This window comes from Mytilus edulis, chromosome 1 (assembly GCF_963676685.1).
Source record: "Mytilus edulis chromosome 1, xbMytEdul2.2, whole genome shotgun sequence".
In the NCBI taxonomy this organism is placed as follows: Eukaryota; Metazoa; Mollusca; class Bivalvia; order Mytilida; family Mytilidae; genus Mytilus; species Mytilus edulis.
In genome coordinates this window covers 125639725-125759735 of record NC_092344.1, presented here as the reverse complement: position 1 = coordinate 125759735, position 120011 = coordinate 125639725, and the positions used below count along the sequence as shown (strand labels likewise).

The 120011-nt window shown below is 33.6% G+C and overlaps 3 protein-coding genes across 3 annotated transcripts; 1 reads left to right on the top strand and 2 right to left on the bottom strand.

Moving 5' to 3' along the window:
• The first annotated feature begins 7313 nt into the window (after positions 1-7313).
• On the top strand, positions 7314-9653 carry LOC139509788 (coiled-coil domain-containing protein 150-like). The gene is made up of 3 exons (XM_071296256.1): positions 7314-7374; positions 7759-7957; positions 8897-9653. The coding sequence occupies exons 1-3, from the start codon at positions 7314-7316 to the stop codon at positions 9651-9653; spliced, it is 1017 nt and encodes a 338-aa protein (XP_071152357.1).
• A 19124-nt stretch (positions 9654-28777) lies between these two features.
• On the bottom strand, positions 28778-108657 carry LOC139506051 (QRFP-like peptide receptor). Its single transcript, XM_071295338.1, has 4 exons — positions 108000-108657; positions 52497-52592; positions 32805-33517; positions 28778-29622 (listed from the first exon to the last, which is right to left on the bottom strand). The coding sequence occupies exons 1-4, from the start codon at positions 108310-108312 to the stop codon at positions 29323-29325; spliced, it is 1422 nt and encodes a 473-aa protein (XP_071151439.1). The 5' UTR covers positions 108313-108657; the 3' UTR covers positions 28778-29322.
• A 934-nt stretch (positions 108658-109591) lies between these two features.
• On the bottom strand, positions 109592-113446 carry LOC139509644 (probable serine/threonine-protein kinase clkA). Its single transcript, XM_071296235.1, has 3 exons — positions 112580-113446; positions 110345-111280; positions 109592-109633 (listed from the first exon to the last, which is right to left on the bottom strand). Exons 1-3 carry the CDS (start codon positions 113444-113446, stop codon positions 109592-109594), a joined length of 1845 nt encoding a protein of 614 aa, XP_071152336.1.
• Positions 113447-120011: the final 6565 nt, after the last annotated feature.

Here is a 120011-nt window from a genome sequence, read left to right as displayed (position 1 = left end):
GGGTTTATTGATATGTTCAGGAAGGCCATCTATAGAAACATCATGCATATCAGGTGAATTATAGCGACGATGTCCATGGCTCCTCGGTCGACAAAGAGACTTTTTGAATAAATCCATTACATTCACTGAACTACTGGGCTACTCAAGTTACAGTATCTATTTTATCATTACATCCATAAGGTGTTGCAGTACCTAATTAAGAATCAGTCAGTAATTACAAAGATTGGGCCTTTCTCCTTTATCGATAGGATGTAAAACAAACTAAAATCCAGCCAAGGAAGAAAAGTTTTGCATCAGTTAAGACAGTCTTACAATTTGTATAACATTAAATTTCAATCAAACAATATCCATATTTCTGAAACTAACATCCCACAAAAACGGTATTGATCCATTGGTGTGTAATAGAATTAACAAAACCAATATTTCAGGACAAATTGCATATTTCATTGATGATCAAAGCAAACATATTTGAAAATTAAGAACCTAATACAAACACAGTGATGATTTCAGATACGTTACAAAGTGTGAGTAGATACTGCCCCACTAATGGACAACAGATAGTGGATTTACAATAATACAGGAACAAGTCTGCTATTTAGGAGGGTTAACCGTATTGGACCAACATTTTGAATTTTGAGTCCCCAATGCTCTTCAGCTCAATACCTGGTTGGTTTTCGAAGTATTTTGATCTGAGTGTCACTGATGCGTCTTATTTAGACGAATCGCGCGTTGTTGACTTGAGTTATTGACTTCCGTGTTGAATTGAGTTATCATTGATATGTTCATAATCATAAATTAACTAACAACAAAACTTTGAAGTACTAAGGCTTTTCTACCCCAGGAATATATTACCTTAGCTGTCCTAAATGCTCTTTAACTTCGTAATTCATTTGGCTTTTTTAACATTTTTTTATTCGAGCGTCACTGATAAGTCTTTTGTAGACGAAACGCGCGTCTGGCGTTAATATAAAGTTTCATTCCTGGTTGCTATGATAAGTTTATTTGGTGTATCAAATTATAAGCCTGGTACCTTTTATAACTGTTTTCTATTAAATTGTTATGAAACTAAAGCCCTTAACGTTACCTGTTGATTGCGTAAGACCTTCGTACAACCATTGTGACCAACTACCCATTACATTAATAAAATTTGTATGAAACTTACTTATTAATCAGAGCGAAGTAATATCCACAACCTGGACTATAATTTATAAATATAGAGCAAAACATGATGGACAAAGAAGATTACCCACGACAAAATAATACAAAAGCGAAGAGTTGGCTGCTAAATTACAATTTCAGTTGTACATTAAGCCTAGCAGCTATGGGAGATTAAAAAAAAATATGTGCAGTTTACAATAGAAAATAGTGATGGAAGAATAAATTGTTTCAACTATCACTAACACCATTAAAATCGCATGACATGCAAATGAATGCTGCTCAATTATCATTGCCCAGTGGGCTGTAATTGATGCACTCTGTTAGCGACATGAAGGAATTCAATAATTCAGTTTTAAAAGTTTCTGATAACTTTTGGTACATCGTAGAAGATAACGTCAACTTACACGTTCAATGTTATAATGCAACACTGAAGAAAGGAAGTCGATTTGGAACGTTTTGTTTGAAAATTCGAATCTATGTGATATGTTTCTGGCGAATCAGTAAAATATACCAAAGACTTTTTGGGACATATGAATCAAACAGTTTTACAATGAAGGACAACCGATACATATATTTTGAAATTTCCTACCAAGAGCTCAGCGATTCGTGTTCATAGTAACCCGATATATAGATAGACAATTGCAAAAAAAAAAAAAACAACATTGAACCCCGCCCGGTCTCCTTCCAAGATTTGATTAAGTTTGCAGTGTAAAATCTTTGGTGTTCCTTATAGTGTCGATATATAAGAAAGGAATTTCAAAGCTAGCTATCGACGCATGTTTAGTTCATCAATTTCATCGAAATTAGCATATTCCTAGACAGAAGTAATGCAGTTGTTTTCCCCTTCTTTGCGTAAGGTTGTCATTTTGTCTAATTTTTATGGACCTCCTTCATTTTGAGTTTGAATTGAAGTTTGGTATTTTGTTGATACCTTTCAAAATTAAAAGTGAAAGATGTGATTCGAAATAATTAACTTACATAATTGACGCGAAGAAAAACCCGAAATAATTTTTTAATGATAAAACGAGAAAAGAGAAAAAATACATAATATGTTATGTAGATTTGGCGATAATGAACTCTATTGTTATTTGTTATTTGTATGGATTTGTATGGAGAGTTGTCTCATTGGCACTCACACCACATCTTCCTATATCTATCTATTGGAATATTATTGGGCGTAGTTTTTTTTTCTTTTTCATATGACAATAAGTTGTAATAAAACAGAGTTATTCACCTTTTGACAGCCTTCCTTATTCTCACTGACTTCACAAAAAGTTTAAAAAAAGGCAGTAGTGTACTTATGTTGAAATCTAGAATTTCAATAATATCAATTGAAAACTGTGGAAATGTAACGAATCAAATCAAGGATAAACCGGCTGCTTTTAAAAGGGACTACAGTAGTCGATGTTCAAGTTAATATAACGAATCAAATCAAGGATAAACCGGCTGCTTTTAAAAGGGACTACAGTAGTCGATGTTCAAGTTAATATAACGAATCAAATCAAGGATAAACCGGATGCTTTTAAAAGAGACTAAAGATAAACCGGATGCTTTTAAATGGGGCTAAGGATAAACGGATGCTTTTAAAAGGGACTAAAGATAAACCGGATGCCTTTAAAAGAGACTAAAGATAAACCGGATGCTTTTATAAGGGACTAAGGATAAACCGGCTGCTTTTAAAAGGGACTAAGGATAAACCGGATTTACAGGGACTACAGTAGTCGATATTTAAGTTAATATATCAAATAAGAACATTCAGGATAAACAAAACAAAACCTTGGGAATCATATGTAATAAAAACAACATAAAAACAGGTGCGTCGAAATTGAATTGTCACTTTCTTTCATCACTGAAAATGCGAACCCATACTTTGATAAAATGTCGCAAAAGAATAAAATTCAACTTGTGAAATATGACATTAAAGCCCTCAAATGTAAGTTTACGAATGACGTGATATAACATAACGAATGACGTGATATAACAAATATATTTATAATTTGTAGTTTTTGTACTATTTTATACTATGAAATAATAGTCATGGATTATTTCCTTTTACGATTTGCGCGTTTTTAGGAAATCAGTTGTATTTAATTTATATGTCGATATTCAGACATAGTGAATTCTTTTTGAATGTAGTAATATTGATAAAGTTTAATTGAAAACTTTCATGTACTTGCGAGAAGTAATTTTAAAGATGCAAGGTTGTAATTACGATGGAACTGATTAACGTTATATTTAAATGTCGGTCACAGCGATCGCTTTATTAAAGTACATGTGACATGTGATGTACATTTCATTTCAGAATTGAATGAATGAACATTCAATAGTATATGTGTATCTACTCTTTATAGTAACACCATTACATTATAATTAAAAATTGTTTAAACTGTATAAAATCTGTCTGTGATATTTTTTCCAGGAGTAATCATACTCCATTGATAGTTTTGTCTGTGATATTATATGTGTATATTATATTCTATGTCACATAAACTATCATTTATGTTTATGATTTTGTTATTTCAGAATTTCAGAATTTTATTTCTCTAGTAATAAATAAAGGCAACAGTAGTATAACGCTGTTCGAAATTCATAAATCGATTGAGAAAAAACAAACAAATCCGGGTTACAAACTAAAACTAAGGGAAACGCATCAAATATAAGAGAACTACGGCACAACAGAGACATAACATTAAAATGTAACACACACAGACACGAACTATAATTTACCAATGGCTATTTTCCTGACTTAGTACAGGACATTTTAAGAAGAAAAAATGGGTTAACCTGGTGTTGTGGATAGCCAAACCTCCCGGTTTCATGTCGATGTTAAATATAACATTAAAGAGGTACGAAAGATACCCGAGGGACAGTCAAACTCATAAATCGAAAGTGAACTGACAACGCCATGGCTTAAAAATGACAACATAACATGACAGGACTACTATACAAATAAATGGAAGAATATATAGGAAATAAAAACACACACACAATAACTATCAAAAGGTACGCGCACTTCGTGTACACAAGACAAATATGTGACGCACAGATAAAAAAAATCGAAGACAAAACAAGTACAAAGTTGATGAGCACTGAAGACCAAAAGTTCCAAAAAGTTGTGCTTAATACGGCTATGGTTTTCTGCCTGGTATAAGAATTTTTAACCATCCGAACTCTAGAAAGTCTCTTGTTATTTATACCGGTAGAGACCCTTTAACATTTCTAAAAAAAAAATCATCGGAAGGTACCAAGGCCTTGTTGATCAATATTCCGTATCAACTTCATAAATTATACACGATGTTCTTAAAGTATATATTCTGTTGTTTTCATCTTAATAGCGTGGTACTCTTTTGCTTCATGCATATTATTTTTAGTCTTTTTCTGATATCCATGTGACGTGATTCTGTACTTGTACATCCTTTCATTGTGTTATTGTTATATGATTATGTTTTTTTTATCTTGTCTTTATTTTTGCTTATATTCTTTGTCTGTATGTCTTTAGTGTTGCTTTGATATATATGAAGTTGCTCTTTACTAATACATCCCGTCATAGTTTTATTGTTTTATAATCATTTTGCATTCTTGTTTATATTTTGCTAATGTACTTTGTCGCTATGCCTTTTTGTGTTTTTGTTTATACATGTGAAGTGTCTCTGTACTTATAAATCCCGTCATTGTGTTATTGTGCTATTGTAATTTTGTATTTTTGTCTTTCACTTTTGCTAATATGCTTTGTATATATGTCTTTTGAGCTTCTTTGTTACATATGTGTTTGCTTTTGTAGTGATTAAAATTATAGCACAAAGTTTACCTATAATGTCCGATTGTTTTGTTCAGACATTGTTGTCAATATGATGGAATTTGATACGACAGTAATGTAATTCAAGTGAGAAGTTTAGCTAGCTATAAAACGAGGTTCAATCCACCATTGTCTTCATAGGAAAATGCCTGTACCACGTTAGGAATATAAACGTTGTTATCCATGGTTGATGTGTTCAGTTATTTGATTAGGGACTTTCTCTCGAATGTTTAGTATTTTTTGTGATTTTACTTTTGTATGTTCCACCTCAATACAGCCATGTGTTAGTGGTTTAGATGCCTGTCTGTGTAGTCCCATTCATTTGGCACAATTTTTTTGATTTTTTGGTTCACAATGCTCTTCAACTTCGGACTTGCTTGGCATTAAAACTAGTTTTATCAGAGCGTCACTTTTGAGTCTTATGTAGGCGAAAAGCGCGTCGTGTTAACATTTTGTTAACCGTGATCGTAAATCTAGAAATGCATGATTTTTTTTATTAGTTGCTTTAAACAAGCTGTCAGCTAACTCCGAGTACTCTCAGGTCTGTACCTAGTGTCTTTCTGGTGTTTGGATGTACAAGAACCCAGCCACGTCCACTTATATTTTTGTTCATCTGATGAGTTAAGCTTTTTTCAACTGATTTTATAGTTCATTCTTATGTTGTACTGTTAAACCACTGCCCCAAGTTCCAATGCGCTACTTTCAATTATTGAAAATAACATGACTTTATAGTCCTGGACAACACGGTTACTTGACTCCTTGTTGCCAACATGTTTTTACTTCCTACTTTCCTGTCCAGTTATTCTAGCATACAAATCTTTGGAGGTCGGTGATACGGTTCTGACATCACTTAAAACCAGATTTCACCAACTCTAAAGACCAATAAAATCTGCTCTTCAGTATCTGTAGAGGTTATGGTTCTCGAATATACCGGCATTGAGAATCACTCAAAACACATTTGTTATCAAATGACGAATATTTTATAGCTGACTTTGCGGTATGGGCTTTGCTCATTGTTGAAGGCCGCACGGTGACCGATAGCTGTTAATCTATGTGTCATGTTGGTCTTTTGTGGAGAGTTGTCTCATTGGCAATCATAACACATCTTCTTTTTTTTTTATATTTAGCTGCTAAAATTGATTTCGTCTTAAATTGTCGTTTAAAAAACTATTACTAAGTGAAGGTTCCAACTCGGGAAATGTGGATTATATGGGATTCTAGATATTTATCCTGTTAATTGACATGTAGCAGCTCACGTATCAAATAATTTATTCATCCTTGGCTTCCAATGGCGTACAAAATCGAAAGCTCAAATAAAGGCAACAGAAGTGTATCGCTGTTCGATATCATAAATCGATTGAGAAAAAAACAAATCCCGGTTACAAACTAAAACTGAGGAAAACGCATCAAATATAAGAGAAGAACTATGATACAACAGAAACACAGCTCTAAAATGCAATACACAAAGAAAAAAAACTATATTAAAACAATGGCCATTTTGCTAACTTGATGCAGGACATTTTAAGAAAAAATACCCAAACCTTCCGCTCTTATGGCATAATATAACATTAAAATGGCAACATTACATGACAGGAATACAATACAAATAAATTGGAGAACATACCGGACGGCGAAACAATAGCTATCAAATTATACCAGGCTTACATATTTCAGAAACTCGAGATCATTTTGGTCTTATGCAGATATACCCCGAATCTATTTTGTTTTTTTAAAAGGAAAATGGTTATCAAAGGTACCATGATTGTAATTTAATACGTAAGACGCGCGTTTCATCTACACTCACTCATCAGTGACGCTCAGATAAAAAATGTTCGAAAGCCAAAACAAGTACAAAGTTGATGAGCAGTGAGGACAAAAAGTTCCAAAAAGTTGTGCCAAATACGACTAAGGTTATATGCCTTGGTTAGGAAATCCTTAGTATTTAGAATAATTTATACTTTTGAAAACAGTAAATTTATAAAAAAAAAATGTCTATAAAAGATATATATTTTAACACCGAAGTGGTGATTCTCGTTAACTGAATGTCACTTCTCCTGGCCTGATAAGTGTTTTGTTGTTAACAAACATTTAAATGTTGGAACGCATTGACAAAACTAGTCTTGTTTTAAGGGGTACTCTTATATAGGAGAACAGTGTAGTTAGATTTTTACACCTGTTTCCAATTGTGATTGATTATGTGTCATGGAAAGTATTCAAAATTTATGCATTGTCTCTGCGTCTGAAAGATTTGGCTCTTACTGTAAATATTTAAAACGTTTGAAACAAGCAATTAACCCAGTTGTACACCTAATCATTTCAAATGTGTTACATGTTATATTTTTTCAACCTTTTGCTCGCGATGTTACGCTACCTTAATGATTTCTTTAAAATGTTACAGAAAAACCAAAAAGAATATTCAAGTAAAACATGCCATACCGTATCATACGTTGCATACGAATTTTTATTAAAGTTTGAAAATATTTCTTAGTTTTTTTTTACATTTGACTGCGATGTTGATCACATTATCCTTAACTTAAAATTAAGCACGTTTTAGATAAAACTAAGTGTAACTGTGTTAAGGTGAAGACAACTAGGTTTGCATTACATATTTAAAACAGTAGACCTGTACATACAATAAAACGCTCACCCACTTTCAATCAAACGAAAACGTTCACGAAAACTGATATCAACAAAATGTTGGATTTTATTTAAATGACAACAAATGTACTACATAAAGATACATCAATATTTTCAATTAAACATTGGCGTCCCCATATGAACTAACTGTAACCCTCTGCTTGTAGAGTGTCTCATCATTCAAGAGCCTCTGAAGCATAAACAAATAGAAACTGACATTATCAGTCAAGACTTTATTCAAGAGCTTCTAAAGCATAATCAAATAGAAGCTGACATTACCAGTCGAGACTTCATTCAAGAGCTTCTGAAGCATAAACAAATAGAAACTGACATTACCAGTCAAGACTTCATTCAAGAGCTTCTAAAGTATAAACAAATAGGCCTGACATTACCAGTCAAGACTTTATTCAAGAGCTTCTAAAGCATAATCAAATAGAAGCTGACATTACCAGTCGAGACTTCATTCAAGAGCTTCTGAAGCATAAACAAATAGAAGCTGACATTATCAGTCAAGACTTTATTCAAGAGCTTCTAAAGCATAAAAAATAGAAGCTCACATTATCAGTCAAGACTTCATTCAAGAGCTTCTAAAGCATTAACAAATAGAAGCTCACATTATCAGTCAAGACTTCATTCAAGAGCTTCTAAAGCATTAACAAATAGAAGCTCACATTATCAGTCAAGACTTCATTCAAGAGCTTCTAAAGCATAAAAAATAGAAGCTCACATTATCAGTCAAGACTTCATTCAAGAGCTTCTAAAGCATTAACAAATAGAAACTGACATTATCAGTCAAGACTTTATTCAAGAGCTTTTAAAGAATAAACAAATAGAAGCTGACATTACCAGTCAAGACTTCATTCAAGAGCTTCTAAAGCATAAACAAATAGAAGCTCACATTATCAGTCAAGACTTCATTCAAGAGCTTCTAAAGCATTAACAAATAGAAGCTGACATTATCAGTCAAGACTTCATTCAAGAGCTTCTAAAGCATAAACAAATAGAAGCTGACATTATCAGTCAAGACTTTATTCAAGAGCTTTTAAAGCATAAACAAATAGAAGTTGACATTATCAGTTAAGACTTCATTCAAGAGCTTCTAAAGCATAATCAAATAGAAGCTGACATTATCAGTCAAGACTTCATTAAAGAGCTTCTAAAGCATTAACAAATAGAAGCTGACATTACCAGTCAAGATTTCATTCAAGAGCTTCTAAAGTATAAAGAAATAGAAACTGACATTATCAATCAAGACTTAATTTAAGAGTTTTTAAAGCATTAACAAATAGAAGCTGACATTACCAGTCAAGACTTCATTCAAGAGCTTCTAAAGCATAATCAAATAGAAGCTGACATTATCAGTCAAGACTTCATTAAAGAGCTTCTAAAGCATAAACAAATAGAAGCTGTCATTATCAGTCAAGACTTCATTAAAGAGCTTCTAAAGCATAAACAAATAGAAGCTGTCATTAACAGTCAAGACTTCATTCAAGAGCTTCTAAAGCATAAACAAATAGAAGCTGACATTACCAGTCAAGACTTCGTTCAAGAGCTTCTAAAGCATAAACAAATAGAAGCTGCCATTACCAGTCAAGACTTCAATCAAGAGCTTCTAACGAATAAACAAATAGAAGCTGTCATTAACAGTCAAGACTTCATTCAAGAGCTTCTAAAGCATAAACAAATAGAAGCTGTCATTACCAGTCAAGACTTTATTAAAGAGCTTCTAAAGCATAAACAAATAGAAACTGACATTACCAGTCAAGACTTTATTCAAGAGCTTCTAAAGCATAAACAAATAGAAACTGACATTACCAGTCAAGACTTCGTTCAAGAGCTTCTAAAGCATAAACAAATAGAAGCTGTCATTAACAGTCAAGACTTCATTCAAGAGCTTCTAAAGCATAAACAAATAGAAGCTGACATTATCAGTCAAGACTTCATTCAAGAGCTTCTAAAGCATAAACAAATAGAAGCTCTCATTAACAGTCAAGACTTCATTCAAGAGCTTCTAAAGCATAAACAAATAGAAGCTGACATTATCAGTCAAGACTTCATTTAAGAGCTTCTAAAGAATAAACAAATAGAAGCTGACATTATCAGTCAAGACTTCATTCAAGAGCTTCTAAAGCATAATCAAATAGAAGCTGACATTATCAGTCAAGACTTCATTTAAGAGCTTCTAAAACATTAACAAATAGAAGCTGACATTATCAGTCAAGACTTCATTCAAGAGCTTCTAAAGCATAATCAAATAGAAGCTGACATTATCAGTCAAGACTTCATTTAAGAGCTTCTAAAGCATTAACAAATAGAAACTGACATTACCAGTCAAGACTTCATTTAAGAGCTTCTAAAGCATAAACAAATAGAAGCTGACATTATCAGTCAAGACTTTATTCAAGAGCTTCTAAAGCATAAACAAATAGAAGCTGACATTATCAGTCAAGACTTCATTCAAGAGCTTCTAAAGCATAATCAAATAGAAGCTGACATTATCAGTCAAGACTTCATTTAAGAGCTTCTAAAACATTAACAAATAGAAGCTGACATTATCAGTCAAGACTTCATTCAAGAGCTTCTAAAGCATAATCAAATAGAAGCTGACATTATCAGTCAAGACTTCATTTAACAGCTTCTAAAGCATTAACAAATAGAAACTGACATTACCAGTCAAGACTTCATTCAAGAGCTTCTAAAGCATAAACAAATAGAAGCTGACATTACCAGTCAAAACTTCATTCAAGAACTTCTAAAGCATAAACAAATAGAAGCTGCCATTATCATTCAAGACTTCATTCAAGAGCTTCTAAAGCATAAACAAATAGAAACTGACATTAACAGTCAAGACTTTATTCAAGAGCTTCTAAAGCATTAACAAATAGAAACTGACATTACCAGTTAAGACTTCATTCAAGAACGTCTAAAGCATAAACAAATAGAAGCTGCCATTATCAGTCAAGAATTCATTCAAGAGCTTCTAAAGCATAAACAAATAGAAACTGACATTAACAGTCAAGACTTTATTCAAGAGCTGCTAAAGCATTAACAAATAGAAACTGAAATTACCAGTCAAGACTTCATTCAAGAACTTCTAAAGCATAAACAAATAGAAACTGACATTAACAGTCAAGACTTCATTCAAGAGCTTCTAAAGCATTAACAAATAGAAACTGACATTAACAGTCAAGACTTCATTCAAGAGCTTCTAAAGCATAAACAAATAGAAGCTGACATTATCAGTCAAGACTTCATTCAAGAGCTTCTAAAACATAAACAAACAGAAACTGACATTACCAGTCAAGACTTCATTCAAGAGCTTCTAAAGCATTAACAAATAGAGACTAACATTATCAGTCAACTACAATGTCCGCTATATAAAAAATATATTTTCAATGTATAAATGAAATTAGAGAACTATATGGACTGCATATACCTCAATTAACTTGACATAAATGGATCAACAGAAGTAGTTAAAGTCTGCATCATATCTAGACTTTCATCTAGAAATTAATTAAGAGGTCGGGTTCAAAATAAAGTTGCTGAGAAATGATTTTAATTTCCAATTATGAACTTTGATTTTTCTGTAGCAAATTTTACGATTCCTACTTTCATTGCTGCTAATTATATAACAAGGAAGCCATTGAAAAAATAGTCCAAAGTAGAAAAGCTGACACCACCGCTTCAAAAGCTTTATGGGCACTGCAGTGATTTAGTTATACCAGATTACCCTTCCGTGGTATCTATTCGTTTTGCTCATTTCTTGATTCCTTGCGTGTTATTTTGTCTTCATCGCTTTTATGTCTGGCCTGATTTTATTTAAATCATATTTCCGATTCCTGTCTTGGTATTTTCTTTTAGTGTACTATTCATTCGAAGATCGACCTAAATCATTCTGGTCTTTCTACCGGATTTCTTCAGCTATGACAAAATAAACCCTTAATGCAGATTGATTTTGATGTGGATCCTGGTATTATTGTGAATGTTTACAATCTAAACAAAACCACAACTGTGTTAGTGCGAAATATATATGGGAATTTGTAATCCTATAACTCTTTTACGAATTCAGCAAAAATATTCTTTTTTTTTGGTCATTTTTCTCGTACAATTACGTTTCTTCTTTTTGACTTTTTTGAACTCAAAATAATTTAGAATAAATCGGAATTGAATAGAATCAAGTTTTATCAAACTTATAAATTAATGGCAAAATCCTGTAATAATATCCGGAATAATGGCTTTAAGACTATACCTTATATAGTATATACTTCCGATGATTGTTTCATCGAGGTGATTTGCGGAATTGATTATAAAAATTAAATCCTATAAACACCAAACGTCCTGCACAACTTAACTACCTGGTAACCATACAAACTGTCGATACGTTGACTACAGTAGATTATCAAAGGATTGTAGAGATGTAAGACATATATCATTCTCATCAGAACCATAGGCAGAACATTGAATAGGTCATCAGGACCATAGGCAGAACATTGTATAGCTGCGAGAAAGATCAGACTGTCATTAAGTAGCTGCCCAAAATCACCAGTCACAAACTAAAGTCTGACATAAAGTTTATAGACAACAAAAGTACAAATAAGTTTAAAGAAATTTATAATATTATTATCAGGTCAAATAAAGAGCTTCCAGTAGGTTTTTGCTCATGGAAAAACCAACTATCAGGTGAAAATGTTATATATTTCATTAAGAAAAATTTATCTTTCACCTTTCTTTTTTTAAAAGATAATAGATTAAAAATGTTTAGATGGAAATTACTGCATAATATTTTAGCTATTAACCATAATTTGTATCGCTGGAAGGTAGTTAATAGTGAAAACTGTGAACTATGTTCTAAATCTGATAGCTATAATCATTTTTTCTTTGAATGCACATGGGTAAAAAATTATTGGACATTTCTACACAAAATATTTATGTATCTTAATATTGGGCAACATGTTTTTTGTCTACAAAATCTTGTAGTAGGGTACAAAATTGAAGATGTGGATTATCATGTACTTAATCATATTATAACAATTGTTTGCTTTGTGATTTATAAATGTTTTTATTTATCCGAAAAGAGAACCAAATATGTGAATATGATGTCAGTCCTAAAAAACGAAATTGATACACAAATTTTATATCATCCGGAAAATTCCTTTTTGAGAAAATTTCAAAGAAAAATTTTAGAAAATTGATTCTTTGGCTGTCATATTTATAGTTGATTGACCTACATTTTTGAGAATCACAAAAATGTCATTGAAATAAAAAGAAGACAAATTTCTAACGAAATTGCTTTTTACTTTTTTTGTTTGATTATCATATATAGTATATCATTCAATGTTTAGCGTACTTGAAAGATAAGACACTATCTAAAAACTACCATAATTCAATTATACTGACCTCTTAATCCGATCGAAACCATGCTCTTTCACTTTCGATTAATCCAAAACTAAAAGCTAAACAAAAGACGGTCAAAGTTCCGTTTTTCTTTTCATTGTGAAGTAAAGTACATGTTGTAGACAGCTATTACTCTGTTAATTGTAACTAACACGCAATACTACATGTATGTAAAATTATAAAAAGTTTACCAATAAAATCCCCTGGTTTTATTGGTAATTAACCATACAGGGCAGAACCTTAATGCCATTGTTGTAACATTAAGGAGATTTGTTAACAACTATTATATTAAAATAAAGTATCTGAAGTTGTAAAAAAAAAAAAAAAAAAAAAAAAAAAAAAAAAAAAAAAAAAAAAAAAACAAAAGTACAAATAAAAATGAAACAAGAGAAAACAAAATAATTGAGCAACATTGTTCCAATTAATCCAGGTTCTAATTCCATACACTTTACCAAAGTTTATAATCTTCTAGCAAACAATTTGATGAGGTAGAGAACATTTTAAATTTTAATTACGCTGTTTTTGGTTTAAGACATTATGGTCGCTTAACTATGGTGCATCACGCAATGCAAGATGTCACCAACCTTTATTATCATTGGACGAAATTAAAAATAGATCACAAAAAGTACAAAAAAGATATATGAATAAACGGACAACTTTACGGACATAAAATCAAACTTTTTGACTGCAGCGATATGAAGACTTCATATGAGAGTTATTTACCCTTCCGTATTTGATATATAATATATTAAGGTATAACATGTACCATAAGTGATAGAGACCATTGGTATTTTTAGTTGAGGTTCTTAGTCGACTAACAAGAAAAAAAGGTCAAGGTCAAAGATCAAGGTCATTATCTAAATTTTGATTTTTTTATCGTTAATTATTAAAGAATTATCTAAATGCTAAGTTGCGACATGTCCTGAATGACATTTGTTTAACTAACCTCTGATTGATACCGCTGGTTAAATAAACTACATTAAAATATTTTATTTTCGAAAGTCTGATTATCAAAAGAGAACGAAAAATCGTCTCTTTTGTCGTAATCTTTATAAGGAGTTTCATGTGTAAATATTAGTGTTGTCAAATTGTACACTTTTGCCTAACCGGTTACTCGTATAATCGTTCGACCGGTTAAACGGTAGTTTTAGTTGATGTGCTAAGGCCTTATCAATAGAACCCTACACATAGATATATGAAGATGAGGTCAATATGACTACCTTCCATCCAAGTCATACATTTACATTTTTATAATGCAAAGCATTGAAGTTAGTCCTTTTGTATTATAAGGCTGGTCTGTAAAGATTCCTGTCCAAGTTCATTACCAAATACACGGTCTCAACTATGGCGTTTGTACTAACTTCAGATTGAAAAAAAAAAAAAAAAAAAAAGGTCTTGATTTCGTAGAATTGAATATGTCTGAAACCGATGATTCTTCCATTTTGTCTTGTTGTCTCCGAAAATAATGTAAAGTGTTTCAATTAAAATTGATTAATCCTATTTTTCGTACCATCAATTATTTATAGATTAAATTCACCTTTGTTTGCTTTTTACAGTTTTTGAGTTAGCATTTAGTTTAAAATATGACAAAGACTTGCACGACAGAGATTGCACATTCAGATGTAGGTCTACACAATATAAGATAAAAAATGAAAAAAAGAAGTAAATCATAAAATGTTATCGTGTTACTGATTAGAAATTACTGTTAAAAACATGTAACTAATTATGTTTCCTTAAGATCTTGCCCCGAGCTGAGAGACAAGTTCTAATTAATTTTATATTTTTGGATTATCAATAGCAATCAATATACTGTACAATTGATCAGTCAAAATAATTACCACGACGACAATTTTTAAAGAAAATACATCTATTTAATGATTTCAATATAAATTTATATCAATTCTATAAATATTAAAAAAAAAAGTCCGGTTAACCGGTTAGCGTTTTTGGTATTCGGTCATTCGAACGGTTAAAATTCAAATCTATCAATCGAAATGAATTAACCATTAAAAATGCTTAATTTATCTATAAAATCCTAATATTTTAAACTCCAAAAAAACTCATTTTACTATTTTTTTTATGCTTTGTTACAAGTTCTTTGAAAGTAGTTGAAAGCACTGAAAGATAAGTTGGAGAACACTTACTAAAAAACGAAACGACTTTTTGTGTAGTTAAAGCAACAATGGTAAGGACCTTCAAATGTTCAGATGTGGTAGTGGTTTGATTGATAAATATATGATAATCTGTGGTTCCAAAGGGCCTGCGTATGAAAGAATTCGTAATTTCATTCTTTAGAACATCTGCTTGGTAATATCGTCGTAGAACCGCCTAGCGGCTAAGGACAGCTCAACTATTGTGAACTGATGTTAACGTAGCTATTCTTCCCAAACCTGATAAATCTATTTAATTTAAAGTCCATGTGACTGTCATCTTTCTTAAAGCGTCCTCTGATAAAGCATCCTCTGATGAATAAGCCAGTCGAGATTGATTACATTGTAATTAACTAAAATGGCCAGTCTGCCGCATTAATACATTTAACCTTTACAGGGAGAAATTACACTTTATTTTTTCCTCGAGCTTTTCTCTTCCATTTCCATCTTTAGATTAAGAATCTATAACGTGGGATAAAAATGTCACGTTATCTGTATCTCGTGTGTCGTTATTTTCTTCTTATTAATTTTTTTTGAAGAAGAAATCTCTCTTCAGGAATAAAATGTGTATTTTGAATTAATTCGTGTATAAAGAAAAATAAAAAATCGGAATGCAGAAAATGTCGGGTGATTTTCGAATATTACATGGCTTTATATCTCCCTTGGCCTAAATACCATGAGGCCATAAATCATTATTTGGCGTCTGTTGACGTCCGATAACCGTCTGTATTCCTTTTCAAGGAACTTCTCCTCTGAAACAACTGAGGCTAATCAATCAAACGTGGTTTGATTGATATTCGGTCAACATATATAGCCGCCATGGTTATTAAAGATAGAATTTAAAAGTAGAAATGCAAAAGTTGTCTTAAATCTTGGAAATCACAATAGAGAAAATATGACTGAGCTCAAGTAATATGACTAAGTAATCAAACTGTCAAGGTCAATCTACAGCTTAAGTAATCAAACTGTCAAGGTCAATCTACAGCTTAAGTAATCAAACTGTCAAGGTCAATCTACAGCTTAAGTAATCAAACTGTCAAGGTCAATCTACCTGAGCTTAAGTAATCAAACTGTCAAGGTCAATCTACTTCATTTGTTCACTTAATTTATCAAGGAGTTATGTATGTCTTATACAAACTTTAACCACAGATTAAACCTAAATGTTGACGATGCTGACACCGACGACGAAATCTACAATCATTTTGTCTCGCGTACGCATAACTAATTTCGCAGGTTCGAAAATAATTAATATGTGTAGCAGTCTGCAAATAGATGTCAGTATGTATATGGATGGACTTGTAGAATTCTTTCCGCCATAACATGTATTCGCCATGGACAGTGACCACCCCCAATATACAAACATCCACTATCTCATATGTTATCGTCATAGAGTCTCCATTCCTCAGGTTTTTGACAAAATCAACATATCAAGAATCATTATGGATCACTGATGAAAAGTAAAACATCAATTGCGAAAGATTTAAGTCACGGAAGCTTCACTGTCATTAATCATATACGAAAACGTCTGATTAGAAATACTTGAGGTGATTCTACTTTCAATTTTGATACGATAAGTGAAGATCAGGACAGATTCACGCCTACAGTTCATCCCACCTTTGCTGGACGGATTGATAATAACATTGAATTAAATCTTCTAAGTAAAGACTTTTATATGACAGGATAGATACAAAAGTATATTGCGACATGTAGATATGACAAAGGGAAAAAGAAACTCACCAATTTGACATCTAAACCAAGTAAACAATACAAAACATTAGCAGACATCTGGAAGACTGTTAAAACTTCTGTCCACTCGGACTTAGCAGACATCTGGAAGACTGTTAAAACTTCTGTCCACTCGGACTTTGCAAAACAACACACAGGTGGTCGATGGTTGAGTGGTCTGGCGCGTCGGGCATAGTGCAAGGTGATTTTGTGCCACAAAATATCAGTACCACGAGTTCGCATCCAGGCGAGGTTACAGACGTACTTATATGTATATACAAGTCTAAATTGAAAACAACGTTAAAAGCTATAATTGCGTTGGATAAAAACATCAATTTTTATACGTGTGTATGTAAAACAAATTGTAGAGGGGTCTAAATACAGCTCAAACAACATATTTCAAAAGACAAAAAAGTGATAAGTATATTTTAACAAAACGCATTGGATTAATAGGTCGAACAACTGATATTATTAAACGCTGCTGACTGACATTGACGATTGCCAAATAAATTGATCACGAGATGTAACATGTATTCTTATTATTAAATGAATACCAAACAGAAAACAATAAATTTACAGGAAGATGGTATTTCGCAAACATTTGGTGCAATAATTTGTGCACCATATCCGGATTTCGACAATAAATGTGTCTGTAGTGATGTAAGGGATCGAAACGATAATTGGAAGGCCGTATAATGTATCTTATTTAAGGGTAGACTCTGGAATTTTAAAGAGTCAATTATAGGATGAACTGATAAAATAAACCCGAAGGAAAATATTATACAAGCCCAAAAAAAAAAATATTATGAACTAGTCTTAATTAAAAACAACGTTCAAACCTATGATGGGTTTGATAAAACCGCAATTTTCATACGTGTGCATCTAAAACATATTTCTTGGTAGAGGGGTCTAAATACAGCACAAACAGCATATTTCAAATGACCAAATAAGTGAAAAGTATATTTAAAAAAACCCGCATAAACGCATTTGAGTTACAGGTCGAACAACTGGTGTTCTTAAAACCTGCTGACTGCCATTGACGATTGCCAAATAAATTGATCACGAGATGTAACATGTATTCTTATTATTAAATGAATACCAAACAGAAAACAATAAATTTACAGGAAGATGGTATTTCGCAAACATTTGGTGCAATAATTTGTGCACCATATCCGGATTTCGACAATAAATGTGTCTGTAGTGATGTAAGGGATCGAAACGATATTTGGAAGGCCGTATAATGTATCTTATTTAAGGGTAGACTCTGGAATTTTAAAGAGTCAATTATAGGATGAACTGATAAAATAAACCCGAATGAAAATATTATACAAGCCCAAAAAAAATTATTATGAACTAGTCTTAATTAAAAACAACGTCCAAACCTATGATGGGTTTGATAAAACCGCAATTTTCATACGTGTGCATCTAAAACATATTTCTTGGTAGAGGGGTCTAAATACAGCACAAACAGCATATTTCAAATGACCAAATAAGTGAAAAGTATATTTAAAAAAACCCGCATAAACGCATTTGAGTTACAGGTCGAACAAATGGTGTTCTTAAAACCTGCTGACTGCCATTGACGATTGCCAAATAAATTGATCACGAGATTTAACATGGATTCTTATTATTTAATAATTACCAATCAGAAAACAATAAACTTGCTGAGAAGATAGTATACCGCAAACATCATGTGAAAAAATGTGTACACCATAGTTCACCAATGTATGTCTCTTCAGTGATATTACACGGCCGACACTCGGCTAACCGAGAGATTGGTCGGTTAATCTATATTGAGTATGCGACTGTATCGGCGGTGGGTCTGTTAATCGGGTTGGCTAAAGTCTGTTAATCAGGTGTTATCGAGAAAATCATTTAACGTTCAGTATTTTTCATTGTATAACTTTCTAAATATATTTTCATCATAAAAAGTATTCTTGTTTAACAAAACAATTCAATGTACTGAATTCAGTGGTGTATTTATTATTTTTCTAGCTTCGATGTACGATTTATAAAATGAAAAGGCGGGTTACTCATCAATAAATTTATACACATTTTACACACATAAAATGTACACAAAATGACACATTGGTTAAATTTACTTGCATTCAGTATTTTGAACATGGAAAAAAGAAAGGCATTATGTTTGTTAACAATATTGATATCATTGTGTGAAAAATCTACACGAAAATCTGTATTTTGGTGACATAAATCAATCTTTATTTAAAACCTGGTCTGTTAATGGGTCGGATGTATAAAACCCGGTCTGTTAATTGGTCTGTTAAGAGTTATGAATAGCAATAAAAGTATAATGTTATTGCTATATGGGGTGTTATCGAATCAAATCAGTAACCTCAAGACGAGCGGCTAAAATATACGAAAACAACACATGAGCAATGAAACATAACATATACGGAAACAACACATGAAATTGAAAATTGATAAAAATGGTTTCAAAAAGTGTAATACTAAAGTAATATTAATTTCATTCAAGAATGATCGCATATATCATGTTGATTCTGTTTAATTGTCACGAATGATACCAATTTGTCATCTACATTGGTAACCAGTATATAAATCAGAGATAAACGTCGTAATGTAACTAATAGTACGGTGACCAAATAAGGAAAAGTCGCTTATTTAAGGAGTTTAATCGTCATTCGGACTATACGGCTGTAAATCACAGTATTGGTAGTTCAAAGGTTACACTTTACATTTTGACTTGTCGTCGAAAAATCGTACGGTGCAATTTTTGTAAAATGGGCTTTGAAGTTCGTTCCCTTACTTTAAAGAAAAAATACTTTCAAAAGATTTTTGGCCTACATTCTAAAAGAACATTCGGGATATGCTTTTTGTTATTATATACATTGTTGTAACACATTATTTTAACAATTTCAAACAAAGTTTAGCAAAATTAATCCGTTATTGAGGAGTTTTTGTAAAAATTGAATACTACGAATATTTTGCATTTAATAGAGTACGTTTCAATTCATTTTCATCATTTATTTTTACCCAAAATGTAAAATAAACAACATTTATATGATATTTCAAACCTTTATTGAACAACACTTTCAAAATCATTTATCTCAGAAGCATTATTTCAACTTGTGCATTGAAACCAAATATACACTACAAATTGAAGATACAGGTTTTCCACTTGAAATTCGACTTGTAAAAAAAATTGAACCGGACCGATACTATTATTTTAATCTATAAATTATATTTTGTATCACAACGATTTTTCATTGCTAACATTTGTTCAATTCGATTTTTTTTTTGGATAGTTTATGGTCCCATTTCGTGTTGGTTATCGTGTTTTTTATGTCTTTTTAAAAGATTTCATATTTTCGTATGTTTATTTGATATGGGTTTTTTTCTTTTTATACATTTCAAAAATTAAGAACCAAGTCTGAATTTGGACATATAGTTATCTGGAAAATGTTTGAACTAGGAAGTCCTTTACGATTAGTCAAAAAAGGCAACACATGGCTTTTAATTTTGAAAACTGTATCGTATGACAGAGAATAAGTACTGAATCAGTCACCTCCTTTACTGTAAAGAGTAAATGTTGCTTCTTAAGTTCTGTTGAAAGTCTAAATGATGGAATCTGCCAGCAATGTGTTGTAGAGTATGGGTCGTTTGTTGAACCTGATTTGGTGAACCAATTCAATTCTGATGCCTCGTGTGCATTTTCCCTACCTTCCTTTGGCCCATCACTCACAACTTACACCAGTTTGAGAGGTGGTATGGCATTGCTTAAATGTATTGATGATAACAAAAAAGCAAAAGAAATGGTGACCTTGCAGGCGACTATTATAAAAATATGACCCAATGCTTTTCTCTAGCGCACACTGTAGCAGACATATTTTTACCGCTACGACATGAAAAGCTCAATAAAGTTGTCTGTTGAAAAGGAAGGCATCACAAAGAGTACACCTTCAACCAAAGTGTATCAGATTATTGAAGGGAGAAGGATACTGCTGGAAGAATTTTCTTTCTGTTAAAGAAAACTAACAGGCTCTCCCTAATTTCTTTGGTAGTTTTTCTTTTTTTTAAACTATGACAAATCCCCTATGATTCCACCTTATAGTGAGCTTTACTCAGCTGGAACGTTTGTAAATCCGAAATTGTCGAAGTTATTTCAGACAATAATGTTAATGACTGTTGTAACTTGCTTAGCACTCTCCAAGGGCCAATACTCGCATGATAATTAGTGCCGTATACTTTGACATGAAGTTAACAGAAAAGGGAAAGAGCGACAGAATAATCCTAAGGACCTCTGATACGGGTGTGATTGTTCTCTGTGTTCACTACTGCCAGCAAATGACACATGCATGCGAGTTGTAGGCGCAGTTGGATGTGTACGGATTGCTAGTTTAGTCTTACATGAATGATTTATTAGTTGTTGGTGGCTTTGAACTAGCTGTCAGATAACTGCGAGTACTCTCAGATTTGTTCCTAGTGTCTTTTTGCTGTTTGGATGTACAAGTAACCGGCTACGTCCAATTGTATTTTTGTCCATCTGATGAGTTAAGCCTTTTTCAACTGATTTTTATAGTTCGTTCATATATTGTCCTGTTATACCACTGTCCCAGGTTAGGGGGAAGGGTTGGGATCCCGCTAATATGTTTAACCCCGCCACATTATTTATGTATGTTCCTGCCCCAAGTCAGGCGCCTGTAATTCAATGGTTGTCGTTTGTTTATGTGTTACATATTTGTTTTTCGTTCATTTTTTTTATATAAATGAGGCCGTTAGTTTTCTCGTTTGAATTGTTTTTACAAAAGACTTGAAAGGACACACACGACTATTGTAGTTACAAAGTTTTGGAAGTACTGACGAAGATGAAGCCCTTGTTTGTGTAAGAATTTAGTTTCGAAGATGTATGATCTGAGGAATGATCTCTTTAAATCAAGCTTGCCACCAGTAAAAAAGTATGTTTAGTCAGGTTACCTCTCTGTGAAGCGGAAATTTTGACCGCATAAAACATTGCTAAACCCCCTGTTCCGTCACCTTTAGAATACGGTTGGCGAAAATTAATTATTTCATTACACCCCGTTTATTTTAAAGGGCATAATTCCAGCAGAACTCTTGCAGGATCTTTTGTGTTCATGTTAGGGAAAATCTTCATGTGAAAAGTGTTTGTTCACAACAAAACCTTACATGTACGGATCTTTGCTCCTTTCAAGGGTAAGAATTATGTAGAAATTCCTTGACAGATGAATCAGAAGATATTCCTGGATGAAATCTGTTTTCTGATCATTTTGATTGGATTTTTTAATGTTCTTCGAGCTAATTAGTGGTTTTTGGTTGCAATGAATTACATGCATGAGCTTTTTCAAAATAAACATTCAGGGTAGAAGGCTTTACTTGAAACAACATTTATCTTTTATTGCTGAGGTTGAATGTCACCCGGTTAGGTAACTACTGTAACTTTAACGGAATTTGTATTGATCTTGTATAATAGAACAAGTGTTGAAAAACGCCAATTTTCAGAATTAACCGATTACTAAGTAATATGTTCCTTTTTTTTTTTTTTACATTTTCGAGATAATTCATTTTCAATTGATTTGAAATTTAACACAAAATGCTGCTGATATCTTTCAATTGTTAAGATACAGAAAGAAAAAAACAGTATGTTGATCTTTGACCTTAATTTATGCAAAACTGTTACCACATTTCTTTTTGACGACATCGATATTCCAAAAGTACTAATTTTTCCGAATCCAATGATATATTATATAGCCATATAGTATGTTTGACGATTAAATTTTAAAAATATTGGGTCTGGTCACCGCACTATTAACATCAGTGAGTAAAATATATTGGGATGACAAAATATGAAAAATAAAGAAAGAATAATGAGTAAGATAAATAAAATGTAGAACAAATGACATAACAATTTAAAGAATACAGAAATAAACAATACCCCCAATACGGACCCTCATGGTTTACACGAGAATCTGGATGGAAACGCAGAATATAGAATAATATATAAGGACAGTAGAGAGTGATACATTGCTAAAAACGAGTGAAAAATAATACTTGTTTAAGAATAAACACATGAAACACCGATGGCTGTTGAAACAGTAACGGATTGCGATGTACTTGTATTCGTGACAAATTCTAGAAAAGAGGGACGAAAGATACCAAAGGGACAGTCAAACTCAGAAATCTAAAATAAACTGACAACGCCATGAAGTTTACATGCGAACAACTATGGTGGCAGGTTAATGCCATTTTGCGTTTTAGCGCTTTAGCGTTTTCGACTTACATATTCTATATGGCGAAAACGCGAAATTGCGAAGTCGAAAACGCGAAAACGCGAAACCGATTTCTCGTTTGCGACTTCGCATTTTCGCGTTTTCGACTTCGCGATTTCGCCTTTTCGCGATTTCGCGTTTTCGCCCTATAGAATATGAAAGGCGAAATCGCGAAAACGCGAAATGAACTTCACCGGCGACCATAGATAACTGTAGTTCTCCTCTGGACTTATGTAGAAAGGAACTAAACGGAATAAAATGAATTGAAACTTAAAATAACCAAATGTAGCTGCATTCGCTCCTTTCCGTTTACTTCTTTAGAGTGATTTGTAAACAACATATGATTAAGTAATAGAAGAAAAGAACCAATTGGATGATGCTGAAGAATTAGGGTTTAACGTCCAGTGACAAATATCATGTTCATATGTGAACGAGAACACGTTATATGTACCCTGTGTTGTATTAGAAAGACACTTTCAGTCGGAATTGAGAACGTGCTACTTCGAACAGACACAAAAATTAAGGCTGATTGAAAACGTCAATAAAAAATTCATGCATATTCCAGAGGCCAATCCATATCACGCTTTAATGAAGTGACACACCCTTCAATAAAATGCAAAGAAAGTCTAAATAAAAATGCTCTTTCTAGGATACTGTGGCACCGTATTGTCATTTTTGTTTACTCAGGAACATCTCATTCTTAAATTTTTCAAGGGGAAAATATAAAGGTAGCAAAATTATTATCGTGGCTAAATAACTCTTAACTGACACAATTTCAATTGTCCAACCCATTAACAGACTTTATTCCCATAATTTTCACTAAAACGTGGTATTATTCACGTTATTTTACAATTATGAAACATTTACTGATGTCAATTTATTTTTTATAACCACAGTACTATTTTTTGTCCTTAAACGATATCTAAATTTGTTTGTTTCGCCTTTTATTAAAAAAATTGCTATGCGTATAAGCATAAATACTACATACTTGCGCGACGCCTTTTAGTTTTACTGAAAACTGCGCAGACTAAGAAATGTTTTCACAAGTGCAAAATGTTCTATGATAGATATCATTTTGTCAGACACTTTTCTTTTTTTGATTTGGTTCTTATAACATGCCAAAAATCTGTATATTTAATAGAGTTTAACATTAAATTAAGCGTTTTACTCTTAACAGACGTATAACCAACCCGATTAACAGACCAATCGCCCATATTGCCGCATACTCAATATAGATTAACCGACCAATCTCTCGGTTAGCCGAGTGTCGGCCGTGTATTAGGGATCGAAACGATATTTGGAAGGCCATATAAATTACCACAATTTAGGGTAGAATATTGAGTTTGCACTTTGTAAATACAGCTGCTTCTCAAACCACGCCTCTTTTGGGGAGACTTCGAATATTCATAGAAAATTAATTTTGTTTATGTTCCAGACCGTATGAGTATTTGGACCATACGCGTACGGTCTGGACCGTATGCGTACTTTTTCAAAATACTCATACGGTCGGACCGTACGCGTACGGTCTGTAATATTAAGAAGTTGGTCAAGTTTACTAGATACAAATACATATAACAGATCAACATAACTTATTAATTAAATCTGTTAATCTCTTGTATTGAGTATTTCGATCAGTAATACATTAATTGAATTATGAAAATTATTCTCACTGAAATTGATGATATCGGAAGTAAGCATAATAAATTGTTTTAGAATATTTAGCAACTTTACAGAAAAGTGCAAATGCAAAGGAACATGCATGCATGAACTGCAAATAAAAATTGTAATAATAACAATTTGTAAAACTAAAAATAAAGATTGCGATAATAGTTCGTTTTAATTTAACCCATATGATCCAATAACATGTATGGTCAGCTCGTACTGGACCATACGCGTATACTCATACGGTCCGACCGTACGCGTATGGTCGGACCGTACGAGTATACGTATACGGTCCGGACCGTACGCGTACGGTCCAAATACTCTTATGGTCTGGAACATTTACATACTGGTTCCCAGTTATGCTCTCTGTGTTCCATCTCATAGAGACATAACTTGGGAATGTTACCAGTAAATAAACATGTGCATATTGTTTACATTGAAATCTGTGGTAACCCTTCATTCGAGGTAGGGGTAGTTAAGAAAATTAGTGTTAGTTTAAACTCTGAAAAGTTCCGGTCATATAAACGTTGAAAATATGCCGCAAAGCCCTATATTTTGACCTTTGAACAAAATTGTAGTGCATATGAACTTTCAATTCTAGGATAAGATTTTTTTCAAAACTTTATAGTAAAAGTGGTACAGTTTTAGCCGTAAAAGGAGTTCCTATGGGAAATTGCATTGTCAATATTTACAGAAATGCAACCTTGAATGTTTTAGAATCAAAATAAGATGAACGGATCATACGAATCCGAAGGAAAATATTATACAAGCCCAAACGAAATATAATGAACAAGTCTTAATTGAAAACAACGTTCAAAACTTTGATTGCGATAGATAAATAATTGTTATTTGGATGGAGAATGTCTCATTGGAACTCAAACCACATCTTCCTATATCTAAAAACCGCAATTTTTATACGTGTGCATGCAAAACAAATGTCTTGGTAGAGGGTCGAAATACAGCACAAACAACATATTCCAATACACGAAAAAAGTGATAAGTACATTTTAACGAAAATCATTTGATAAACAGGTCGAACAACTGGTGGTCATAAACCCTGCTGACTGACATTGACGATGGTCTAATAAAAGGATCACGAGATGTAACATGGATTCTTATTATTTACTTGATACCAAATAGAAAACAATAAATTTGCAAGATGGTATACCGCAAACATGAGGTTAACAAATGTGTACACCATATTTCGACAATTAATGTCACTTCAGTGATGTTAGGGATCGAAACAGTTTTTGGAAGACCATATAATTTACCTCCATTTAGGATAGACTCTTGAATTTTGAAGAGTCAAAATAGGATAAACGGATCATACAAACCCGAAGGTAAAATGAAACAAGCCCACCGAAAAAATATAAACAAGACCTAATTGAAAAGAACGTTCAAACCTGTGATTTTTTTCCCGAGGTAAATAATGTTAAAAGCGTTTTCATTGAAAAAAATAGGATAAAACTAAATAGTTTCCAAAATAATTGTATGTTCGGAATGTCTACTAACTATATCGGCACAGTGGCGGATGCAGGAATTTTCGAAAGGGGGGGTGCTAGCCCAGGGCAAAGGGGGGGGGGTGCAGGGGGGGTGCAAAACATATGTCCCGATTCAAATGCATTGATCGGCCAAAATAAAGGGGGGGTGCGGACCCCCGGAACCCCCCCCTCTGGATCCGCCACTGCGGCATAATTTGACTTGTTAGTAGATCTTGCCTTGCTGATCATTATTGTGATTTAAAGTTTGTATTTATCTATTATATGTTTTATCATATAAGACAAAGCACAAAAAATGGTTAAGATTGTCATCATAGGACAATTATTCTAATACGGAGTCGACTCACTGACGATTTCGACAATGCAGACTTAATTGTAGACGTGTCTTAATGATCATTTATGCATTATCAAATCTCTCGAACATGAAATAAATAGTAAAATTTGTCATTTAAGAGCAATAACTCCTACAGGAGACATCTGACAGTTTTGACATATGCATACAATTTGTAGAGCTAAAAATCAGCCCTCTATCAGACTTTCTCTATTTATAATGGTTTTCAAAAAAATAGACAAAACTTAAATAAAATTGAGAATGGAAATGGAGAATGTGTCAAAGAGACAACAACCCGACCAAATAAAAAACAACAGCAGAGGGTCACCAACAGGTCTTCAATGTAGCGAGAAATTCCCGCACCCGGAGGCGTCCTTCAGTTGGCCCCTAAACAAATATATACTAGTCCAGTGATAATGAACGCCATACTAATTTCCAAATTGTATACAAGAAACTAAAATTAAAATAATACAAGACTAACAAAGGCCAGAGGCTCCTGACTTGGGACAGGCGCAAAAATGCGGTTTTTTGCATTTTTTCTCTATGTTATATGTTTAGCCATAACGGCCACCTTGTTTAGAAAACTGGTCTCGGCCACATTTAAAAAAAAAAGATACCACAATTATGATTATGGCCAAATTGTAGCTTAGGTTAAAACGATGGACAACGGACGTCAAGTGATGAGAAAAGCTCACTTAGCGTGTTGGTCTAGGTGGGCTACAAATAAACCTTGAACCTGTGTCAATGTAGATACATGTAGATACAGTTCTTGTCCATTCCTTTTTTGATGTGTTTTGTTATTTGATTTTGCCATGTGATTATGGACTTTCCGATTAGATTTTCCTCTAAGTTCAGTATTTTTGTGATTTAACTTTTTATCAAGCTTCTATTGGTTTGGTTGCTGATTGATTGTGTAGCTGTCTTTGAGATATTCCTAAGCCATTTGTTATGACATTTTTATATAAATTGAAGATTCCCTGTTTATTTATATTTGACTTTTTTCATGTTTTATTTATTACCGCATGACAAAAATCATTAATAATACAGAGTCATGATTACAATAAAAAGTTTGGAATATTCCCATAACACGAGTGATACGTTATATGTATAAGTGATTTGTGAACAGATATATCATGTTAAGGAGGGGTATTTGCGAAAAATACCAGTCGAGAGAATGTTAAATTTCACGAGCCGTAAGGCGAGGGAAATTCATTCTCAAGACTGGTATTTTTCGCAAATACCCCTCAATAACATGATATATCTGTTTAATTACACCGAATGTTAATGTACTAAAACGCATTGATGATCGTGACGTTACAAGCGTCCAGTCGGATAGAGTATTTTTTGGCTAATTACACCTTATATTAGAATGCCAGCTTTTGATTGGCTGATAGCCAGTGTATTTTTCGCATATTCTAACATTTCTTCCTCATTTCAAACGAATCTGACTGTTTTTCACCACTGCCGGTGAATATGCCTCAAATACCATGGTATTTGCCATTTTGGATATTCCTTTTTTACCCTCTCGAGCATTTTCCCGCCAATTTTTCGGATATGACGTTACATAAAGACAGCGCGAACGCGTATAAGTACATGTATAGTTCCCGCGGTATATTTTATGATAGTACTTGTCCTCAAATAAATATTTCCTTTTCCTAGTACAGAGAGTTTTAATTAAAATTCATTCGGTGTAATTAAACAGATATATCATGTTATGGAGGGGTATTTGCAAAAAATACAAGTCTTGGGACAAAATTTCCCTTGCCTAGCGGCTCGGGAAATTTAAGTCCCTCGACTTGTATTTTTCGCAAATACCCCTCCATAACATGATATATCTGTTCAAAATACCACGGCAGAGAGGGTAAAAAGGGCATATCCTTTTAGCAAATACCCCGGCGGCGTTAAAAATGAACGATATTCATTTGATAACAGAAAATTGGTGAAAAATACACTGGCTATTAACCAATCAAAACCCCGGATTCTTACATAAGGTGTAATTATTAGTTTAACGTAACAACTCTCAATTAATGTCCGTATAAAAAAATCCTGAATAACACGAGTGATGTATCGAATGGCATGTTAGTTTATCGTAACAACTCTGATATAATGTCAAAAAAATTATGTCCTGTATCATTTACATCATTGAAATGAAAACATAAACATTTTATATTAATATTTAATATGTATAAAACAACAAAAGCATAAGGCATAACATCCAATTAAATAATGATTGAGCAAATGTAATTCACGATACCCTTTCTTTAACCTTGACATTGTAATGAGGCATATCATAATACACATGGGTATCCACCCCTTAACCTTGACATTGTAATGAGGCATATCAAAATAAACAAGATTACACTTCCCTTAATTTAAGTTTGCCATTGTGATGAGGCGAACAAGGTTAATCGTAACAAAACAACTTTTTTATATGGAAACTTCATGGAATCATTTACAGAAAATAGTAGATTCTAACAAAGAGGGAAAAAAATCCGAACAATTTTAAATAATTTTATACAAAACATTCCTTCCATGACATGAAAACATGTTTAAAAAATGTATAAGTATTATATGTAGTTGTGAAATTTGTAAAGAATACCAAAATTATTTGTTGTATTGTATAGTTCTTATTACCTAAGTTTGTTTGGCTAGTGTAAGAAAAATAGAAATACTCCCCTCTTTTTAAATCTCTAGATCACTTTTAGGCTCAAAATAAATCCGACCTTGATCTCGACTGACTTGAATAGGCTTTCGATTCTTCTTTGATTATTGAAGGAATTTCAAGTTTCCGTGGTAAGTTATATTTCTCTATGTCAAGAGGAGTGAAATTGTTTCGCAATAATAACTTTCCCTTCAAAGTTTCCGGCATTTCTTGGTTTCCTTTGTCGTCCATGCGTCCCAGTGTACTTGAAGTCGAGGACGAGGCACGTCGTTGTGAACTCAATGATTTGATAGAACCTCTTCTATTTGAATTGTTAGGTGTTCCTCTGTTAAGAGTCATGTACGGCTACAAAAGAAATAAATATACCACTTTAATTATGTGAAGTTCTCTTGTTTTAAAGGAGATGAGACAACAGCACAAAATAAAAATTCGTCCAAAGTTAATCATTCGATGTTCAACCAAATAGATTATGGACGTGCACTATGTTACAAGAACGTACCCGAATAAATATAGCACACACGTATACAAACTTGCAAATCAACATAAAATGTCCGAAACAGATGAATGAAATGCCATGATACAAAAATTGAAGGATCAAAGATGTCGTAACTAAAATCTATTTCTTTTGTCATCACGAATGTGACCTGCCAAATTACACTATTTAGCGGGTTTGCTATAACATGAGCAACACGGCGGGTGCCACATGTGGAGCAGGATTTGTTTGCCCTTCCGGAGCACCTGAGATCAACCCCAGTTTTGGTGGGCTTAGTGTTGCTTATTCTTTAGTGTTCTATGTTTCTTCTTTTGTGCTATTATTTGTCTCTTTGGTTTTTTATTTTTTAGCCATGGCGTTGTCAGTTTATTTTTCGATCTATGAGTTTGACTGTCCCTCTGGTATCTATGAGTTTGACTGTCCCTCAGGTATCTATGAGTTTGACTGTCCCTCTAGCATCTATGAGTTTGACTGTCCCTCTAGTATCTTTTGCCTCCCTTTATAAAAGTTTTTTTTTTTAATTTCGAATAAGCAGATGCGGATTATTTGAATAATCATATATATCTCAAACGATTTGCATGTCCAAAATGTGAACTCGCTCTGCGCCGTGGTATATAGTACGATGTATAAAAATATGCCGCTTTCGAAAATCTTGGATCCGCCCCTTGAATGTCATGAGATATAAAATCAAAACTTTGAGAAACAGGTAAATTGATGTAAGTTGAAAAAATAGTTGAATGACAGAACTGAAAGTAACGGTCATTCAAAGCTCGATCGATTAAAATTATCCAATGATTAGTATACATTTTTGAGCATCCCGGATAAAAATCGCATATGAAATCTATTGTTTTGGTAAATGAAATTCGACTCATAACATATACAGGACTGGACATATCGTTGCTTAGTATATGATGAGTTCATTCAGATAACGATTTTATTAATTTTTAGTTATCTATCTTACATTTTTGGTAATTCACAAATCATGTTTTATGTTAATGAAAACACCAGGAATAACAATGAATAACGTAAAGAAACAATATTGTTGAAAGTTGCGTAGGGTTTCATTCAATAGTTTTGATTAATGGGAGACATTAACCGTTTATCAATTTTCTATTATTCTCCAGATTTTCATGTCCGTCTGGTATTGATCTACCTAAAAAGGTTATATATTCTAAGACATATATTGTTAATGGCACACGGATACTATTTCCATACTGGTAAATAATCATATTGATAAGATCTTTTAGATAAAGGCATCAGTAGTACACCAGTGTTCAAAAGTCATTAATCGATAGAGAAAAAAACAAATCCGGGTTGCAAACTTAAACCAAGAGAAACACATCAACTAAACGAGGCGGAAAAGGAACATCAGGAACACTGAAGTGCAACAAAAACAAACACAAACAAAAATAGAAACGAACTATTGGATAACAAAGGCCATATTCCTGACTTAGTACAAGACATTTAAAGAAAACCTGGTTTAACGGCTACTCAAACCTCCCGCTTTATAACAATGTTAAAACATATTTCTTAAAAGACAACACTAAGTGGATAAAATACAGCACAAACACAGGCGGAAACATTCATCACAGAGAAACGCACAAACAAATAATATAATTGTCTACACAACATTCACACCACAGAACAACAACGACACACAGTGATGCGCACCCAGAACCACGAAGGTATAAACTATGATAAACCGATTAATACGTGGTCTGTTCCATATCGACCCGAAAATTATCTCTCAAGCTATCAGACAATCGAACAAATTATTTTGCTAATATGGGATTCCATACATTTATTTTGAGCAATTTCATTTTTTACTCTTTGGCACGGCATTTTGTCGGCATTTTTTATTGAGAAAATGATTTTTAAAAAGAAGGAAAAGTAAAAGAAAGGGAACAGGTTGGTGTATGACGATCATGCAAGCTCTTACCAACAGTTACTTGAAAAGGTTCAGATGCATTCACTGCGTATTAAAAAACACAGATTAATGAATTTGTTTACAAAGTCAATAAATAAGCAACTGTTTGTTGACCGTGAGTACATTTTAAGAACTTTAAAAGTTTTCCCCAACTAACATTATGAAACCTATACACAATACTTGTTACCACAATACTCAAATCAAGTACAAATTTGGGTAGTGTCACTTTTATCGTTCTTCAGTTATGTCCCTTTATAATGTTGTATGAAAGCGGGGGCATCATCTGCGTCCATGGGGACACATTCTCAATTTATTAGGCCGCTAGTTTTCTCGTTAGAATTTCACATTTATAGCTGACTATGCGGTATGTGCTTGCTCATTATTAAAGGCCGTACGGTGACCTATAGTTGTTAATTTCTGTGTCATTTAGTGTCTTGTGGAAAGTTGTATCATTGGCAATGAGACATTCATACAACATCTTTTTTATATAAACACGCAAAAATGGCAAAATATCGCCATTAAAGGGCAATAACTTTAATAAGGAGTTCCCTGACAATTTCGTTCCTTTTTACTTATTTCTAGATCTTGTATTGTTGATCATTTTTGATATTTGAAGCTTCTGTTTCAAAGATTTTTAAGATAATTGGCAAAAGTTTTAAAAAAAAAATTTAGAATTCCCAATTAAAGTGTAAAAACGTCTAAAAGTTGTCTGACAGTTTCGATGTTATCATCACCATTTTTTTCTAACCATGTCGGCCATGCTGGTTGGTCATCGGACAAAATTTTAAAACTAATATCCACATGATAATTGTGGCAAAGGTAAATTAATTTTGAACTAGTTGTTTGGAGAAGATTTTTGTGAAAGTTAACGAACGGTGGACGCAACGCAACGTTTAGTTGGACTGGCTTGGTGAGCTAATTATGGAATTGATTTACAAAATTATAAGTTAGTGTTCTCAACTGCTTGATACAATTGGACACAAGGCAATAAGGAATACGCAGAGAGCCGGGGTCCTGTGGTGAAGTATGTCGATTACCGATTTCAACCCAGTGCGCGAACCACTATAAAAATGTTGATAAAGATGATAATACTAGGAAATATCTTACCGCTTCGTATACTCCTGCTGTTGCCCTCTTCTTGACGTGTCCTGAGAAACATCGGAATACATAATGACGGAATGTTTTATGGAGAAAGCAATATACAATTGGATTTGTTACACAGTGCATATGGCCTATCAAAAGTGTGTAGCTCAGTATGTCAATATCGCTTACGTCAGACCGGAAGTCTAAATAAGTACTGACTATAAAATATGGCGTCCAACACATAATGAATACAACTGCTATAGCAATACACAATTTAGCTAATCTCCGTCGATTTAGAGTAAGATTTCGTATACTTCTTTCGCGTTCGCTACTTGTTTGTCCACTCCTTCGAGTAATTGGCCTTTCTGCACTTAATTTCCTGTCTGGAACCCATAACTTCTTTCCCATCAAGAAATATGCCACAAGAAGCGTAGAACTTGGAATAATAAAGATCAGAACCAATAAAATTATATCATAAATCTGTCGGTGCAAATTATTCTCCCAGTTTTCTGAGCAAAACGTTACAAAATCACCGGGTATTATTTCGGTTGTGACCGTAGACCTTACAAACAGCATAGGTATAGCCAATAAAAGGGAAATAATCCATATAACCACTACGACAATTCGGACATATTTTGTCGTCCTAATGTGTCTGTATTTAACCGGATGTCGTATTGCCAGACATCTATCTAAACTCATACTCGTAATTGTTAATATGCTGGCTGTTATGGCTACTCCTGAAAATTAAACATAATAATTCAAATGATAGAGTAATGACAAAGTCAACTATTTTTTTTGTTACAAATGCGGATCAATTCCAGACAGTTATGTAACTACGTTAGTTTTAACGAAACGGTGAACAAATGTCCATATCTGGCTGAAAAGGGGACGTTTATAGTTATAGGACAAAAATACACTTGAAGCATAAGACAATATTTTTAATTTTAATAAAGGCTTGACTGTAATCCATCATAAATTGATCGTTTGCGCAACACGTTAACGAAAACTTCATTGTAACTCAGCCCTTTATCCTTGGTTACTATGAGACCCGTTGTTGTTACCAGGGTGCTCTTCGAGGTCCGACAAAAACAAGTAAACATACACTGAACGAATAAGTTTAAACTATGACACAATATAAATACAATATTTACAAGAAAAGATGTTGATCAATGTCATAATTAAGAAATAATTCTTTCATGCCATGCTCTATGCTCATTTTAACATGGGTAGGCATTATATTTGTTAATATCTTAATACTGAGCGTTAGCGAGGTATTAAATGTTTACAAATATAATGCCAACCCATGTTAAAATGAGCATAGAGCATGGCATAATAGAATTATTTCGATTCTAATAGGAATATTTTGAATTTTTTTTCTTCGAAGCGGACCTATAGTAGACGCTCGAAATGTCGCCATTTTGATTTCATGAACAAAAACGTTATAGAAAAATCAACAGTTTATCAATACAAAAGAACAGAAACATTTAAACTTACTTTTAGAATGTTTTTATTTAATTTCCTAGCGAGCAACACTAACAAAAATGTCCATTTTGATCTCTGGTGTTGTTCAAAATTCATCTGACGTTGCAATTTCAATTGTGACGTCAATCACGTGCAGCCCATGTTCTATTCGAATTAGAACATGGCTTTGTACCCAAAGCTAAAGAAGAACGTCATATTAGAATGGTAATTTTGACCTGGGACAAAATAGTGTTAAATAAAGTAACGTACACAAGTAAATCTAAATATGATAAATTTTTTGTTAGCAGTACGGAAATATGTTTTACAAAATAAACAAATTTGTTGTGCTCAATACGAGTACAGAAGTGAAAAATTATCGTCATACTAAATACTTATCGAAGATTGTACGGACGTAGTAAGACGATAAATAATAAAAATAAGAACACCTTGAGTATCAAATTATAAAATATATGGATATAAAAAAAAATCCTTAAAATGCAGAAAAGAGCTGCAAGGATTATACTTGATGCACCAATACTAACACCTAGTATAAATTTATTTAAAGAGCTAAAGTGGTTGAATTTCAAATCTCGAATTTCATATCATAAACTTATTCTTGTACATAAAATTCTAAACGATAAAGCACCTGATTACTTAAAGGAACTCTGTTGTCCAATTGTTAACCTACATAGTAGAAATCTAAGGTCATCTGCAAATAATAATTTAGCTGTTGTACGACCGAACACAAATTCAATGAAGAAATCTTTTGCATATAGCTCATCTATACTTTGGAATAAACTACCAAATGAAATAAAATGTTGTGAAAACCTGGACACTTTTAAACAAAAATGTGTTGATTTCTTGTCTATAAATGATTTATAACAACTTACTCAAATATTCTAATGATTTGAATGTTATGTATATATATATCAATGAATTTATTTTTCTCTTGTTCTACAGACAGTTTAAAGTTAGTATGAATAGTGCATTTACATAATATGTTAGAAACTGTAAGCTTTGTAATATTTGTACTGTTTGTTCTTTGTGAGGGCCTCAAGGTAGATTAGCGAAAGCTAATTGAGTCACCCTCTGTAAATAAAGTCATTACTTACTTACTTACTTATAAGCCTGATACCTTTGATAACTATCGAATAACAGAAATGCAATTACAAATAGACCATTTTCATATTGCCGACTTTTGACTGCGAGTTTTACAATTGTTCTACAGGTCTTTGGTGAGACATCCTGATACTCGGTCAATAACGAGCTAGCAGAAGAAGTAAAATCAAATATATAATTGATGCACTTCGCGGGGAAAGTTTACTGTTTTCCGAAGATTAAGTCATGTATAGAACGCATTAAACAATTGCATTATACAGTTAACTTTCCCTCAAAATTGTACAGATTAAAATCTTGAATTAACTTATTTAAGGTGCTCTTGCTTGACCGAAAAACAGGAGTCAAAAGTCGATTATTTGAAAGTGGACTAAACCAAATTAACAAGAAAGTACGAGTTGAGAGTACAGTTACTGAAAGCTAATTAAAAGCCAAAAGCAATAAATAATAATTAAAAGTGCATTCACACGATACGATTTCCCCATTCGATTTTCATTCGATTTTCACCAGGCACCTGCTTTCGACTAAAATCGTAGCGTGTGAACACTAAATCTGAAGTCGAATGTCAAGTCAGCCGAACAGGAAGTCGAATATCAAGTCAGCCGAACAGGAAGTCGAATGTCAAGTCAGCCAAACAGGAAGTCGAATGTCAAGTCAGCCAAACACGATAGGTGTCGAATGTCAAGTCAGCCAAACAGGAAGTCGTAGGTCAAGTCAGCCAAACAGGAAGTCGAATGTCAAGTCAGCCAAACAGGAAGTCGAATGTCAAGTCAGCCAAACAGGAAGTCGAATGTCAAGTCAGCCAAACACGATAGGTGTCGAATGTCAAGTCAGCCAAACAGGAAGTCGAATGTCAAGTCAGCCAAACAGGAAGTCGAACGTCAAGTCAGCCAAACAGGAAGTCGAATGTCAAGTCAGCCAAACACGATATAGGTGCACTGCCTCTGTTAGATGGAAAGGGAAAATTATTTAGAAACAAAGATTTTCACTCAATCAGGCAAAGTTGGCCATACCTCAAGTTGGAAATTCTTTCATATATATATTTAAACCATCTGGATCTTTTACTTCAGCAGTTAATCAGTTATCTTAAAAGGCTATCAACGCTATATTTTGTAGTAGAAAATTAGTATTATCTGAAAAGACTAATTTACTACCACATTTAAAGATTTTTTGTTCATGTGTTAAGCCTATTTTATTATATAGCAGTGAAGTTTGGGCTACTGTTAGTTTGGTGAAACAGAATACTACCATCGAGTCAAACTATGAAAACTGTAATATGTCTTATGGATTTTTTAAATAAAACAAAAGTGTTGTTGTGCAAACTTGGGTTTAAGCATGTTTGGGAAAATCAAAATACTATGTCAAAGAAAAAAAAACTTTTTTCAGTTCAAAAGAAATTAGAGTAGGAATTGATAAAATCATGAAACAAGCTTTTTTTGTGACTTATATAAAGATAGTCATGGTAATAAACTAAGAACGTATCGCAAAGTTAAAAATAATATCGAAAAGTGATGTTTCTAAAATGGTAAAAATTAGAATTAGTAATAGCAAATTACTAAAAGAAGTTGGTAGATATACTAGAACGCCTTTAGAACAGAGCATTTGTCCACTTTGCAAGGATTGAACTGTAAATTGAAGATAAATTCCATTTCCCTCATTAAATGTAAAGCGTTAGAATTTAATAGAAATATACCCTTTTGTAATTTAAGTAATATAGTTCGATCTTTTGTTTATATGTCTGAAGAAGATAAATTTGATTTCATTTTATAAAGTAATGATACTGACATTAGTACAGTGTGTGTAGCTGGAATAAGCGATATGTATTATTCGAACATTCATTTTTAAAAAAGAAAAACATAATGTTGTTAAGAACTGTTGTAGTGTTAAAGCTTATTGTAATAGCTTGAATTAATAATATAATAGAAATAACACCTCCACGCAATGTCGATATAAAATATGTGTTTCTTATCATTGAGAAATTATATCTCTGTATATTTGTTTTTTGTTTATTTTGTCTAGCTTTATATTTATATTTTGTAAATGTCAGGTTGTATCATAACTGTATTGGAATTTACACCGTCAATAAAATTATTTGATTTGATTTGATTTATATATATAAAGCTGAGGAGATGAGGTATGATTGCCAATATGAACACCCACCAAAGTTCAAATAAAGTGAATGTCAGCAATTATAGCCTCTATACGGCCTTTAAAAATGAGAAAAAAACAATACCGTTTTGGTCTTAATAACGTTCCCACGTATGTTGACATCATTGGTGTTCAAATGTTTTGATTTGAGTATCGCTGATGATGGTTAATCTAGAACACACATCGGACGAGACAAATTTATCAATTTTTTTTTAATCAGTAAAAGAGAGAATAAATATTAACTTTTGAAACGTCCCTCTTTTAGCAAAGAAAGAATGCCTTGTCCGCACCAACATGCGTAAATAAAATAGATCAAAAATCAATTAGCCTATGATCGAAAAGAATGTCGTTCAAGGCGAATCTGGCAATTATCATTTCTTATCTTCTATCCTCTAGAAAAGCTTACTTACAATAATGGCTATTACATTCATTTTGAAACTAAACGAAGAAGTATGACTATACATGTAGGTCTCGTGTATAATATTAGATTATACAGGTACACACCCGTGATATCGCTGGTCCGTGACTGAATTAAAGTATATAACTATGCCTAAGCCTTAGTTTAGTAATTGGTATTGTCATCTGATAAATTCATGTCGATTATAAGATACACAGTTTTCTCTGCTTTCAAATCTTTCTGTTTGAACCCGTCGACCTGGAACTTATCAATTATTGGAAATATTAATTATTTGGAAAACAAAAGGTCCAGGCTATCCAGGAATGGGGTATTTTTTAATCAACAGCATTGTCCTATATTAGTTATCTTAGAAAGTCTTGCTGATTGCTGAATAAAGCTACAATAGGGAACAATTTGACAATGATTGAATTTAGTAGTGTCAGCCCTTTGATTATGATCCGTGTATATAGCAAAATCCTAAATACACCGTTTGGTGGTGCGCTTGTCAAATGCGGAACGTACAGATACATGTAAGGTAATAGCTAACAGGTGAATATACTATTGGTATCGGTATCGGATTAGACCCGGAACTTGTAAATTATTGGCAATATTAATTATGTGGAAAACAAAAGGGTCTGGAGTGGTGTAATTTTTAATCTACACCATTGTCCTATATTAGTTATATATAGAGTTGAATTCTTTGATTTGTCGTGTTTTACCCGATGACTGCTGACAAATTGGACCTCGTAATTTTAGTATTATAGATATAAAGCACGCGTTTTATAATGTTATTAAATTTGAATCAACAAACAGCTACATTTTTATTGACATTTAACACATCTGAATGCGTAAGAGGTAATTATAAAACATTATATATAATTTATACATTATATACACCACGCATTTTCAAGAAATGTGATTAACTACATCGGTTCTCATTTGATTGACATTTGCTTCCATGGATTAAGTCTCTAGGGGATCATTTGTTATAACACATCAGCATGTTTTTATTTTAAACTTTTGTTTTCTCAAAAGTCCGTACACGTGTATATGTCAATGAGAATTCTATCAATTTTTGAGAATTAAAAGTCTCGATTTCAATTCTTCAGTATGAATCAAAATATGATATACTTTACGAAAAAAACTCAATGAAATAGAAAATAGAAATATATTTTAACTGAGGGACGTAACTGTACATGCTATTGAAACCCGAAAGTTTTTAAACGTTTTTATTCTTCATTTTGGTTTAAACACTAGTTTTATTCAATTGATTTGTTTCATTTTTATCATGTCGGGGCCTTTTTTATCCGATCATACGGGATGAGTTTTTCTGATTGAAGGCCATTGGTTGCCTATGATTGCTTATATCCACTTGATTTGACACCTTGTGAATAGTGGTCTCAATGGCAATCATACCACATCTCCTTATTTTTTTAAGAATGAAATTATAATAACATCTTTAAAAAATTCCTATCAACAAAAAAGGAAGTCCTTTGATACAAAATTTAACAAACACAAATATTGTCACAATTGTACAAATCTGGCATCAATGAACAACTTGTCAAGTGTGTGGTTGTTAGAACATAGACTCTTATAACTTGTCAAGTGTGTGGTTGTTAGAACATAGACTCTTAAATAACTTGTCAAGTGTGTCGTTGTTAGAACATAGACTCTTAAATAACTTGTCAAGTGTGTGGTTGTTAGAACATAGACTCTTAAATAACTTGTCAAGTGTGTGGTTGTTAGAACATAGACTCTTAAATAACTTGTCAAGTGTGTGGTTGTTAGAACATAGACCCTTTAATAACTTGTCAAGTGTGTGGTTGTTAGAACATAGACTCTTAAATAACTTGTCAAGTGTGTGGTTGTTAGAACATAGACTCTTAAATAACTTGTCAAGTGGGTGGTTGTTAGAACATAGACTCTTAAATAACTTGTCAAGTGTGTGGTTGTTAGAACATAGACCCTTTAATAACTTGTCAAGTGTGTGGTTGTTAGAACATAGACTCTCAAATAACTTGTCAAGTGTGTGGTTGTTAGAACATAGACTCTTAAATAACTTGTCAAGTGTGTGGTTGTTAAAACATAGACTCTTAAATAACTTGTCAAGTGTGTGGTTGTTAGAACATAGACTCTTAAATAACTTGTCAAGTGTGTGGTTGTTAGAACATAGACTCTTAAATAACTTGTCAAGTGTGTGGTTGTTAGAACATATACCCTTTAATAACTTGTCAAGTGTGTGGTTGTTAGAACATAGATTCTTAAATAACTTGTCAAGTGTGTGGTTGTTAGAACATAGACCCTTTAATAACTTGTCAAGTGTGTGGTTGTTAGAACATAGACTCTTAAATAACTTGTCAAGTGTGTGGTGGTTGTTAGAACATAGACTCTTAAATAACTTGTCAAGTGTGTGGTTGTTAGAACATAGACTCTTAAATAACTTGTCAAGTGTGTGGTTGTTAGAACATAGACTCTTAAATAACTTGTCAAGTGTGTGGTTGTTAGAACATAGACCCTTTAATAACTTGTCAAGTGTGTGGTTGTTAGAACATAGACTCTTAAATAACTTGTCAAGTGTGTGGTTGTTAGAACATAGACTCTTAAATAACTTGTCAAGTGTGTGGTTGTTAGAACATAGACTCTTAAATAACTTGTCAAGTGTGTGGTTGTTAGAACATAGACCCTTTAATAACTTGTCAAGTGTGTGGTTGTTAGAACATAGACTCTTAAATAACTTGTCAAGTGTGTGGTTGTTAGAACATAGACTCTTAAATAACTTGTCAAGTGTGTGGTTGTTAGAACATAGACTCTTAAATAACTTGTCAAGTGTGTGGCTGATAGAACATAGAGTCTTTAATAACTTGTCAAGTGTATGGTTGTTAGAACATAGACTCTTAAATAACTTGTCAAGTGTGTGGTTGTTAGAACATAGACTCTGAAATAACTTGTCAAGTGTGTGGTTGTTAGAACATAGACTCTTAAATAACTTGTCAAGTGTGTGGTTGTTAGAACATAGACTCTTAAATAACTTGTCAAGTGTGTGGTTGTTAGAACATAGACTCTTAAATAACTTGTCAAGTGTGTGGTTGTTAGAACATAGACTCTTAAATAATTTGTCAAGTGTGTGGTTGTTAGAACATAGACTCTTAAATAACTTGTCAAGTGTGTGGTTGTTAGAACATAGACTCTTAAATAACTTGTCAAGTGTGTGGTTGTTAGAACATATACCCTTTAATAACTTGTCAAGTGTGTGGTTGTTAGAACATAGATTCTTAAATAACTTGTCAAGTGTGTGGTTGTTAGAACATAGACCCTTTAATAACTTGTCAAGTGTGTGGTTGTTAGAACATAGACTCTTAAATAACTTGTCAAGTGTGTGGTGGTTGTTAGAACATAGACTCTTAAATAACTTGTCAAGTGTGTGGTTGTTAGAACATAGACTCTTAAATAACTTGTCAAGTGTGTGGTTGTTAGAACATAGACTCTTAAATAACTTGTCAAGTGTGTGGTTGTTAGAACATAGACTCTTAAATAACTTGTCAAGTGTGTCGTTGTTAGAACATAGACTCTTAAATAATTTGTCAAGTGTGTGGTTGTTAGAACATAAACTCTTAAATAACTTGTCAAGTGTGTGGTTGTTAGAACATAGACTCTTAAATAACTTGTCAAGTGTGTGGTTGTTAGAAAATAGACTCTTAAATAACTTGTCAAGTGTGTGGTTGTTAGAAAATAGACTCTTTAATATTCAAAAGAGAAGGTATGGTATGATCTTGGAATGTGTCACTCGATTATCTCTCTCGGCGATATGGAAGGAGAACGGTACGGTACGATATGTGAAAGTCGCACTCGATTTCTCCTATCGGCGACATGGAAGGAGAACAGTACGGTACGATATGTGAAAGTGGCACTCAATATCTCCTGTCGGCGATACGAAAGGAGAACGGTACGGTACGATATGTGAAAGTGGCACTCGATTTCTCCTATCGGCGACACGGATGGAGAACAGTACGGTACGATATGTGAAAGTGGCACTCGATTTCTCCTCTCGACGATACGAAAGGAGAACGGTACGGTACGATATGTGAAAGTGGCACTCGATTTCACCTCTCGGCGATATGAAAAGAGAACGGTACGGTACGATATGTGAAAGTGGCACTCGATATCTCTCTCCGCGATATGGAAGGAGAAGAATCAACTCATAATTCGTTGTATGTTCTCACTGCTCGACCATATGAAGTTAAAGTTGGTAAGGGGCATCGAACGATATCCACGGAACTCGTCGTGCTCCTTAAATATTGTTAAATAACCAAAGAAATATTCGTCTAAGATTACCAATTTGTATAGTGTTACAGAAAATAACAATCAGGAAAGTTTGAAAAGTATATTAAACATTTTAACAAACGCTTAACACCGTAAATTTAATATATCCAACCAGTCAAGAAAACCAAAACAAACAACATGGCTGAAATCAACTCATATTCCGATGCGGTTTCACAACCAGCATATCATAAACATACCAACTTTTACCCGATACATGAAGGTCTTGAGGAACTGAGGTCAGTAAAACCGGTCTTCATTTTAGAAACAGATTTATTTGGCAATACAGAACTCCAACAAAAAGACTTCTTACAACATGAAGAAGTTTACAAAAGTATCGGTTCAGAGGTACCCAGATTCCAAATGAAAGGGTTACAAAGAGTCAAGGGAATGTGGCGTATTTATCTTGCACAAGAACTAGCAAGAGATCACCTCCTTACAAGAGGTGTATCTATACGTAACAAACTTTTAACAGTATACGATAAAAACCCAAGAATCCCTGTAGCTGAACAACGCCCAGAATACCTCCGAATACGTGTGTCCAACATTCCATTATCAGCTGAGGACGGTATGATCTTCTCGTTCTTTCAATCTAATGGCGTAGTCGTTACAAGCTATTTCAGAGAGAGAGTGAGAATAAATGGCGAAATGACCGACTGCCAATCTGGAGACAGAATCTTTTTTGTCGAACCATTGGAAGGCACACTACCCAGATTCACAAGGATAAGCAAGTACAATGCCAAAATATATTACAAAGGCCAAATCTACATAAATGCACATATTACTTGTCAAAAATGCCTGAAAAAGGGACACAAACAGGACAAATGCCAAAACGATTGGGTTTGTAATGAATGTGGAAAAGAAGGGCATAAAGCAAAAGAATGCCAAACTCCTAGTAAACCAGCACCACATAATGACACTCCTAGTAAAACAGCATCAGACAATGAAGCTAATAAAACAGATGACCAGTCTGATTCTAGTGAAAGTGAAAGTGGGGAAGAGACTGACATTGGTGATCATGTTGATCACAGTGAAACCCCACCTTCACAGTCCATATTGCTACCTACAGAAGCAATAACAGCAACAACAACAGCTATCAGTAAAGTCGTTACAGAAATTGATCCTGATTCACAGGAGAAAAAAACAAGAAAAAAGAAAAACAAAGACAAAACAAAAAACAAGCCAAAAGTTGAATCAAAAGGACCAATAGACAAATTCATTGTAAACCCTGAATCAACAACACCAGTACAAAAACAGGGGAAAAGACCAGCAACAACCCCTACAGATGAATATCACAAAAGACAAACTGATTCCAGTAAATCATCAAAGACATAGGTACAAGAACAGTTACCATATACCATTTCCTTTCAAAATATATTATCCATACAACAATACCTAAGTCAATGGACATAATAATTTGTACTTGTACAAATATCTGTATATACTCCTATTTTATATATATTCATAAAAAACAATTAAAAAAATATGTGGCAGTGTATGATACAATAACATTAGATTGTATATACTCTGCACAAAACAAAATAAAACAATAAACTCTATATATAGATTGTTGTCAATATAATATGTATAGATCAATGAAACTAATTCTTTTTTTTTCATATGAAACAACTAGTATAGTTATATATATATATGTAATAATTTGTGCTTCAATGTACCACAATATCAATATGTGCGCTATGTCATATAATCATGTAAACAGAAAAGCAATAGCACTCTACTATATTTATATAGATATGCAAATTAATTCCATCGCCATTTCCACACACCTGTATACAAAATGTAAACAAATCAGTTTGACCTATTTATACCTGTTTTTATATGCAGATAATTATCCTTTTTTAGTTGTAGCCTCAAAAGTTTTCATTCATGTATTATGTCTTCATTCTTTTAATTATTTGCATCAGAATCTCCGTGTTCTGCTAAATATCTGTATAATTAAAGTCAAGCCCCTTAAACAAAATAGTTGTAATATTATCTGTACTGTTATCACAAGCATACGAAAGTATTTGATAATATTCTCCCGTTATTTTTGCTACTTGGTTATTAATGTCTTTATTTCTGAAAAGTGTTTTAAAAATATACAATTAACGAAAAATAAATTCAATACTCACCAATTCAGAAAGATATATATTACATCCATCACATTTATATATTTCTATGTACGGTATATTAGTCTATTAAAGTTAATCCTCGTGCGAATTAATCGTTTTACATGTGAAGGTCAATATATTTTACCAGCTAACAATTCTAAATATAGAAATAGGTGGAAACCTATTAAAGTCGGTCAATATGAAATTAAATGTATGTGTGTACATGTAATTATATTTCGTCTAGCAACTCACACATGTACAGTCAAAGCTAAAACTGTCACTAGAGATGCACATATGATTGTATTTTTATCTCTAAATTCTGTATATATTTGTATGTATATTATGCTTTTTATATTTGAAATACATGTATCAAATACTTTTTTAAAAACAAAATCAAGATGTCACTTAATCCATTGCATATATGTTCTTTAAATTGTCAGGGGTTAGGAAAATATGAAAAAAGAATTAGACTAAAAGAATGGATAAAACAACAAAAATGCAACATAATATTTTTACAAGAAACACATTTTTCGAACAATTTAATAGATAAAGAATTTACGGGCGATTTATATCATAGTTTTGGAAGCACACAATCAAGAGGTGTTTCGATTTATATCAACCAAAAAATTAAGTATGAAATCATAGATAAATATGTAGATCAACACGGAAGAATTGTTTTAATCAACATAGAAATCGACAAAAATATATTTACTTTTGTAAACCTTTATGCCCCAAACACAAGTAAAGATAGAAATATATTCTTTAAAAAAGCTTTAAGTGTCATTGAAAAATATAGTCTTGGTATAATTATCATAGGCGGTGATATGAATGAAACGCTTAATATAAAAGATAGAAAAAGTAATAGAAAAGATCAACAAAAAATAAAAAATAAGACAAATGGGCTAAAAACTCTGATAAAAAAACTAAAAGTTATAGATATATGGAGAGCTATAAATCCAAATAAAACGCAATATACCTGGAAAAGAAAAAATAATGAAGTAGCTAGTAGAATTGATTATTTTCTAGTAAGTGAAGATGTGAGACCAAGAGTACTCAGCACTGATATACGACCTGCAACAATTCAATATACAGATCACTTAGCGATTTCACTTAAAATTAATCATTGTCAAGGGAACAAAGGAAAGGGATACTTCAAATTAAACAATAATATCCTTAACGACGAATCATACAAACTAAAAATAAATACTTTGATAGATAAATATGAAAAATTAAGAAATAAAAAAAGTCTAGCAATCGTGTGGGATCTTTTTAAAATAGAAGTTAGAGAGAAAACTATAGAACATTGTAAAATAAAAGCTAAACATAAAAGAGATGAAATTACAAAACTAGAACAAGAACTTAAACTTTTGAATGAAATTCACGATAACTACATAGATGAAAAAAATAATAATTTGCCAAATATAATAGATTCAATAAATAAAACAGAAGAAACACTACAAACTTTATATTCAGATAAAATAAAAGGGGCACAAATAAGATCACGAGTTAAATGGATAGAAGAGGGCGAAAAAAATACAAAATATTTTTTGGGATTAGAAAAATCAAGACAAACAAGGAAAAACATTACTGCTATAAGAGACAGTAAAGGAGAATTAACAGAAGATCAAAGCAAAATATTAGAAACGGGGAGAAATTATTATGTCAATTTATATAAGTCAACTAATCCTGATCTAACAGAAATTGAAAATTATATTGAAAAAACTAAAATAAATTACAAATTAAGTACAAAAGAAGGTAATGAAATTGACGGCAACCTGACAATAGAGGAATGTACACAATCTGTTTTTAAAATGAAACTTAATAAAACACCAGGTATCGATGGTCTCTCAATTGAATTTTATAGAGCTTTCTGGTCAAATTTACAAACCTTTGCTGTAGATGTTTTTAATAATTGCTATGAAAAAAAAGAATTAACAAATTCTCAGAAACTTGGATTGATTACCCTTATATACAAGAAAAATGACCCATTAAATTTAGATAATTATAGACCAATTACCTTACTAAATGTAGATACCAAAATTATAGCATACTCTCTTGCACAAAGACTGAAACCAATATTGCATAAAATCATTCATAGTGATCAAAACGGTTATGTAAAAAACAGATATATAGGATTTAATATTAGACAAATCCAGGATATTATAGATTATTCGGAAAAATTCAATGTAGATGGAGCTATCTTATTTTTAGACTTCACAAAGGCATTTGACTCGCTAGAATGGGAATTTATGTATTGTTCTTTAAAGAAATTTGGCTTCCAGGAATCTCTTTTGAGGTGGATAAATACTTTATACACAGATATAAAGGGTTGCATATTAAATAATGGCTGGATTTCAAGACCCTTCAACATTGAGCGCGGTATCCGTCAAGGGTGTCCCGCGAGTTCTATAATTTTCGTAATTGCTGTTGAAATTTTAGCTAGTAGATTAAGACAAAATAAAAATTTTAAAGGCTTTCAAATTAAACTAGATAATAAAACCCATACATTAAAATTAAGCCAGCTTGCAGACGACACCACTTTATTTTTAAATTCAAAACAAGAAGTGTCATTAACTCTGAATATTATAGAAATTTTTGGATCACTTTCAGGCCTAAAGCTTAACCGAAATAAAACAGAAGGAATATGGCTCGGCAATTTAAAAGCCTGCAAAGATAAAGTTGAAAACATTAATTTTACACAAAAACCTATAAAAGTTTTAGGAATATACTTTGGACTTAATAAAAATGAGTGTAAAAAATTAAACTTGCAACGACAATACGAAAAATCTGAAAAAATAATTAAAGATTGGAATAAAAGAAATTTAACTATGTTAGGTAAGATAACTCTTGTTAAATCATTAATCTTACCGAATATTACTTATGTTGCATCTGTAACCGAAATTGATAACGAATACCTAGCAAAATTTAAAAAAATAATATACAGTTTTATATGGAATAATAAAACTGAAAAGGTTAAAAGGGATATAATAAGTAAAAATTACCATGCTGGCGGGCTTAAAATGATAAACATAGATAAATATCTAGAAGCGATAAATATTAGTTGGGTAAAAAAACTCATCGAAAACGAAGATCTATCACCCAATTGGAAAGTATTACCAAGATTTTATTTTGATAAATTTGGACAAGAATTCCTTATATTTAAAATGAATTTCAACAATATTAATTTGGTCTATAAACTGAAAGAACTAATTCCACAATTTTACTTAAGAATAATCAAATCATGGATAAATACAAAATCTGAAAAGGAATTGGATCATCTATCATATAAACAAATAAGACAGCAGCTTATATGGGGCAATAAAAATATCAAATTAAACGGTAAATGTCTCATCTTCAAAAACTGGATAAACAGCAAAATTCTTTTTTTAAATGACATTATTGATAACAAAGGAAAATTTAATCAAAACATGATCTTAGATAAACTTTCCTGTCATGCTAACTGGTTTTCAGAATATTCTAAATTAATGAAAGCAATACCAAAACAGTGGTTACAAGAGCTAACTAAAGAAGAATCATTAAAAACAAAAGTTGCCACTGACTCCGAATATAAATTTAAAGATAAAAAAGGAAAAATGGTATCACTTAAAAACATTTCCTCCAAAGACATTTACATCTCCCTCTTAAATAGATATTATGAAAAACCAATAGGATTTCAAAAATGGGACAACATATTTATCTTGGAAAACAACACAAACAAAAGACAACAAATGCTAAATTATATCTTTTATTATATACAAGATAATAAATTCAAAACGTTAAGATGGAAATTTCTGCATTACATTTTACCAACCAAACAATTACTTTTCTCTTGGAAAATAACTAAAACTCCGCTATGTAATATTTGTGATGTCATCGAAGATTATGAGCACTACTTTTTAACATGCAAATTTCTGAAATCATTTTGGGATAAAATAAAACTTTTACTTGATAAACTTAAAATAGGACATCACATCATATCAATTAAATCACTTTTGTACGGATACAAAATAAACGATACAAGTTACTACAGTATAAATGATTTAATTACAATTATTATTTTTACTGTATACAAAGGATACTATACATCCGAACAAAAAACAAAACAAATTAATATGTTTGAAATTTTCAAAAAAGAATTTCTTCAATATCACGAAATATTGATAAATAAAGAAGGCAAATATGAAAAATTCCATAATCTGGTTGCAGAAAAAATTAAATTAATTTCATAAATTAGAATTTATTATACATCTTGTTATCATATTTTTATTCAGTTACATACATGTCATTATTACTATATATACATATTGTGCACTAACAAGTACTAACTTATCAATAAAATGCTATATACTAACGTTAACGAGGCCGGGATAAGGTACCGGTACTTCATGTATCTCTAACAAATGTAAAATTCAAATAAAATATTTTAACATTTAAAAAAAAAAAAAAAAAAAAAAAAAAGTTAAAGTTGTATCTTTATTAAGTGTTTGATCTCTGATATGCTAATGTCATTATACAAGTGCATATTGTTTCCTTATATGGCCATGTTATATTCAGCTTCAATCTGTTTCTAATAATGAGAAACGAACATCCTTTTATGAATTTCTACTATATATTAAACTCCCTGTTTAAAATGAAGTTCTATACAATAAGGTTTTCTCAAAAGAGTTGATGAAGTTTTGTTTTGAAACAAGTGAAAACTCTTTGATGACTAGTTCATTATTGTCAAGGAAAGATAGAATACTTTTATCTATAAAAGATGAAAGGACGTATGAACGAATTAGTTTCAATAGGATTACGAACGCTTTGAATTTTTTGTGATATGGATAAAATATTATGCATACATTGAAGGAAAAAGTAAAATGTATATGTACGTGCTTAGAAATAGAGAGAAAAGCTTACAAACAAAATCCTAAAAAGTGACGAAAAATTAACAAAAAAGCTGAGAAAAGCGTAGAAACAAAATCCTAAAAAGTGACGAAAAATTAACAAAAAAGCTATCTGACATAAGGACTGAGATACGACTGGTGAAAAATGAAAACAAAAGGTTTAAGAAATAACTGGTAAAAAATTACCAAAAAAACATATTTGACACAAGGACCTAGAGACCACTTGTGAAAATTCACAAAAAAAAAGCTATTTGACACAAGGACTAAAAAGACTACTTGTGAAAATTCACAAAAAAAAAGCTATTTGACACAAGGACCAAAAGACTACTTGTGAAAATTCACAAAAAAAGCTATTTGACACAAGGACCAAAAGACCACTAGTGAAAAATGAAGAAAGAAGCTACATTGTATTTGACACAAGGACCAAAAGACCACTAGTGAAAAATGAACAAAGAAGCTATATTGTATTTGACACAAGGAATGAAAGACTACTAGTGTAAAATGAAGAAAAAAGATATTTGACGCAAGAACTTACAGACTACTAGTGTAAAATGAAGAAAAAAGATATTTGACGCAAGAACTTACAGACTACTAGTGAAAAATGAAGAAAAAAAATATTTGACGCAAGAACTTACAGACTACTAGTGAAAAATGAAAAAACAAGAATGTGTCCACAGTACACGGATGCCCCACTCGCACTATCATTTTCTATGTTTAGTGGACCGTGAAATTGGAATAAATTCTCTAATTTGGCATTAAAATTAGAATGATGTTATCAAAGGGAACATGTATACTAAGTTTCAAGTTGATTGGACTTCTACTTTATCAAAAACTACCTTGACCAAAAACTTTAACCTGAAATTTGCACTATCATTTTCTATGTTCAGTGAACCGTAAAATTGGGGTCAAAACTATAATTTTGCATTTAAATTAGAAAGATCATATCATAGGGCACATGTATACTAAGTTTCAAGTTGATTGGACTTCAACTTCATCAAAAACTACCTTGACCAAAAACTTTAACCTGAAATTTGCACTATCATTTTCTATGTTCAGTGAACCGTAAAATTGGGGTCAAAACTATAATTTGGCATTTAAATTAGAAAGATCATATCATAGGGCACATGTATACTAAGTTTCAAGTTGATTGGACTTCTACTTTATCAAAAACTACCTTGACCAAAAACTTTAACCTGAAATTTGCACTATCATTTTCTATGTTCAGTGAACCGTAAAATTGGAGTCAAAACTATAATTTTGCATTTAAATTAGAAAGATCATATCATAGGGCACATGTATACTAAGTTTCAAGTTGATTGGACTTCAACTTCATCAAAAACTACCTTGACCAAAAACTTTAACCTGAAATTTGCACTATCATTTTCTATGTTCAGTGAACCGTAAAATTGGAGTCAAAACTATAATTTTGCATTTAAATTAGAAAGATCATATCATAGGGCACATGTATACTAAGTTTCAAGTTGATTGGACTTCAACTTCATCAAAAACTACCTTGACCAAAAACTTTAACCTGAAATTTGCACTATCATTTTCTATGTTCAGTGAACCGTAAAATTGGGGTCAAAACTATAATTTGGCATTTAAATTAGAAAGATCATATCATAGGGCACATGTATACTAAGTTTCAAGTTGATTGGACTTCAACTTCATCAAAAACTACCTTGACCAAAAACTTTAATCTGAAATTTGCACTATCATTTTCTATGTTCAGTGAACCGTAAAATTGGAGTCAAAACTATAATTTTGCATTTAAATTAGAAAGATCATATCATAGGGCACATGTATACTAAGTTTCAAGTTGATTGGACTTCAACTTCATCAAAAACTACCTTGACCAAAAACTTTAACCTGAAGCGGGACAGACAGACGAACGAACGAACAGACAGACAGACAGACAGACAGACGGACGGACGAACGGACCCACAGACCAGAAAACATAATGCCCCTCTACTATCGTAGGTGGGGCATTAAAAGATATTTGACGCAAGAACTTACAGACTATTAGTGAAAAATGAAGAAAAAAGATATTTGACGCAAGAACTTACAGACTACTAGTGTAAAATGAAGAAAAAAGATATTTGACGCAAGAACTTACAGACTACTAGTGTAAAATGAAGAAAAAAGATATTTGACGCAAGAACTTACAGACTATTAGTGAAAAATGAAGAAAAAAGATATTTGACGCAAGAACTTACAGACTACTAGTGAAAAATGAAGAAAAAGATATTTGACGCAAGAACTTACAGACTACTAGTGAAAAATGAATAACTAAGATATTTGACGCAAGAACTTGCAGACTACTAGTGAAAAATGAAGAACAAGAATGTGTCCAAAGTACACGGATGCCCCACTGGCACTATCATTTTCCATGTTCCATGAACCGTGAAATTAGGTAAAAAGTATAATTTGGCTTTAAAATTAGAAAGATCATATCATAAGCAGCAAGTATACAAAGTTTCAAGTTGATTGGACTTCAGTTTCATCACAAACTACCTTGACCAAAAACTTTAACCTGAAACTCCCATTTTCATTTTCAATGTTCAGTTGACCTTGAAATTGGGGTCAAAAGTCTAATTTGGCTTTAAAATTAGAAAGATCATATCATAAGCAACAAATGTACTAAGTTTCTAGTTGATTGGACTTCAGCTTCATCAAAAACTACCTTGACCAAAAACTTGCGGACGAACGAACGAACGAACGAACGGACGGACGGACGGACGAACGGACGGACGGACGAACGAACGGAGCCACAGACCAGAAAACATAATGTCCCTCTACTATCGTAGGTGGGGCATAAAAAAGATATTTGAGGCAAGAACTTACAGACTACTAGTGAAAAAATGAAGAAAAAAGATATTTGACGCAAGAACTTACAGACTACTAGTGAAAAATGAAGAAAAAAGATATTTGACGCAAGAACTTACAGACTACTAGTGAAAAATGAAGAAAAAAGATATTTGACGCAAGAACTAAGAAAGACTGCTGATACCTTAAAGATGTGAAACCAATTTCAACTAGGTATATAATCAATGGGGATTAAAATAAAATAAAAGGGTGAAGTACACGCAGGCACACGAGAAGAAAACGGAAAGTATTCAACATTTAAATTAACACACAAGGTTTAGTCCTCTGCTAGATATTCGTATTATATGATGTAGGCGTTTAGAACCTTCTGCGACCCATCAGTTTAACTGTCTAAAACATGCACAAGTGGGCGTTACTGAAGTACTTATGAAAATGATTCTATACAATAAATTACCTTGAAGATATGGAACTAATTTACATAACGCATCTCCATATATCCATATTTTATAGATCTTCTCTGCAACGGTCATTGGCACACATATGAACGCAACTGAAAAAAGAAACAGACAGTTAATTGCGTTTATCAAAATGCACAATAATATAACTAATGGTGACTTGTTTTCCTCTATCAAGGAAATCATGAAACGAAATACTGTTGAAAAACACGTCCTCTAAACGTAACAAATATGTTGTCTCAAGAAATCAAGCATCTTGATGTCAATTTCAGAGAATTTGTTGTCTGAACCAGAGTATTTTGTTTTACAAAGTATGATTATCCCTCCCTAAGACAAGATACTTGTACTGTATCTACATTGGTTATTCTTTTTATGAAACAAAGTAATACCAACTCTCTCAATTTGTATTTTAGTTTGGAATGGGAAATACTTTTATCAACATGTGACGTCGTTAAACCAATCACAATGGGATAAATTACCCGCGTTGCGATAAAGGAAGTGGTATTAAACCAGTTTACCACTCGAAGTCATGAAACCGATATTGTATGTATTTAATGTTACATCCCAGCTCCTTTGTTCTAACAGGGGTGATCTGAGCCGGATTACCCCTACCAGATCACCCAAGTTTGAGTGTCTTTGTTATGCATGCTTTCCTTTGTTCTGTAACAGTTCAGTTCAGTTCAGTTTCTTGTATATTCCTCCATTAAATGTGGAGCACTACCCAAAGGGTATAGTTTGAGCAACTATTTACACCTTAAAACATAGGGAAACAATTTATTATATTATATACAGATGACTGAATTTGGTTATAATGATCACTAAATAATAGATATCATAATTAATTCATAGGATTGTCATCATAAAGTTTTTAAAAAATATATAATGATCTATATGTGCTAGGGTGTAGGAAAATGTTAAAAAACAACTGCATATACATGTATTTACAAGAATTAAAAAGTTTAAAATTACTTATAATCATAGCTGAGGGTGCTATACATATATCAGGAATAATAATGAAAATTTCCTGTAAGACTTATGTAAAGTTGTTGGGGTTTGGACATAAATTTAAGGTATAATATATACAAAAATTTTCTTTACAGTTTCCTTTCTATATGGAGATCTTGTCATTACTCTTTTTAAATTATAACTGATATCTTACAATTTTAAAGGGAAGATTTATTTTTAAAAACTTATAAGCCGTAAAATAGTTGGATGGTATACTATTTGTAAGTAACAATTTTAAGAAGTTTACTTATACTGTACTTGTGATCAGGTTTTTTATCCTTTTTGTGCGCAGCAAGTGCATCTCATAACACATATTTCTAGCCAGAGTTTCAATGTTTTCATACACATTCGAAGTAACATTTTGGCGGGAATGTCAAATACACTAAAAAACTTATAATTAAAAGTATACGGAAAAGACTAAGTATCAAAATTCACGTAGAAACAATGCAGTGTATATGCTGGGATTCGAAGTCAAGACCTCAAGGATATCAAGCCACGACACATACCACTACACCAGGACGACTGGATACCAATTAGCAGTAATTAAACATACTTAAAGGAAGCAAAATCGTTTTATAAGTGGGGCGAGTTGTCAACCTTTATCATTAAGTGGGGTTTAAATCTTTTTCGTTAATGAGTGAGTTGTCAGACTGATGGTTCAATTTGATTTTTACACTTTTTCAAAAGTGGGACGAGTCGGTAAACAAGAGTGGGGCGATTTTTTTTTATAAAGTGGCGATACAGTATGGACCGATTGGCAAGTGGGGTGAGTTTACATTCTTTGATATCTACTCATCATGTTCGGGGGTCACAAAGGGTATACATCATAGTAATATATAAAGTATATTATAATGGTTGTGTGGCCTTCTAAACTAGATTTTATAAATTGTAAATGGTTTTTCGTTTAATCTAAAACAGCTGGGATGTAAAATAGTTATCCCAGTCGGACTTGGTGTGTCAGTGTTAGATCACCCTCTGGCCTCCGGCCATCGGGGTGATCTTGCACTGACACATCGCGTCCTTGCGGGATAACTATTAAGTATTAAACCAGTTTATCTCCAATTGCTCGAACATCAACCAGTGTAAGTCGTTTAATCAATATCATATGTATTAAGTGGATTAAAAACTAACGCTGCTAACTAACACATATGTAGTTAGTGGTTTAATCGATATCATATGTTTTAGTGGTTACATCGATATCATATGTATTTAGTGGTTAAATCAATATCATATGTTTTAGTGGTTACATCGATATCATATAATGTTTTTAGTGGTTTTATCGATATTATATGTTTTAGTGGTTACATCGATATCATATGTTTTAGTGGTTACATCGATATCATATGTTTTAGTGGTTACATCGATATCATATAATGTTTATAGTGGTTAAATCGATATCATATGTTTTAGTGGTTACATCGATATCATATGTTTTAGTGGTTACATCGATATCATAAGTTTTAGTGGTTACATCGATATCATATAATGTTTATAGTGGTTTTATCGATATTATATGTATTTAGTGGTTTAATTATATAATATGTACTTAGTGGTATCAATCCCGTGTATTTTCAACTGTTCGAACTTTAGCCAGTGTTAGTTTTTAATCCGATTTTGTTTTCTCTACAGCATAATTTTTTTTCTATATCAATCATTTATGTCATAATATTTTGATTTATAAAATAATATTTTGATTTATATATAATATAACATTTTGTTATCTGTAAGGTTCATTACACGACTGGTATATGTTGTAAAGCTTCTTAAATTTCTCCTTCCTACTGATTTACTGATTACGTACCAAAGATTTTATTATTTCCAGTCGCTTTTATTTAATTCTTGAAGAAAATACGATATACACTGCACAAAGGAATTGAAATATCATATGCTGATAAAACATTTCGCTTTTTTTTATTCTGCCTATACCTGTTATTGTAAACATAATTGTACTGACCTATCTGTTTCTCCACACACTCAATCTCTCATTCCCGTTGTTGTAAACATAATTGTACTGACCTATCTGATTCTCCACACACTCAATCTCTCATTCCTGTTGTTGTAAACATAATTGTACTGACCTATCTGTTTCTCCACACACTCAATCTCTCATTCCCGTTGTTGTAAACATAATTGTACTGACCTATCTGATTCTCCACACACTTAATCTCTCATACCTGTTATTGTAAACAGAATTGTATTGACCTTTCTGTTTCTCCACACACTCAATCTCCCATTCCTGTTATTGTAAACATAATTGTACTGACCTATCTGTTTCTCCACATACTCAATCTCTCATTCCTGTTATTGTAAACATAATTGTACTGACCTATCTGTTTCTCCACACACTCAATCTCTCATTCCTGTTATTGTAAACATAATTGTACTGACCTATCTGTTTCTCCACACACTCAATCTCTCATTCCTGTTATTGTAAACATAATTGTACTGACCTTTCTGTTTCTCCACACACTCAATCTCTCATTCCTGTTATTGTAAACAGAATTGTACTGACCTTTCTGTTTCTCCACACACTCAATCTCTCATTCCTGTTATTGTAAACATAATTGTACTGACCTATCTGTTTCTCCACACACTCAATCTCTCATTCCCGTTGTTGTAAACATAATTGTACTGACCTATCTGATTCTCCACACACTCAATCTCTCATACCTGTTATTGTAAACATAATTGTACTGACCTATCTGTTTCTCCACACACTTAATCTCTCATTCCTGTTATTGTAAACATAATTGTACTGACCTATCTGTTTCTCCACACACTCAATCTCTCATACCTGTTATTGTAAACATAATTGTACTGACCTATCTGTTTCTCCACACACTTAATCTCTCATTCCTGTTATTGTAAACATAATTGTACTGACCTTTCTGTTTCTCCACACACTCAATCTCTCATTCCTGTTATTGTAAACATAATTGTACTGACCTATCTGTTTCTCCACACACTTAATCTCTCATACCTGTTATTGTAAACATAATTGTACTGACCTATCTGTTTCTCCACACACTCAATCTCTCATTCCTGTTATTGTAAACATAATTGTACTGACCTATCTGTTTCTCCACACACTTAATCTCTCATACCTGTTATTGTAAACATAATTGTACTGACCTTTCTGTTTCTCCACACACTCAATCTCTCATTCCTGTTATTGTAAACATAATTGTACTGACCTATCTGTTTCTCCACACACTTAATCTCTCATACCTGTTATTGTAAACATAATTGTACTGACCTATCTGTTTCTCCACACACTCAATCTCTCATTCCTGTTATTGTAAACATAATTGTACTGACCTATCTGTTTCTCCACACACTCAATCTCTCATTCCTGTTATTGTAAACAGAATTGTACTGACCTATCTGTTTCTCCACACACTTAATCTCTCGTACCTGTTAGGCAGCAACCATTTGATTTTCTGGGGGGGGGCTATGGTTTTTTTTCCTGTACAAACTTTTTTTTTCGCCTGCGGCGAAAAACAATCTATTTTTTTCGCGACAAGTCGAAAACAATTCTTTTCTTTCAATTTTAGCATTACATATAGTGGCAGCTGAGGGTGAAACAAACAATTTTTTTTCTCAGAATCAAAAACAAATTATTTTTTTCTCCAAAAACTGGAAACAAACTTTTTTTTCCAAAAAAAAACCATAGCCCCCCCCCCCCCCCCCCCAGAAAATCAAATGGTTGCTGCCTTATTGTAAACATAATTGTACTGACCTATCTGTTTCTCCACACACTCAATCTCTCATACCTGTTATTGTAAACAGAATTGTACTGACCTATCTGTTTCTCCACACACTTAATCTCTCATACCTGTTATTGTAAACAGAATTGTACTGACCTATCTGTTTCTCCACACACTTAATCTCTCATACCTGTTATTGTAAACAGAATTGTACTGACCTATCTGTTTCTCCACACACTCAATCTCTCATTCCTGTTATTGTAAACAGAATTGTACTGACCTATCTGTTTCTCCACACACTCAATCTCTCATTCCTGTTATTGTAAACATAATTGTACTGACCTATCTGTTTCTCCACACACTCAATCTCTCATACCTGTTATTGTAAACATAATTGTACTGACCTATCTGTTTCTCCACACACTCAATCTCTCATTCCTGTTATTGTAAACATAATTGTACTGACCTATCTGTTTCTCCACACACTCAATCTCTCATTCCTGTTATTGTAAACATAATTGTACTGACCTATCTGTTTCTCCACATACTCAATCTCTCATTCCTGTTATTGTAAACATAATTGTACTGACCTATCTGTTTCTCCACATACTCAATCTCTCATACCTGTTATTGTAAACATAATTGTACTGACCTATCTGTTTCTCCACACACTCAATCTCTCATTCCTGTTGTTGTAAACAGAATTGTACTGACCTATCTGTTTCTCCACACACTCAATCTCTCATTCCTGTTATTGTAAACAGAATTGTACTGACCTATCTGTTTCTCCACACACTCAATCTCTCATACCTGTTATTGTAAACATAATTGTACTGACCTATCTGTTTCTCCACATACTCAATCTCTCATACCTGTTATTGTAAACATAATTGTATTGACCTATCTGTTTCTCCAAATACTCAATCTCTCATTCCTGTTGTTGTAAACAGAATTGTACTGACCTATCTGTTTCTCCACACACTCAATCTCTCATTCCTGTTATTGTAAACAGAATTGTACTGACCTATCTGTTTCTCCACACACTCAATCTCTCATACCTGTTATTGTAAACATAATTGTACTAACCTATCTGTTTCTCCACACACTTAATCTCTCATACCTGTTATTGTAAACATAATTGTACTAACCTATCTGTTTCTCCACACACTCAATCTCTCATTCCTGTTATTGTAAACATAATTGTACTGACCTATCTGTTTCTCCACATACTCAATCTCTCATTCCTGTTATTGTAAACAGAATTGTACTGACCTACCTGTTTCTCCACACACTCAATCTCTCATACCTGTTATTGTAAACATCATTGTACTGACCTATCTGTTTCTCCACACACTCAATCTCTCATACCTGTTGTTGTAAACATAATTGTACTGACCTATCTGTTTCTCCACACACTCAATTTTTCATTCCTGTTTTTGTAAACAGAATTGTACTGACCTATCTGTTTCTCCACACACTCAATCTCTCATACCTGTTGTTGTAAACATAATTGTACTGACCTATCTGTTTCTCCACACACTCAATTTTTCATTCCTGTCTTTGTAAACAGAATTGTACTGACCTATCTGTTTCTCCACACACTCAATCTCTCATTCCTGTTATTGTAAACATAACGGTACTGACCTATCTGTTTCTCCACACACTCAATCTCTCATTCCTGTTATTGTAAACATAATTGTACTGACCTATCTGTTTCTCCACACACTCAATCTCTCATTCCTGTTATTGTAAACATAATTGTACTGACCTATCTGTTTCTCCACACACTCAATCTCTCATACCTGTTATTGTAAACATAATTGTACTAACCTATCTGTTTCTCCACACACTCAATCTCTCATTCCTGTTATTGTAAACAGAATTGTACTGACCTATCTGTTTCTCCACACTCAATCTCTCATACCTGTTATTGTAAACATAATTGTACTGACCTATCTGTTTCTCCACATACTCAATCTCTCATTCCTGTTATTGTAAACATAAGTGTACTGACCTATCTGTTTCTCCACACTCAATCTCTCATACCTGTTATTGTAAACAAAATTGTACTGACCTATCTGTTTCTCCACACACTCAATCTCTCATTCCTGTTGTTGTAAACAGAATTGTACTGACCTATCTGTTTCTCCACATACTCAATCTCTCATTCCTGTTATTGTAAACATAAGTGTACTGACCTATCTGTTTCTCCACACTCAATCTCTCATACCTGTTATTGTAAACAAAATTGTACTGACCTATCTGTTTCTCCACACACTTAATCTCTCATTCCTGTTATTGTAAACATAATTGTACTGACCTATCTGTTTCTCCACACACTTAATCTCTCATACCTGTTATTGTAAACATAATTGTACTGACCTATCTGTTTCTCCACACACTCAATCTCTCATTCCTGTTATTGTAAACATAATTGTACTAACCTATCTGTTTCTCCACACACTCAATCTCTCATACCTGTTATTGTAAACAGAATTGTACTGACCTATCTGTTTCTCCACACACTCAATCTCTCATTCCTGTTATTGTAAACATAATTGTACTAACCTATCTGTTTCTCCACACACTCAATCTCTCATTCCTGTTATTGTAAACAGAATTGTACTGACCTATCTGTTTCTCCACACACTCAATCTCTCATTCCTGTTATTTTAAACATAATTGTACTGACCTATCTGTTTCTCCACACACTCAATCTCTCATTCCTGTTATTGTAAACATAATTATTGTACTGACCTATCTGTTTCTCCACATACTCAATCTCTCATTCCTGTTATTGTAAACATAAGTGTACTGACCTATCTGTTTCTCCACACTCAATCTCTCATACCTGTTATTGTAAACAAAATTGTACTGACCTATCTGTTTCTCCACACACTCAATCTCTCATTCCTGTTGTTGTAAACAGAATTGTACTGACCTATCTGTTTCTCCACATACTCAATCTCTCATTCCTGTTATTGTAAACATAAGTGTACTGACCTATCTGTTTCTCCACACTCAATCTCTCATACCTGTTATTGTAAACAAAATTGTACTGACCTATCTGTTTCTCCAAATACTCAATCTCTCATTCCTGTTGTTGTAAACAGAATTGTACTGACCTATCTGTTTCTCCACACACTCAATCTCTCATTCCTGTTATTGTAAACAGAATTGTACTGACCTATCTGTTTCTCCACACACTCAATCTCTCATTCCTGTTATTGTAAACATAATTGTACTGACCTATCTGTTTCTCCACATACTCAATCTCTCATTCCTGTTATTGTAAACATAAGTGTACTGACCTATCTGTTTCTCCACACTCAATCTCTCATACCTGTTATTGTAAACAAAATTGTACTGACCTATCTGTTTCTCCACACACTCAATCTCTCATTCCTGTTGTTGTAAACAGAATTGTACTGACCTATCTGTTTCTCCACATACTCAATCTCTCATTCCTGTTATTGTAAACATAAGTGTACTGACCTATCTGTTTCTCCACACTCAATCTCTCATACCTGTTATTGTAAACAAAATTGTACTGACCTATCTGTTTCTCCACACACTCAATCTCTCATTCCTGTTATTGTAAACATAATTGTACTGACCTATCTGTTTCTCCACACACTCAATCTCTCATTCCTGTTATTGTAAACATAATTGTACTGACCTATCTGTTTCTCCACACACTCAATCTCTCATTCCTGTTATTGTAAACATAATTGTACTGACCTATCTGATTCTCCACACACTCAATCTCTCATTCCTGTTGTTGTAAACATAATTGTACTGACCTATATGTTTCTCCACACACTCAATCTCTCATTCCTGTTATTGTAAACATAATTGTACTGACCTATCTGTTTCTCCACATACTCAATCTCTCATACCTGTTATTGTAAACAGAATTGTACTGACCTATATGTTTCTCCACACACTCAATCTCTCATTCCTGTTATTGTAAACATAATTGTACTGACCTATCTGTTTCTCCACACACTCAATCTCTCATTCCTGTTATTGTAAACATAAGTGTACTGACCTATCTGTTTCTCCACACTCAATCTCTCATACCTGTTATTGTAAACAAAATTGTACTGACCTATCTGTTTCTCCACACACTCAATCTCTCATTCCTGTTGTTGTAAACAGAATTGTACTGACCTATCTGTTTCTCCACATACTCAATCTCTCATTCCTGTTATTGTAAACATAAGTGTACTGACCTATCTGTTTCTCCACATACTCAATCTCTCATTCCTGTTATTGTAAACATAATTGTACTGACCTATCTGTTTCTCCACACACTCAATCTCTCATTCCTGTTATTGTAAACAGAATTGTACTGACCTATCTGTTTCTCCACATACTCAATCTCTCATTCCTGTTATTGTAAACATAAGTGTACTGACCTATCTGTTTCTCCACACTCAATCTCTCATACCTGTTATTGTAAACAAAATTGTACTGACCTATCTGTTTCTCCACACACTCAATCTCTCATTCCTGTTGTTGTAAACAGAATTGTACTGACCTATCTGTTTCTCCACACACTCAATCTCTCATTCCTGTTATTGTAAACATAATTGTACTGACCTATCTGTTTCTCCACACACTCAATCTCTCATTCCTGTTATTGTAAACAGAATTGTACTGACCTATCTGTTTCTCCACACACTCAATCTCTCATTCCTGTTATTGTAAACAGAATTGTACTGACCTATCTGTTTCTCCACACTCAATCTCTCATTCCTGTTATTGTAAACATAATTGTACTGACCTATCTGTTTCTCCACACACTCAATCTCTCATTCCTGTTATTGTAAACATAATTGTACTGACCTATCTGTTTCTCCACACACTCAATCTCTCATTCCTGTTATTGTAAACATAATTGTACTGACCTATCTGTTTCTCCACACACTCAATCTCTCATTCCTGTTATTGTAAACAGAATTGTACTGACCTATCTGTTTCTCCACACACTCAATCTCTCATACCTGTTGTTGTAAACATAATTGTACTGACCTATCTGTTTCTCCACATACTCAATCTCTCATACCTGTTATTGTAAACAGAATTGTACTGACCTATCTGTTTCTCCACACACTCAATCTCTCATTCCTGTTATTGTAAACAGAATTGTACTGACCTATCTGTTTCTCCACACACTCAATCTCTCATTCCTGTTATTGTAAACAGAATTGTACTGACCTATCTGTTTCTCCACACACTCAATCTCTCATTCCTGTTATTGTAAACAGAATTGTACTGACCTATCTGTTTCTCCACACACTCAATCTCTCATTCCTGTTATTGTAAACATAATTGTACTGACCTATCTGTTTCTCCACACACTCAATCTCTCATACCTGTTATTGTAAACATAATTGTACTGACCTATCTGTTTCTCCACACTCAATCTCTCATTCCTGTTATTGTAAACAGAATTGTACTGACCTATCTGTTTCTCCACATACTCAATCTCTCATTCCTGTTATTGTAAACATAATTGTACTGACCTATCTGTTTCTCCACACACTCAATCTCTCATTCCTGTTGTTGTAAACAGAATTGTACTGACCTATCTGTTTCTCCACACACTCAATCTCTCATACCTGTTTTTGTAAACATAATTGTACTGACCTATATGTTTCTCCACACACTCAATCTCTCATACCTGTTATTGTAAACATAATTGTACTGACCTATCTGTTTCTCCACACACTCAATCTCTCATTCCTGTTATTGTAAACATAATTGTACTGACCTATCTGTTTCTCCACACACTCAATCTCTCATTCCTGTTATTGTAAACACAATTGTACTAACCTATCTGTTTCTCCACACACTCAATCTCTCATTCCTGTTATTGTAAACAGAATTGTACTGACCTATCTGTTTCTCCACACACTCAATCTCTCATTCCTGTTATTGTAAACATAATTGTACTGACCTATCTGTTTCTCCACACACTCAATCTCTCATTCCTGTTATTGTAAACATAATTGTACTAACCTATCTATTTCTCCACACTCAATCTCTCATTCCTGTTATTGTAAACAGAATTGTACTGACCTATATGTTTCTCCACATACTCAATCTCTCATTCCTGTTATTGTAAACATAATTGTACTGACCTATCTGTTTCTCCACACACTCAATCTCTCATTCCTGTTATTGTAAACAGAATTGTACTGACCTATCTGTTTCTCCACACACTCAATCTCTCATACCTGTTATTGTAAACATAATTGTACTGACCTATCTGTTTCTCCACACTCAATCTCTCATTCCTGTTATTGTAAACAGAATTGTACTGACCTATCTGTTTCTCCACACTCAATCTCTCATTCCTGTTATTGTAAACAGAATTGTACTAACCTATCTGTTTCTCCACACACTCAATCTCTCATTCCTGTTATTGTAAACAGAATTGTACTGACCTATCTGTTTCTCCACACACTCAATCTCTCATTCCTGTTATTGTAAACATAATTGTACTGACCTATATGTTTCTCCACACACTCAATCTCTCATTCCTGTTATTGTAAACATAATTGTACTGACCTATCTGTTTCTCCACATACTCAATCTCTCATTCCTGTTATTGTAAACATAATTGTACTGACCTACCTGTTTCTCCACACACTCAATCTCTCATACCTGTTATTGTAAACATAATTGTACTGACCTATCTGTTTCTCCACACACTCAATCTCTCATACCTGTTATTGTAAACATAATTGTACTGACCTATCTGTTTCTCCACACACTCAATCTCTCATTCCTGTTATTGTAAACATAATTGTACTGACCTATCTGTTTCTCCACACACTCAATCTCTCATTCCTGTTATTGTAAACATAATTGTACTGACCTATCTGTTTCTCCACACACTCAATCTCTCATTCCTGTTATTGTAAACAGAATTGTACTGACCTATCTGTTTCTCCACACACTCAATCTCTCATTCCTGTTATTGTAAACATAATTGTACTAACCTATCTGTTTCTCCACACACTCAATCTCTCATTCCTGTTATTGTAAACAGAATTGTACTGACCTATCTGTTTCTCCACACACTCAATCTCTCATTCCTGTTATTGTAAACATAATTGTACTGACCTATCTGTTTCTCCACACACTTAATCTCTCATTCCTGTTATTGTAAACATAATTGTACTGACCTATCTGTTTCTCCACACACTTAATCTCTCATACCTGTTGTTGTAAACATAATTGTACTGACCTATATGTTTCTCCACACACTCAATCTCTCATACCTGTTATTGTAAACATAATTGTACTGACCTATCTGTTTCTCCACACACTCAATCTCTCATTCCTGTTATTGTAAACATAATTGTACTGACCTATCTGTTTCTCCACATACTCAATCTCTCATACCTGTTATTGTAAACATAATTGTACTGACCTATCTGTTTCTCCACACACTCAATCTCTCATTCCTGTTATTGTAAACATAATTGTACTAACCTATCTGTTTCTCCACACACTCAATCTCTCATACCTGTTATTGTAAACATAATTGTACTGACCTATCTGTTTCTCCACACACTCAATCTCTCATTCCTGTTATTGTAAACATAATTGTACTGACCTATCTGTTTCTCCACATACTCAATCTCTCATTCCTGTTGTTGTAAACAGAATTGTACTGACCTATCTGTTTCTCCACACACTCAATCTCTCATTCCTGTTATTGTAAACATAATTGTACTGACCTATATGTTTTTCCACACACTCAATCTCTCATTCCTGTTATTGTAAACATAATTGTACTGACCTATCTGTTTCTCCACACACTCAATCTCTCATTCCTGTTATTGTAAACAGAATTGTACTGACCTATATGTTTCTCCACACACTCAATCTCTCATACCTGTTATTGTAAACATAATTGTACTGACCTATCTGTTTCTCCACACACTCAATCTCTCATTCCTGTTATTGTAAACAGAATTGTACTGACCTATCTGTTTCTCCACATACTCAATCTCTCATACCTGTTATTGTAAACATAATTGTACTGACCTATCTGTTTCTCCACACACTCAATCTCTCATTCCTGTTATTGTAAACATAATTGTACTAACCTATCTGTTTCTCCACACACTCAATCTCTCATACCTGTTATTGTAAACATAATTGTACTGACCTATCTGTTTCTCCACACACTCAATCTCTCATTCCTGTTATTGTAAACATAATTGTACTGACCTATCTGTTTCTCCACATACTCAATCTCTCATTCCTGTTGTTGTAAACAGAATTGTACTGACCTATCTGTTTCTCCACACACTCAATCTCTCATTCCTGTTATTGTAAACATAATTGTACTGACCTATATGTTTTTCCACACACTCAATCTCTCATTCCTGTTATTGTAAACATAATTGTACTGACCTATCTGTTTCTCCACACACTCAATCTCTCATTCCTGTTATTGTAAACATAATTGTACTAACCTATCTGTTTCTCCACACACTCAATCTCTCATTCCTGTTATTGTAAACATAATTGTACTGACCTATCTGTTTCTCCACACACTCAATCTCTCATTCCTGTTATTGTAAACATAATTGTACTGACCTATCTGTTTCTCCACACACTCAATCTCTCATTCCTGTTATTGTAAACATAATTGTACTGACCTATCTGTTTCTCCACATACTCAATCTCTCATTCCTGTTATTGTAAACATAATTGTACTGACCTATCTGTTTCTCCACACACTCAATCTCTCATACCTGTTATTGTAAACATAATTGTACTGACCTATCTGTTTCTCCACACACTCAATCTCTCATTCCTGTTATTGTAAACATAATTGTACTGACCTATCTGTTTCTCCACACTCAATCTCTCATTCCTGTTATTGTAAACAGAATTGTACTGACCTATCTGTTTCTCCACACACTCAATCTCTCATTCCTGTTATTGTAAACATAATTGTACTGACCTATCTGTTTCTCCACACACTCAATCTCTCATTCCTGTTATTGTAAACATAATTGTACTAACCTATCTATTTCTCCACACTCAATCTCTCATTCCTGTTATTGTAAACAGAATTGTACTGACCTATATGTTTCTCCACATACTCAATCTCTCATTCCTGTTATTGTAAACATAATTGTACTGACCTATCTGTTTCTCCACACACTCAATCTCTCATTCCTGTTATTGTAAACAGAATTGTACTGACCTATCTGTTTCTCCACACACTCAATCTCTCATACCTGTTATTGTAAACATAATTGTACTGACCTATCTGTTTCTCCACACTCAATCTCTCATTCCTGTTATTGTAAACAGAATTGTACTGACCTATCTGTTTCTCCACACACTCAATCTCTCATTCCTGTTATTGTAAACAGAATTGTACTGACCTATCTGTTTCTCCACACACTTAATCTCTCATTCCTGTTATTGTAAACAGAATTGTACTAACCTATCTGTTTCTCCACACACTCAATCTCTCATTCCTGTTATTGTAAACAGAATTGTACTGACCTATCTGTTTCTCCACACACTCAATCTCTCATTCCTGTTATTGTAAACATAATTGTACTGACCTATCTGTTTCTCCACACACTCAATCTCTCATTCCTGTTATTGTAAACATAATTGTACTGACCTATCTGTTTCTCCACACACTCAATCTCTCATACCTGTTATTGTAAACAGAATTGTACTGACCTATCTGTTTCTCCACACACTCAATCTCTCATTCCTGTTATTGTAAACATAATTGTACTGACCTATCTGTTTCTCCACACACTCAATCTCTCATACCTGTTATTGTAAACATAATTGTACTGACCTATCTGTTTCTCCACACTCAATCTCTCATTCCTGTTATTGTAAACAGAATTGTACTGACCTATCTGTTTCTCCACACACTCAATCTCTCATTCCTGTTATTGTAAACAGAATTGTACTGACCTATCTGTTTCTCCACACACTTAATCTCTCATTCCTGTTATTGTAAACAGAATTGTACTAACCTATCTGTTTCTCCACACACTCAATCTCTCATTCCTGTTATTGTAAACAGAATTGTACTGACCTATCTGTTTCTCCACACACTCAATCTCTCATTCCTGTTATTGTAAACATAATTGTACTGACCTATCTGTTTCTCCACACACTCAATCTCTCATTCCTGTTATTGTAAACATAATTGTACTGACCTATCTGTTTCTCCACACACTCAATCTCTCATACCTGTTATTGTAAACAGAATTGTACTGACCTATCTGTTTCTCCACACACTCAATCTCTCATTCCTGTTATTGTAAACATAATTGTACTGACCTATCTGTTTCTCCACACACTCAATCTCTCATTCCTGTTATTGTAAACATAATTGTACTGACCTATCTGTTTCTCCACACACTCAATCTCTCATTCCTGTTATTGTAAACATAATTGTACTAACCTATCTGTTTCTCCACACACTTAATCTCTCATTCCTGTTATTGTAAACATAATTGTACTGACCTATCTGTTTCTCCACACACTTAATCTCTCATTCCTGTTATTGTAAACAGAATTGTACTGACCTATCTGTTTCTCCACACACTCAATCTCTCATACCTGTTGTTGTAAACATAATTGTATTGACCTATCTGTTTCTCCACACACTCAATCTCTCATACCTGTTGTTGTAAACATAAGTGAACTGACCTATCTGTTTCTCCACACACTCAATCTCTCATACCTGTTATTGTAAACAAAATTGTACTAACCTATCTGTTTCTCCACACACTCAATCTCTCATTCCTGTTATTGTAAACATAATTGTACTGACCTATCTGTTTCTCCACACACTCAATCTCTCATTCCTGTTATTGTAAACATAATTGTACTGACCTATCTGTTTCTCCACACACTCAATCTCTCATACCTGTTATTGTAAACAGAATTGTACTAACCTATCTGTTTCTCCACACACTCAATCTCTCATTCCTGTTATTGTAAACATAATTGTACTAACCTATCTGTTTCTCCACACACTCAATCTCTCATTCCTGTTATTGTAAACATAATTGTACTGACCTATCTGTTTCTCCACACACTTAATCTCTCATTCCTGTTATTGTAAACAAAATTGTACTAACCTATCTGTTTCTCCACACACTCAATCTCTCATTCCTGTTATTGTAAACATAATTGTACTGACCTATCTGTTTCTCCACACACTCAATCTCTCATTCCTGTTATTGTAAACATAATTGTACTGACCTATCTGTTTCTCCACACTCAATCTCTCATTCCTGTTATTGTAAACATAATTGTACTGACCTATCTGTTTCTCCACACACTCAATCTCTCATTCCTGTTATTGTAAACATAATTGTACTGACCTATCTGTTTCTCCACACACTCAATCTCTCATTCCTGTTATTGTAAACATAATTGTACTGACCTATCTGTTTCTCCACACACTCAATCTCTCATTCCTGTTATTGTAAACAGAATTGTACTGACCTATCTGTTTCTCCACACACTCAATCTCTCATACCTGTTATTGTAAACATAACTGTACTGACCTATCTGTTTCTCCACACACTCAATCTCTCATTCCTGTTATTGTAAACAGAATTGTACTGACCTATCTGTTTCTCCACACACTCAATCTCTCATACCTGTTATTGTAAACATAATTGTACTGACCTATCTGTTTCTCCACACACTCAATCTCTCATTCCTGTTATTGTAAACAAAATTGTACTAACCTATCTGTTTCTCCACACACTCAATCTCTCATTCCTGTTATTGTAAACATAATTGTACTGACCTATCTGTTTCTCCACACTCAATCTCTCATTCCTGTTATTGTAAACATAATTGTACTGACCTATCTGTTTCTCCACACTCAATCTCTCATTCCTGTTATTGTAAACATAATTGTACTGACCTATCTGTTTCTCCACATACTCAATCTCTCATTCCTGTTATTGTAAACATAATTGTACTGACCTATCTGTTTCTCCACACACTCAATCTCTCATTCCTGTTATTGTAAACATAATTGTACTGACCTATTTGTTTCTCCACACACTCAATCATTCATACCTGTTATTGTAAACATAATTGTACTGACCTATCTGTTTCTCCACACTCAATCTCTCATTCCTGTTATTGTAAACATAATTGTACTGACCTATCTGTTTCTCCACATACTCAATCTCTCATTCCTGTTATTGTAAACATAATTGTACTGACCTATCTGTTTCTCCACACACTCAATCTCTCATTCCTGTTATTGTAAACATAATTGTACTGACCTATCTGTTTCTCCACACACTCAATCTCTCATTCCTGTTATTGTAAACATAATTGTACTGACCTATCTGTTTCTCCACACACTCAATCTCTCATTCCTGTTATTGTAAACAGAATTGTACTGACCTATCTGTTTCTCCACACACTCAATCTCTCATTCCTGTTATTGTAAACATAATTGTACTGACCTATCTGTTTCTCCACACACTCAATCTCTCATTCCTGTTATTGTAAACAGAATTGTACTGACCTATATGTTTCTCCACATACTCAATCTCTCATTCCTGTTATTGTAAACATAATTGTACTGACCTATCTGTTTCTCCACACACTCAATCTCTCATTCCTGTTATTGTAAACAGAATTGTACTGACCTATCTGTTTCTCCACACACTCAATCTCTCATTCCTGTTATTGTAAACAGAATTGTACTAACCTATATGTTTCTCCACACACTCAATCTCTCATACCTGTTATTGTAAACAGAATTGTACTGACCTATCTGTTTCTCCACACACTCAATCTCTCATTCCTGTTATTGTAAACATAATTGTACTGACCTATCTGTTTCTCCACACACTCAATCTCTCATACCTGTTATTGTAAACATAATTGTACTGACCTATCTGTTTCTCCACACTCAATCTCTCATTCCTGTTATTGTAAACAGAATTGTACTGACCTATCTGTTTCTCCACACACTCAATCTCTCATTCCTGTTATTGTAAACATAATTGTACTGACCTATCTGTTTCTCCACACACTCAATCTCTCATTCCTGTTGTTGTAAACAGAATTGTACTGACCTATCTGTTTCTCCACACACTCAATCTCTCATACCTGTTATTGTAAACAGAATTGTACTGACCTATCTGTTTCTCCACACACTCAATCTCTCATTCCTGTTATTGTAAACAGAATTGTACTGACCTATCTGTTTCTCCACACACTTAATCTCTCATTCCTGTTATTGTAAACATAATTGTACTGACCTATCTGTTTCTCCACACACTCAATCTCTCATTCCTGTTATTGTAAACATAATTGTACTGACCTATCTGTTTCTCCACACACTCAATCTCTCATTCCTGTTATTGTAAACATAATTGTACTGACCTATCTGTTTCTCCACATACTCAATCTCTCATTCCTGTTATTGTAAACATAATGGTACTGACCTTTCTGTTTCTCCACACACTCAATCTCTCATACCTGTTATTGTAAACAGAATTGTACTGACCTATCTGTTTCTCCACACACTCAATCTCTCATTCCTGTTATTGTAAACAGAATTGTACTGACCTATCTGTTTCTCCACACACTTAATCTCTCATTCCTGTTATTGTAAACATAATTGTACTGACCTATCTGTTTCTCCACACACTCAATCTCTCATTCCTGTTATTGTAAACATAATTGTACTGACCTATCTGTTTCTCCACACACTCAATCTCTCATTCCTGTTATTGTAAACATAATTGTACTGACCTATCTGTTTCTCCACATACTCAATCTCTCATTCCTGTTATTGTAAACATAACGGTACTGACCTATCTGTTTCTCCACACACTCAATCTCTCATTCCTGTTATTGTAAACATAATTATACTGACCTTTCTGTTTCTCCACACACTCAATCTCTCATACCTGTTATTGTAAACAGAATTGTACTGACCTATCTGTTTCTCCACACACTCAATCTCTCATTCCTGTTATTGTAAACAGAATTGTACTGACCTATCTGTTTCTCCACACTCAATCTCTCATTCCTGTTATTGTAAACATAATTGTACTGACCTATCTGTTTCTCCACACACTCAATCTCTCATTCCTGTTATTGTAAACATAATTGTACTGACCTATATGTTTCTCCACACACTCAATCTCTCATTCCTGTTATTGTAAACAGAATTGTACTGACCTTTCTGTTTCTCCACACACTCAATCTGTCATACCTGTTATTGTAAACATAATTGTACTGACCTATCTGTTTCTCCACACACTCAATCTCTCATTCCTGTTATTGTAAACATAATTGTACTAACCTATCTGTTTCTCCACACACTCAATCTCTCATTCCTGTTATTGTAAACAGAATTGTACTGACCTATCTGTTTCTCCACACACTCAATCTCTCATACCTGTTGTTGTAAACATAATTGTACTGACCTATCTGTTTCTCCACACACTCAATCTCTCATTCCTGTTATTGTAAACAGAATTGTACTGACCTATCTGTTTCTCCACACACTCAATCTCTCATTCCTGTTATTGTAAACATAATTGTACTGACCTATCTGTTTCTCCACACACTCAATCTCTCATTCCTGTTATTGTAAACATAATTGTACTGACCTATCTGTTTCTCCACACACTCAATCTCTCATTCCTGTTATTGTAAACATAATTGTACTGACCTATCTGTTTCTCCACACACTCAATCTCTAATTCCTGTTATTGTAAACAGAATTGTACTGACCTATATGTTTCTCCACACACTCAATCTCTCATACCTGTTATTGTAAACAGAATTGTACTGACCTATCTGTTTCTCCACACACTCAATCTCTCATTCCTGTTATTGTAAACAGAATTGTACTGACCTATCTGTTTCTCCACACACTCAATCTCTCATACCTGTTGTTGTAAACAGAATTGTATTGACCAAAGTTCAGCTTCGTGTTTTTTTAAGTGAAAGAGATTATTTATAAATATTTCATCATTTGACTACAGCATATCGTTCGTTTCATGTCAGTAACTATGGCTAATATAATTACAATTGTAAAAAGTGTACGTGTGATTTATATAATTACATTTGAATAAAGGGTACATACGAGGGGAAGATAAATGTTCCACCCGTGTTAAGAAAGGGCCATATATTTTGCACGTAAAAGACACCCTTGTAGATTTCGAAAAAGAGTAGATTACAAGGTAGCACTCGCACCCTCAAAGTGGAAAGGGATAACAATAACTTGTTTCCCAATCCACTATTCATAAATATGTTTAAACTAATTATTCAACATGTTTGACTTTTTGTTAATAATTAAACTATTCACCGTCGACCTCTAAATAAAAGATGCATTTACATAATATTGAATGCAAGCATCCAAACATGTCAATCGTTCAGAAGGCTTAAACAATGTTAACAGAATGATTTCATAAGACTTCTTAATGTTAACAGCATGTTTTCACAAGAATTTAGAAATGTTAACCATATGATTTTTTGTATTACCGTCATTGTTTTTTGTTGTACGATGAAAGACAATTGACAGTTAGAAGATTGTATTGCGATGTTATTGTCGTCAATAAACGTTTTTGCAATATAGGTAGGTTGTGTTATACCATTTCATGTCTCAGGCATGTTTCCGTGATCACTGGCGAATCAAAGAAAAACAATATTTACTAGATCAATATTACACACCTTCCCTACTCTAGCCTTGCAAATATTCCAAGGAAAAAAGGAACCACCCATCTTGACTGAAATTGATGCGTATTTGGTTTAAATGACGAGGAAGAGAAATATTTTTTTACAGATAATATTATTCATGTTATTATCACTGCATCTTTGAGACTGCCATTTTTACATCTTTGAGACTGCCATTTTTACATCTTTGAGACTGCCATTTTTACATCTTTGAGACTGCCATTTTTACATCTTTGAGACTGCCATTTTTACATCTTTGAGACTGCCGTTTTTACATCTTTGAGACTGCCATTTTTACACGAGCAAAGCTGGTAACCACCATGACAGTCTCGAAGTGTTCCACCATTATCGTTAAGGTATGTAGCAAGCTAGTCAGCAATATGACAGTCAATCTCGAGGTGTTCCACCATTATCGTTAAGGTATGTAGCAAGCTAGTCAGCACTATGACAGTCAATCTCGAAGTGTTCCACCATTATCGTTAAGGTATGTAGCAAGCTAGTCAGCAATATGACAGTCAATCTCGAAGTGTTCCACCATTATCGTTAAGGTATGTAGCAAGCTAGTCAGCACTATGACAGTCAATCTCGAAGTGTTCCACCATTATCGTTAAGGTATGTAGCAAGCTAGTCAGCACTATGACAGTCAATCTCGAAGTGTTCCAACATTATCGTTAAGGTATGTAGCAAGCTAGTCAGCAATATGACAGTCAATCTCGAAGTGTTCCACCATTATCGTTAAGGTATGTAGCAAGCTAGTCAGCAATATGACAGTCAATCTCGAAGTGTTCCACCATTATCGTTAAGGTATGTAGCAAGCTAGTCAGCACTATGACAGTCAATCTCGAAGTGTTCCACCATTATCGTTAAGGTATGTAGCAAGCTAGTCAGCAATATGACAGTCAATCTCGAAGTGTTCCACCATTATCGTTAAGGTATGTAGCAAGCTAGTCAGCACTATGACAGTCAATCTCGAAGTGTTCCACCATTATCGTTAAGGTATGTAGTAAGCTAGTCAGCAATATGACAGTCAGTCTCGAAGTGTTCCACCATTATCGTTTCAGTATGTAGCAAGCTAGTAACCACCATGACAGTCTCGAAGTGTTCCACCATTATCGTTAAGGTATGTAGCAAGCTAGTCAGCAATATGACAGTCAATCTCGAAGTGTTCCACCATTATCGTTAAGGTATGTAGCAAGCTAGTCAGCACTATGACAGTCAATCTCGAAGTGTTCCACCATTATCGTTAAGGTATGTAGTAAGCTAGTCAGCACTATGACAGTCAATCTCGAAGTGTTCCACCATTATCGTTTCAGTATGTAGTAAGCTAGTCAGCACTATGACAGTCAATCTCGAAGTGTTCCACCATTATCGTTAGGGTATGTAGTAAGCTAGTCAGCACTATGACAGTCAATCTCGAAGTGTTCCACCATTATCGTTTCAGTATGTAGTAAGCTAGTCAGCACTATGACAGTCAATCTCGAAGTGTTCCACCATTATCGTTTCAGTATGTAGTAAGCTAATCAGCAGTATGACAGTCAATCTCGAAGTGTTCCACCATTATCGTTTCAGTATGTAGTAAGCTAGTCAGCACTATGACAGTCAATCTCGAAGTGTTCCACCATTATCGTTTCAGTATGTAGTAAGCTAATCAGCAGTATGACAGTCAATCTCGAAGTGTTCCACCATTATCGTTTCAGTATGTAGTAAGCTAGTCAGCACTATGACAGTCAACCTCGAAGTGTTCCACCTTTATCGTTTCAGTATGTAGTAAGCTAGTCAGCACTATGACAGTCAATCTCGAAGTGTTCCACCATTATCGTTTCAGTATGTAGTAAGCTAGTCAGCACTATGACAGTCAATCTCGAAGTGTTCCACCATTATCGTTTCAGTATGTAGTAAGCTAGTCAGCACTATGACAGTCAATCTCGAAGTGTTCCACCATTATCGTTTCAGTATGTAGTAAGCTAGTCAGCACTATGACAGTCAATCTCGAAGTGTTCCACCATTATCGTTTCAGTATGTAGTAAGCTAGTCAGCACTATGACAGTCAATCTCGAAGTGTTCCACCATTATCGTTTCAGTATGTAGTAAGCTAGTCAGCACTTTGACAGTCAATCTCGAAGTGTTCCACCATTATCGTTTCAGTATGTAGTAAGCTAGTCAGCACTATGACAGTCAATCTCGAAGTGTTCCACCATTATCGTTTCAGTATGTAGTAATCTAGTCAGCACTATGACAGTCAATCTCGAAGTGTTCCACCATTATCGTTAAGGTATGCAGCAAGCTAGTCAGCACTATGACAGTCAATCTCGAAGTGTTCCACCATTATCGTTTTGGTATGTAGTAAGCTAGTCAGCACTATGACAGTCAATCTCGAAGTGTTCTATCATTATCGTTTTGGTATGTAGTAAGCTAGTCAGCACTATGACAGTCAATCTCGAAGTGTTCCATCTTTATCGTTAAGGTATGTAGCAAGCTAGTAGGCAGTATGACAGTCAATCTCGAAGTGTTCCACCTTTATCGTTAAGGTATGTAGCAAGCTAGTCAGCACTATGACAGTCAACCTCGAAGTGTTCCACCATTATCGTTAAGGTATGTAGCAAGCTAGTCAGCACCATGACAGTCAATCTCGAAGTGTTCAACCATTATCGTTAAGGTATGTAGCAAGCTAGTCAGCACTATGACAGTCAATCTCGAAGTGTTCCACCATTATCGTTTTGGTATGTAGCAAGCTAGTCAACACTATGACAGTCAACCTCGAAGTGTTCCACCATTATCGTTTTGGTATGTAGCAAGCTAGTCAACACTATGACAGTTAATCTCGAAGTGTTCCACCATTATCGTTTTGGTATGTAGCAAGCTAGTCAACACTTTGACCGTCAACCTCGAAGTGTTCCACCATTATCGTTTTGGTATGTAGCAAGCTAGTCAACACTATGACAGTCAACCTCGAAGTGTTCCACCATTATCGTTTTGGTATGTAGCAAGCTAGTCAACACTATGACAGTCAACCTCGAAGTGTTCCACCATTATCGATTTGGTATGTAGCAAGCTAGTCAACACTGACAGTCAACCTCGAAGTGTTCCACCATTATCGTTTTGGTATGTAGCAAGCTAGTCAACACTATGACAGTCAATCTCGAAGTGTTCCACCATTATCGTTTTGGTATGTAGCAAGCTAGTCAACACTATGACAGTCAACCTCGAAGTGTTCCACTATTATCGTTTTGGTATGTAGCAAGCTAGTCAACACTATGACAGTCAACCTCGAAGTGTTCCACCATTATCGTTTTGGTATGTAGCAAGCTAGTCAACACTGACAGTCAACCTCGAAGTGTTCCACCATTATCGTTTTGGTATGTAGCAAGCTAGTCAACACTGACAGTCAACCTCGAAGTGTTCCACCATTATCGTTTTGGTATGTAGCAAGCTAGTCAACACTATGACAGTCAACCTCGAAGTGTTCCACCATTATCGTTTTGGTATGTAGCAAGCTAGTCAACACTATGACAGTCAACCTCGAAGTGTTCCACCATTATCGTTTTGGTATGTAGCAAGCTAGTCAGCAATATGACAGCCAAACTCCAAAGTTTTCCCACGAGGATCGTTTAGGTATGCAGCAAGCTAGTCAGCAATATGACAGCCAAACTCCAAAGTTTTCCCTCGAGGATCGTTTAGGTATGCAGCAAGCTAGTCAGCAATATGACAGCCAAACTCCAAAGTTTTCCCACGAGGATCTTTTAGGTATGCAGCAAGCTAGTCAGCAATATGACAGCCAAACTCCAAAGTTTTCCCTCGAGGATCGTTTAGGTATGCAGCAAGCTAGTCAGAAATATGACAGCCAAACTCCAAAGTTTTCCCACGAGGATCGTTTAGGTATGCAGCAAGCTAGTCAGCAATATGACCGTCCGTCTCCAATTATTCCGAGAGGATCGTTTAGGTATGCAGCAAGCTATTCAGCACTATGACAGCCAAACTCCCAAGTTTTCTCACGAGGATCGTTTAGGTATGCAGCAAGCTAGTCAGCACTATGACAGCCAAACTCCCAAGTTTTCCCACGAGGATCGTTTAGGTATGTAGCAAGCTAGTCAGCAACATGACCGTCGTCTCCAATTATTCCATGAGAATCATTTAGGTATGCAGCAAGCTAGTCAGCAATATGACAGCCAAATTCTCAAGTTTTCCCACGAGGATCTTTTCAGTATGTAGCAAGCTAGTCAGCAATATGACCGTCCGTCTCCAATTATTCCATGAGAATCATTTAGGTATGTAGCAAGTTGGTAACCACTTTAATATCCAAGCTCGCACTCGAAGCTAGTCAGTACTATAACTATTATAATACTATTATTTTTTGTAAAACAATTAAGATATTTAAAACTGCTGACGATTTTTGGCATATTTTTAAAGTATTTCATCTCCATGTTATAATTCTCTCAGGCTGATTTAGACAATTCAAACCACCGCCATGCTATGTTGTAGAATTGTAGATAAATTTCTGTTAAAGTCAAGCACGTCGTTCATCATTATTTGAACAACAGCAATTTAAACTATTAGTATAAATGAGGATGTATCGACGTTAAATAACCCCGGCTAAACAAATCATCTTGAAACAATGATAAATGTGTTCCTCAGAGATAATTGTTTCTTCTACATTGTATAACGTTTTAATTATTTCATCCTTTATGTTCTGAGTAGACAGAGATAATAAGGATGTCCTTGGGTGAATGGGTCGTTGTCCTGTAACTGTTTCTGTTTATTCATACTGTCTGTCGAATGCGCCAGACAAATGATATTGTTCTTGAGAACATTTAAAATACAATGTTCATAAATTATTATCAATTATTAATCTGGTTTGTCTGGATCCTCTTCGTGTTCTGAAACATGAGAGGCATCAACAAGGAACTTCCAACTCGTTCTATCTTTCGCAATTTTCTCTATCTATGTCTTTTAATCTCTGCTGCTATAACTCTTTCCCGTGTGCTTTTAGGTCTTCCGGGCTCTCTTGTCCTTTGTCGTGTCGATGCCAGCACTTTTTTTCTCATGTCGGTTTATATGTCCAATATATTTCCACCACCTTCTCATTTATTATATACATCACAAATGTTTTGTCTGATAGTTCACTGTTTGAAGTTACGTTTGGTCATCTGATGTTGATAATTCGTCTCAAACAGCGTCCTTCAAATCCCCTAATTCGACTTTTCTATTTGTTTAGTTGTTTTCCATGTTTCTAAACCGTAAAGCAGAACTGATCTAACACTGCTCATATACAATCCTATCTTAGTCTTTCTTGATATTCTGTTGTTTGTTCATACGTTATTTAGGTTTCTGAATGCAGCAGCTGCTTTCCCAATATAGATGTTGACATATTCAAAACTTCCTTGTTTGGTTTTCTAACCAATTTGATCTTACTGTCACTGATTAGTCTTGTGTACCTTTGATAACTAATTAGTATTAAAACACGTTGTTCATTTACTGTTCTAGCGGACTGCTTTTTAAACCTAGAGTCAACTTAGTGGACGCTAATTTGGTATTTATGACGTTTGTGTCTGTACTGTAGCGGACTATTCAATTAGTCCCCAAGGGTTCTATCATGCCCCAGATGACAGTCCTTCAGCATTTTAACGACTAGACCAACTTTGTTTTCGGTTAAAAACTTGTCAGTTTCGTCATTTAAGGGATATAGTTTACCCATACCCAGACAATCTTTAGTGTTGACGTAAGCGGTGCTAACAGATTTTCATCAATACGTTTCATATAAATGGTTTGATCGCTTAGTGGTAGTTTCACAATTATTGATATTTTTTTTTTTAATTTCTTCTGTTGGATGAATAATTGACGCCGTTTGATTAAGAATGAAGATATATTATTAATAGATTCTTTGAAGTACAACCAATCATTGATGATACAACAACAAATCGATCTTCTTGTCCTATAGTTGTTAAACTACGTTTTCATCAAAGTCTTATGTACTTTTATTATGTTTTTACCATGCCCAATAAAGGAGTCAATAAAATGGTATGACCTTTTCATCAAGGTCATATGTACTTTTCGTATGTTTTGTTTTCACAATCATGGATTCCCTTCATAGCTCTCGGTGTGAAAGTTTAAACAAAACACTGATTTTAACAAAAACTGATTTTAACATGAAAATGCAAGAACAATTTGTAAAACGCGAGAATATTTTGAACTAATTAGTTATACGTTGTTATTCCACAGATTTCAAAGGAACAAAGGAACGTATTGCGTTGACGGATGTTTTAAATGTTTTATGGTATTGATATTTACCCATTACTTCAACTTGGCCAAATTCGGGGCTATCTAACCACTTATTTATTGGTTGGGATCAAGTATTTTAATTTGATTATATCGATTCATTTTTCAATGAGGTGAATTTCGTGTATGTTGACATTCAAACTGTAGGAAAAGATATCCGGAAAGGCTGTGCAACTCTTATGCAAGTATATACTCCAAAAATATCATAAAACATTTAAAACATCCGTCAACGAAATACGCGAAAGAAATGCGGACGTGAAAGAAAGCACTCTTCATTACCTTATTGCTAAAGAGATAAAACTGAGTTTCAGCGAAGTTTGGTATACTATTTAGTTTTCAAACATCTATTTTACCGCTTACATCACTGAGAAAAAAATTCTCAGCAAAGAAAATAATTCTCAGCTGAGAAGAGAATATTTTTTATGGCGGATAAAAAAGTTCTCATTCTTAGCTGAGTAAAATAATTCATTCTGAGAATATTTTTTTACTCAGAAAAAAAAGTTTTATGGCGCCGGGACCTGGTTATATCGGCCGTATATTTGTCTTATTTTAAAGAAATTCGAGACACATACCATTTGCTAGTTCTGTGATCATTTTGTGTAGTGATAATTTTAAATAATTTTTTATTGCAAAGACAGTATTTTGTTTGATTTAGACAAGTCTATATTTATAAAAAGACAATATTTGATCAAGCCGCCCAAACCAAGCCCCCACAATCCATGTACATTCATCTACGTGGTTTGTGGGGGATGGTTGAATAGTGTTTGAGTGCAGTAATGTCAAGTCACCATTAGTGTGGTGATTAAGTATGCTTTGTCGTTGGCGTTTAACAGAATCATCAATAATTGTAATCAACCTATTCTGGTAAAAAGGCTGCTCAGTTGCTTTTAACTCTTTAAGTCTCGTGGAATTGTTCACGGACGATAAATGCTCTTTTACAAAGGCAATTACAGCCGTTGCATTTTAGCGTTTTAATGAAAATTAATGTGGACGAGACGCTAACGAAGTAACGTCATGCATAAGAAATTATTCCCTCAAAGTTACTTAAAATTATAAAGTAACACATTGACCGGTTTATAAATCAACTAATGATGGATATGTCAGTCAAGTATGATTAATATATCGTTCACAGGTTACTACAAACTCTGTAATCCTTACAAAATGTATCAAACCAAACAAAATAACGTTTTTATACTCAAACTTTTAACAAATTCATTCATTTGGATATACCTATAGAATTTGTATGAAATGGGTTGAAATAATGTTGTTTATAAAGCACGTCAATCCTAATATAATTCAAACAAATTCATGAATCCTTGAAATAAGTTTATTTGCAAAGGATATCTTTTCAACACTGTAGTAATGTCTTCGAATATGATTTTTTTGTAAAACATATAACATAAGTTAGTAAAAGAAACGTATTCCGATATAACTCTCTGCGGGTAGATACAATATTTGGTAATGGTTTTGTGGATCTGTACAAAAAACGTACGAGACCCAACTGTTTGAGTGAAATATAGGCTAATGAAAGATGAATGTCTTTAGGTTTATTTACACTCAGAAAATTAATTTGATACTTTGGAACGATTCCCAAGACGGCAAAAGTGTTGACAATTTATTAATTCATTGGCTAAATTTCATGGCCCATTTTTCACGTTTCTGTTTATCATTTGATTGACAGTTTCATGAAAACTTACATAAAAGATTACATGAGAGACACCCATGTCATATATAATTATAAAATATAACTTTATATAATCAGCATGAAAATGAACGGATGTCATATTTTATTAACTATTAACACATACAATTTATACTTGGATTTAGGTCAAAGAATGAATATATTTGTGGAGTATTATATCATACCTTTCTCAGTATATTTTTGACTTCTGTTTCAGTTTTCGGACCTTTGTTTGCCTTTGTTTGATTTTATAAACATTTAATAGGCTTCTTTTCAAACATCCTATTCATAAAAAAATAGTTCAACTACCGCTTACAGTATCTGAAAATGTATACACAAAATCTTTAAGGTTGACCAATGATCCTAGCAAATGACGTCACACTAGTCACACACACACAACTCCTCGTTATTAGATGTCCAGTGTGAATGTTGACGAGTAATCAATTTGATATTGAAGATGAAACGAAACCTTATTAGACAGACATATACACTTTTTGTATCACTAATAGTATCTTAGTATTAACCATATTACGAAAACATGTCTACCAATGAACCATGACAATTAGGCCAAGGTCAAATGATCCAGACGCTTGTAATTAAAGCATGATTCTATGTTCTACTTTTTAATTATAGATTGGTTAGATGAAAGATAAAGTTGATTCAATAGGGTGGGAATGATTCCATTCAATTTTTGGGGCGGGGTCATTATTGACGATGATATAAAAAAAAAAAGACAACTTTGAGAAAACTAATGGCTTAATTTATATCAAAACAATTTACGAAAAATAAATACTTGTATGACAGACATGACCCAACGACAACCACTGAACTACGTACAGACTCCTAATTTGGGACAGGAACATGAAGAGCGTGACGGGGTTAAAGTAGCTTGCTGGCACCAAACTCCCCCCTAACCTGAGACAGCCTTGTAACAGTACAACACCAGTAAGAATCATTTGGAAAGGGTTTAATTCACCAGATCGACACAAAGCAGAAAACATCAATTGAAAACACTGACGTGGCAGCGTATCTACACATCCCACAAAAAACAGACACTAAGTAAGGCCGATAAGCTACTTTAAGATATTCGTTAGCATTTGCTTGTTTCGCTTTAAATCTGCAAGTTATGTTCTATAACTCAACCAATCGGACAGAAAGGAAATAGTCTATGTTATATGAGGCAAAGACTCAATATTCTTGTTGACAATTCTTATGGGTATCAATCATTATCTTTCAGTTCACTGTTTATATGCTGTGATTCAGAACTCAGAATACTCTTGTAATTCTTCATGTCATTCTGTTATTTGTAACCTTTTAAGTCAATATATACAGAAGTTACTATTTATCAACGGCCATAACATTATAATTTCCATAAAAATCAGTACTTGTGTAATAATTTCAAGATATATACGATCAATATGGAAGCATCTGGTTACCTTAATCCACTGTTTGAATAACTTGTAGGGAGGTTTTAGGTCATTTCATTCAAATAAATAGGCCACATACCAGACAACAGAACTATGGGATTAACTATTGTATTCAGCCATTCCCTTTGTTACACAACCAGTCTCACTTTTATTGATTCAAGTTCTGATTCACACGCGTGTGACGTAATTGATAGATTATTACTTTGTGAACTGCTACACTACTATTCATGATAACGTGCGCATATATGTGACACCTTTTATCTTGTAAACTAGTACTAGACCATTGAATCAATTGAACCGGTTGTTGGCATGTCATCTGTAGGTTGGGTTTATACATTGATGGTTGACCATTCGGTCAGTGTAATACGATACAAACCGGCACCGGAGCTTAATCAATTATATTTTAGATCTTACGACAAAGCTGTTACATTTGTGTGTTAACCTGTTCTTACTCCTTTACTGTTATTGATTCAGTCATAATTCATTTGCAGATAATTGGATATTAAATTCTCATTTTTAAATAAGGTGTCGACAATTGCCAATTTTTTCCGCAATATAAATGTGGCCAAATATAATACCGCATTGCTTTCCATCTTTCCTACTTACATGTAGATCTATATCGACTTAGATGATCTTAGATAAAATAAGATGTGGTATGAGTGCCAATGAGAAAACTTTACATCTAGGTCTCAATTTGTAAACGTAAACCATCAGGTCAAAATTACGGCCTTCAATAGGTGTCATACATGTTTTTTTCATCATCTTAGGGATTAGAATATTTAAAAAAACAAACAAAAACAATTACTCCTTCCCCTTTTAAGTTAAACGGTCGATCCCTAACTAATCACAACTTAATTATTACTTCGAGATTCCTTTTTGTTGCTGTTTCGATTCTAAGGGGAATCTTCAAACCCACTGATACATCAAAATCTGTCTTCGTCACTATATTTGGTGCTTTTTGTTATTTTTAAATTATTACCTTGTTACTGTTTAGTTTGAATACCGAATGAACAAGAGCAAATCTATCAATTACCACAAAGACCAAACAAACCAGAAAGAACCTGGCGACAAAACTTCGTTAGTTCATTCTTTGTACAGATTATGTCAACAAAAAGACGAAAATTAGTCATTGTAATAAGCTATTTGTTGATAGAAATATTGTTTTAATGTTTTGCTATCTATGAATCCGTTGTCTTGAGAGCATGACGAATCTGTCTACAGAAATGTTTTGGGATTGTATATATTATTGCAATAGATAAAATCCTTTGAGAAATAGATCAATACAGTTGTTAACATTGTAGAAATTCACCTTATCTACACAAAAAATTAGAGCTTAAAATCGTTTATATTGAATGGTAGCATACATTCTTTGCATGATTTAATTTTGAGGAAAATGGTTTGATTGTTGTTTGGAATTTGAAATATCTTTCTGTAACCGCGAGTACTCTTTGATGGATACTTTGGGGGTCAGATTCGTTTATTCATCATCTTAAATGGTTTCAAGGAAAAACATTTTAAAACATGTGAAATGTTAACAGACAGATATAGCTTGTTGTTCGGTGTGAGCCAAGGCTCCGTGTTGAAGGCCGTACATTGACCTATCATGGTTTACTTTTTTAAAACTGTTATTTGAATGGAGAGTTGTCTCATTGGCACTCACACCACATCTTCCTATATCTAGATATCACCATTTTGACAAATTAAAAATAAGCTCTAGTTATTGCAGACTATACCGATTATAAAACAAAAAGTGACTACACTATAATTTCACTTAACCCAGAATCAACGCATAAAACAAAATGAATATTCATATCCATAATTTGACAGAGCACTATTTAGAAAAGACGTGACGCTAATTATTCAATTGGACTGAAATGGAAAGATAATGATTCAAAATATAGTATCAAGACTGTCACATTGAATATGTAACATGTGCTATTTGTTTGAATCTTAATATTAATTGAATATCAAACTTTCTATCCGACTGTCTGTCGCCCAATTACGCCTGGTAAACCATCTAATCTCAACCAAATGTTGATACGGAAAAAAGTATTCTGGCACTTCCTGTTGAGCTTTTCTGGTTCAAAATATTCAAAATAAACACAGGGTAGGTCGACTTTTCGTCAATTTACTGAAAATCAATGCGTTTTTTGAAAAATCGGAGAATGTCATGCCAGAGATATTTGAATTACAGTTTGTCTCGTGTATACCAGAAATGAATAGGATTTCAAATGACATCGTAATGACTTTTCTCCAGCAGGTAAATGTGGCCAGTGCAGTCAGCTATTGACAAAATGACAGTGATATCATTGATAAACTAGCATATATATTGAATATATATATATATATTAAAAAATGAATTATCTGACGGTATCTGGCAAACGATTGTCGTCCAATTATAACACTCGTTACATTGTTCGTTGGTATATTTAAACCTAAATTATCTGGAAAATGAGATAATGAATTATCTGAAATTCAGATAATTAATTATCTGGAGATAAAGTAGGATTATCTGAAAATCGTTCAGATAAACCTAGATTTTCTTAATATTTTAAAATAAACCGGGATTTTCTTCAGATAATGAATTTTATGTATTTTCTGAGATAAACTAGGATTTTTTCAAATTTGAATTAAGCTGAGATAATCTTAGTTTATCTCAGATAAACCGGGATTATCTCAGATAAACCTAGTTTATCTGAGATAATCTAAGATTAATTAATAAAAGTGGTTTAGGCGTGCCATATATATCAGTAAATTAGTTTTTTTCTAAATCATTATAAACATAAAACTATAGTTTGTTCTTTTTCTTTACTAATATAATTTCATTATGCTAAATATGTTATAAAGTATGTCATGTTGAGTTTTCTGGTATCGGTTGAGATATTCTGGAACAATGTTGAGATCTTCTGGTGAATGAAATTTTCAACCAAAAAAAGGAAGATGTGGTATGACTGCCAATGGGACAACTGTCCACAAGAGACCAACATGACACAGACATTAACAATCATAGGTCACCATACGGCCTTCAACAATGAGCAAAGCCCATACCGCATAGTTAGCTATAAAAGGCCACGATATGACAATGTAAAACAATTTAAACGAGAAAACTAAAGACCTTATTTATATATAAAAAAAACAAACGAAAAACAAATATGATTCAATATGTAACACATAAACAAACGACCACCACTGAATTATAGGATCCTGACTTGGGACAGGCACATACATAAATAATGTGGCGGGGTTAAACATGTTAGCGGGATCCCAATTTAAAGTTCTAATGCTGGAGATAGCGTTTGAGATGCAGTTTTGCACAGAATCTTTAACGTTAATAATGTTGTAATTGACATCTCCAGGGCTAGAATTTATTTATTTTTTTATGTGTAACATATTTGTTTTTCGTTCGTTTTTTTTTATTATTATAAATAAGGCCGTTAGTTTCCTTTCGTAAATGTAAAACTTTTGTTTATCCTTTCGGCGTTCGTTCGAGCTATCTGGTAAGGTGTGACCACAGTTTTTAGCAGAGATCGCATGCTTAGCATAGACACGCACATTTTTTTTTAGAATTTAAGTTGACCAGGCCAGAGTTCAATCTAACTATCTCCCACAATTTAGCTACGTCGAATCCAGTTTTAAAATATCTAAAAAGAAAACTGAATTAATATTCAGAAATGGATAATCATTAAATTCATTCATTTCATCAAAAGTTATTCTTATTTAAAACAGATAATTGCAAAGGAGATGTACATACAATGCAGATTACCTCTAACTGTCATAATCTGAAGGAGAACTGTTCTAGCGGACAAATGTGGAACTATCTCCTGACACTTTTAACACAGTTCTAGCTAGAACAGTTCTAACGAAGAACTGATTTGGTCATTGGTAAATTCTACCTAGAACTGATTTACACAGTTCAACCTGGAACTGATCCTGAAAGTTCCAAGGCTAAAAAAATCTATGACTAGAACAGAACTGCGACCTGATTTCGCCACGAACGCATCACGATTGTTTTGAATAAAGGCAACAGTAGTATACCGCTGTTCAAAACTCATAAATCCATGGACAAAAAACAAAATCGGGGTAACAAACTAAAACCGAGGGAAACGCATTAAATATACGAGAACAACGACATAACACTAAAATGTAACACACATAGACAAAATCCCACGAGAATATCAAATATAACATATATATATAACATCAAAACCAAATACATGAATTTGGGATAGACAAGTACCGTGACACGTCTTTTCGCAATGTGAATTTACACTCAAAAATAAGAGAAAACAAACGACACAACGTTATAATGTAATACACACAGAAACGAACTATATTATAACAATGGCCATATTCCTGACTTGGTACAGGGCATTTTTAAAGGAAAAAATGGTGGGTTGAACCTGGGTTTGTGGCATGCCAAACCTCGCACTTTTATGGCCATGTGAAATATAACATCAAAATGACAACACAGGACTACAATATCAATAAATTGGAGAACACAATTGACAAAGAATCACACGAACAACAGCCAACAAAAGGCAACAAGTTCAAAATTTTAATACGCCAGAAGTGTATTTTGTCCACACAAGACCTACGTGTGACGCCCAGATACAAAAGTTTGAAAGCCGAAACGAGTACAAAGTTGAACAGCATCGAGGACCAAAAGATCAAAAAGGTTGTGCCAAAAACGGCAAGGGTTTTCTATTAGTTACCAGAAAATCCCTATAATTTAGAATAATTTATACTTTTGCAAACAGTAAATTTTATAAAATTAATATTCAAAAGATGTACATGATAAAACTGAAGTATTAACTAATTACAGGAAACAACTGAAATACATTTACATAACCAGACATTTGAAACACAAAAGTAGACACATCCGAATAAGTTTAAGCCTCTACGCCAAGAGACGTCCTATTTGAAACTGAAAAATGACGAAAAAATTACGTCATTTGAATTTGTAAAACAGATCATCAAAAACTGAAAAATGACGTCACATAAGAATGAATAAGATAGAATTAGAATTTGAACATGTTTAAATTAATGTTGGCTACTCTCAACACGAATACCAAGACCTCATCAAGACCGTAACATGACCATACTGCACTACGATCGCTAATAGCATTATTTTTTTAGAGATCGTAGTGCGATCACGGACTAGTGTGACGGGGTCCGGGTTATAATATAAATGTTGCTGAATATTACCAAATATTAAGGATTTGCCCTGAATGCAGTTGTGAACAAACATCTAAGTTTTAATTATTTCAATACAATACAACACCTGTGATTACACTAAGTTGGGCGTCACTTATAATACTTACAAAGCAATTTTAAAATCGAATCATATTTTTTTTGTGATAAGTATTATAATGACAAACATGACACCTTTTACTCATATTTAAGTTATCACCACCTGAAATAATGTGTACGAAAAAATAAACCTAGAAAAAGGGTCCTGTTCGATTGTTTAGTTTTTAACTATTTTATTTCTTTATAAATGTAAGCATTTTCGGCATTAAATAAATCTTAATGTCTGTTAGGAATCGAATTCATCCAAATCATGAAAACATGAATCTGGTTAACCGTAAAAAAAAGGTAAACTCCTCGAGTAGTACAGCGTAACCAGAAAGTCTCAACATTGTGACAGAAAGACTCAACCAATACCTTTATATCTCAACCATTTATATTTTTTTTATTTTTCTGCTCAGAGTAGGCTTGAAAAAAAATATTTGGGCAATTTACAGACGTGGTTATCGTAAAGCCAAAAAAAAAACCACAATTAATTGACATATTTTCTTGCTAAGTCATTAATATCCTAACAGTTCTATCGGATTTAAAGAATGTAAATATTATAATCAGTAGGAGAAAAGTGATTGTGACTTCAATTTAAAATATTTTAAACCAAGAAGAGACATATTAGTTACAATTATAATTTATCTATGGCATGACATTCTCCGATTTTACAAAAAAGTCATTGATTTTCAGTAAATCGACGTTCGACCTACCCTGTGTTTATTTTCTATATTTTGAACCAGAAAAGCTCAACAGGAAGTGCCAGAATACTTTTTTCCGTCTCAACCATTTGGTTGAGATTAGATGGTTTACCAGGCGTGCCAATAATAGAAGCGCTTGAATTAGCACAAAAATAACACAATAAAAAAACACTACATAACTATTATTAAAAATATAAGTATGATGTTAAATCATGAATAATAAAAAATGTTTTTTTTCAAGATAACAAATATCTTTTATCATTATCAGTTATTATAAGTTAACTGTTAAAACAAAACTTTGAAATTTTGAAAAACTAAGGTTTCTTTCTCTACCGCACGAATATATTACCTTAGCTGTATTTGGCAAAACTTTTAGGAATTTTTGGTCCTCAATGCTCTTCAACTTTGTACTTTATTTGGCCCTTAAATCTTTTGATACGCGCGTCACTGATGAGTCTTTTGGAGACGAAACGCACGTCTGGCGTGAATATAAAATTTTAATCCTGGTATCTATGATGAGTTTATTTGCCTTATATTACTTTATTTGTGTTTTTACTTTACCTCCATCGGGAACATTTGACAGCCACGAGTGTTAACATAAAATATGTAGGCCATATAATTTACCTCGATTATATATATATAAACAAGTCTAAATTGATAACAACGTTCAAACCTATGATTGCGTTAGATACAAAAGATACAAAAATTTTTATACGTGTGCATGTAACAAACAAATTTCATTGTAGAGGGGTCTAAATACAGCACAAACAACAATTATCAACGGACCAAAAGAGTGACAAACAAATATTTTAACAACACGCATTCGACTAACAGTTCGAACCACTGATGTTCTTAAACCCTGCTGACTGCCATTGACCATTGACAAGTAAATTGATCCCAAGGTGTAACAAATTTATTTAATAACAAGTAGAAAACAATTAACTGGCGGCAAAGATGGTTAACCACAACATGAGTTGCTATTTATTTTACACCAAATATATATACGATATCTAAGTAGCATGAATTCGAATCCCGGCGAGGGAAGAACAAATATTTGCGAAAGCAAATTTACAAATTAACATTGATGGGCGGATGTTTAGACGAATTATATATATATATAATTTAGAATATATCAAAGTGATCTTGACCAATGAAATTGTAGGATTTGGTGTCTCTTTATTGTGAAGAATGAATGTAAATCATGTTCTTAGTAAGTGATTATCCTATTATACAGTTCAAAACAAAGAGTTTTTATATATGAGTTTTAAAATTGATATTTTATCGTGTGGTTTTCTATGTTGTGATGTTATGCTATTGTTTCAGAAAAAGGGAGAAGGTTTGGTACCATTAAATCGTTTAATCCCGCTGCAAATGTTTGCACCTGTCCTAAGTCAGGAATCTGATGTACAGTAGTTGTCGTTTGTTTATGTAATTTATACGTGTTTCTAGTTTCTCGTTTTTTATATAGATTAGACCGTTGGTTTTCCCGTTTGAAAGGTTTTACACTAGTAATTTTGGGGCCCTTTATAGCTTTTTGTTCGGTGTAAGCCAAGGCTCTGTGTTGAAGGCCGTACATTGACCTATAATGGTTTACTTTTATAAATTGTGTTTTGGATGGAGAGTTGTCTCATTGGCACTCACACCACATCTTCCTATATCTATATATAACTGCCCCGAAGCACATTTATCAGATTGAAAGGATTTATCTCAGTGATTAAACCTGACTAAAAGTTGTATTGCATAACAAACAAAACAATCTTATTATTTATTTTACTCGTGCGCGCGAAGAGTTACTAGTCGAGCAAATATTTCGCAGCTAGCGAAAACTCTTTCAAAGTACAACTTGAGAAAAAATATAAATTTCATAAAGGTTTGAGGCTATTCCTTTGAAAATGTATACATTTGCTCGCAACTTTTTACGCTCTATTGGTACTCTTCCCCAAATTTAGAACGAAAATTAAGAGTACCAAATATCAAACAACTCGGTACGAAAACAGCTCTGACCGTCTATGGACACAACTCGGATTTCCTACAAAGCCAAATCGAAAGGTGTGTAAGACAATTTGAACCTTCCATAAAAACAGGATCGGTGAATAATTTGATTGATTTGAAGACTTAATAAAAAATAACTTGTACTGTCTTTAGTTACAACTGAAACACTAACTTCCGGGGTTTTGTGGGACTAGAGGAACATTAACTGCTGATCTCAACTACGTTCTTCTGAGGTCACCTGCGTTCTTCTGAGGTTTGGTTGGAATAGAGTAACATTAACTGCACTGACCTCACCTGCGTTCTTCTGGGCTTTGGTTGGAATAGAGTAACATTAACTGCACTGACCTCACCTGCGTTCTTCTGAGGTTTGGTTGGAATAGAGTAACATTAACTGCACTGACCTCACCTGCGTTCTTCTGAGGTTTGGTTGGACTAGAGTAACATTAACTGCACTGGCCTCACCTGCGTTCTTCTGAGGTTTGGTTGGAATAGAGTAACATTAACTGCGCTGACCTCAACTGCGTTCTTCTGGGCTTTGGTGGGACTTAAAAGGAGCATTAACTGCTGACCTCAACTGCATTTTCCCGGGGTTTGGTGGGACTAGAGGAGCACTAACCGCGCTGACCTCAGCTGTGTTCTTCTGGGGTTTGATGGGACTATAGGAACATTAACTGCTGACCTCAACCGCGTTCTTCTAGGGTTTCTTGTGTTGGGACTAGAGGAGCAATAACTGTTGATCTAAACTCCGTTCTTCCGGGGTTTGGTGGGACTAGAGGAGCACTAACTGCTGTCCTCAAACGCGTTCTTCCGGGGTTAGGTGGGACTAGAGGAACATTAACTGGTGATCTAAACTACGTTCTTCCGGGGTTTGGTTGGACTAAAAGACCATTAACTGTCTGCTGACCTCATCTGAGTTCTTCCGGGGCTTAATGGATATGGTACTGCCCAATCTCGAACGAAATATTTACATCAGAACAGATTATCGAATGGACACTAATATAGGCGAGTGTAATATTTGAAAAAGACGTCTAGTTAAGGACTTTAATGCACCCACCTAACACACGGCTAATTTCTTTTTTAAATGAAAGAATAATGATTTAACTTTGATTTTTGCCATGTCGTCACAAAATCGTACGGTGCAGTTTTTGTAAAATTGACGTTTATTTCAGAAATTAGTTGAAAATTATAAAATTACGACATGTTTTTCAAGCAAAAGAAATTAGTCGTATCTCTTCTTTTAGACAGAATAATTAAGTGAATTAGATTCTTAGAATAATGAAAAACAATATTTACAACTAAAACTCCGCATGCTTTTGCATTCCTTCTAAATATTTGACATTTTGTACGAAAATTTTCATAATCCTGACCTTTTCGGATCTAAAATTTTTTTTTTTATTAAATGCTTTTGCACTCTATCCATTTTAGAACACACCAAATCACTCATCAGTTATCGTTTTTTCATTCAAGATCAAGACTTTATCTCAACATTTCAGAAAATTCTTAAAATCACAAATTTCTGTAATTTTACGATGTTGGGTAAAATCACTATAGTTTCCAGAATCCTTTATCTATTTCGTTACCGTTTTTTTACTGAATATATTAGTCGATTTCCGTGTACTTAATAGTGCTATTAGAGTACGATAAATCATATTTAAACGGTTATATTTCTATCTTGAACTTCAGTGTAGCTTAAATAGATATAAAATCGTCCGAAATTAAGATCAAATCAAAGTAAAACATAGTTTTTGAGTTCTGTAGAATTCACCCATTTCTAAAAAAGGAATCGTCTCGGAAAATTGTAGAAAATCTTCCGAGTCGTGTCAAATTTTCACAGTCCAGTTCACAATGAAACCCTTCCTTTGCTAAAGAGCAAAAACTATCTATTGATTGACATAGATGCATAGTCTGTCATGTATTTACTACATAGAAACTATGTAGTTAAACACTTAAATGAAGATACAGTTGTATTGCCGCAGTGGGAAAACGAAAAGATGAAGTTTACAGAAGACTGGTCGATGAATATGAAAAAAATGAAAACATCCCATTTGAAAATACAAAATATCATAAAAGTTGCTATGAATATTTCGTAAGCACAACCTATCATCTTCTATTTTGTCTGTACAAAGACTTTGTACTACATGTACCAATTCTACCGACCAGTCTCTTCTCATATATATCAACGAGGGTAATAGATCTACAACTCATTCTGATTTGTCTGTTTGTATATTTTGCAAATGTATAAAGCCTATAAGCAAGTTACACAACTTCATAAGGTATCCTCTGAGTAGCAAACTCAAGTTGTATTGAGTGTTAAAATACATATATCTCCTACAATATATCGAAAAAAGAAGATGTGGTATGATTGCCAAAGAGACAACTATCCACAAAAGACCAAAATGACACAAACATTAACAACTATAGGTCACCGTACGGCCTTCAACAATGAGCAAAGCCCATACCGCATAGTCAGCTATAAAAGGCCCCGATAAGACAATGTAAAACAATTCAAACGAGAAAACTAACGGCCTTATTTATGTAAAAAAAAAAGAACGAAAAACATATATGTAACACATAAACACGACAACCACTGAATTACAGGCTCCTGACTTGGGACAGGCACATACATAAATAATGTGGCGGGGTTAAACATGTTAGCGGGATCCCAACCCTCCCCTAACCTGGGACAGTGGTATAACAGTATAACATAAGAACGAACTATAAAAATCAGTTGAAAAAGGCTTAACTCATCAGATGGACAAAAATACAAATGGACGTAATGATCTGATTTACGAAATAACTCATGATAATTTTACTATTAAATCTTTATACCATCGAGCTTGCATCGCTAAATATTTGCTACAAAATTTGAAGTCAGAAAGTAAAGAGCTATTTTATTCTGAACATAAAACAGCTTTTACTAACATTTCGACGATTAAAGATGACGTGTCTGTACACAAGGAAGTATTCTGGTTAACAACTTTAATTACTTGCTCAGTTAACCGGGCTTAATTTATGCCCGAGGATCGCCGCCGAGAAAACTACATAACATATTATCAGCTTCAACAAATACTAAAAATACATGTATATGGTCAATTTATAGTTACAATGTACATGTATACAGCCTCAACAAGACCAAGGTACATCCAATATTGTATACAGCAGCTCTATAATTTTGTCTTATTCTTTTTAACTGATTTTCATTTAGATTTATCAATACAAAAGCACCGTATTTATGGACACACCTTTGATAACTATTAACAAGTTTGACTGATCAACAGATTAGAAAAATTGAAAATGGGGCATACATTCTACATGGCATTATTCTTCTTCTGGGGGTCAAAATTTTATCCAAGACAATGTCGACCTAACTACAGAAACAATAAAAGTTCTCCATATGACTTTGGTTGGTTAAAAGGCAACATCGGTCCGGTATGGTGTTATCCAACTTTCTACAAGATTTGATCTGTTCACGCAGGAGGAGGGTTGAGATTGCAAAAACATGTTTAACCCCGCCGCAATTTTGCGCCTGTCCCAAGTCAGGAGCCTCTGGCCTTTCTTATATATTTTGTATGATTTTTTGTTTTAATTTCTTGAGTATATTTCGAAGCTTAGTATGACGTCCACTATCATTTCAAACTAGTACATTTTTGTTTAGGGGCCAGCCGAAGAACGCCTCCAGGTTTGGGAGTTTCTTGCTGCATTGATGACCCATTGGTGGTCTTCGGCCGTTGCCTGCTTTTTGATCGGGTTGGTGTCTCTTTGACAAATCTCTCATGTCCATTTCCAATTTTTAATTCAATCTGTATATAGTAGATCTTGTGTCCGCTTTGAGCAAAACCTCTGCTGTACTGGTATATGCCCATGCCAAGGGAGTTGTCTTTGTATAGATATTTTGACCGATATGAATGATTAGATTACAAGTTAAAATGAAGCTGTAATATTCCGATATCGCAATATTCCGACACCTAAATGGTACTACATCCCATTGGTCCGACGTTTCGATCATTTAGGTTATACGCTAACGGGATTTTAACATAAGAAAGCCAAATAAAAGGTTCAATATTAGGATAACCTTGTCCTCCGTTTGAAGCGGTGAAACAAGATATAAAAAAGTATTACGTAGTGCCAAAGTAGCCGAAGGTCATCACTAGCGTAATTTAAAATAAGTACAAACTCCTTTGTCAAGTGTTGTTTAATTAATAAGATATCTCAAGATACACGGCGGCCGACTAAAGTAAAATCAAACACAGTTTGACGTACAATGAGTGGTCATTTTTTCCTTGTGATGTTTTATATTAAAATTTGTTGATATAAATATACTAGTAGCACTTTACTCATTTTAGTAATGTTAGTTAGTACTCTTACAATATCTGATTTAGTGATGTAAATGAAATTGCGGTATGATCCAGACTCAACATATTGCACTACAATAATAACAAAAAATCCGCCCTATGGTTGTCTGATCTTGAAGCGGTTCGTAGGCTTTCAAACTAACAGGAGACCATACGCTTCCTCAATTTAAATGTACAGCTCATCATGGGACTTTCTAAACAATTAAAAATACGTCATATGTTAAATTTCCCCTTGCTTCAAATATTTTGTGTCGGATTATTTATATCAAATTTGCAGATATATGTTTGTAAATACGTGCAATCAAATGATACGGAGGTATTATAAGATTTAGATAATACAAGGGCGACTACAGATACATTTGTGTGACTTAATGGTTGATTTTCAAAGACTCCGAGAGAAAACGTTACGTAACATGCGTTACCGTTAAAATCAACCAAAATTAATTAACACTATGATAGAAATATATTTTCCCAACAGTAATACAGCATTCCTATAAAATTGTTTCATTTTTGCATTTATTTTGATTCGATTTTTCTATTGGAAGTATCCGTGAATTGAAATTGCACCCATGACCTTTGACCACGAGTTAAAAAAAAAAAGCACCATAATTTCTTTTGACGACCGGGATATTTAGAAAGAACAAATTCTTAGCTTTCCAGTGATATATTATTTAGCCGTGTGTTAGGTAGGTGCATTAAAAATGTAAATTTGGCTCTCATATCACTCGCCTAATAATCAGATTTTGTTAACATTATCGACATTAATGTTGATCTGTTGCAAAATTCTACACCAGAATTATCAGTGCTCAATCAGGTTTAAAAGAAGAAAAAAAATCACAAACAAAACTACTGTGCACTTGAAAAGAATACAATGCACGAGCAGTAAAACTTTCTTGGTGCATCTAATAAAATTCGGTTCCACAAGTGAGCTTAAATGAAACATTTATAATATATCTAGATTTATATTGAAATATTTCACTACAGAAGAAATCGTCATAAAAAGAAACCTGGACACATTGTATAAGAAAAGTGTCAACTATTAAATATCACTACAGTTAGTATCGTATTTATAGAATTCAAACAATGAATGTTGTTTTATTGTATTTTTTAATGATAATTGGTAGAATGAGGAAGTACCGTCATCCTTAGAGAATCGAGCTTATGAGTTTTTATGCATTTTAAAATAAATGACGAAACATCTAAATAGAAGTTTACACAAATTAAAATTCAAAAATATGGTGTGTAAAACACGCGAACGTTTGCATTAATTTTGTTAAATAACACTCGGCAATCAACGTCGAGTAGAGAAGTAGACCAACAATATCAAATGTACCAATCGTCGACTAGCATGAGAAGGCCCAAAATGTCAAATATATCAATCGTCGACCAGCATAAGTAGACCTTAAATGTCAAATATATCAATCGTCGACCAGCATAAGTAGGCCCAAAATGTCAAATATATCAATCGTCGACCAGCATAAGTAGGCCCAAAATGTCTAATGTATCAATCATCGATCAGCATAAGTCGGCTCAAAATATCAAATGTTCCCATCGTCGACCAGCATAAGTAGACCCAAAATGACAAATGCACCAATCGTCGACCAGCATGAGTAGCCCAAAGATATCAAATGTATCAATCGTTGACCATAAGTAGACCCAAAATATCAAATGTATCAATCGTCGACCAGCATACGTAGACCAAAAATGTCAAATGTATCAATCATCGACCAGCGTAAGTCGGCTCAAAATATCAAATGTTCCCATCGTCGACCAGCATAAGTAGACCTTAAATGTCAAATGTATCAATCGTCGACCAGCATGAGTAGACCAAAGATATCAAATGTATCAATCGTTGACCATAAGTAGACCCAAAATATCAAATGTAACAATCGTCGACCAGCATACGTAGACCAAAAATGTCAAATGTATCAATCATCGACCAGCGTAAGTCGGCTCAAAATATCAAATGTTCCCATCGTCGACCAGCATAAGTAGACCTTAAATGTCAAATGTATCAATCGTCGACCAGCATGAGTAGGCCAAAGAAATCAAATGTATCAATCGTTGACCATAAGTAGACCCAAAATATCAAATGTATCAATCGTCGACCAGAATAAGTAGACCCAAAAATCAAATGTATCAATCGTCGACCAGCATAAGAAGACCCAAAATATCAAATGTATCAATCATCAACCAGCATAAGTAGACCCAAATATCAAATGTATCAATCGTCGACCACCATAAGAAGACCCAAATATCAAATGTATCAATCGTCGACCAGCATAAGTAGATCCAAATATGAGATGTATAAATCGTCGACCAGCATAAGTAGACCCAAAATATCAAATGTATCAATCGTCGACCAGCATAAGTAGACCCAAATATCAAATGTATCAATCGTCGACCAGCATAAGTAGACCCAAAATATCAAATGTATCAATCGTCGACCAGCATAAGTAGACCCAAATATCAAATGTATCAATCGTCGACCAGCATAAGTAGACCCAAAATATAAAATGTATCAATCATCGACCAGCATAAGTAGACCCAAATATCAAATGTATCAATCGTCGACCAGCATAAGTAGACCCAAAATATCAAATGTATCAATCGTCGACCAGCATAAGTAGACCCAAATATCAAATGTATCAATCGTCGACCAGCATAAGTAGACCCAAAATATAAAATGTATCAATCATCGACCAGCATAAGTAGACCCAAATATCAAATGTATCAATCGTCGACCAGCATAAGTAGACCCAAATATCAAATGTATCAATCGTCGACCATAAGTAGACCCAAAATATCAAATGTATCAATCGTCGACCAGAATAAGTAGACCCAAAAATCAAATGTATCAATCGTCGACCAGCATAAGAAGACCCAAAATATCAAATGTATCAATCATCAACCAGCATAAGTAGACCCAAATATCAAATGTATCAATCGTCGACCACCATAAGTAGACCCAAATATCAAATGTATCAATCGTCGACCAGCATAAGTAGACCCAAATATGAGATGTATAAATCGTCGACCAGCATAAGTAGACCCAAAATATCAAATGTATCAATCGTCGACCAGCATAAGTAGACCCAAATATCAAATGTATCAATCGTCGACCAGCATAAGTAGACCCAAAATATCAAATGTATCAATCGTCGACCAGCATAAGTAGACCCAAATATCAAATGTATCAATCGTCGACCAGCATAAGTAGACCCAAAATATAAAATGTATCAATCATCGACCAGCATAAGTAGACCCAAATATCAAATGTATCAATCGTCGACCAGCATAAGTAGACCCAAAATATCAAATGTATCAATCGTCGACCAGCATAAGTAGACCCAAATATCAAATGTATCAATCGTCGACCAGCATAAGTAGACCCAAAATATAAAATGTATCAATCATCGACCAGCATAAGTAGACCCAAATATCAAATGTATCAATCGTCGACCAGCATAAGTAGACCCAAATATCAAATGTATCAATCGTCGACCAGCATAAGTAGAACCAAAATGTCAAATGTATCAATCGTCGACCACCATAAGTAGACCCAAATTTGAGATGTATAAATCGGCGACCAGCATAAGTAGACCCAAAATATCAAATGTATCAATCGTCGACCAGCATAAGTAGACCCAAATATCAAATGTATCAATCGTCGACCAGCATAAGTAGACCCAAAATATCAAATGTATCAATCGGCGACCAGCATAAGTAGACCATAATATTAAATGTACCAATCGTCGACCAGTATAAGTAGACCCAAAATATATAATGTATCAATCTTCGACCAGCACGCGAACGTTTGCATTAATTTTGTTAAATAACACTCGGCAATCAACGTCGAGTAGAGAAGTAGACCAACAATATCAAATGTACCAATCGTCGACCAGCATAAGTAGACCTTAAATGTCAAATATATCAATCGTCGACCAGCATAAGTAGGCCCAAAATGTCAAATATATCAATCGTCGACCAGCATAAGTAGGCCCAAAATGTCTAATGTATCAATCATCGATCAGCATAAGTCGGCTCAAAATAGCAAATGTTCCCATCGTCGACCAGCATAAGTAGACCCAAAATGACAAATGCACCAATCGTCGACCAGCATGAGTAGCCCAAAGATATCAAATGTATCAATCGTTGACCATAAGTAGACCCAAAATATCAAATGTATCAATCGTCGACCAGCATACGTAGACCAAAAATGTCAAAAGTATCAATCATCGACCAGCGTAAGTCGGCTCAAAATATCAAATGTTCCCATCGTCGACCAGCATAAGTAGACCTTAAATGTCAAATGTATCAATCGTCGACCAGCATGAGTAGGCCAAAGATATCAAATGTATCAATCGTTGACCATAAGTAGACCCAAAATATCAAATGTATCAATCGTCGACCAGAATAAGTAGACCCAAAAATCAAATGTATCAATCGTCGACCAGCATAAGAAGACCCAAAATATCAAATGTATCAATCATCAACCAGCATAAGCAGACCCAAATATCAAATGCTGGTCGACGATTGATACATTTGATATGTGGGTCTACTTATGCTGGTCGACGATTGATACATTTGATATTTTGGGTCTACTTATGCTGGTCGCCGATTTATACATCTCAAATTTGGGTCTACTTATGGTGGTCGACGATTGATACATTTGACATTTTGGTTCTACTTATGCTGGTCGACGATTGATACATTTGATATTTGGGTCTACTTATGCTGGTCGACGATTGATACATTTGATGTTTGGGTCTACTTATGTTGGTCGATGATTGATACATTTTATATTTTGGGTCTACTTATGCTGGTCGACGATTGATACATTTGATATTTGGGTCAAAATATCAAATGTATCAATCGTCGACCAGCATAAGTAGACCCAAATATCAAATGTATCAATCGTCGACCAGCATAAGTAGACCAAAAATATCAAATATACCAATCGTCGACCAGCATAAGTAGACCCAAATATCAAATGTATCAAACGTCGACCAACATCAGTAGACCCAAATATCAAATTTATCAATCGTCGACCAGCATAAGTAGACCCAAAATATCAAATGCATCAATCGTCGACCAGCATAAGTAGACCCAAAATATCAATGGTATCAATAGTCGACAAGCATAAGTAGACCCAAATATCAGATATATCAATCGGCGATCAGCATAAGTAGACCCAAATATCAAATGTATCAATAGTCGACCAGCATAAGTAGACCCAAATATCAGATGTATCAATCGTCGACCATCATAAGTAGACCCAAATATCAAATGTATCAATCGTCGACCAGCATAAGTAGACCCCAAATATCAAATGTACCAATCGTCGACCAGCATAAGTAGACTCAAATATCAAATGTATCAATCGTCGACCAGCATAAGTAGACCCAAAATATCAAAGGTATCAATCGTCGACAAGCATAAGTAGACCCAAATATCAGATATATCAATCGGCGATCAGCATAAGTAGACCCAAATATCAAATGTATCTATCGTCGACCAGCATAAGTAGACCCAAATATCAGATGTATCAATCGTCGACCAGCATAAGTAGACCCAAATATCAAATGTATCAATCGTCGACCAGCATAAGTAGACCCCAAATATCAAATGTACCAATCGTCGACCAGCATAAGTAGACCCCAAATATCAAATGTACCAATCGTCGACCAGCATAAGTAGACTCAAATATCAAATGTATCAATCGTCGACCAGCATAAGTAGACCCAAAATATCAAAGGTATCAATCGTCGACAAGCATAAGTAGACCCAAATATCAGATATATCAATCGGCGATCAGCATAAGTAGACCCAAATATCAAATGTATCTATCGTCGACCAGCATAAGTAGACCCAAATATCAGATGTATCAATCGTCGACCAGCATAAGTAGACCCAAATATCAAATGTATCAATCGTCGACCAGCATAAGTAGACCCCAAATATCAAATGTACCAATCGTCGACCAGCATAAGTAGACTCAAATATCAAATGTATCAATCGTCGACCAGCATAAGTAGACCCAAAATATCAAAGGTATCAATCGTCGACAAGCATAAGTAGACCCAAATATCAGTTATATCAATCGGCGATCAGCATAAGTAGACCCAAATATCAAATGTATCAATCGTCGACCAGCACAAGTAGACCCAAATATCAGATGTATCAATCGTCGACCAGCATAAGTAGACCCAAATATCAAATGTATCAATCGTCGACCAGCATAAGTAGACCCAAATATCAAATGTATCAAACGTCGACCAACATCAGTAGACCCAAATATCAAATTTATCAATCGTCGACCAGCATAAGTAGACCCAAAATATCAAATGCATCAATCGTCGACCAGCATAAGTAGACCCAAAATATCAATGGTATCAATAGTCGACAAGCATAAGTAGACCCAAATATCAGATATATCAATCGGCGATCAGCATAAGTAGACCCAAATATCAAATGTATCAATAGTCGACCAGCATAAGTAGACCCAAATATCAGATGTATCAATCGTCGACCATCATAAGTAGACCCAAATATCAAATGTATCAATCGTCGACCAGCATAAGTAGACCCCAAATATCAAATGTACCAATCGTCGACCAGCATAAGTAGACTCAAATATCAAATGTATCAATCGTCGACCAGCATAAGTAGACCCAAAATATCAAAGGTATCAATCGTCGACAAGCATAAGTAGACCCAAATATCAGATATATCAATCGGCGATCAGCATAAGTAGACCCAAATATCAAATGTATCTATCGTCGACCAGCATAAGTAGACCCAAATATCAGATGTATCAATCGTCGACCAGCATAAGTAGACCCAAATATCAAATGTATCAATCGTCGACCAGCATAAGTAGACCCCAAATATCAAATGTACCAATCGTCGACCAGCATAAGTAGACTCAAATATCAAATGTATCAATCGTCGACCAGCATAAGTAGACCCAAAATATCAAAGGTATCAATCGTCGACAAGCATAAGTAGACCCAAATATCAGTTATATCAATCGGCGATCAGCATAAGTAGACCCAAATATCAAATGTATCAATCGTCGACCAGCACAAGTAGACCCAAATATCAGATGTATCAATCGTCGACCAGCATAAGTAGACCCAAATATCAAATGTATCAATCGTCGACCAGCATAAGTAGACCCAAAATATCAATGGTATCAATCGTCGACAAGCATAAGTAGACCCAAATATCAGATATATCAATCGGCGATCAGCATAAGTAGACCCAAATATCAAATGTATCAATCGTCGACCAGCATAAGTAGACCCAAATATCAGATGTATCAATCGTCGACCAGCATAAGTAGACCCAAATATCAAATGTATCAATCGTCGACCAGCATAAGTAGACCCAAAATATCAAAGGTATCAATCGTCGACAAGCATAAGTAGACCCAAATATCAGATATATCAATCGGCGATCAGCATAAGTAGACCCAAATATCAAATGTATCAATCGTCGACCAGCATAAGTAGACCCAAATATCAGATGTATCAATCGTCGACCAGCATAAGTAGACCCAAATATCAAATGTATCAATCGTCGACCAGCATAAGTACACCCCAAATATCAAATGTATAAATCGTCGACCATAAGAATACCTAAAATATCAAATGTATCAATCGTCGACCAGCATAAGTAGACCAAAATATCAGATGTATCAATCGTCAACCAGCATAAGTAGACCCAAAATATCAAATGTATCAATCGTCGACCAGCATAAGTAGACTCAAATATCAAATGTACCAATCGTCGACCAGCATAAGTAGACTCAAATATCAAATGTATCAATCGTCGAACAGCATAAGTAGACCCAAAATATCAAAGGTATCAATCGTCGACCAGCATAAGTAGACCCAAATATCAGATATATCAATCGGCGATCAGCATAAGTAGACCCAAATATCAAATGTATCAATCGTCGACCAGCATAAGTAGACCCAAATATCAGATGTATCAATCGTCGACCAGCATAAGTAGACCCAAATATCAAATGTAGCAATCGTCAACCAGCATAAGTAGACCCAAAATGTCAAATATTCTTAGTTAAAAGTTCTACAAATTTATCTACGCGTAACGTACATTTTCCTTTTAAACTCTGTTTTATTCTTTGACTAAACTTCTTTTGCCTGTAAATCATTGGTATGTTGTTGCATTTCCTTTTTTCATTCTTTTTGGCCCCGCCCTTTTAGTCAAATTTCAAGGAATTAAAGATTGATGAATCTTCACATTTCATTGCCGTGAGATATGCCCTAAACTCATCAGTTACGACCTCCATTTACTGAAACTTTGGTGTAGTTTTACATGTTAAAAGTTTTGACATTAGATTATTAACATTTGCGTTATATCAACGAAATACCCATTTGCGAAAGGAGTAGGTCCGGTAAGAGCCGATTTTGACCTCAAATTTCAAGTTCATCTGACCAAATATTTTAGACACTTTTTTTAACACTTAAGTGTCTATTTCAGCTGATTCAATAAGTTTATGTGAAAGATTTGAACTGATTTACTCATTAAAAATGCTTTGATTCTAGCTTAGATATGAAAAATCTATCTAATATGCCCAAAAATGTCACTTTTCAGTTGTTTTTTGTCAAAAATGGAAGTGGCCGTATCCGTGTTCATCCTCAACCTTCATATATGTTAAGTATTATCATCAAATACAACTTAAATTTCAATATTAAGAATGAACACGAATGCGGCCACTTTCAATTAAGACGGAAGCTGTCTTAAATTTAACTAAAATGCTAAAATTGTGAAGATTTCTGTAATTTAGCATGACTCAATGATGCTAGTATCCGATATATGTGCATTGTATTGTCAAAAACAGCCCATATTTATGTAGCAGAAGCATTCTACTTCCAATAAATAACTAAAAGTTTACATTTTAACTATTTTGTAAAACTGCTTTATTTTGGGGCCAAAAAAAGTCTTACTGAACCTACTCCTTTATCTCTGTGTAAATAGTTTACAATTATTTCAGGAACGGCTGTTTTACCTTTTCTGTCTATGAGGAAATTACATAAAACAATGTGGTACACACAGAAAAAACCTGTAACTGCACACTTTTAGAGGATATTTCGAAGAGACAGATACAAAAAATTACAGTCATTCCGTTTAACTTTTTGTTTTGTTTTATAGGAGCAAATCGTGAAAAAAAACGTTCATAACGTCATGATCACATCGACAAAATGATTAGCTGATGAACAAAAAAAAAAATCAGATGTGCAGCATTAAAAATTTAATTATTTCTCACGAATAAAAAAATATTTTTATCAATGAGTGATTTTTCAGGAAGTTTAAGATTTAAATTCCATCGAAAGTATGCTGATCGATTTCCCTCAGAATTGCATATTTTATTTATAATATACTAAAACGTGTATCTACTTTACTAATTGCATAAAATAAACAACTTACAATGCATGAACTTGATAATATGTATCAGCTTTTCGTGAGAATTTTAGTCTAGACGCCATTGACTTTTATTTAAAAACATCCAGATGACCTGCGAAGACTGTCTACAGTCATATAGCCGATTTAAACATAGATATAAATATAGCGAGCACGTGCAATTAGATCATTCCAGGTCTGTCTGATTCCAAGTTACTGGTAAAACAAATATATTGATATTCGTTTTTACCTGTATAAGAAAGCGGATTTTTTGTTGATTGAATTGAACAACAAATTGTTTACCATTGTCTCACTTTCAATGTTGACATTCTTTCCTTTTAATAGCTGAACATGTCTAGTTTATGCGCTAAGGCGTAAATTGAAGATCCCATGAATACGGATTCAAGTGAAGTTGAAGTATAAGTCTTGAAGACAATAATACATCAGCAATGTTTTTGAACTTCTTTTGACCATTTTGTACCAAATGATTGCATATGACGAAACACTATTTCAAAATTCCGCCTTAATTAATTCATGTTTGAAACAATAAAAATCGCATTTTAATATGTTGCCTCAATCGTTAATAATGTCCCCAAGGGTTTCTAGGGACGACGTTAACATTGCAGTGATCAACATTTTCATTTAGATTTTATTGATAGAAGAAATGCGGTTTGAAAACGAAAATCACGGAAAAATGTATATCGTATGCAGTATACTATTAAGAGTCTTTACAATGAACAAAATTTCATCATATTTTGTTTTTCAAAAATTCTAATACTTCGAATGGAACAACAAAAATAAGAAACCGCCAAGCATTTCTTTTTGTTTTAGTATTAACTATTGTTGCACATGTTGGAAATTAGCCAAGTATTCCATAATACTTATTATTCTTTTGGTATATGCCGTCTCTAGTTTAAACATATTTATTCATCATCAATACAAATATATCATCATACAAAATACACAATAATAATAGGATTCGGAAACAAGCTATATATATAGCTTATATTAATCCGTTTCCTTGAAATACCAACTCCAGTTAACTATTACATAAATATAGCATGCAATGTTACTATGATATGGAACAAGTATAAACTAAGTAACTATATAACAAAAAAAGAAAGGAGAAAAAAAAAACTCATTTAAAAATAATGAAAATAAATACAACAAAAGAAGAAAAAAAAAGTAAAAAAAAAAAAAAAAAAAAAAAGAAAACTACACCGAAATACTACACACATGTTTAGATGAAATGCAACTTAGTGGGAATAGTGAATAACAATTTAACTTGTAAATCTCTTGCACTTTAGTATGAATTTTTGTACTTTTCCAAAAATATCTTTATTTTGGTCTAAATTTAGAGCTTGTGATCCAAATAAAAGTAAATTCGTGTTTAGTGTGACTGGATAATTAATTGAGAAAATAATGTCATTACGCAATTCGTCATATTTTTTACAATGCAATAAGAAATGAGCTGTAGACTCGATCAAACCACACGAGCAGTTTGAAGAATCTACTAGATTTCGCTTGAACAAATGTTCATTTAGAGAACTACTATTCATTCTTAATATGCCGTCTCTAGTTAACAATCATATCAAACATGCTTGGTCGAACAGTTTTTATATCAAACGATAAACAATGCAGCAACAAGGACGGAGATCCTAAAGGGACAAATAATCATAAGTCTGAGAAAAACTGACAACACCATGGCAAAAATGGAAAGAAAAAAATGCAAGGACAACACGAACCCCGAACCAAAAACTCATCTGGTCTCTTGTGGCAAGTTGTCTTATTGACAATCATACAACATCTTCTTATATCTATTTTCAAAATTAACTAGTGTTATTTGGTCTCTTGTGGAGAGTTGTCTGATTGGCAATCATAACACATCTTCTTTTTTTTATATAGCTTTGAGATTTATGAAAGTACACGTATTATATAAATATATTGTGACCCTTTATAAACTAAAATTCAATGTAATTTATGTACTGTGACCACTGAAGAACTGTAAAACAATTAAATTTCAGTAACACGTAGAATAAAATTATGTGAGCTTAAATTCTGAATTCATATGCACTGTCTGTTTACTTTATATATGACATAATCATTTACAAAGTAAGTATATAATAAAAAGGCTAATGTAAATTAGTTATATAATTGATTATGTAGCGAGCAGCAACAGATGGTTTGTGTTTTACAGTACGTGTGAAGTATTTATTGTACATTGTTTATTGTTATGTTTAGATATTTCCTGCCTCGTAAACCATCTATCTTTTACCATTTATCTTTTACCATTTATCTTTTACCATTTATCTTTTATTACGACTGCATGTTACAGGTACGTCGACCTGTTAGTAACAGTAAATTATCTTTTGATCATAACCGGTACTACATTTAACTTTATACAGATCTTTAAATCAGTTTGTTAATATCAGTGTTATGAATGATAATTGTGACTAAGATTACAGATAGTTTCTTTTCTAGAGGTAGTCCACTGGTTTTACCTGCATCTTGATGAGCAGTGGTCTCGATAGCCAAAAATAGAAGGGCGCCGCGCCCTGGGTGCCCTAAGCCGCGCCACTCATTGAGTTTTGCTTTAGTGATGACAATGTTGATCTATGTGTTAAGTTGTTTTTTGTTGGGTTGCTGTCACCGTTGAGTTATGTGTTAAATTGTTTTCCGTTAGATTGCTGTAACCGTTAAGCTATGTGTTAGGTTGTTTTCTGTTGGGTTGCTGTTACCGTTTTGTAATTTGTTAAATTGTTTTCTGTCGGGTCGTTATGACCTTTGAGTTATGTATTTGTTTGTTTTCTATTGCGTTGCTGTGTAGTATATATTACTTAGTGACCGGAAATTAAGATGTAGTATTCAGATATAAGCACATATTCATATAATTCATCTCTGTTTACCGGTATAGATAGATAACGTGGTGACCAGAAATTGCATCTCTCAGCTTTCTTAAAGTTCTAGGGCTTTTGGTATATCTCAAATAATTTATCTCTGAGTACGGTATAAAACCGTTTATTTATGGGTCGCAAATTGTATCTCGGACCCTTTTTAACGTTAAAGGACATGGAGTTTCTAGATATGACTTACATAATGTATAAACTCGTTATATTATCTACCTTTTGACTTAACCAGATAAAGTTAAAACCATATGTACCTAAAATATCTTTTATAATTTAAATAGCTTGAAAATAAAAACATCTTTAGGAAAAACGGTACTATTTATTTTGCCATAGGCGACACCATTAACATTTTCTGAATTTACCACTTTTAATGATAAAAATCTGAATAAAACAGTTATATGTGGTGTTAGTAATGTTTTTTATTCTGTTTTAAATATTAAAGCCAAATAGTATCATGACCAACTTCCAACGGAGCTTATTTATGTTATTCATGCCCACCGTCATTTTGCACCAAATTTATCAAATTTTGGAAGTCTTATCGAATAATTCTGTAAAGAATATTTCTATAGGTTTCAAAATTTATAGATTGTAAATATACACGCTGCAGTTATTCATAGATACTAGTAACTAAAAAATATATTGTACCCTTACATCCAATCACAGCGCTACTGATTTGACTTTCTTCACCTGCCTTGGGTACACAAAAGGCCAACATAATGCCGGGAAAATGTAAATAGTACCGTTTTCCCTTTCATTTAAAACTAAAATAGTTGATATGTCTAATTGTTGCCTTTTACTATGGGTTGGTTTAATCTTTTATTTCCAAAAAAACACATTTCAATAAAGGGAAAGTAATAATTAGTTATCATGTAATAAACATATATCCCACAGTACATACTATATGCCCTGTAAATTTGAACTAGAACAGTTACCCTACAGTATTATACTATATGCCCTGTTTTACTTTACTAAAAGTTGACTTACCTAAGAGGTCTGCTATAGCTAGGTTAAGTAAGAAATTATTAGTAACACTCCACATCCGTCGGTTAGGAATAATCACAAACAGAACGGTCAGATTCCCTATTATAGCGGTCAGAAATACAGGAACATATAAAGCTATTAAAACAATTGTATTTGGCTGGTTTAAAGTGATCAAACTTTGTTTCCACGCTTCTATGATTCCGTCGAAATCTGACAGAACTAAATTTGAGTCATTAAAATCTTGAGACCAAAATGTTGACTGGTTCCACGGAGTACCCGGATGTAGAACTAGACTCCCATTGCTATCATTAACCATTATCTACAAAATTATAATCCAACTTTATACATCCATTGTTTGAAAATAAACCAAAATATTTTATACATACTAAACTTTAACAATTCGTTGTATCGTAGGTTAGCATTGCGTCTGTTCCCCAAACATTGTCAAGCGTATAACTTTTTAACCACAGTTTTATAGATAATGTCTTTTGATGACTTTTTACATCACAGTTTGCACATTTGTAAATCTTTATAAATCGTAGTTTTCAGATTCGTAGTATCCATTACTAGACCACAATAGTATATACTCTCACTTATCAATAATCAATAAACGACAACAGAAGTTTTCTTCTTCATTTTGAACTTTTTATATTGTGTTTGTGAAGAAAATCTCCTTACAATAATAGCCAATCAGCGCGTTAAACAATCTATTGGTTTACCTGAGCTTAGTATTATGATATACTGTGCTAACGAAGAAAAATGTATAATTATAACTCCAGACGTTTTCAACATTATCTCATTTATTTTGTTTTTGTCATTGCAAAGAAAAAACAAAATTAAGGTGAAACAGTGGGTCAAAACTGGTTTAACCACAGAAGGATCATGTCAGCTGTTTTAAATGACAGTGACGATACCTGCAGGATCTTTAAGCAACAGTACGGAATTATTACATGTATAATGATAAATTACTATCGTTTCAGCATTAGTCGATTCAAATTCAGTGGTTGTCGTATGTTGCTGTGTTAGTTTTTCGTTCATTTTTGTACATAAATTAAGCAGTTATTAATCTCGTTTGAATTGGTTTTACATTTGTCCTTAAGCGGCCTTTTACAGTTGACTATGCTGTATAGTCTTTGCTCATCGTTGAAGGCTGTACAGTGACCTATATATGTTAATTTCTGTGTAATTTGGTCTCTTGTGAAAAGTTGTTTTATTTGCAATCCTACGACATCTTCATATTAGCTCCTGGTGAGTGATACTACTTTACATCAAGACATTTTTTGTCAATGCAGTTTTCAACAATTTAGGTGAAGGGTCATTCAACGATTTGATCATATGTTATTAAAAAGCACCAAATTTAACCAAACCATTGCTGAATCATCATAAAAGTGTCTAGTAAAATGCTTTTTTCGTGTCATAGAGGACCACCGATATGTCGTTACTAGATCCAATCCTCTTTCACTCACTTTAACCATAAACCAACGTGTTTTATCATTGGACTGTTACTTGAAATCATTAACTCAACGGGTGCCCCGACTACAACAACTACCCTTCCGGGTCACTTGAGTTCATCCAAGATTTTGGTGGTGTGTTGCTCAATCTTCAGTTGTCTGTAAAGCCTTGTTATTGTTGTTTGTCTGCAAAACATTGTTATTGTTGTTTGTCTGTAAAGCCTTGTAATTGTTGTTTGTCTGTAAAGCCTTGTTATTGTTGTTTGTCTGTAAAGCCTTGTAATTGTTGTTTGTCTGTAAAGCCTTGTTATTGTTGTTTGTCTGTAAAGCCTTGTAATTGTTGTTTGTCTGTAAAGCCTTGTTATTGTTGTTTGTCTGTAAAGCCTTGTTAGTGTTGTTTGTCTGTAAAGCCTTGTTTTTGTTGTTTGTCTGTAAAGCCTTGTTATTGTTGTTTGTCTGTAAAGCATTGTTATTGTTGTCTGTCTGTAAAGCCTTGTTATTGTTGTTTGTCTGTAAAGCCTTGTAATTGTTGTTTGTCTGTAAAGCCTTGTTATTGTTGTTTGTCTGTAAAGCCATGTTATTGTTGTTTGTCTGTAAAGCCTTGTTTTTGTTGTTTGTCTGTAAAGCCTTGCTATTGTTGTTTGTCTATAAAACCTTGTTATTGTTGTTATTTTGTAAAGCCTTGTTATTGTTGTTTGTCTGTAAAGCCTTGTTAATGTTGTTTGTCTGTAAAGCCTTGTTATTGTTGTTTGTCTGTAAAGCCTTGTTAATGTTGTTTGTCTGTAAAGCCTTGTTATTGTTGTTTGTCTGTAAAGCCATGTTAGTGTTGTTTGTCTGTAAAGCCTTGTTATTGTTGTTTGTCTGTAAAGCCTTGTTATTGTTGTTTGTCTGTAAAGCCTTGTTATTGTTGTTTGTTTGTAAAGCATTGTTATTGTTGTTTGTCTGTAAAGCCATGTTATTGTTGTCTGTCTGTAAAGCATTGTTATTGTTGTCTGTCTGTAAAGCCATGTTAGTGTTGTTTGTCTGTAAAGCCTTGTTATTGTTGTTTGTCTGTAAAGCCATGTTATTGTTGTTTGTCTGTAAAGCCTTGTTATTGTTGTTTGTTTGTAAAGCCTTGTTATTGTTGTTTGTCTGTAAAGCCATGTTATTGTTGTCTGTCTGTAAAGCATTGTTATTGTTGTTTGTCTGTAAAGATTTGTAATTGTTGTTTGTCTGTAAAGCCTTGTTATTGTTGTTTGTCTGTAAAGCCATGTTATTGTTGTCTGTCTGTAAAGCCATGTTATTGTTGTTTGTCTGTAAAGCCATGTTATTGTTGTTTGTCTGTAAAGCCTTGTTATTGTTGTTTGTCTGTAAAGCCATGTTATTGTTGTCTGTCTGTAAAGCATTGTTATTGTTGTTTGTCTGTAAAGCCTTGTAATTGTTGTTTGTCTGTAAAGCCATGTTATTGTTGTCTGTCTGTAAAGCATTGTTATTGTTGTTTGTCTGTAAAGCCTTGTTATTGTTGTCTGTCTGTAAAGCCATGTTATTGTTGTTTGTCTGTAAAGCCATGTTATTGTTGTTTGTCTGTAAAGCCTTGTTATTGTTGTCTGTCTGTAAAGCCATGTTATTGTTGTCTGTCTGTAAAGCCATGTAAGTGTTGTTTGTCTGTAAAGCCATGTTAGTGTTGTTTGTCTGTAAAGCCTTGTTATTGTTGTCTGTCTGTAAAGCCTTGTTATTGTTGTCTGTCTGTAAAGCCATGTTATTGTTGTCTGTCTGTAAAGCCATGTTATTGTTGTTTGTTTGTAAAGCCTTGTTATTGTTGTTTGTCTGTAAAGCCTTGTTATTGTTGTTTGTCTGTAAAGCCTTGTAATTGTTGTTTGTCTGTAAAGCCTTGTTATTGTTGTTTGTCTGTAAAGCCTTGTTATTGTTGTTTGTCTGTAAAGCCTTGTTATTGTTGTTTGTCTGTAAAGCCTTGTTATTGTTGTTAGTCTGTAAAGCCATGTTATTGTTGTTTGTCTGTAAAGCCTTGTTATTGTTGTTTGTCTGTAAAGCCTTGTTATTGTTGTTTGTCTGTAAAGCCTTGCTACTGTTGTTTGTCTGTAAAGCCATGTTAGTGTTGTTTGTCTGTAAAGCCATGTTAGTGTTGTTTGTCTGTAAAGCCTTGTTATTGTTGTTTGTCTGTAAAGCCTTGTTATTGTTGTTTGTCTGTAAAGCCTTGTTATTGTTGTTTGTCTGTAAAGCCATGTTATTGTTGTTTGTCTGTAAAGCCATGTTATTGTTGTTTGTCTGTAAAGCCATGTTATTGTTGTTTGTCTGTAAAGCCTTGTTATTGTTGTTTGTCTGTAAAGCCTTGTTATTGTTGTTTGTCTGTAAAGCCATGTTATTGTTGTTTGTCTGTAAAGCCATGTTATTGTTGTTTGTCTGTAAAGCCATGTTATTGTTGTTTGTCTGTAAAGCCTTGTTATTGTTGTTTGTCTGTAAAGCCTTGTTATTGTTGTTTGTCTGTAAAGCCATGTTATTGTTGTCCGTCTGTAAAGCCATGTAAGTGTTGTCTGTCTGTAAAGCCATGTAAGTGTTGTTTGTCTGTAAAGCCATGTTAGTGTTGTTTGTCTGTAAAGCCTTGTTATTGTTGTTTGCCTGTAAAGCCTTGTTATTGTTGTTTGTCTGTAAAGCCTTGTTATTGTTGTTTGTTTGTAAAGCCTTGTTGTTTGTCTGTAAAGCCTTGTTATTGTTGTTTGTCTGTAAAGCCTTGTCATTGTTGTTTGTCTGTAAAGCCATGTAAGTGTTGTTTGTCTGTAAAGCCTTGTTATTGTTGTTTGTCTGTAAAGCCTTGTTAGTGTTGTTTGTCTGTAAAGCCTTGTTATTGTTGTTTGTCTGTAAAGCCTTGCTATTGTTGTTTGTCTATAAAACCTTGTTATTGTTGTTATTTTGTAAAGCCTTGTTATTGTTGTTTGTCTGTAAAGCCTTGTTAATGTTGTTTGTCTGTAAAGCCTTGTTATTGTTGTTTGTCTGTAAAGCCTTGTTAATGTTGTTTGTCTGTAAAGCCTTGTTATTGTTGTTTGTCTGTAAAGCCATGTTAGTGTTGTTTGTCTGTAAAGCCTTGTTATTGTTGTTTGTCTGTAAAGCCTTGTTATTGTTGTTTGTCTGTAAAGCCTTGTTATTGTTGTTTGTTTGTAAAGCATTGTTATTGTTGTTTGTCTGTAAAGCCATGTTATTGTTGTCTGTCTGTAAAGCATTGTTATTGTTGTCTGTCTGTAAAGCCATGTTAGTGTTGTTTGTCTGTAAAGCCTTGTTATTGTTGTTTGTCTGTAAAGCCATGTTATTGTTGTTTGTCTGTAAAGCCTTGTTATTGTTGTTTGTTTGTAAAGCCTTGTTATTGTTGTTTGTCTGTAAAGCCATGTTATTGTTGTCTGTCTGTAAAGCATTGTTATTGTTGTTTGTCTGTAAAGATTTGTAATTGTTGTTTGTCTGTAAAGCCTTGTTATTGTTGTTTGTCTGTAAAGCCATGTTATTGTTGTCTGTCTGTAAAGCCATGTTATTGTTGTTTGTCTGTAAAGCCATGTTATTGTTGTTTGTCTGTAAAGCCTTGTTATTGTTGTTTGTCTGTAAAGCCATGTTATTGTTGTCTGTCTGTAAAGCATTGTTATTGTTGTTTGTCTGTAAAGCCTTGTAATTGTTGTTTGTCTGTAAAGCCATGTTATTGTTGTCTGTCTGTAAAGCATTGTTATTGTTGTTTGTCTGTAAAGCCTTGTTATTGTTGTCTGTCTGTAAAGCCATGTTATTGTTGTTTGTCTGTAAAGCCATGTTATTGTTGTTTGTCTGTAAAGCCTTGTTATTGTTGTCTGTCTGTAAAGCCATGTTATTGTTGTCTGTCTGTAAAGCCATGTAAGTGTTGTTTGTCTGTAAAGCCATGTTAGTGTTGTTTGTCTGTAAAGCCTTGTTATTGTTGTCTGTCTGTAAAGCCTTGTTATTGTTGTCTGTCTGTAAAGCCATGTTATTGTTGTCTGTCTGTAAAGCCATGTTATTGTTGTTTGTTTGTAAAGCCTTGTTATTGTTGTTTGTCTGTAAAGCCTTGTTATTGTTGTTTGTCTGTAAAGCCTTGTAATTGTTGTTTGTCTGTAAAGCCTTGTTATTGTTGTTTGTCTGTAAAGCCTTGTTATTGTTGTTTGTCTGTAAAGCCTTGTTATTGTTGTTTGTCTGTAAAGCCTTGTTATTGTTGTTAGTCTGTAAAGCCATGTTATTGTTGTTTGTCTGTAAAGCCTTGTTATTGTTGTTTGTCTGTAAAGCCTTGTTATTGTTGTTTGTCTGTAAAGCCTTGCTACTGTTGTTTGTCTGTAAAGCCATGTTAGTGTTGTTTGTCTGTAAAGCCATGTTAGTGTTGTTTGTCTGTAAAGCCTTGTTATTGTTGTTTGTCTGTAAAGCCTTGTTATTGTTGTTTGTCTGTAAAGCCTTGTTATTGTTGTTTGTCTGTAAAGCCATGTTATTGTTGTTTGTCTGTAAAGCCATGTTATTGTTGTTTGTCTGTAAAGCCATGTTATTGTTGTTTGTCTGTAAAGCCTTGTTATTGTTGTTTGTCTGTAAAGCCTTGTTATTGTTGTTTGTCTGTAAAGCCATGTTATTGTTGTTTGTCTGTAAAGCCATGTTATTGTTGTTTGTCTGTAAAGCCATGTTATTGTTGTTTGTCTGTAAAGCCTTGTTATTGTTGTTTGTCTGTAAAGCCTTGTTATTGTTGTTTGTCTGTAAAGCCATGTTATTGTTGTCCGTCTGTAAAGCCATGTAAGTGTTGTCTGTCTGTAAAGCCATGTAAGTGTTGTTTGTCTGTAAAGCCATGTTAGTGTTGTTTGTCTGTAAAGCCTTGTTATTGTTGTTTGCCTGTAAAGCCTTGTTATTGTTGTTTGTCTGTAAAGCCTTGTTATTGTTGTTTGTTTGTAAAGCCTTGTTGTTTGTCTGTAAAGCCTTGTTATTGTTGTTTGTCTGTAAAGCCTTGTCATTGTTGTTTGTCTGTAAAGCCATGTAAGTGTTGTTTGTCTGTAAAGCCTTGTTATTGTTGTTTGTCTGTAAAGCCTTGTTAGTGTTGTTTGTCTGTAAAGCCTTGTTATTGTTGTTTGTCTGTAATTCCTTGTTATTGTTGTTTGTCTGTAAAGCCATGTTATTGTTGTTTGTCTGTAAAGCCATGTTATTGTTGTTTGTCTGTAAAGCCTTGTTATTGTTGTTTGTCTGTAAAGCCATGTTATTGTTGTTTGTCTGTAAAGCCTTGTTATTGTTGTTTGTCTGTACAGCCTTGTTTTTGTTGTTAGTTTGTAAAGCCATGTTATTGTTGTTTGTCTGTAAAGCCTTGTTATTGTTGTTTGTCTGTAAAGCCTTGTTATTGTTGTCTGTCTGTAAAGCCATGCTATTGTTGTTTGTCTGTAAAGCCTTGTTGTCTGTCTGTAAAACCTTGTTATTGTTGTTTGTCTGTAAAGCCTTGTTATTGTTGTTTGTCTGTAAAGCCTTGTTATTGTTGTTAGTCTGTAAAGCCATGTTATTGTTGTTTGTCTGTAAAGCCTTGTTATTGTTGTTTGTCTGTAAAGCATTGTTATTGTTGTTTGTCTGTAAAGCATTGTTATTGTTGTTTGTCTGTAAAGCATTGTTATTGTTGTTTGTCTGTAAAGCATTGTTGTCTGTCTGTAAAGCCATGTTATTGTTGTTTGTCTGTAAAGCATTGTTATTGTTGTTTGTCTGTAAAGCCATGTTATTGTTGTTTGTCTGTAAAGCCTTGTTATTGTTGTTTGTCTGTAAAGCCATGTTAGTGTTGTTTGTCTGTAAAGCCATGTTATTGTTGTTAGTCTGTAAAGCATTGTTATTGTTGTTTGTCTGTAAAGCATTGTTATTGTTGTTTGTCTGTAAAGCCTTGTTATTGTTGTTTGTCTGTAAAGCCTTGTTATTGTTGTTTGTCTGTAAAGCCTTGTTATTGTTGTCTGTCTGTAAAGCCTTGTTATTGTTGTTTGTCTGTAAAGCCTTGTTAATCTTCAGTTGTCTGTAAAGCCATGTTAGTGTTGTTTGTCTGTAAAGCCATGTTAGTGTTGTTTGTCTGTAAAGCCATGTTATTGTTGTTTGTCTGTAAAGCCTTGTTAGTGTTGTTTGTCTGTAAAGCCATGTTATTGTTGTTTGTCTGTAAAGCATTGTTATTGTTGTTTGTCTGTAATGCCTTGTTATTGTTGTTTGTCTGTAAAGCCTTGTTATTGTTGTTTGTCTGTTAAGCCTTGCTATTGTTGTCTGTCTGTAAAGCCATGTTATTGTTGTCTGTCTGTAAAGCCATGTTATTGTTGTTTGTCTGTAAAGCCTTGTTATTGTTGTTTGTCTGTAAAGCCTTGTTATTGTTGTTTGTCTGTAAAGCCTTGTTATTGTTGTTTGTCTGTAAAGCCTTGTTATTGTTGTTTGTCTGTAAAGCCTTGTTATTGTTGTTTGTCTGTAAAGTCTTGTTATTGTTGTTTGTCTGTAAAGCATTGCTATTGTTGTTTATCTTCACCACAAACCAACACAAATTATCGTGTAGCAGTTATATGTTTTGATGACTTGTTATTTGCTTGAAGGGTAAATCAATCCCACTATCTATAGATAAGCAGTTTTGTAATAAATTGGTACAGTTCTTAAATTCATATCTTTGCATTAAACATGAAAAAATTATGAAAAATATGGAGATTTTATAAAATTTCAAAATCAATAATTTTGTGCTTGTATAGCCTGTTTTTCTTTTCTCACCAAACTACACGGGTAATTCTAAGATAAGATCGTAATAGACTATTTACTTATTACTTTTAACTCCGGATCATTTTACGACACGCTACCTTTTCTGTGGTAAAAAAACCCTGGTATTGTGTTAAGTAAGAGCAACCAAAATAAGTAAAATCAAACATAATATCGTGAAATGTTAGGGAAAATTTAATGATTTCCGAGGATTTTGTCGTGTAAAGAAAATATGAAGCAGTTAATTTTCCCCATTAATTATTCCGATTGAAAGCTTACTTTTTAGCTAACAAGTTGATAATGGTTGCCTCACATTTCTAAGTTCGTTGTAGTATCTGCCAGTGACTTTTAATAGTTAGTCAACATTGACATATTAGTGTATTATGAATGTTCTTACAACGGAAATAGACTACAAAAATAGTGTTGACCTTTGAAATCCCAATACGAGTTCTTCATTTGAACATTTTGTGGTGAAAGTTACACTTTCAACATTCATAGAAAATTTTGTAACTTAATTTGGGTTAAAAGTTTCCTATCAAGTATTCCACATGGACAGTCAGCCATTACAAAGTTTTGACATGATAAGTATCTATATCTGTTGAATTGTGACTTTCTCCGATGATTTATTGATTCTTGGTGCTGCTTGGGATCAAATTCGTATGAATAAATACAAAGCTTTGATGATGTTAGTCAGAATGATGGTATATTTAAAGCCTTTAATACTCTAACCATTAAAAATACTTGAAAAATAGATTCGACAAGACAGACAACGACCTGTCAATAATATTTCTATTAGAACTAAAATTAATTATTTTGTTAGATCTTTATGTGTTTTATTCCTTACCTACATCACATATTGGTAAAATTGAGAAATGGGAAATGTGTCAAAAACAACCCGACCAAAGAGCAAACAACAGTCGACGGCCACTAATGGGTCTTCAATGCAGCGAGAAACTTCAGCACCTGCTGCGTGCTTCAGCTGGCCCCTAAACAAATATGTATACTAGTTCTGTGAAAATGGACATCATACTAAACTCTGAATTATACACAAGAAACTAAAATTAAAAATCATACAAGACTAACAATGGTCAGAGGCTCCTGACTTGGCACATGCACAAAATGCGGCGTGGTTAAACATGTTTTATTTCTAGATCTGAACCATCCCTCTATACCTCTAGCCAATGTAGAAAAAATAATACGCACAGTAAAACTCAGTTCAAGAGACGTCTAAGTCCGATGTCAGAATAAGAAACAAAAGAAACTAAACAAAATGACGATGATACATAAATTAACAAAGGACTGCTAGGAGTTACTGACATGTCTATATCATGAATATCAAGTACAATCCGTCTCGTTAGGTGTTTAGTTTCATACCATTATAAAATATATGAGAAGAATATAACCCGTATCATGTCAACAACTGGTGTTAGAATAAATGTGTTTTCTGATGCAAAGACCCTATAGGTGAATCAATATTAAAGCCAAAATATGCAAAAAACAGGGGAAAAAATACATAAAAATAAACAAGGTGTACAGAAAAAAATATTTAGTAGGTTGCCATGAACGTAATATATACCGTATTGCATATAATAAATTTCTGAAAATAGTGTGCGAGTTTGTAAAAATAAGAATTTGTAAAAATTGGGTACGACTTGGCAAAGGTACGAGTTGATAGACCTGAATTTAAAATGTAGTCGGCATGCCAAGCTAACTGTTTCAGTCTATAAATACCCACACACCAAGATACTATTTTATACTTTTAACATAAGCTTTGGCAGGGCACTTATCGATTATAAATTACTAAGTTGTATATAACATTTGTTATTTATAATGGTGAATCATATTGCCGCAATTTGTGCTGTGTACATATATATATGTGATCCGTACATCCTATATTGACTCTTAAAATTCAAGAGTCTATCTAAAAATGAGGGTACATTTTATATGGCCTTCCAAATACCATTTCGATCCCTAACATCACTGAAGAGACATTTATTGTCGAAATCTGGATCTGGTGTACAAACAAGAGGCTCTCAAGAGCCTGAATCGCTCACCTTAATTTTTTTGGTTAAATCTCTCATCAATGATTATTTTGGCTTTTCAATTTATTTAAATGTTCTTTGAATCGTCCTATTTTCTTCAAAAGCAAAAAAAAAATCATTTTCTCCTATGTTCTATTTTAGCCATAGGAGCTATGTTTCTGACATACAAGGAAATGAAATATAAAATTTATACTAGATACTCTGAAACTCATTTAGCCTAAGTTTGGCTGAAATTGATACAGCAGTTTCAAAGGAGAAGTAAGTCAACATGATGAACAAATTGTGAAAAAAAGTCTTTAAAGGGCAATAACTCCTTAAGGGGTCAATTGACAATTTTGGTCAAATTGACTTATTTGTAGATCTTACTTTGCTTAACATTTTTGCTATTAACAGTTTATCTGTATCTATAATAATATTCAAGATAATAACCAAAAACTGCAAAATTTCTTTAAAATCATCAATTCAGGGGCAATATACCTGACAAACCAGTTACCCAATTCGGCTGAAAATTTCAGGACAGGTAGACCTTGACCTAATAAATACTTTAACTTCTTGTCTTATTTGCTCTAAATGCTGGAGTTTTTGAGATATAAGCCAAAAACTCCATTTTACCCTGTGTTCTATTTTTAGCCATGACGGCCATGTTTTTTGACGAAATAATCAATAAAGCACAAACTTTATTTTATACACCCTACTGATCATTCAGTTGAAGTTTGGTTGAATTTGGTTTAGTAGTTTTAGAGGAGAAGATTTTTTAAAGTTAGCAAATATGATGAACAAATTGTGAAAAATTGTCATTAAAGGACAATAACTCCTTAAGAGGTCAATTGACAATTTTGGTCATATTAACTTATTTGTAGATCTTACTTTGCTGATCATTTTTGCTGTTTACAGTTTATATTTATCTATAATAATATTCAAGATAATGACCAAAAACTGCAAAATTTCCTTAAAATTACCAATTAAGTGGCAGCAACCCAACAATGGTTTGTTTGATTCATCTAAAAATTTCAGGGCTGATAGATCTTGACCTAATGAACATTTTTACCCCATGTCAGATTTGCTCTAAATGCTTTCGTTTTTGAGATATAAGCCAAAAACTGCATTTGACCCCTATGTTCTATTTTAAGTAATGGCGGCCATGTTTTATGAAGGATCAAAAATCGAAGCACACACTTTGTGCAGGATAATCTAAGGAACAATCATGCTAAGTTTCATCCAAATCCATTCAGTAGTTTCAGAGGAGAAGATTTTTTAAAGTTAGCAAATGTGATGAACAAATTGTGAAAAATTGTCATTAAAGGACAATAACCCCTTAAGGGGTCATTTGACAATTTTGGTCATATTAACTTATTTGTAGATCTTACTTTGCTGATCATTTTTGCTGTTTACAGTTTATCTTTATCTATAATAATATTCAAGATAATGACCAAAAACTGCAAAATTTCCTTAAAATTACCAATTAAGTGGCAGCAACCCAACAATGGTTTGTTTGATTCATCTGAAAATTTCAGGGCTGATAGATCTTGACCTAATGAACATTTTTTCTCCTGTCAAATTTGCTCTAAATGCTATCGTTTTTGAGATATAAGCCAAAAACTGCATTTGACCCCTATGTTCTATTTTAAGTAACGGCGGCCATGTTTTTTGACGGATCAAAAATCGAAGCACACACTTTGTGCAGGATAATCTAAGGAACAATCATGCAAAGTTTCATCCAAATCCATTCAGTAGTTTCAGAGGAGAAGATGTTTGAAAAATTGTTAACGACGACGACGACGACGACGGACGCCAAGTGATGAGAAAAGCTCACATGG

Bases quoted from the DNA above. Each gene is read 5' to 3' on its own strand.
- LOC139509788 (XM_071296256.1), top strand. From the start codon at position 7,314: ATGTTACGCTACCTTAATGATTTCTTTAAAATGTTACAGAAAAACCAA. The intron at 7,375-7,758 runs GTAAAACATGCC...CTCTGCTTGTAG, and splicing joins AAACCAAAAAGAATATTCAA to AGTGTCTCATCATTCAAGAG. The intron at 7,958-8,896 runs GTATAAACAAAT...TGACATTACCAG, and splicing joins TTCATTCAAGAGCTTCTAAA to TCAAGACTTCATTCAAGAGC.
- LOC139506051 (XM_071295338.1), bottom strand. From the start codon at position 108,312: ATGGTTAATGATAGCAATGGGAGTCTAGTTCTACATCCGGGTACTCCG. The intron at 52,593-107,999 runs GTAAGTCAACTT...TTCTTTTTTCAG, and splicing joins AGCTATAGCAGACCTCTTAG to TTGCGTTCATATGTGTGCCA. The intron at 33,518-52,496 runs GTAATTTATTGT...TTTAATTTTCAG, and splicing joins ATTAGTTCCATATCTTCAAG to GAGTAGCCATAACAGCCAGC.
- LOC139509644 (XM_071296235.1), bottom strand. From the start codon at position 113,446: ATGGCTTTACAGACAGACAACAATAACATGGCTTTACAGACAGACAAC. The intron at 111,281-112,579 runs GCTTTACAGACA...AAGGCTTTACAG, and splicing joins AAACAAACAACAATAACAAG to ACAAACAACAATAACAAGGC. The intron at 109,634-110,344 runs GCTTTACAGACA...AATGTTTTGCAG, and splicing joins AAACAAACAACAATAACAAG to ACAAACAACAATAACAAGGC.